General features: G+C 41.9%; 1 protein-coding gene and 1 non-coding gene across 2 annotated transcripts; both read left to right on the forward strand.

Moving 5' to 3' along the window:
- Positions 1-2,305: 2,305 nt before the first annotated feature.
- Positions 2,306-2,411, forward strand: LOC111765571 (U6 spliceosomal RNA). The gene has a single exon (XR_002797873.2). It is a non-coding gene; the product is annotated as a U6 spliceosomal RNA (small nuclear RNA).
- Positions 2,412-12,282: 9,871 nt separating this feature from the next.
- On the forward strand, positions 12,283-84,102 carry N4BP1 (NEDD4 binding protein 1). The gene is made up of 7 exons (XM_012527495.4): positions 12,283-12,726; positions 54,209-55,884; positions 71,207-71,337; positions 72,850-72,946; positions 75,705-75,812; positions 77,345-77,452; positions 79,336-84,102. The coding sequence occupies exons 1-7, from the start codon at positions 12,529-12,531 to the stop codon at positions 79,691-79,693; spliced, it is 2,676 nt and encodes an 891-aa protein (XP_012382949.2). The 5' UTR covers positions 12,283-12,528; the 3' UTR covers positions 79,694-84,102.
- The last annotated feature ends 60,077 nt before the right edge of the window (positions 84,103-144,179 follow it).

The raw sequence follows: 144,179 nt of genomic DNA on the forward strand, positions 1-144,179 counted from the left end.
CCACATTGGCTCCCCTGAGTTGTTTTTTGTTTGCTGGTTGTTTGTTTGTTTTTGTTTTTAGGAGGCACCAGGAAAGGAACCTGGGACTTCCTATGCGGGATTCAAAAGCTTGAGCCACATCTGCTCCACCCCCCGCCTATATTTTTATTGTAACATTTATGTAATCTAAAGCATCTTTTAAAAAGAAAGAAAAAATGTGTATGTATACACATGCCCAGAACTGCATCCTAAGCCCACAGAATCAGAATCCACAAGGGTAGAACCTGAGCATGGGATTTTAACTTGCACACCGTTTTTGGTTCAGTTTCACCCAAGCTAAAGAACAAATGTGCTGAAAAGTTTCTGTGCTCTTAGCCCTCTCCTACTGGCCTCCAGCTGCAAGATCTAAATCTGAATGTGTGTAGAATGTTTAATAAGGTTGATTGTAAATATATGGAAATGGGTAGAGTTGATGGTAACACATTATAATGAGAATAATTAACACTGCTGATTTATAAGTGTGATTGTGGCTGAAAGGGGTCGTCTAGGGAGGTTAATGTTAACTGAAAGACAGTTAGAGGATAATCTAGGGACTGTATAATATAGTGATTTTGGTTGTAGTTGAGGATTGTGGTTAATAATACAAATACAAGTATGTTCCTTTATTACAAAGTATTAAGAAATAGTGATACATGGGGAAAATACAACCAACGTAACTTATAGACTATAGTTAATAATATTGTTATATTTTTGTAGCAAAGGCAAAAGTTCTATATCAATACTAAAGGTCAAAAAAAAAAAGAATATGGGATTTCACCTTGAGAGATGAATATGACAGCGTTTTCTTTTTCATTTTCTTCATTAACAAGACCATGGTTGTGTCATTTAACTAATCTTTCAGAACGCTGGAGAAACAATTGAGTTTGTTTTTACGATTAAATAAGAGAAATGTGCCAGACAGATTTTTTAAAGTAATGCTTCCATAATTTGTTAAGCTGCCCTTTGTCTGCTATTTTTGTTGTTGTTGAAATAAAGCTTTATGGTTTTTTTTTTTAATCTACGTCATTGAAGATCTCTTTGCTTACAGTTTCACTGGGTGGAAGATTGGGGCATTGGGGAGGTGGGCGGGGCCAGGACCCAGCCAGGCTGACATGCAGATGTTGCTCTCTGGACCCAGAGGAGTTCCAGCCTCATCATCGGAAAGTGCTAGGAAAGAGAGTTTGGGGGAGCAATTACCACATGACCTGGAGTTGGGGGAGGTCGCCCTTCAAGCACTGGGATCTGTGACACCCTCCTCTCCACTTCAAGTGCAAAGTGAGAGAGAAATATCCTAATTAAATTAATTCATCATCCATTCATTGATCACCTTCCGGGCATCAAAAGGAAGGCCCACAGCTGTCCTCTCCACATTCGAGGAAAGAGTTGGGGGCGGGAGGCAGGAACAGGCTGAAGACCCTTTGGCACTGGTTTTAAGCCTTTATGTCAGAGAAGAAAAATATGGCTGGATGAGGCTGTTGCTACTTGCCAACTTTCTTTCGGTTCCCTCGGAGGTCCTTCTCATCTGTAGGAGCCTTTTACTGCCAGTCACTCAGGTCCATTTACTTTGCACCCCAATGCGGTTTTGCCACCTACTTCGAAGGCCTGCGTCGCCCAGGGATTTCTCACCCTCACTCGGGGGCAATGCGGCCCAGGGAATAAATCCTGCTCCGCCGCCGTTGCAGGCTGCAACAGCGCCAAGGGAACAGCAGGTGGCGCCGCGGATTTCCGTGCGGGAGAAGGGAGCCCAGGAGGAACCGAGGAGGTTTTCCTAGAAAGCGCCGAGGTAGGCCAGGTGTCTGCACAGAGGGGCTCAATTATCACCTGACAAGCGCGCGAGCGTGTGTGTGAAACCTGAAATCGTTTACCATTACACTCTGTCTCCCGGTCTACGCATCAAAGCTGGCCAGTGTGTGAAGGATGGACAGTGTCTCTTGCTGCAAGTACTGGAAAACCGGGAGAGACAATCTCCTTTAGTCAAGGGAGGACGCAGGCCCCAGGAGCCGGGAAAGCCCACCCAGAGTCACCCAGGGAGGGGAGCCGAGCCCAGCCTCCACACGGGCCAGTTCTTTGGCCACCTGAAGGGCCAGCCCTTAGACTTGTAGACATTGCTGTTCCAAAATATGTACCACCATTAACACATCCGCACAAGCTGGCGAGGTGCTTGGTCCTGAAGTACCAACAGAGTAAGTGTGGGTCACCTACACCCCTCTTCATAATTTTACCTGTATCTGCATAACACCTGTATTTGTCTTAAAAATCAGCTCACTTTATAAAGTTAAGTATAATTGTGCTTGCTTCAGCAGCACATACACTAAAAAATTGGAACAATACCAAGATTAGCATGGCCCCAGCGCAAGGATGAAGTGTAATTATTATAAGGGAAACATGTTATTGCTATAACTGAAAGTCCAGTATTTCTCACCCTAAACAGAAGAGAACTGCCAAAATAAACAATTATGATTCCTTAAAAGTCTGGCTGTTTACTACTGAGAATCCTCTGACACAGCATCAGTGGTCTCTTTTCCACTTAAGGAAAAACTTGGATTCCAATACAAACTCTCGCAGGAATTCTCAGTGAGATGAAGCAAGAGGTCGTGACGGGAGAGGAGCAGAAGAAAGCCAGAGGGAGGCTTACACTTTTCACTCCCGTTGCAGAACAAATGGAACCCTGACTTATCTTGTGCACCATGCAGCAAATTTCGCGTCCTTCCTGCATTACCCACACGGATCCGGAAGTTGAGTTATGCTTTCCTCTGGGAAGCTGGAAGGGAAGGGTGGAGACCTGCCTTCCTGTGCCTCAGCCCCACCCAGGGGTCCTGGTGCCAAGTATGATAGCATCTTAGCGTGAGGAGAGGTCCTTAGAGGCCTCCCAGCCCCCTCCTCCCCATCTGAGGCCCAATTCCCCCACCCACCCCCCGATGTCCTGCTTTGTGGCTTCCTGCCTACGCCTCAGCTCATTGCCTGCTGCGGAGGTAGCCTGTGGTGATGCAGGTCCCAGGGCAGTGAGAAAGATGTGTGAGACGTGGAGATGGAGAAGAAGGAGGCAGGGTGGCCCTTCCCTAGACACTGCCTCAGGGAGCCTGTTGTTAAAGGGGTTTATTCACTCTGGGTTAGGCTGTAGGAAAAGAGAACCATGAGACTGTGGGCAAGTTGCATCATCTCTCTGAGTCATCTGTAAAACAAAAAGTGTGGTTTAGACAGGGCCTGCAGTTAGAAGCCAGCCTTAAGCCCCTCTCCAGCCCCTCCTGGCCAGCTTTGTCTCCAGGTGCAGGCAGGAGTTTAGAAAAGGGTATCTACATACTCTTCTCCATCTTCAGAGTAGGAGACACCACGTGGGAGAAAGACCTTCCTTGCTGCTATGTCCTGCAATACTGGAATGTGCTGCCAGGAGGCGTTGTTTGGGCCCCTTTGTCCTAGAGATCTTCAAGTCAAGAAGACCTAATTATGAGTCCTGGGTCATCACTGAATGAGCCTGACACACACTGGGGTATGGGTAAGTTCAAAGGGAGCCAGACATGGCAGAGCCACTACCCTTTTCAGGTTCTGCAGGGAGACTTTAACAGCAGGAGTCGTTTGACAGGTGGAGCAGACCAGCAGCTCTGACTCTGGCCCTCCCTAGTGTGTGGACTCAGACAAGTAACAACCTCCCTAAGCCTAAGCATCAGTTTCCTCATCTGTAAAATGGGCATAATGCCTACTTTGCAGAGTTGTTTCAGGGGGGTGCATGAGATTATTCACATAGCGTTAACCCAACCAATAATGGCTGAGTACCTAGTTCTATATATTTTTTAATATCCTTAAAAACATTTTTAAAGATACTTAGATTACATAAATATTATATTTTTAAAATGTAGGGGATTCCTATATGCCCCACTCCCTACCCCTTCCACACCTTCCCACATTAACAACATCCTTCATTAGTGTGTTACATTTGTTACAACTGATGAACACATATTGGAGCATTAGTTTAAACTCTCTCCCACACAATTTTGTAAGTTATGACAATATATAATGGCCTGTATCTATCATTTCAACATCATTCAGGATAGTTCTAATATCCTGAAAATGCCCCATATTACACCTATTTTTCCCCTCTGCCTCCCCTCAGAACCTCCAGTGGCCACTGCCTCCACAACAATGGTAAAGTTCTTCCATTGCTAGAATAACAGTAAGTCTATAGTAGAATACCAGTAATTCTACTCTAGTCCATTGTTCATTCTCCAATCCGGAGGTTTCTGGGATTGAGTACCTAGTTCTAAGCACTGGGTATATAACCCAGTTCCTTGTATGGGGTTTAGTATGCAAAAGAGTATTTGGAAGAGCAATAAATAGATCTGTGTGTTTATAAAGAACATCATCCATGCGACCACACTTCCATCCAATCCCCTTCCTCGTATCTGTCTCTCTCCTCGACTTTTGCTGTTCCTTGTTGTGTTAACTGTATTCTGCCTTTTATTATGTAAATATTGCCTTCCTTCACCTCCTCTGCAGGAAGGTCATCTTGATCAGAGACCACCTTAGTTCTCGTTGCCTTTTCCTCCCCTCCCCACAGTATCTGCGGAATGCCCTGCACATTACAGGAACTCATGTGAAGTTTGTCATCTAAAATCCTACCAACTCAGGCGGCTTAGTTCAGAGGTCCCATGAGGCAGACACATGTTGTTCAGTCATTTTGTTCTAATAGCATCTGTAACCAGCCGTGTGTTAGACCTGACTGCAGCACACCCAGCCGAGCACCTAGGGTCTCACACCTGGCAGTTCTCCCCGTTATGCTCACCACACAGCCCTGCTGACCCTGGCTTAGGCACAGGAAATTAGACCAGAAGGACTTGCAGCTTGGCGATTTTGGGAAACTCTATGAAGAAGCATTGATAGAATGGGTGTTCTATGACTTCCCATCATAATCAAGAAAATACAACGTCCTTCCCATGCCCTACCAGGCCCTCACACTCTCACCCCTGCCTACCTCTCAATCCCAATCCCTTCCCCCTCCCTCACCCTGCTCTTCAAACACCCCAGAGGTGCTCCATCTGCCTGGATGCTCTTCCCCAGAGCTGCATGGCTCCCCCACTCCACTCAGCTCTCTGCCCAAATGCCACCTCTAAGAGAGGCCGTCCCTGTCCAGCCTGTTGACAGTAGTACACACACACCTTCCCCATTTCAGAATGCTCATCACAACCCTTTGTCAGGGGTTGTTAGGGGACAACCCTTTGTCATCTCCACTCCCCACATCCCCATGTGGAGGGAGACTGGCCAGACCATCTCTCCTGACCTCTGCTGCCCTGTCACTTCCTTCTCTCCACAGGAGGATTGAGTTGTCTGATTGGTGACTTTGGGAGGAGATGCTGAACTCAGCTCCACCCACTCTTCTCTTTGGGAGCCAGCCTGTCTGCACACACATGTTGTCGTCTGCTCTCTGCCTCACAGAAAGTGGTTCCCAACCCAGGGAAAGTGGAAAGAGGAGAAGGCTGGAATGTGCTGCTGGGCCACTCACTGGACTCTGTCTGGTCCAGGATGAAAGCATTAACTAGCCATGGCTTCCAATCAACATTATCAGGTAAACGTTTATGTGTCTGTCTGGCTCCTTGTCAGCCCCCCAGTTGATCATAAATTTAAATGGTGTTTCTTTTCTCTATTGCTGCATAGCAAGCCACCCCAAAATTTAGTAGCATAAGTTAACAGTTTATTGTTACTCACGAGTCTTTGGGTGACTAGTTGGTTCTTTTCCTTTGTGTGGTGTCAATGGGATGCTAGACCAGCTAGAAGGTCCACATGGTCTTATTCACTTAGCTGGCAGTTGGTGCTGGCCACTAGTTAGGAACTCAACTGGGCCTGGTGGCTGGGAAGGCAGACGTGGGGTGGAGGGGAATGTTGTACCTTGGTTCTCCTCCACATGGCTGCTTAGCTTCCTCTTGACATGGCGGCTAGTTTCCAAATAGGACAGTCCCACAAGCAAGTGTTCCAAGAGGAAGGAAGGAGAAGCTGCCTATCTCCTTAAAACTTGATTTTGGAAGCCCCAGAACTTCACGTCCACCGAATTCTATTGGTCAGTGCCATCACAGGGCCAGCCCAGATTCTTGATGTAAACCAGGGGTTCTTAACCAGGGGTCTGTGCGCTTGAGTTGAAATCCAGAAAAGATTATTCTTGTGGGGACCTGTTGGTGTAGGTGTGATATATTTATTAAATAATAAAGTGTGGATTTAGTAAGGGGTTCCTGGTTTTCACCTGACTGGCAAAGGGGCCTGTGGGAAAAAAAAGTTAAGAACCCCTGACATGCCACATGCACATTCAGGGAGTGAAGAACTTGACGGTCATCTTTGGAGACTAGCTACTATAGATGGGGAATAGAATACTGAGCCCCCTAAACCCCAACAGCTACTTCCCAACACTATACCATTTATTCATTTGTTCATTCATTCATTGTCTTTTCCTCCCTCTAGTTAGTAAGTTCATGAGATCAGATGCTTTGTTCACTGCTATATTCCCAGCACCTACTTGCTTGGCATGCTGTAGATGCTCAGTAAATATTTGTTGAATGAATGAGTGAGCAAATCAGTCAATCATTCAATCACCCTAGCCAACCACAGGAAGTTGAGCAGGCCAACAAGCTTTCATGGAAGAAGTGAGACTTAAGCTGGGCCTTAAAGATGGTAGACCTGGCAAGACTGTGTTCTACAGATGAGCTGATGAGAAGGAGTGATAAACAACAGATGGTTGCCCAGTCACACACTCAACCAGGATCCTCTTAACCCATTGTCCTATACTTACTACCAGCAGCATGTCAGAGTTCAGAGTGCTTTCATTAGATTTGGGGTATGTGTGTTTGTGTGTATGTGTGTGCCCTGCAGGGAGTACACGGAAAGGAGGAGGAGACTAGCTCAGCCCCAGGGGCAGGGGTTTCTCTTTTCTTACACTGTAGACCAGTGATTTTCAAACAGAGGTGATTCCCTGCCCAGAGGACATTTGGTAATGTTGGGAAACATTTTTGTTGTTGTCACAATTGGCAGGGGGTACTACTGGCATCTAGGCTGAGGATGCAGCTAAACAGTCTACAATTCACAGGACAGCCTCTCCTCTCACCCCCGGCCCTGCAACAATGAATTATCTGACCCAAAATGTCAATTGTGCCACTGTTGAGAAATCCTGCTGTAGTGGGTGATGGGAAAACGCTGTGAATTAGAGAAATGTAGGAGCTGGCAGGTGGTGGGCAATCTTTGTAGTAGCACTTGGCTCCTACCTAAGGTGACTGAAAATTATAAATAGCTTCTCTCCATATTGCAGCAGTTGTAGCAGTTGGAATTAATGTTAGAGGAGTTTCAACAACGTGGATAATATAAATTGCAAAGGAATTATAAAGGGAGGCAAAGACTGGAAGCAATTGAAGCATCAAGGTTTTTCTGCAGCAACAGTAAAACAAGCCCTCTACATTTTTGTTGCTTTTTTAAAAAGATTTTATTTATTTATTTCTCCCCACCCCCTCATTGTTTGCATCTGCTGTGTCTGCATTTTTTGTGTGCTGGTCTTCTTTTTTTAGGAGGCACCAAGACCTGAACCTGGGACCTCCCATGTGGGAGAGAGGCACCCAATTGCTTGAGTCACCTCTGCTCCCTGTTTTGTTGTGTCTCTCAGTATGTTTTCCTCCATGTGTCTCTTGTATCATCTCATTGAGTCAGCTCACTGCACCAGCCTGTTGCATCAGCTTGCTCTCTTGCTCATCTTCTTCAGGAGGCACCAGAAACCGAACCACCATGTGGTAGGCAGGAGTTCAATCACTTGAGCCACATCTGCCTCCCACCCTCTAAGTTTTAATGTAGAGGTTTTACCACCAAAATACCTTTGAAATTCCTCCTCTCCGTCTTCACTCCAAACCTCCCTAGCCAAACCACCATCATCTTTTGCCTGGACCAATACCCTCTAAGTGCTCTTCAAATGTCTACTCCAGTGTCTCCTTCATGCTTTCTCCTCCAAGGAATGAAGAAAGATCTTAGAGCACAAATAAGATTGTGCACTCACTGCTTAAAAATTGGAGAAGGCTTCCCCTTGGGCTTAAAATAAAATACAAAATCCATAATTGGCCCACCAGGCCCTGAAGGATCCAGCCTCATCCTACCTCTGGATGCTGCCTTGGCCTCAAAACACTCCAGCCAATCAGGGTTGCACGCTGGCCTACATTCTGTTCCTGGAATACTTCAAGTTCAATTTGGCCTGTGTCACTGTCCCCGTGAAGCAGCTGGTCCAATGGTGGAGATGGATAGGAATCATTCCTATCACATAAACAAAAAGGTAACCTTAGTGCTAGAAACCAGAAGGCTGCAGTGCCCAAGAAGCCTGTGACAGGGATGTGACCCATCGGAGAGGTCAGTAAACAAATTCTTGAAGAAGTCTCTCTTGGGCTGAGGTCTGCAGTATGGTGAGGGGTTACAGCTGGTGCAAATGTTCTCAGGCCTCAGCCTAGGGAGGGTGGGAGAGAAGCAGGGGTGGCGTAGGCAGGAGACAGACTTTGCAAAGACAGCAGCCAAAGTGAGGAGTTCAGAATTTATTCTGAGCATGGGGTGGCGCGTGTGGGGGGAGGGAGAAGTAGGTAGCTCTTGGAGGGAAGGGAGAAGGGGGAAGCTCTTGGAAGGCCTTAAGCAAGAAGCCCACTGATCAGATTTGCAATTTGAGAAGATCACTCTGGCTGCAGCCATCAATATTTGTGAACAATTTCTCCCAACTTTGTTAGTTGTAGTGAGGCAGGTTAGTACAGGGTAATGAGGAGAAGACAAGCCCATGGCCGTCAGGTCGCATGGGCAGCAGACAACATGGTGGCAAGACCTCACTGGGACCTTGAGTTTAGCCATGAGGTCTCAGTTTCTCTTTCTGGGACTTCCCCTTGGCCCTGGATATTCCAAAAAGTCCTCATCATTGGTCCCACCATTGGTGGGGTAACCATAACCGCTGGGGCCCATCCCTTTATCATTAAGAAGGGGGAGAAATAATTAACAGTTTAAAAGGTAATCACATGAGGCAGAGTTCACTCTCTCTGCCTGGAGGAGCCCGTATCAAATCTTGGCGTGTATTTCTATCTTTTTCGCCCACTTCTCAGGAAGCTCTGTTCTTTCCCCCATTTCCCAAATAAATTATTTTTACTGGCCTAACTAAACTAGCGTGTTCATAAACTCATTTATGCATCTTAGCCAAAAACCTAGAGGAATCCAAAGCTTCTCCACCTTCAGTAGCTCTTGAAATTCAGAGAGAGTTCTAGAAGAATGTGGGGAGGAGACCCTTTAGATTAGGAGGTCACTGCAGTTATCCAAGGGAGAGTGGATGATGGCTTGGACTGGTGACAGGGGAAATGAGAGAAGTTGAACAGTTTGTACGTCTATTAAAACTTGTTTGTATATGAAGCAGGATTGCATGTGTGTTCTTCACAATGAATTCCTGTGTCTTACTTTAAAGCCCTAAAACCGAAAGCACACAACCCAGGAAGACAACACACTGACCTAGAGGCTGCTGGCCAGGGAGGGTCTTGAGTCCGGTTGGGTATGCCAAGACTTTCTGACAGCATGCCAAGACAAGTAGGGTCTGAGCATTAGGGGGTTGGTCACGACTACACATTATCTCCGCTCTTTACTTTTGCACCAGGGCAGAAAAGGGGGCTCACTGTTTATAAAGCTAGTTGCCTTATAGTATAGCAAGTCAGTCCTTCATTCCAAGGCCTACTCCTACCACTTTGCTTATCAGCTGTATGGCCTTGGGCAAGTTCCAGAACCCTCTCTCTAAGCTTCTGTTTCCTCATCTTTATACTAGGATTGACAATAATAGCAACCACTGTTTGTAGTTTAGGAAGCCAATAAATAGTCTTTCGCCCCTTCTGAGTTCAAAACAGAAATAAAAGCAGGCGTCATACAGGTAGAGATCAAAGTGTCACTTTATTATTGACAAAAGCGGGACTGAAGGATGTGGCTGAGTTGCAAATATTTCACCCCGTCACTGACAAAGTGGGCAACCGCAGACAGTAGACCACAGAGCACACTCTCGGAGGGCAGGGTTCTGATCCAGCACTGAGCCTTCTCAGAAAGTCACCGGTCAGAAAAGCTCCCCTCTTGCTCTCGGGAAGAGTAATGAAAAGGCTGAAGGAAGCTGGATATGTTATGCTAGCTCCTGCTGGGACTGAGGAACCACTAACCCATGAGAAAGGGAAAATAAGTCATTCTCCCCAATACCTATCTCATGAGGGTGGCTGTGGGAATTAAAGACAAATATAGGTAGACAGCCTGGATTATAGACTCCGTAAAGGTCTTCTCTAGGGCATCAATTGTCCTGAGCTAGTCAGTTGAGGAAAGCTGTGGTTCAGAAACTACTCAAAGCAAGGGAGTTTCTTGGGCAGAGGTTTCTCTTTTCCCTTGTTGCCTTCACCCAGGAAACCTTGAGAGCATCCTAAAGGAAAATGCTGACCAAATTGGATGAACTGGCAAGGGGAAAACAAAAACCAAAAAAACAACCAAACAACTGCCTCTTTGGTGTTACACTCATCCAGGGACTGGTGATCACAGTATAATGGCCCAGATTTTATGGGTGTGTTTATGCACTAGCTTTGTTTTCTTAGGGCACTGTTATTGTGTTTTGTTGTTGTTGGGAGTGGCGGAAGGGACTGTTGCATGCTATAACTTTTCAAGGCAGTGTCTCTCTTCCTCCCCCACAATTAAGCAATTAAGAGTCATTGGCAGGGAAATCGCTGGGAGCAAACAGGAACCAGCCAAGGGGAAAGCCCTGTCTAATTTCTGAACTAGAGTACCTCCATTTAAGGTGAGCACAACAAGAAGACAGGAAATAACATGTGGTGTTTATTGTACTCTGAGTACAATCTATAGGCATGGCCACACTTACCACCAGACCTGCCTCAGCCAATCCCTGCTCATCTACCTGATGGAGCAAGGCTGCTATAGCAGTGTGGACACCAGGGAAAAGCCCAGGGGAGCAGGAAGTTGGTCTTTGAGCCTCCTGGTTAGTGCCCATGTGCTGAGTCATTTCTTGGTGGGGCAATGGAGGACGACACCTGCCCAAGTTTCTGAGGCCTATGGAAAACCCCCAAAGCCTGGATCCTTGATATGTTTTACCTAGGGTAATCCCTCTTACCAAGGCCATTTCCCCTGGGCATTTCCAACTGCAAACTCTTTAGATCCCCTTCTTTTCACCTCAAAGGAGAATCTACAGAGATGGGGTTGGCTCCTAGGCCCATCAGCTGAATCACAGAACTGCATAATCTACATATACAATTTCTTTTCCATGAGACTTGAGCCTTAAATACATTGCTAATTTGGCAATAATAATATAGCTAATATTTAGTGAGCATTTACTGGGTCTGGATACTATAATTCTCACAATAACAATTTTAATCTACGTTTTACAGATGAGGAGCCTAAGGCACTGAGAAGTAGTATTCCCATAGTCCCTAACTGTCAATATCCAGTCCAGAAGAAGGAAACCAACGTTTTATCTTTCACGGTCTGTGGACTTAGAAAATTAAGATCTGCAAATGTCTTAGAGATTTGTGATTTTGATGGGAAAATTGAGGCCATGAGAGGGATTAAGTTTTATTTGCCCAAGATACCAAAGTAAGGTCATCTACGTACGACTCCCAATCCTCCACTCTATAACGTAGACTCCTCTGTCCCTCCCAAAAGTTACCGTGCTCCTGAATTTGTCCTAATCATTTCCTTGCTTTTCAATTCTTCAAACCTATTATTCCCATTTTCTTTTCTTTCTGTGACCATTTTTACTGGAAGGAAGAAGAAAGGGAGGAAGGGATGAAAAAAACAAAATCGCCATCTGCGTATTAACTAATGAGAAGCAGGATAACTCGATTGATATTTTAAAAATGTTTTTGATGTATCTGGGCCAGGGATCGAATCCTGGACCTTGCATGTGGGAAGCCTGCGCTAAATCACTGAGCTACGTCAGCGACCCTGGCAGAGTCCTGGTGTGGGCTTCAAGATGGCTGAGATCAAGTCAAATTCCTTGTGTGCCTTCTAGCTCTGAGCCTCAGTTTCCCCATTTGTCAAACCAGAAATCCGTCCATCTACTTTATCGCCCGATAACGTTGTGCCCTCACCAAAGAAGGCTGCTAACACCCTCTTTGACGTCGCTTTGCCCTTAGCTAACATGGCACCATGAGTGACGTCAACTTCTGTCGCCTCCTCCCTCTTCCACTACCTCCCCTGGGGGGGCTGCAGGCCTTGATGACGGTCACGGGCAGGGCGCATGCGCAGCGGTGGCGGGGCCCGCCCCGCGGTGGCGGCGGCGGCGGCGGAGCAGTGGACGGGTTCGCTGTCCGCAGTTGCCAACCTGCGACGGCCGCCGAGAGATGGTCTAGCCAGGCCTGTGGGCGGGTGGCGGGTGGCAGGGTGCAGGCGGGGCGAAGCGGCCAAGGGCCGACGCCGCCTGACCGACTTGGGCACAGCGACTGCACGCTGAGGGGGCGTCGCCGCCGCCGGCCCCCGGCGCCGCCGCGGGAGGCCGCGCCCGCCATGGCGGCCCGGGCAGTGCTGGATGAGTTTACGGCGCCGGCCGAGAAGGCGGCGCTGCTGGAGCTGAGCCGCGGCCGCATCGAGGGCCTGTTCGGCGTGGACCTGGCGGTGCTTGGAGCGCTCGGCGCGGAGGAACCGCTGCCAGCACGCATCTGGCTGCAGCTCCACGGGGCGCAGGAGGCGGTGCACAGCGCCAAGGTGAGCCCGGCCGCCGTCCCCACCCGCCTTTCCGGCGGGGCCCCCACGTCCTCCGCCGGTTGGTGGATCTCTGGGAGCCCCCCAGCCCCGTCCTCCGTGCGGAGACGCAGCAAAGCGCAATGGCTTAGAGCGCAGTCTCCGGAGCCAGAGGATCTGCGTCCATGTGACCTTGGGCTAAGCAGATTAATCTTGGGGAACCTCAGTTTCCCCGTTTGTAAAGTGGCGGCGACGACTGCACCTACCTCAGAGGCTTTCGTGAGGATTGGAGCGGGTGATGTTTGCGCGCAGAGCGCGGTGCCTGACGCACCGTAAGCGCGCAGCGAATGTTGCCTGTTGTTATCTGTCCCCCACCCCCACCCCCGCCCCGCCTGCGTAGTGTGGTGCGCAGGGCCTGATGGCCGAACCCGCCGTTTCCTCGTCCACTATCTCGTCCTCTTTTGAACCTCTAGACCTCTGCCACAGGGGTTCTGAACCTTTTGGGCATCCCAGCCCCCTTTGGGAATCTAACAAAATCTTAATAGTAGTGAAATACTCAAAGAATGCCAAGGTGAAATGGAGAGCTTTAATAATGAGGTTAAAAATAGCATTATTACCGAAGAGACTAGTCGAAGTAGGAACACGACAACTTGGATATGAGGATTAAGGAGTCGGCGAAACAAATGTCAGGGTTTTTAGCTTCAAACACAGAAAGCAGGACAAATCGTACCAGAGATGGGGTCATTGGAAACGGAGTTAGTTTTAGGAGGGAAGATGTTAAGTTTGGACATTTTCAGCTTATAGTACTGTCAGACAACCGAGAGCTGTCTTGTAGGCAGTTGGAGGCAGGCGGTGGCACCCAGTATGCGTTGAGTTCAGCTGGATTGACTGGGCAGGGAGGTGTTAATACTGGAGGTATGGATTTAGTTGGTGATTTTTAAAAAATAGCTTCATTCCTTGTATTGATATTATGTATAACTTTTATGGAATGTTTATAACGCATCAAAAGTAATGCTAAATATTTTGCAAGGACTATCTAATGCAGCCCTGGAAAAAACCCACTGAAGTAGAATTTACTGTTTCGTGCCCCCCCCCCTTTTTTTTTTTAATTAACAGCTGGGGAAACTGAAACTCGAAGAGGTGACTCACCTTCTATCTAGATCAGCATTTCAGGCTTACACAGACTCAACACCTTCATCGACTCCCTCCTCTCCTTCCCAAACAATAAACAACAAAATAGCCTCTCCTTCCATACCCAAGTTGTCAGACCAGGGCGCTTGACTCCAGAGCCCTGGTTCAGGATATCTGCAGCCCAAGTGATGTGCCATCTCATGGGGGGATGGGGCGGGGATCCATGTTTTACATCCTATTTCAGAAGTTACCCAGTGTCCTTGAAGAATCTAATTAGCTGTAGCTCCTGACTTTTCTAGATTTAAAAAAAATGTGGATTTTTAAAAATCTTTAGACAGGATAGGATGCTTAGCTGTATGATTTAGTTATTCTGATTTCACACAACTGATCTAACTTCTTCCCAGTCCATTCCCTCCTTCCTCTCTCCAAGCTACCCAATTTCTTCCACTCCTCAGGGCTAAAAAGAAAGTGAGATGACTAAACCCTATTATTTCTTCTGAAAGTCACTTAAGTGCTTTCATTCCGCCTATTTCCGTTGCCTTCAACCCATTCCCATATAACTGGCATTAGACCTCCTGTTGCCTATCTCATTCAGTCTAAACTCTCCTGACTTACAAAATCCTTTCTAATCCAAACTCACCTTATTTTTCCAATTTCCTCTCTTTGCATTTCTCAGCTTAAACTTCCACTGTAGTCAAACTCATCTTGTTGCTCCTGCTATGTGTTTTGCTTCCAAGTTCTTGTACTCACTCCAAGCATAGACAGTGCTTGCTTTGCTCTTACAGAAAAACCCTGCCTGTCCTGCCAGACCCTCCCAACTGGAGTTCTCTTGGCAATTCCAGCTACCTAGTTTAGCATAAACTAATTGGAACAGGTGTGTCTTAGAGTATCTTGGTAGTATGTGTCTTAGAGTATCTTGGTAGTATGTGTCACCTGCCTGGTTATCTTTGTGATGTCTGTTACTCATAACCCAACCCTCCAACTTGTTAAAAAAAAAAAACAAACCTTTCTTTCTTGAGACTTAGGGATAAGGCTTGAATACCAGACTCAAGATTTTGGTGTGTGTGTGGTTTTTGTTTGTTTCTTTCCAATTAATTAGTTTTGGTTGTCTTTTATATTTTTTTGAGGAAAACTATTAACTTGATTTTTGAAAATTAAGAACAGTATGCGATATAAAGTATCTCTTGTGTTATACAAAGCCTCCTATTTTAGAAAAAGCAAACTGATAGACATTAATACAAATAAAAAACATCATCTCTTTAAAATTCATTGTATTTGCATTCCACCCCAATCTAGTCATCATTATCTTTTTCCCCTGTACTCATTTTTCCAATTCTCATGAAGGAGTTTTTATTTCTTGCCATTACATGTGTTGCTAATATATTAGTTGCACCCAACTTTTTCCAATAAAAAGCAAAATATCATTAAAAAAGTAAGAACAGGAAAACAAACTTGATTTAACATCTACAGTTTTAAGTTAAGCAATGGAGGAGAAGAAAGTTTGGGGGAAGGAAAATTTAGTGTAAAGAAGAGTTTTTAATACCACCCGTTACTAAATCTCTGATCAAAATAAAATGAAGTCAGCTGTCCTGAGACTCACCTTGTGGTTAATTTTGTTTTCGATGCTAATTCACTACTGTGTGCAAATGAAAGAGAACAAGGAGATGTAGATAGTTAGGGTTCCATTTGCTGGTGGGGGTGAGATGGGGGGCTGGTTGAAAGTGATACTACTAGAGGGGACACTTTTGGCAAAGGGGAAATTTGGTCACATGAGTGGCACTTCAGCTGGACTTTGAAAAGTGGGAGTATTCCTTGGCCTTCTAGGCACAAGTGGCTGCAAGCAAAGACCTAGGTGCCAGAAGACACATGGAGTGTTATGGTAGGAAGTATCAGGGTCCCTCTGTGGGTGCTGAAGCCTCGGGGAACATGAATGCCAAGATATTTGGACCTTATTTGATGCGGAGTCAATGAGGATTTTGAAAGGAGAATAATTTGCCTGAAACTGTATAGGATGACTTCGAGGTGGGAAGATCTGACATTATAAGGAATAGAAGTACGTTGTTCTGAGAGTTGGACATGGGGTGGGGTGGCAAGGTTTCACAAGGACCCGACAGCCGAGCGCATGTAGGAGTGAAGGTAGAGGTTTTGAGCCCTAGTGGCAGGCAGGATGGTGGATATATTTTTTGACCTCTTGGTTGGGGTGCTACCAGGTAGAGATGTTCAATTCAACCAACATTTAAGAAAAACTTTTCATGTGCCAGGGAAAGCACCAACTGTTGACCCTTGACCCCAAGGAACCCACAGCCCAACAAGGGAGACAAATATGGAAACAGCAGTACAGTAAGGTATACATGTCAGTTGAAGTATGTACAAGTTATTAGAGTAATACAGACAAGGAAGGATTGTTCTGTGGTACTGGATTCTAAAGGATGAACTAGAGTTTTCTAGGGCTTAGTGAGTTTCTGGCAGAGGGAATAGCATTTGCAAAACCACAGGAATATGAAACAGTGCAGCTTTATCACTCATTATTCAAATGTAAGGAGAGGGTACAGGAAATGGCTAGAGGTGCATAGGGACCAGGTCACAAAGTGCTTGATGCCTGTTAAAGGTGGATTTTATCCTGCTGGCAGGCAGTGGAGAGTCATGAAAAGGTAGTGAGAAGTAAGAGATGCAGTCAGATTTACATTTCTAAAACATGGTTCCACTTGTCACTTCTAGGATTGTGCCACCCAGTGCGGTCCATGGGCAGTGGTGTTTTGTGATATCAGTATAGAAACTGAGAGTCACTGTTTAGCAGCTTTGATAGCAATTTGACATTACTATAATATTTTAATGGCAACTTACAAAAAAAAATCAGTCTGTAGTAAGTTGTGAGGAAAAGTCGTGTATTATTTACCTGTGCTGCCTATCACATAACCCACAAACAGTGAACATTTGTTACCTCACTGTTTCTGTGGGTCAGGAATCTTGACCTCTGGTCAAGGTCTCTCATGAGGTTGCAGTCAAGCTAGGCTGCCGTCTCATCTGAGCACTCACCTGGGGGGAGGGGATGGCAGAGGCGAGGATTTGCTTCCAAGCTCATGGTTGTTGACAGGACTCTGTCCCTTACCACGTATGCCTTTCCATGGGGCTGCTGTACAACATGACAACTGGCTGCCTCTAAAGCAAACGATCCAAAAGACAGTAAGGAAGAGGAAGACAGTGCCCAAGATGGAATCCATAGTCTTTTATAACCTAATCTAGAAAGTGGCATCCCATCACTTCTTCCATAGTCTTTTCAATAGAAATGAGTCACTGGGTCTTGCCCCACACTCAAGGGGTGGGGATGACACAAGAGCATGAATTCCGGAAGGCCGGGGTCGTTGGGGCTATCTTAGAGGCTGCCTACAACATGCATCCCAAATAATTTGAGAACTACTGCCCAAACATGAATTTGAGAGCAAACAGCAAGGTTGGAGGAGAGGGAAGGTAGGGGTAACAGTGTTTCTGGAGATTAATTGGATTGGTGTGTTCAGAAGTCTGGAAACCTCATTTAGGAAGTTGCCTCCCTTGAAATGGTGATTGTAATGGTGGGAAGAGAGAAGCCTGCCAAGGGAGAAACTGGAGAGCAAAGGACCAAGGACAGGAGCCTAGGAGGATGTCTGTGCTCTGACGTCTCCAAGAACCTGTACAGAGACCAGAGAGACAGTATCTGAAAGTGGAAGGAAAACTGGAAGAGGGCATTGTCCATAGGGGCCCCAGAACTGGAAGAGGGCATTGTCCAAGGGGCCCCAGAAGGAGGGAGTCTAAAGTCAGTGGTGGCATACATAAAGGAATTTAGTAAAGGAAGTTGAGAAGTAAGAAAAAGCCATCAGTTTTCAGAAAGAAAGTGGAAATACTAACTAGATGCTGCTTATTTGCAAAGAAAGAAAAAATACAAAATTGGTATGGGATACTCTAGAGGAAATCTCAGCCTGCAGAGTGAGAAGAGTTATAATTTCCTTTAGATTGGAGAGCCATAAGCTCACTTGGAATGCTCACTGGGACCAAACAGAGAGACTGTATAGGGAAGCAACTGGTTGTTAGGGGTGGATTGTGGTGCCCTGTCCAAGATGGCAGACACCCAAACTTGGTACGATATGGGCCCTGTGATGTCTGTATGTTCTCATTCTCCAAGAGAAGCTAGGAGTCTGGGTTTTATAATGTGAAAGCTGTTTCATTTTGTTTTAAGTTGACAACTAATTTATGTTTTAAAAACCATGTATGCTGTGTACTATATTGTAGTAAAACATTTGCATTAATATTCTTTTTAAAAGTTAAAGTAGGTGTTCTAAAAATACACCTCAAAAACATGCATGTTAAACATGTCATTGGGCCAGGGTCAGCTTTTGGACTGCATTTTTTGGGGGGCGTCTCCATTTTAGATGGTAGCCGAAGACAGGATGAGTAAAAATACATATTTTCTTTCATTTGGAGAAGAGGGCATTTGAGGTCTTTGTACACTAAGATGCTAATTCATTCCTAGACAGGGAGGGTAAGAGCACAAAGACAGTGGAATACATCAGCATAGGTCCTGTTGGATGTGTATTGGTAAAGAAAGAATGAAAAAGGACTGACATAAGGTCCAGGGAAGGTTAAATGCCATGAATTTATGGTGTCACTTGACCCAGGAATGCTCAAATAGGTGATGATTTCCCCCATTCTGGAGCAAAGAATGATTGGAAGTAAAGGGATCTAAAGTGCAATTGAGCAAAGGAAAGTGGGACCCAGGAACTATTTCTGAATGGTCACCTTTTTGGGGGCTAGAACAGTTTAAAAATATACAAGTCTTACTTTCTGCTTTCAGTGACCTAACAGCTTGGAGCTGTTCAGGCTAGAAAGGAGACAGATCAAAACAAAACAAAACAACCAGAAAGGTTGTTTACAAATGAACTGTGAAAATAAAGAAAGGGACAAGACCTTAGAGTCTGTCTCCTGTTAGACTAAGGCAGTCATGTAGACAGAGGTCAAGATTTTGGAGAATTCTAAAAGTTACGGCCAGAGAGCAATTTCAGAGCTCAGAATCTTGGATATGGAGAAACTTTGAGGATGATTGGCACCATAACCACCACCTCAGTGGTTGTGGGTGAAGTGGAAGTGTTTCTTTCAACTTAGAAAAATGAGAAGATAGAGGAGGTCTGAGTGAGAGGTATCTGGAGATAGGCAGTGCGGAGGTTGCTCAGCAGGGAATTGGGTATCAGAGTTGGTAGGTGAGCTGGAGCCTGTCCTGGAGGCTAAGGAACTAAAGAGAGGGGGCAGAGGAGGGATGGGATGGGTGTTTGCTGTATATTTTCTCCCTGAGGCCTCAGGGTACCTGGCTGTATTTGCAAACCCAGCTACCCAATGGTAGCAGTTTTGTTTCAGGCAGCAGCCTGGCATTACTTCATGGCAATGAGTTGCCACTGTGAGGCTTAGCCAGTGACCTACCAAGAGCTCAAGCCTAGAGAACACACCAGAAAGAGAGTAATTTGGAGGACTGCTTAATCTTAAAACATTGGAATTACAGTACACCGAAGATGTGCAAAGGTAGACTAGCATCCAGTCCATTTTTAATTTGTGATGAAAAAGAGATGGAAACAGAGGGTCTTGTGAAGAACTGGCAGTTGTACTTTCCCCAATCTCTTGTTTTACTTCTGTATTTGTGGAACTGGGAAAGAGAAGATAAGAATAAAAAGAATGCAATTCAAGTAGAAGTGGTCTGTTAACTACACTGACTTTAAAGGGTTAAACTGGCCCTGTATTAGATCATTTTCTTTTCTGTGGAAGAGCTTGGTACCTGGTTTCATGAATGAATTACTTGAACAGTAGATTTGTTCATGAAGGAAATAATTTGTAGATGTAATACTGGGTAGGGACATGAAATTTTTGTTTCGATTTTACCAGAAAAGGGGTTGGTATCTTTTTTGTACTTCCTAGAATTACATATATTTTTTACTCACTATGGTTGTGAAAATCATCTTCTTAAGAAACAATGGTTTTCATTCAGGGTCTTTCTGTGGTTAATATTCTGGGGTTATACCAGAATGTCGAAATAAGGGATACTCAGATTATTTGTGCTGGGACTATAGTTTCCTCTTCCTTATCTATTTTACAGCCATTGTTTTAGGGTTTTAATTAAATTAAGGCCCACAATTTGTTCTCTGTTGGCTTTTTGCTAAGTTGGCATAATTGTATACGACTAGCAGTCTTGAGTTTGAAAATCAAAATTAAAGGACTCTTTTATTAAAATCAGTTATGTCATAGAAACAACATAAGGAAAGTTATTTTGTGTAAAGATATTGAGTTATTCTAATTGTTTGACTTTTAAGATGTTTCTTTCAACTTAGAGAATGTTCTGTTTAGTCTTAGTGCTAACAACATTACTGTACATTAGGTGATGAATGTAAGCAACATTACTGTACATTAGGTGATGAATGTAAGAGCAACATTACTGTACATTAGGTGATGAATGTAAGAGCTGTGTGAACAAATTCAACTTCTGAATTTTTTACATGGAAATAGTTGTGATTATGGCATCTTTTGATTGAAACTCCTTGTTTACCAGTCATCTCGGATCTTTATCCATTTACAACCAACTCATTTAGGTCAAAATAAGCATTTTAAAAAAAGTTTTTGCCTTGGTTACATATATACAACACTTAACAAGACATGTAAATATAAGAAATAGTCTAAATCTGAGTAGGGGTTAGGATCCATCAGTGTGAGGGTCTCTGCAGTTTTCTTGGCCTTTCGCTCATAGTCACAACATGGTTGTTGCAGTTCCTGCCATCAGATTTGTTTCACAAAGGAAGGAAGGAAAGAGGAAGCAACACCTGTCCAGAAAACTCCAGCAGACTTTTGCTTACTTCTCATTGGTCAGGATTGTGTTACATTGGCACTACTAGTAGTAAGGGGAGCTAGGAAATGCTCAGTTTTATCTAGGCACATTGCTGCCTTGAACAAAATCTAGGTTATTGAAGGGAGAGAAAATGGATATTTGTAGAAAACAGGCAGGGCTGCCATACAATAATAAATTATTTTAAAAATGAATACCAAGTTCCCCTATCCCTATTTTTTTTGGAGGGGGAGGAGGGAGTAAATAGGAACTTTTAAAATAGGTGCTTATTTTCAATATGTTTTAAAAATTAAAATGTAATTCCTGAAAATAAGGTGAGCACACACCAAAAATATAACTCATTTATGAAGGAACCAGCAGGATGGGAAAACTGGTTCAAGGAATATTCGAGGAATTGTGTATTTATAGATATTGGAAAAAGAATATCGGAATAAGATTGCTAGATTGGATATAAAACTGTGTAATGTCCTACAGGCTAATGAAACCATAACCTTTGGTAATATCTTTTATAACAGACAAATCATTTGTATCTCTATTGGACAAAAATCTGTAAGTTAACATGTAATTCCACAGATTCTGGTCCTTAATATAAACCATATGTCAAACAAAAAGTATATTCCCTTAAGACATATGTCAGCAAACTTTTTCTGTAAAGGGACAGATAAAGCATATTTTATATTGTGCAGGTAACATAGGCTCTTACTCTTTTCTTATTCTCTTCCTTGTATGAGTCAGCAAAAGGGTATTAATGCAAAGTTGGCATTTATAAAGGGTATTTATTTGGGGTAAAAGCTTACAGTTTCAAGGCCCTAAAGAGTCCAACTCAAGGTGCTATAAGAAGTACTTCCTCACCAAATGTCTGTTGCTACATGTTGAAGCAAGATAGTAGGCAGTGTGTGCAAGGGTTCATTCAGCCTTCCTCTTCAGACTCTATGGGGCCAGCTTCTTCCAATTTCAGCTATAGCCTGGCATAGGGCTTGTTTCTCTTCCTGGGTCTCATTTCTTTTGTGGCTCAGCCCTCTGTTCTCATCACAAGGCCAAATGTAAACTATCAGGTGAACGGTTTATCTGTCTTCCTAGGGTCTCTGCCATGTCTGTGGAGCTGTCTCTCTTCCTCTGTGTATCTACGTCTGTTTGTCTCCTTGATCGAGTGTCCGTTTATATAGCCCACAGTGGGAGGCAGGACCTCAGACTGAATCTCCTTAATGATGTAGTCAAATCAAAGCCCTAATCAAAGCATAGTTTAATCAAAGGCATCTTAGCTGACTCTCATGCAGTCAAAGGGTAGCGTGTGCAAAGGAACAGACCAGTTAACAAAAATAATCTTTTTGGAATTCATAAATAATCTCAAACTGCCATACTCCTCCTCCCTTTAAAAATGTTAAAACATAATAAAACAGGCCACTATGCCCAGCCTTTGGTATTAGTGCTTTCACTTAGAACCTTATTCTTGTGAAATAGAAACTTAGCCTAATGTCTATTGCCTGAGAGCTACCTCCTGAAAACCTCCTTGTTACTCAAGTGTGGTCTCTCTTTAAGCCAAATGCAACAGATAAACTCACTGCCTACCTCCTTACATGGGATGTGACTCCCAGGGATGAGCCTCCCTGGCACTGAAGGAATATTACTAAGCGCCAACCAGAGATGCATTTGGAAAAAGACCTTGACCAAAAGGTGGGAAAATTACAAGAGTTTTTACTGCTAAACGATTTCAAAGTGAGTTGGGAGGTCATTCCAGAGGTTACACTTAATGCACATCTCAGGTATATCTCACAAAGTGTCACAGTAAACAAAGACTCAAACAGGGGTGCTCTGAGGGCTCTAGAAACATCTGGACACTATAGGCAAGGCACATAATCCCATGAAATTAGCATCCCATTGGTTTGCCTTACCTTGAAATACATGATAGCCTCTTTCCCCACTGTAACACTGTTAGGCTCATTTATAATACTACTCCTTTTATTTGATCCTATAGTTAGCACTGTACTTGTTAATTAGATGTTCCAGAAATCTGTGACCTGTTCATATGCTGGTTGAGCCTGGAATCACAGAGTTGCAGCCAGCACCTACTCCAGTTCATCAGACTTGCCCAGGACAGTGACAAAATGATGATGGTGGGCAATCCTCATCCCAAAAAGCAAAGAGTATCTACAGCTGCAAGCAAAATAGTTCCTTCTATCTGCCCTTTGGGATCTAAGCCTCTGCTTATTTGAAAGCACAGAGGGCATCACCATCCCCAAATTTTGAAGATTGAGGAATGAACAAACTTAAGGGGGCAATGTAACCATGGGCCAAAGTAGACTTATTATTGTAGTAATGAAAGAACTTGTCCTATTAATATAAAGATAGTGGTCACCTGAGGTTCTGAGGGGAAGGGGAGTGAAGAATATGTGTAACATAGGGCATTTAGGGGGCATTGGAATTGATCTGCATGATATTACAATGATGGATACAGGCCGTTATACATTTTATCAAAACCTTTAAAATTGTATGGTACAAAATGTAAACCATAATGTGAACTATGGTCTTATGTGGCTATGGTCTTATGCTGCAATATTTGTTCATCAATTGTAGCAAATGTACCACACTGATGTAAGATGTTATTAATAGAGAAAAATGTGAGAGGGGAGGGGGTGGGATATATGGGGATCCCCTATATTTTTGATACAGCACTGCCTTAGAGATTAAATAATTCTTGCATCAGCCTGTTAGATAATATTCTTGGAAGATACCAAAAGGACATGCAGCCATGTTTTTGCCTTATTTCCAAGGTTTCTGTAAATGTTAATTGTGGTCCCTTGTGATCTTAACTCCAAAGATTATTCTTGATGACACACACATACGCACATACACCCCTTCAAAGAAGCTGTTCTTCTTGCTTCTGGGTTTCATCAGGAGATATTAGCAACTAATAAGGCTGGAGAATTAACTTCTGGAAATTTCTTAAGGCATCTCAGATTGCATTTTAAGTAGCCAGATGAACTTTTGTCTGTCTATTTTTATTTTTTAATTGTTTATCTTACTGGCTCTTTCATTCCAAAGCTAGAAAACTAACACCCCACCCCACTCCCCCCAAATCAAGAAAATCATCTCCACACATTATTACCTGCAGTATCTACTATACATTTGGATGAATTCCTCTCTCCTCACGGTTCCCAAAATGTGCTAAAAATCCCTTGCCTGCCACGAAGTAACTTTTTTTTTCAAACTGCTTGTAAGGCTGGGACCCTGTAAACTGTAGAATAGGTAACAGATCAGTTTCCCAAAAGGGCTTTGAACATTAGTCCCATACATGAAGTACAATCCTTCTTTTTAATGGTGGACTTGCCATATCTGATTTAATTAGATATATCCATAATATGACCCTCTACTTATGGCCTGGGTTGTACAATCAATTTGTCTAATTCTATCCTAGAAAGTAGAGGACAGTTTCTATAGCAGTTTGATATGGTTATGAATTCCAAATATAGATATTGGATTATGTTTGTAATCTGGGCGATGGACTTGACCCAGTGGTTAGGGCATCTGTCTACCACATGGGAGGTCCGCGGTTCAAACCCCGGGTCTCCTTGACCCGTGTGGAGCTGGCCCATGCGCAGTGCTGATGTGCGCAAGGAGTGTCCTGCCACACAGGGGTGTCCCCCGCGTAGGGGAGCCCCACGCACAAGAAGTGCACACCGTAAGGAGAGCTGCCCAGTGCGAAAGAAAGTGCAGCCTGCCCAGGAATGGGCTGCACACACGGAGAGCTGACACAGCAAGGTGACGCAACAAAAAGAAACACAGATTCCCGTGCCGCTGACAACAACAGAAGCAGACAAAGAAGACACAGCAAATAGACACAGAGAACAGACAACCAGGGTGAGGGGGAAGGGGAGAGAAATAAATAAGTAAATAAATCTTAAAAAAAAAAAAGTTTCTAATCTGCTCTGTACCTGACTGTGATTGAGTTATGATTAGGGCTTTGATTGGGCTACGTCATTAGGGCGTTGCGTCCCTGCCCCTTGGTGGGTGGGGACTCACAGATAAAAGGCATGACAAAGGACAGAGTTGAGGGTTCTTAATGTTGGAGTTTTGATGTTGGAGTTTGATGCTGAAGTCTTAAGCTGGAGCCCCAGGGAAAGTGACAGAGCTGTTCGCCTGATAGTCTACAGCTGAGTTTGTGGAGAAAACAGGCGCTGAGCCCAGAGGAACCCAGGAAGCCTGAAACCTCTCAGATGGCGGCAGCCATCTTGCTCCAACACGTGAAAATAGACTTTGGTGAGGAAACTAATTTATGCTTTATGGCCTGGTATCTGTAAGCTCCTACCCCAAATAAATACCCTTTATAAAAACCAACCAATTTCTGGTATTTTGCATCAGCAGCCCTTTTACTGACTAATACAGTTTTTTTTTTCTTTTAAGTTGTTTTATTAATGTATATTAACATACCATATAATCCATCCAGTGTGTACAATCAGTGGCTTTTAGTATACTCACAAAATTTGTGCCTTTATCACCACAGTCATTTTTAGAACATTTTCATTACTCCATAAAGAAAAACCCATATCCCTTAGCAGTCACCTCTCAGTTCTTCTGTCCTTCCCCAGCCCTACATAACCACTAATTCTTTCTCTATAGATTTATTTATATTTAATTTTCATGTTGATGGAATCATACTATATATAGTGCTTTGTGTCTGGTTTCTTTCACTAAGCATAATGTGTTTAAAAAAAAATTTTTTTTATTAGACAAGTTGTAGGTTTACAGAAAAGTCATGTAAAAATACAAAGTTCTCATAAAACCTCCTACTGTTGACACTTTACATTAGTGTGTGTGGTGATTTGAAACTGTTTGTGTCCCAGAAAATCATGTTCTTAAGCTAATCCATTCCTATGGATATAAACTTATAGTAAATAGGACCTTTTGAATAGTTTACTTCGGTTAAATCATGGCCCAGGGCAGATCTTAACCTTCTTACTGGAGTCCTTTATAAATGGGATGAAGAGAGAGAGAGAACATGCAAGCACAAGAGAGAGTTGAAAGAGAGCTACAGAAGCAAGAAGCTGAAAGCAAGGAAACTCAGAAGAAAAGAGAGAGACCAGTGGACACCACCATGTGCCTTGCCATGTGACAGAGGAGTCCAGGATCGCCAGCATCCAGTCTAAGAGAAGAAAGTATCGCCTTGATGATTCCTTGTTTTGTACATTTTCATGGCCTCAGAACTGTATGCTTGTAAACTGATAAATTCCCACTGTTAAAAGCAAACCCATTTTATGGTATATACTTGTAGCAGCTTAAGCAAGCTAAAAGTATGGATTCTTTGTTACAATTACTTGAAAGAATATTAAAATAGTACTATTAATTATAGCATGTTAGGTATATTTTTCCCATATACAATTGTGTTATTAACACCTTATATTAGTATTATACAGTTGTTATATTTCATGAAAGAACATTCTTCTTGTACTGTTAGCTACAGTCCATCATCCACAACAGGGTTCACAGTGTTTTATAGTACCGTGTTTATCTTCTTTTATTCTGGTAACATACATGACTCAAAATGTCCCCTTTTCAGCCACATTTAGATATATTATGCATTCCCGGTAATGTGCTACCATCACCACCATCTGTTTCCAAACCTTTACAATCAACCTAAGCAGAAATTTTGTACAAATTAAGCATCAGCCCCCTACTCTGTACTCCCAGTCTATCCCCTGGTAGCCTGTATTTTAGATTCTAAGTCTGTGAGCTTGCTCATTATAATTAGTTCATATCAGTGAGATCATATAATATTTGTCCTTTTATGTCTGGCTTATTTCACTCAGCATATTGTCCTCAAGGTACATCCACATTGTCACATGCATGAGGACTTCTTTTTTTTTTTGCAGCTGAATAAATTCCATTGTATGTGTACACCACATTTTGTTTATCCATTCATCGGTTGATGGGCATTGGTTTGCCTCCATGTTCTGGCAACTGTAAATAATGCCACTATGAACATTGGTGTGCAAATATCTGTTCAAGTCCCTGCTTTTAGTTCTTCTGTGTATATACCTCGTAGGAAGACCTCTGGGTAGTGGTAATTCCATATTTAGCTTCCTGGGAAACTACCAAAGTGTCTTCCACAGCAACAGCATCATTTTACTTTCCCACCAGCAATAAATGTGTGTTGCTGTTTCTACACATTCTCTCCAAATCTTGTAATTTTGTTTTTATTTTTAATTTTATTTTTTTAAATAGTAGCTGTTCTAGTGGGTATGAAATGATATCTCATTATGGTTTTGATTTGCCTATTTCTGTAGTAGCTAGCTATATCGAGCATCTTTTCAGGTGTTTTTTAGCCATTTGTATTTCTTCTTTGGAGAAATGTCTCTTTTGTAATTGGATTGCCTTTTTGTTGGATTGTAGGATTTCTTTTTATATTCTTAATATCAATCTCTTTTCTAATATCTGGTTTCCAGATAGTTTCCCCCATTGAGTAGGTTGTCTTACCATTTTAGTGACAAAGTCCTTTGATGCACAGAATTTTTTAATTTGAGGAGATCCTGTTTATTTTTTTCTTTTGTTGCTTGTGCTTTGGATATAAAGTCTAAGAAACCATTGTCTAACACAAGATCCTGAAGATGCTCTCCTACATTTTCTCATAGGAGTTTTATAGTCCTGGCTCTTTTATTTAGATCTTTGATCCATTTTGAGTGGTTTTCAATATGGTATGAGATAGAGGCTGTTTTTTCATTCTTTTGCATATGGATATACAGTTCTGCTGGCACCATTTGTTGAAGAGACTTCTTTCCCATTTGAGTGTACTTGGTAGCCTTGTCAATAATCAGTTGGTTGAGCACCTGCTTCCTATATATGAAGTCCAGGTTCAATCTCAGGTACCTCCTAATAACAGAGAAAACAAATGAAAAAAATACCTCTCATTGGGGAAAAGATTTAGCTCTGTTGAGCGCCTGCTCCCCATGTATGAGGTCCTAGGTTCAATCTCCGGTACCTCCTAAAAAGAAAAAAATCAGTTGGCCATAGGTGTGACTATTTCTGAACTCAGTGCAGTTCCGTTGGTTGATATATGTATCCTTCGGTCAGTACCAAGTTGTTTTGAATACTATAGTTCTGTAATATGCTTTAATGTCAGGAAGTGTGAGTCCTCAACCTTTGTTCTTTTCAATGTTTTCGGCTATTTTGAGCCCCTTACCCTTTCAAATAAATTTGATAATTGACTTTTCCATTCTTCAAAGAAGGCTGTTGGAATTTTGATTGGGATTGCATTGAAATTGTAAAGCATTTTGGGTAGAATTGACATTTTAATGATATTTAGTCTTCCAGTCACTTAACATGGAATGTCCTTCCATATATTTAGGTCTTTGATTTCTTTTAGCAGTGTTTTGTAGTCTTTCACATCCTTGGTTAAATTTATTCCTAGTTATTTGGTTTTCAGTTTCTATTGTAAATGGAATTTTTTTCTTGATTTCCTCCTCAGCTTCCTCATTACCAGTGTTTAGAAACATTATCGATTTCTGTGGGTTGACCTTGTACCCTCTCTTTTTACTAAATTTATTTATTAGCTCTTGTAGGTTTGTTTTCAATTTTTGGAACTTTATATAGGATCTTGTCATGTGCAAGTAGTGAATGTTTTACTTTTTCCTTTCCAATTTGGATGCCTTTTATTTCTTTTTCTTACTTAATTCCTCTGGCTGGAACTTTCAGTACAATATTGAATAATAGCGGTGACAGTGGCATCCTTGTCTTATTCCAGATATTAGAGGGAAAGCTTTCAGTCTTTAACCATTGAGTATGGTGTTAGCTGTGGGTTTTTAATATATGTCCATTGTCATGTTGAGAAAGTTTCCTTCTATTCCTATTTTTTAAAGTTTTTTTTTTTTTAATGAAGAAAGGATGCTGAATTTTGTCAAATGCCTTTTCTGTGTCAATGGAAATGATGTGGTTTTATCCCTTCATTTTGTTGATGTGGTATATTTCTTTTTTTTTTTAATCTCTTCCCCCTCCCCCACCCTTGTGGCTTGCTTGCTGTCTGCTCTCTGTCCATTTGCTGCGCGTGCTTCTGTGTTTTCACTTGTCTCCCTTTTTTGTTGTATCACCTTGCTGAGTCAACTCTTCACGGCACATGTGGGCCAGCAGCTCTCCGCAGCATGCAAGCAAGCCTGCCTTCACAAGGAGTCCCCAGGACACGAATCCAGGGCCTCCCATATGGTAGACGGGACCACAACTGATTGAGCCATAGCCACTTCCCTTGTGGTATATTTCTTAATTGATTTTCTTATGTTGAACCACCCTTACATAATTGGGATAAAACCCACTTGGTCATGGTGTATAACTGTTTTGATGTGCTATTGGATTTGATTTGCAAGTATTTTCTTGAGGATGTTTGCATCTATATTGAAAAGAGAAATTGGTCAGTAATTTTCTTGAATCTTCATCTGGCTTTGGTATTAGGATGAGGGCTTTAGAATGGAAGTGTTTGAGCAGGATGGGTATTAATTCTTCTTGGTGTGATTGGTAGAATTCACCTGTGAAACCCTCTGTTTTTTTGTTGGGAGGTTTTTGATGGCTAATTCAATCTCTGTGCTTGTAATTGGTTTCTTAAGGTCTTCTGTTTCTTGTAGAGTTAGTGTAGGTTGTTTGTGTGTTTCTAAGTATTTTTCCTTTTTCATTAGGTTGTCTAATTTGTTGATATACAGTTGTTCGTAGTATTCTCTTATGATTTTTTGTTTCATTGGGGTCAGTAGTAATGTCCCCCTCTCATTCCTGTTTTTATTTATTTGTATCATTTTACTGATCTTTTGAAGGACCAACTTTTGGTTTGGTTACTTCTCTCTATTGATTTTCCACCCCGAGATGGCTCCCTCATATGTTTGCTCATTGTTTTTGCTCATTGTCTGCTCATTTCTTCTTTAGGAGTCACCAGGAACTGAACAAAGACCTCTCATGTGGGAGGTGGATGCACAAATGATTGAGCTACATCTACTCCCTGCTCATTTGTTTTTTTTGCTTTGTTTTTTTAAAATAAAGATTTATTTCTCCCACCCCCTTGTTGTTTTTTGCACTTCCTCTCTCTGTTCATCCTCTTGTTTATTTAGGAGGCACCAGGAACTGAACCTGAGACCTCTGATGTGAGAGGGAGGCGCCTAATCACTTGAGCCACCTTTGCTCCCTACTTTGTTGTGTCTCTCATTAGGATTCCCTCTGTGTCTTTTTTTTTTTTTTTTTTTTTAAGATTTATTTATTTATTTCCCACCCCCTTTCCCTCCTCCCACCCTACTGTTTTTGCTGTGTTATCTTCTCATTCTCTCTCTAGGATTCACTGGGATTCAATCCTGGAGACCTCTGTTAGGGAGAGAGGTTCCCTGTTAATTGCACCACCTAAGTTCCTAGTTTCTGCTGTACTTCACCTTGAGTCTCCCTTGTCTCTCTTTTTGAGGCGTCATCATCTTGCTACATGACTCACTTGCACAGGGCACTTACCACACAGGTACTCGCACAGACATTCATGCAGGCACTGACTCACCTTGTAGGCACTGGCTTGCTGTGTGGGCATGCTTTCTCTTCTTTTTCACCAGGAGGCCCCAGGGATCAAACCCAGGTCCTCCCATATGGAAGGCAGAAGCTCTGTCACTTAATCCACGCCTGCCCATGGCATCAGCTCACTGTCTTGCTTGTCTTCTTTTAGGAGGTACCAGGAATCTCTGCTCCCTGCTTTTGTTGTCTCTTGTTATGTTTTTCTTCTTGTGGCTCTTGTTGCGTCATTTTGTTGTGTCAGCCTGCTGTGCCTGCCTTTTGGGGCAGCTCGCTCTCTTCTTTATGAGGAATCGGGAACCAAACCAGGGACCTCCCGTGTGGTAGGCGGGGTCAGTGACTTGAGCCACATCCAGTCCCCTCATTTGTTTTTGTTGTTTTTTTGCTTGCAGCCTGCTTGTTGTTTGCTCGTTGTCTTGCTTTTTGTTTTTGCTTATTATTTGCTCATTGATTTTGCTTGATGTCTGCTTGTTGTTTGTCTTCTTTAGGAGGCACTGGGATCTGAACCCAGGACCTCCCATGTGGGAGGTGGGAGCCCAGCTGCCCAAGCCACATCCTCTTCCCCGTGTTAATTTTTATTCTCAATTTCATTTATTTCTGTTCTAATCTTTGTTGTTTCTTTCCTTCTGCTTGCTTTGAGATTAGTTTGCTGTTCTTTTTCTCGTTGTTCCAGGGGTGCAGTTAGGTCTTTTATTTTAGCTTTTTCTTTTTGAGTGTACATATTTAGGGTTATAGATTTCCCTCTCAGCACTGCCTTTATTGTATCCCACAATTTTTGAAATGTTTTCTCATTTCCATTTGTCTCAAGGTACTTATCAATTTCCCTTGCACTTCCTTCTTTGACCCACTGATTATTTAAGAGAGTGTTATTTAACTTTCATATATTTGTGGATTCTCCAGTTTTCTGCCTGTTATTGATTTCCAGCTTCATTCCATTAAATGATCAGAGAAGATGCTTTGTGAGCTTTCAGTTTTTCTAAATTTATTGAGACTTGTTTTGTGACCTAACTTGTGATCTATCCTGGAGAATAAGCTATGTTTACACTTGGAGAAGAATGAAGTTCCTGCTGTTTTGGGAGACATTGTTCTGTTTATGTCTGTTAGGTCTAGTTCATTGATCATATTATTCACATTCTCTGCTTACTTATTGAATTTCCATCTGGATATTGTATCTGTTGATGAGAGTGACATATTGAAATCTCTACCTATTGTACTGGTGTCTATTTCTCCCTTCAGTTTTGGCAGTGTTACCTCATGTATTTTGGGGCACCATAGTTAGGTGCATAAATATTTATGATTGTTATTTCTTCTTGGTGCATTGCTCCTTTTATTAATATATAGTAGTCTTCTTTGTCTCTTAACACAACTTTTTTTTTTAAGATTTATTTTTATTTATTTTTCCACATTCTCCTTCCCCCGCCCCCCATTCTCCCCATTGTCTGCTCTCTCTGTCCATTCACTGTGTGTTCTTCTGTGTCTGCTTGTATTCTCATTAGGTGGCTCTGGGAACCAATCCTGGGACCTTCTGGAGTGGGAGAGAGGCAATTATTCTCTTGTGCCACCTCAACTTCCTGTTCTGCTACATATTATTTTTTCTCCTCTGTGTCTCCCATCGTGTCATCATGCTGCGCCAGCCCTCCACATTGGCCAGCACTCGTGTGCGGGGCATCATTCCTGCATGGACCAGCTTATTGTGTGGGCCAGCTCACCCTCACCAGGAAGCCCTGCACATCGAACCCTGGACCTCCTGTATGGTAGACGGGAGTTCAATTTGTTGAGCCACATCCGTTTTCCTCTTACAAACAACTTTAGACTTAAAGTCTATTTCGTCTGATATTAGTATAGCTACCCCAGCTCTCTTTCTTTTTTAGTTGTATTTACATAAACTGTCTTCTTCTACCCTTTCACTTTTCAACCTATTTGTGTCTTTCAGTCTAAGGTGAGCATCTTGTAAACAGCTTATAGTTGGATCATGCTTTTTTATCCATTCTGCTAACCTTTGTCTTTTGATTGAGAGGGGCAGTTAATCCATTAACATTCGTTGTGATTACTATAAAGATAGTACTTCAGCTATTTTGTCTTTCAGTGGTTTTGTTTTGGTTTTTTCTTTTTAATAAGAGACATACTTTGATAGTTTTTTTTCCCCTCCCCTGAGATGGCTCCCTCATTGTGTCTGCTCATTGTGTGCTCATCTTCTTTAGGAAGCACTGGGAACAGAACCTGGTACCTCCCATGTGGGAGGTGGGTGCCCAATCACATAAGCCATATCTACTCCCTGTCTTTTAGTTTTTGTATGTCTTTGGGGGGGGGGGGGCTCTTCTTTTATTTCAATCTCCTTTTCTGTATAGTTAATCTTTTGTGATGAGTCTGATCCCTTTCTCACTTCTATTTCTGTATGTTTTTAAAATACGTTGTGGTTATCCTGGGGTTTATATTAAATACAATCTACATCTATAACCTACTAATTTGATAAGATATTCACTTAGCTTCAATAGCATACACTTTCACTTCTCCTATATCTCTATTTTTTCTCTTTATGTTGTTTTTGTCCCACTTCACTTTATATTTTGCACATCCACTATCAGGAAATAAGCCTCCCCCCCCCCCCCAATTTTATTGTTTTAAAGGTATTAAAGAGTAGAGACGTATATTGCGGATACTGTCTATTGGGTTTTGCATTTACCCTTTCAGTTACCCTTACTAATGATCTTCATTTCTTCACACTACTTCAAGCCACTCTTTCCTGTCTTTCCTTTCAACCTGCAGAACTCCCTTTAGTAATTCTTGTAGGGCAGATATCTTTTGATGAACTCTCTTAGTTTTTGTTTATTTGTGAATATTTAAAAATCTCCCTTATTTTTGGAGGACAGTTTTGCTTGATAAAGAATTTTTGGCTGGCATTTTTTTCTCTTTCAGTACCTTAAATATAGTATATCACCGCCTTTCATCTCCATGTTTTCTGATGAGAAATCAGCACTTAGGCTTATTGAGAATTCCTTGTATGTGATGAATTGCTTTTTTTCTTGCTGCTTGGAGAATTCTCTCTTTATCTTTGGCATTTGACATTCTGATTGCTATGTGTGTCAGTATAGGTCTGTTGGGATTTATTCTGTTTGTAGTACATTATGCTTCTTGGTCATGTATATATATGTCTTTCATAAGAGTTGGGCAATCACCCGTTATTTTCCTAACAATTATTTCTGCCCCTTTTCTCTTTTCTTCTCCTTTTGGAACACTCACGATGCATGTGTTTGTGACCTTCATGATGTCACTGAACTCCCTGAGACACTGCTCAATTATTTTACATTCTTTTCTGTGTCTGTTGTTCCAACTGCATGATTTTTTTTTGCCCTGTCTTATAATGTAAAATTATTCTTTATGATCACACATTGTCTTCTTAATATCATTTATGTTTTTATGCATGTTTTCCTTTATCTCTTTGAATTGATTTAGAAAATTTATTTAACCATCTTTGATTAGTTGTTCCAATTTCTGAGTGTCCTCTGAAGTTTTAATTTGCTCCTTTAAGCCACACCTTCCTCTTTCTTAGTATGGCTTGTAATTTTTTGCTGCTGTCTAGGCATCTGATTTTCTTGATTAGTTAACTCTGAAGGTCTGTTTCTCCCTCTCATCTAGGGTTTTATTTTGATTAGCTTTATATTGAGGCTCTTCTTTGATGCTTGGTCTAACTTACTCTAGCCCTTTAGAAAAGCCTTTTGTTCAGATTTTCTGAGCTCTTCATCTGATTCTTGCCCTGGATATTTAGTGCAATTTTTAAGATTGCAATTTTTGTGAAATTGTTTCACCTCCAGGAGCAAGTTTCCTTTCCTCTGTTCTTTCTTCAGGAATCTTTCTTGATCTGTTCTGTTTTTTATAGCCTTTTCTCCCCAGCTCCAGCCCCTATGATTTGTTTAAATTTTCTGCCTCACTTGTGGACCCAGTTTTCTTACACTTTTCAATTCTGGTACTTGTTAACCTCCCTTCTCCCCACCCCACCCCCAACACCTTTTTTTTTTTTTTCTGTGAGACTTTTCTGCCTCCTATTTCTTCCTCATTAGGGTATTCTGCCCTAGGGAGCCAAATGTGGTCAATCCACTTAGGTGGGTCATTTCAGAAACATCTCTTTTGCTTTTAGGAGAATTGAATAAGGACACATCTGTTCTTATAGGCCTTTCTATCATGGTCTGTCACCACCACTCCGTTATCCCCAGAGAACCTTTTGTACGCTGCATTCCTCAGTGGCTGATATTCCACTCTGGGTCTCTGTGGACTTTGGTCCCTGTGCCTGGGTGTGCGTGGAGTTCTGACTTGCAGCAGTGATTTTCTCTACAGTCTCTGCCTGTGCTGGGAAGAACTTGGGCCATGCTGCCTTTGTACTGCTTTTGTGTGACTCCATATCTGCTCAGCACTGAGTGAAGGGGAGGGAATGAGAAACAGACTGGCAGTCCAGGATGGAATTTTCCTCCCTCTTATTTTTCTGTTTCTTCAACTCAGCATTTGTGGAGCCCTTCTCTAGTCTCTATCGTCCTCCAGAAGTGCTAAGCAAGTGGGATTTTTCCTTTTATTCACTAAATCTCTGGGGAGGCTTTTTCAGGGGCTGCCCTTACTCTCCATGTTAATGACCTCCAGATAAATTGTTATTGAACCTACGCATATAACTACATTGTCATGAAAAGTGGAGAAACTCAGTAGAACTAATTGTAATTCCTGATTCTTGAGGGGTCAGGAGAACAAGATACCATTTAAAGAATATTGTACTTGAATTTGTAAAAGCATGGCCTACTAAATTGACAGCTTGCAAATCAGAAAGAATAAGAACGGGCTTCCATATATACCTACCAGAAAATAGAACACCTAAAAAAAATCAACAATATTCCAAATATCTACAGTTGGATTTCTCTCATTAGTTCATTCAGTCTTAATTTTCTTGCTCCACTGGATCTTGAATCAGCAGACTGCTTTCTTGAAGTGTTCTGCTTCTGGACTAAAAAGGGTCTTGGAAATCCCATTCGAGTCCCTTGTTACTCTAATGGTTGTCAAAGTGTTTTCAACTTAAACTCCAAACTTTGTGTCCCTAAGTCAGTTTCTTGAAGTATCAGTAGAAAGAATGTCTGATAACAATCCTTTCCATGAAGCCCTAAGACCGTCATCTTTCTTTGTTTTCTAGCCTATAATTTATACAGAGCTACATGGCAAGGAAGAGAAGAAAGCAGAAACCTGATATTAATGATAAGACTGAACGATTGTAGTCAGTTTATAAAGTAACAAACTATCAGAATGGAGGAGAGTAAAAAATCTATTGGTACAGTTCATAACCATTTCCCAAGATTGGGTCAGTATTTATTCAGAAATAAGAATATATTTATGACCAGCAAGGGCATTGAAAATCTCCAGGGCCTTCCAATCCAGTGTACAATAATGTTAACTATTTAAAAAATACGGGGAACCCCCCAAAAATTAATTAGTTTTAGCATTCTTTTTATAAAATAAAAGAACAAATCTTTGTGATTGACCGGGGCCCTTGTGAAACCCCAAAGATAATTTAGGTGTAAAAGACACACAGAGACTGGTACTGCTCAACAGTAGAAAAGGACAAATCACTGATACACACCACAACATGAATGAAAATCAGAAATATTATGCTGAGTAAAAGAAGCCTTACACAAAAGATGATGCACTATATGATTCCATTTTTGTGAAGTTTTAAACAAGGCAAAACTAATCTATGGTAGGAAAAAATCAGAACAATTAGTTACCGTGGGGCAAAGATGGGGGTACAGGGATCAACCAAAAAGGAAGAGTGGGGGAACTTTCTAGAATGGTGGTGGTATCCTCTTATCTAAATAAAAGTTTGGATTACACAGATGTGTTGATTTGTCAGAACTCAGCCCTTGGTACACTTAAAGTTTGTGCAGTTCACAGTTTATAAACTTTACCTAAAAAAAGAAAAGGAACCATTAACAAATGTTGAACTCTGGTTAATGATAGGTTTGTTGAAGAGTTTAGGGGTCGAATATATAAGCAAGATGGATTGATGGATGGTTAGAAGGATGGATGGATAGATAAATATGTAATAAAGCCAGTATAGCAAATAAAATGTTAGTTTTAATAGTAAAAACCATTGACTCTACTCTTTAAAATGGTGGACTTTATATGTGAATTATATTTCAAAAAAAATTAATTGTAGAACCTAGCTAGAGGGGGTGTGGTTTTTCACAGTATAATTCTTTAAACTTTCTGTATGTTTGGAAGTTTTCATAACATATTGGAAGGAAAAAAAAGTTTAAGAGACATCAGTATTAATTAAATTCACTATGTGGCCCTAATTTAAATCCTAATTAGAACAAAGCAACTGTAAAAAGATATTAAACACAGACTAATAGGTTATAGATGATAGTAAGGAATTATTGTTCATTTTCTTAGGTGCAGTAATGGCCTTGTGATTATTTTAAAAAGAAAATGTATGTGTGAAAATTATTCTTGGTGTCTTCCTAATTAGAAATTACTATGTATCCATAGAAAATCCATTAATGAATTTGATTTAATAGTAATCCAACTAAGGTCTTAAAAAAATTTTTTTTAAGATTTATTATTTATTTCTCTCCCCGTCTCCCTGCCCCTCCCCGCCCCAGTTGTCTGTTGTCTGTGTCTATTTGCTGCGTCGTCTTCTTTGTCCCTTCTGTTGTCAGTGGCATGGGAATCTGTTTCTTTTTGTTGCGTCACATCTCCGTGTGAGTGGCGCCATTCTTAGGCGGGCTGCACTTTCTATTGCACTGGGCGGCTCTCCTTACAGGGCGCACTCCTTGTGCCTGGGGCTCCCCCACACGGGGACACCCCTGTGTGGCAAGACACTCCTTGCGTGCGTCAGCACTGCGCATGGGCCAGCTCTACACGGGTCAAGGAGGCCCAGGGTTTGAACCACGGACCTCCCATGTGGTAGACGGACACCCTAACCACAGGGCCAAGTCTGCTTCTCAGATCTTAAAATTAAAGATCTTGGAAATTATGTTTAAGCTGACAAATACTTAGCAACAGATAAACTCATATCAAAAAGTTTGTCAACACTATAATTCAATTTAGTTGAATAGATAATTTTATAGTTTTCATTATCATAAACATATGTATGAATAATATTAGCTTATCTGATCAGGAAACAATAAAGTTTAAGAAGTTCAGATTAATCTCTTCATGGGAAACTTCTTATTTTAAAAAAATGTGTATATGCATTGTACTTTACTGATAAAACCAAGGGAAAGAAAATTTTTAAATTATGAAATCAGACTGATGTTTAAGGGTTATTTTAATTATGTGAACTTGGATTCTTAACATAAAAATGATTCTGAAGTGTCAGTTTCAATGAGTGTTTTTGTTTTTGTTTTTTTTATCCTGTACAAGGCTAACACATTTAAAGTATTAGATAGTTAATTTCTTTGTTTTCTGGGAATTCTGGGGATATAGATTTCTGTAAATCCTAATTCTCCATAAACCAATTAGAACAGAGTTTCTTTGAGAAACTTTATAATCTAATGTATTAATACTCCTGGAGGTAGGAATATACTTTATATTCATATAGTAGGAAATAAAGGTGTTTCTCATTTATACATACAAATGCATGCAGAGAGCTTTCAGCTTTGGTTCCACAGTGTTAACCACAGGTCAAAAGTAATTTAGAAACACAAAAACTGTCAGATTTCAAAAAGGCTGTTCTCCTTTCACTAGTCCTGAGACACATTCTTGCACACAAAAACAGAGATTAAAACCAGATTTTCTTGAAATCTCTCATTCAACAGAAAATAGATCCCTGCCATCCACCTGACAGATCACCAAACTGTCAGACTATTACCACCAGATTCCTAGCAGGAATAAACTATCAGCCATGCACAGACCAGCCTCATGTATACAAAAGGTGCAGGTAGTCGACTGGCCTAGTGGTCCATGCCTGCTTGTTCCTGGGCCAGGGAATAAAGGGACATGTGGCTGAAACAAGGCTTGGGAGGACTGACAGACCTGGCTAAGAACCAGAAAACAACACAAAATCAAGAGAAAAAATAACAGCAGGGAAACAGAACAAGTAAAAATTCATTGCTGCTAGAGATTTGCTCTGGGGAGCCAAGATACATGGTTGGGCTTAAATGGCCCATGGGGTTCCCTACTGGGCCCCTCAGCTTAAAGGCTTCTGCAGGTAAGTCCCTTTGGGCATTACAGTGGGTCTTACAAAACTGTCAAAATGTAAAAATTCTTGAAAGATAGAAATGTGACTTTCAAAGAAGTAACTCATGAATATGAACCAGCAGGATTGTAAAAGTTGCTCAGAGAGCACTTGAAGATCTGGCTATCAGAACTAAAATAGAGAATGTTGGATAAGTTGATCAGATTGGTGAATATTATATAGAACAATGAAATCATAACCTTTGGGGTTATCTTTTTTACCAGACTGAAATAATTGGCATCTCTGCCAGACAAAAATCTACATTTTAATATGTACCTTCAGAGTCTTGGCCCTAATCAATAATAAATGGTGTGTCAAAGAAAAGTACATTTCCTAGAGAATTGAATAATCTTTGGGTGAGCCAAAGACAGTGCTCTGGTATGATTGAATGGCCATCCTTTTGCCACCTTTAGAAATATTTGATCATTTTTCTCAACATTATACTATTAAAAAGAATCCTACCCTCCTCCCTTTTTAAAATCATTTTGGCACTCTTTTCTTAAACAGTGTTTCCTCTCATCATTGATGCTAGGCTACATGTCAGCCTGTGTTCCCAAACCTCCTAATTCCTGTCTGACATGTATTTATTAGATATTTATTGATTTGTTTAGGGTTGCTGAACAGTGGCACTACTCACATTTTGGGCCAGAAAAGTCTTTGTTACTGGGGATTCTACTTTGCACTGTAGAATGTTTAGAAGCATCCCAACCTCGAGACCCTCTAAATGCCAGGAGCAGTCCCTCAATTGTGACTACCAGAATGTCTCCAGTCCTTGCCAAATGCCTTGGGAAGAGCACAATCACAGTGGTTGAGAACCATTGCCTTAGAAAATATAAATATAAGACAACCAACGACTGTAAGTAATCTTACAGTCTAGGAGAGTTGTGATAAATACTAGTCAAAAAAATAAATAAGATACTGTTGTATGTAGAAAACAGGCTAACCCTCATATCCCCCACCCCCTTCCCAGAATTCTTGGAAGGTATTTTGGATAAAGATAGAAAGAAGGAAAGGTTAAGATAGGCCACAGAATAAGAAAACATGTTAAAGGCCAAATCACAGGGAACTTTGAATATAGTTTTCAGGATCTTGAACATTAATCCTGTACAGTTACGTAATGAGGAGCTTTAGAAAGTTTTTGAGCGAGAAAATGAAATGCTTGTACTTTCAGAAATAACTTTGATGTTTTAACAAGGGAGTGGAGTGTAAGACTGATAGCAGAAGAGTTGTGGTGTTCATGCTAGACAAGATTTGGTGAAGGATTGAGCAAAATCCTTTTTTGAGAAGGAAAGAACAAGTTTTGAATTCTCAGAGACTGTATGTCATTAAAAGGGAACTTGGAAAAAGGATGGAGTAGAAGAGAGCCGTGAGCTTTGATTCAGACGGGCAGAGTTTGAGGCACTTGTGTGATAGGTAAAAATGCCCAGGCTGTAGCATTTAAAAAGGTTGGAGATGAAGATTTGAAGTTATCAGCAGAGAAGTAAAAGTTATCGTTGGAGTTCGAAGAGTCAAAGTAATTGAGGGGGAGGACCAGGCAGAATCTTTGGAAATATTTACATTTAAGGAGCAATAGGAAAAGGCAGCAAAGGATTTTGAAGAATAGTCAGGGTGATAGGAAGTAAAAACAGCTAGAGGTATCTCAGAGGTGTGGAGAGGAAAAAAATTTCTCAAGAGTTTGATCAGTGGTATCATAGTACAGAGAGCCCAAGTGGGACGAGTACAGAGAAGGGACCTTTGAGTTTGGCATTAGTTGTCATTATTGTCAGTCAGGAGAGTTACTTCAGTTTGTATAGGGGCAAAACCCAGATTTCAAAGGGTTGGAAGTGAAATGGGGGTTAGGTTACATTTTCAAAAATGTAGAGATGTAAGGACAGGGATGCAGTGATCCCATGTATTGACAGTAGAGCAAAAGGAAGTTTTCTGCAACGTAAAAGAAACCCAGGCATGTTCGTGGGCAGAGGGGTATGGGTGGGTAAAAAGGGATGATTGAATCAAGACCTGGAAAAGGCAGGATATAAGAGTGTGGCTTTCTTTGAAACAGAAAAAAAAAAGCATTCATGAAAGGTAGGTTTTATTTTCAGTGAAAAGAAAGGGAAATAGGAATTTGCCCATATGTTGATCTCCAGGCTTTGATAATATATGTCTTTTACTGAGGATGAGAAGAGTGACAACAGAAATGAGGTTGAGGACTTGAAGAGATTATTTGGGTAAAAGTTGATGGGAGAGCTGAACTTTTTTGGAAGCTGTAGAATTTCAGAGATTTAAATAATGGATGTAGTGAGGATGAAGTCCAGGTTAGATGGATGGTGTGGCAGCTGGTCTTGACTCCAGAAGTACATTCCTATGGGGCAATTAAAGGAAAGAACTTGATCGACATTTTAAAAGCCACATTAATTCTCTATTTTATTTACTGTTAAGAGATAATATAGAACACAATTTATGTGGGAGTCTCCTAAATACAAGAAATCTCCTTTAGAATCCAAATGTGTGCAGACTGTTCCGAACTGTTTAGAAATCTCTCTGAAATGCATTAAGAGCTTCCTTGCCTACATAGCTTCTCTTTCCTCAGTGAGTTGTAGTGGACCTGAGACTCTTCTTTTGTATTTCCATGGCTCAGTGCCAGCCTGTCAGAGCTACACCCATGATAGCCAGGTTGCTTGGTTTTTTAAATCATGCCTGCTTTAAATTTGTTATGCGCTGACACTGTCAGTTGTTATTTGCTCTTGAGTGCTCCTGCAGGTAGCACCCTATGCTGTTCCCTCCTCCCACTTTCAGTCAGCTGCTCCTACCCATATGTGATCTGAGAGACAGCTGACCAAAGCCCATTAAGTGTGTACCCATAATAAGAGATGGTAGGTGATTCTGAGACACCTTTCTTTTCTCAGCCAGCCACTTTGATCATTTCTGATTCTAGCTGTGTTCTAGATGTCACAGGTTGCCAGGAGCTTCTCTGGATTTGTGAAATGAAATGTTATGAGAGTGTTGAGAGGAGCGAAGTATGTAAAAGGGAGAGTAATAGAAATTCCTTTTGCCATATGAAACGGAAGTTATTTTTATGCACACACATAACACCACCCCCCTCCCCTGTTTTTCTTGAAATTCTGAGTAAAGTAAAACAGAATAAGAACATTGCAGGACAAGGGAGACACTTTCTGATTAACATTAAAATGTTCAGGTGACCAAATATAGCCAAGTGCAAATGATGTATATTTGGACCTACAGTATCTTATCAATGCAACTGATAGCCACATATTTCCAAGACTGTAACAATACTGTATACTTTATTGTTTACTTCTAAACTGAGTATGTAATCAATTGTTGCACTCAGTAATTCACAAGAGTAAATTATTAGTGAAAATTCTGAATCTGAATCCTAAGGAATAATTACTTCTTCTGGGGCATACAAGAAAATGGGTTTTGTGTGTATGAAACTTAAAATGAATTTATAGCACAACTTTCTCAAAACTATGAGGTTAATCTTGCAGCCATAGTTTTAATTCTTCGGGGGCTAATTCAGATAACTTGGCATTTCTCTGCCTGTCTTCCTAGTGCTTATGCACCTTGAGGCCACAGGAGCTCTGCAAAGGCCTTTTGTAATCTGAAAGCATCTGATTTTTACATGGTTTTACCCCCTAGAGATAGTAATCTAAATAGTGTCAGGGTATATCCCCCAGAATATCACTTTCCAGGAAAGGATTGTGTATGCTATGGAACATATATGGATTTGTTCATAAATAATAGAGCAGGATGAGAATTTTATGGTATGAATTTTCTGTAGGTTTAAATGCACAAGATTGACTTAAGTTGACCAATAAAAACACTGGGACTGTAGTTGTCACACACACAAAAATTGAAATCAGGAGTATTCACTAATGTTTGCAGTTACCTGTCTTTTTCAGCATCCTGCTTAATTTTACTTTTTTTTGTTACATGTAATTGAGAGCATCCTAACTCAGACAATTAATTAGGTATAGCTGTAATTATTTGAACAGCTTTTGCAGAATATTATTGAATTAAATGAATCCTGAAAAATACCAAAAAAGTAGTAGGAAATGTCTGTTTCAAAGATGAATCCCTCACAACAATTCATAGCTGCTAAAGCTATCGAGTAATACACTATCACAACATGTTATACATCCCCTTTTTTATGTTTTTATCAAACTCAGGGGTAGAGGAATGTACCAAAATAATATTTGCACATGGGTAAAGCAAAAACAGTTTTATATGGTGAAGAACAGCAGTTCCCTGTTTCTACCCCTCCTCAACTTCCTAGAGGCAACTGCTTTTTACTCTTTTAAACTGTTTCTTCTGAGGATTACCTAACTAGTTATAAATAATATACTGTGCTTTCACATCAATTTTAGGCATTATTCACTTAAGGTTGGTGAGGAAAAACTACTCCCATTATCCCAATAGGGGTAGTTTTAGTTAAAGTAATAAACAGTGTTTATATATTTTGTGACTTACCTTTGTATTACTCACTGCAGAGTCAAGTACTGTATACTACATTACATTTTTTTTCTGATACAGCTTTAAAATTTTCCTGGAATTTTATCTGTCCTGTTTTAATCCGTGAAATTTGCTTTATACATATACCTAATATTTTGCAAATATTCTTTTTTTTTTTTGTCTTTATTTTTTTAATGTTACATTCAAAAAATATGAGGCCCCCATATAACCCCCACCCCCCTCACCCCACTCCTCCCCCCATAACAGCAGTCTCCTCCATCATCATGAGACATTCATTGCATTTGGTGAATACATCTCTGAGTACCGCTGCACCTCAGGGTCAGTGGTCCACACACATAAGCCCACACTCTCCCACATTCCACCCAGTGGGCCATGGGAGGATATACAATGTCTGGTAACTATCCCTGCAGCACCACCCAGAACAACTCCAAGTCCCGAAAACGCCACACATCTCATCTCTTCCTCCCATTCCCTACCCCCAACAGCCACCATGGCCACTTTTTCCACACCAATGCCACATTTCCTTCGATTACTAATCACAATAGTTCATGAATAGTTAATCAGTAAGTCCACTGTAATCCATACTCTATTTCTCCATCCTGTGGATCTTGGAATGGTTGTGTCCACTCCACATCTGTATCAAGAGGTGCCTTAGATTCCACATGGATGCTGGATGCAATCCTCCTGCTTTCAGTTGTAGGCACTCTTGGCTCCCTGGTGTGGTGGTTGCAAATATTCTTTCATGTCATGTATCAGTTAAGCCTCTTTTCTAGGAGAAAAGCCTCTACCGTCCTCCAGTCTCAGCTGATTGCTAAGTTTGTCTGCTGCACAGTTAGAATCTTCGGATTTACATCTGCCACTCTTGTATTGCTGCTGACTGATTACTTTATCTCCCACATGTTTGGTGAACTTTTCCTCAGTTTCCCATGGAAAGGTTCATGGGAGTAATTTTCTGAGCCTTGAGCATATCTAGGAATGTTCAGGCTTTGTATTTGATATATACTGTGGATAGATACAGAATTGTGGATTGAAAATCATTTTTCCTTAAAATTTTGAATGCATTGCTCCCTTTCCCCCCATCATCCTGAATTGCTGTTGATAATTTGTGACATTCTGATTTTCATTTTCTCTCTGTACCCTGTTTCTACTCTCCACCCAGCTCCCAGGATTTTTCTATTTTTGGCCTTTTAAAAGCATCATACCGAAGTAATTTATGGGCCCTTTCAGGAAGGAATCTGTATCCTTTAGTTCCAAGAAAGAATTTTATGTTATTTCTTTACTAATTATACATGGAGTCTTATGTATTTTAATTCCAGGAAATGATTTTGTGTTATTTCTTTATTAATTGCCATTGTATGTTTTGGAATGCCAATTAATTAGTTTTGGGGTATCCTAAATGGACACTTATAATCTCTTTTAGTTTTTCCATTTGTTTTTGTGGTGCATGTGAAGCAATTTCTTCCACTTCATCTTTCAGTTCTTCTTTTGACTCTTACTTGGGCCATCATATTCTTAATTTACCAGTGCTCTTATTCTGCTTGTTTTTCTTTCCTTTTTTACAATCCTGATTCCTGTTTTATGAATTCAATGTCATTTTGTATCTGAGCCAAAGCACTAATTACAATTTTGTTTGAATTTTATTTTGTGTCCTGTAATACCTAGTTTTCTCCAATTTCCTTTATTTTGTGTTCCACTTTATTGGTCTCTGTCTTTCCTATTATAGGCTTTGTTCCAAAATGAGTTTTATTTTGTTTGTTTGTTTTTTATGTTTCAGACTAAGTCTGAAAAGCTAATTGGAAGCTCTGTGTCTGGACATGATCTATTTATATAGGGGCTTTATTTTGGGTAAATTTGCCCTTTTGTTTAAAGGGCATTTCATTTGGAAGGTCTTTTATCTGGAGAAGAAACTTCTCCTTTTCAGTGTAAATAATTTTCTCAGGTAGTCTCCTGAGGGGATGTGATCAACTTTTCCTTTTCCAATGGCTCCATAGTAGTCTCAACAGTATTTGATTCATGTGATTTCAACAACAGTATTCGATTCATGTGATTTCAACAATATACTTCGTTATGTTAAACAGGCAGAATCACTTACAATAACAGGCAGCAAGAAGGTTCCAGTTCGAGGTAAGATAGAGTAAGCACCCTTTACCTTCTTACTCCTTCTGAATATAATAATAAAATCTGGACAGAATGCATGAAGGAGCTTTTTTGAGGACTCTGAAAAGTATATGTTAGCAGGTGGAATGGAAAGAAGACCAGAATTCAAAGCACTGCCAAACTGGCGGTGAGCTTGCCATTTTTTCTCTCTCCTGTTTTCCCCTAGCCTGAACTCAACACAGTTCAACTTGGATGTGGAAGTGGACACCAGGACACAGAAGGAGCACCTGGAGAAGCCCTCTAGTTTTGACTCAAGAGACAGAAAAAGGAACACCTAACACAGCATGGAAATTCCCTCATTTTTCCTTCTTCTTTTTTCCATTCTCTCACACCCCAGCCCTCAAACAATCCTATGGTGATGACAGATGGTGTCTGATGGAGCCAAAATTCTTGAGGGTAGAGTTATGGTCTCAGGAGGCTAGGACCTGCCTCCATTGCCTTTCTTTTCTATCTTTCAGCTAGACCCAGGCACAGTTGCATAAGTGCAAGGCAGAGAGGGTAACCAAAACCCCAGCTTTCTAGTTGGGGAACCAAGAAGAGGAGTGCCAGGGACCATAAAGTCCGAGGAAGAAAATAGAAGGAGGAATTCAGGAAAGTGGCTCTATGATCTCATCACCAAGCTACGTATGCATGGATCTGTTCCAAATCAGCAAAACAAAGATTTTGGAGAACCGAACTAACAGAAAGACCACCATCCAGGCCCTCAGTGGCATACATAACAGACAGATCCAGATAACACTGCAGAGATTTTGAAAACTGAACCACAGTTCACAGGAGACAGTATGCATCTTGCAGCCTGGATCTAAGTCACCTACCTGCTAAAATAAAATTGTCAACATTCATCATAGGGTTTAAATAAGACCCAGAGTCTAACAACATAATACTCAAAATGGACAAGATATATAATTCAAAATTACGTGGCATATAAAGAACCAGGAAAATCTCAACCCACATGGGAAAAGATAGGCACCAATGCCAGATGACATATATGTTGGAATTATTTGGCAAAGACTTTAAAACATCTGTTATAAAAATGTCCCAAAAGGCAATCACGAATACTCCTGAAACCAATAGAAAAATAAAATGGTTCAGCAAAAAATGATCTAATGTGAACAATATCAAAAGGGGACAAAAGATTAAGATTAAATAAACAAAGTTTGGATAATGACAAAAGGTCTAATTTTTATGCTATCAGAGTCCTAGACGGAGAGGAGAAAGAATATGTTGCTGAAAAGATATTTGAATAAATAATGCCCGAAATCTTGGGGAAATTTGGCAAAAGATATAAATGTACAGATTCAGGAAGCTCCAGTAAACAAAATAAACCCCAAAAATTCCATACCAAGACACATAACTACACTCTGAACACTAAAAAGAAAAAAGTCATGAAAGCATGCAGAGAAAGACACTTTACATGTAAAAGAACAACAATTAGAAACTGTGGAGACCAGAATGAAATGGCACAATATTTTTTAAGTGCTGAAAGAAAAGGACTGTTAACGCAGAATTCTCTATCCAGAGTAATTATCCTTTGAGAATGAAAGTGAAATAATGACACTCTCAGTTGAAGAAAAATAACTGCCAGCAGCCTGCTCCAAAAGAAAGTTCTTCAGACAGAAATGGTAAATATCTGGGTAAATTTAATAGATTATATTCTCTTCTTGAGTTCTTTAAAATGAGTTTGATGAAAGCAAAAATTATATTATCTGACAGTGTTTTGATTGTATGTTCATGTACTGTGTAAGACAGCTACAGCTGTAACATATAGGGAGGAGAGAAGGGGAAGGAACCAAGGGTTAAGGAACCATATGAGGAAGCTGTATGATGGTAAGGTTTATACTTTTTGCTTGAAATGGTAGAATATTGATTCTAAATGGATTGTGAAAAGTTAGTGTGTATAATGCAATTACTAGAGTGACTACTAAATAAACTAAACAAAGATATATTGTCAAAAATGCAGTAGACAAATTGTAATACTAATAAATGTTCAAACACTCCAAAAGAGGACTGGAAAGGAGAAGCAGGACTAAAAATAAGGAGAAAAAATAACAACAACCCAAACAAAATGGTAGACTTAAATGTACACTTGCCAATAATTACATTGGTGTAAATAGTTTAAACATACCAATTAAAAATGTGGTACATCAGAAGGGGTAAAAAAAAACAAAAAACTATATGCTGTCCTCAAGAATTTAATTTTAAATATAATGATTTAGGTAGGTTGAAAGTAAAAAAAAGAGAAAAACATATACCAGGTAAACATTAAACAAAAGAAAACTGGAGTGGCCATATTAATATTAGACAAAGTAGCCTTTAGAGCAAAGAAAATTACCAGAGATAAAGAAGAATATTAAATAACAGTAAAAGGGTCATTTCATCAAGAAGATAATGCTAAATGTGTGTATAGCTAACTATAGAACTGCATAATACGTGAAGAAAAACCTGCATAATACGTGAAAGGAGAAATTGACAAATTCACAATTAGAGTTGGAGACTTCAACATCCTTTTCTCAACAGTTGATAGAATCATTAGACAGGAAATTAGCAAGGATATGAAAGAACTAACAATACCATCAACCGATCAGATTCTAAATGACATTTATAGAACATGCATAGGTCATTTCTAAGATAGATGGTGATACCCTAGACTGTAAAAATAGACCCTCTTCACATCACAAATGTTCTCTCGTCACAAAGAAATCAAAATAGAAATCAATAACAGATAACAGAAAATATTCAATTACTTGGAAACTCTAAATCACAAATTTCTGTATAGCCCATGGGTCAAAAAAGAAGTCCCAGGGAGATTTAAAATAGTACATTGAACTGAAGGAAAAGGAAAATGCAACATATCAAAATTTGTGGGATACAGCTGAAACAGGGCTGAAAGGGAAATTTTGAGTACTGAATGCTTTCTTTAGAAAAGTACCTAATCAATAATAAAAACTCCCACTACAGGGAGCTAGGGGGAAAAAAGAGGAAAATAAATCCAAATCATGCAGGAGGAAAATGTAATAAAGATAATAGCAAAAGTCAATGAAATTGGGAGAAGATATGGCTCAAGTGGTTGAGTGCCCACTTCCCACATGGGAAGTCTCAAGTTTGATTCCTGGTGCCTCCTGAAAAAACAAAAACAGCAAGCAAAACAAACCAAAAAAAAAAAAAAAAAACCCAGCTCAGGGAAACTGATGTGAGACTCAATGGTTGAATGTTGATTCCCACATACAAGGTCCCAGGTTCAGTTCCCAGTCCCTGGTACCTAAAAAAAAAAAAAAAAAAAAAAGTCAATGAAATTGAAAATAGAGAAAATCAGTGAAACAACAAGCTAGTTCTTTTAAAAGAGCAATAAAACTTACAGACTTCTGGCAACACTGACCAAGAAGACACAAAAATAATATCAGGAATGAAACAGGGTTTTACTGCAAACCCTGCACACATCAAAAAGATAAAGGAGTTCTACACATTTATATTTGGCAACTTAGATGAATTGGAACAATTCCTCAAAAGGTACAAACTACTGCTACTCACCCAATATGGTTTAGATCATTTGAATAGTCTTATAGCCTTTAAGACAGTATAATTAGAAATTTTTATATTCCCAAAATAGAAATCTCCAGGCCCAGGTTGTTTCACTAGAGAATTCTCTGAAATGCTTTAGGCAGAATTAACATCCATTCTATACAGTTTCTTCCAGAAAATGGAAGAAGAGAGAACACTTCCATCTCATTTGTAGCCAGTATTATCCTGATGCTAAAATCAGACAGTTCCAAAACAAAACAACAGTAACAAAAAAAACCTACAGACCTAAAACTCTCATATATACAGATGCAAAAATTCTTAACAAAATATTAACAAACAGAATCCAGCAATATTTAAGAAGAATTATATACCATGACAAAGTAAAGTTTATTCAGGTATGCAAAACTGGTTCAGTATTCAAAAATCTATTAAGGTAGACTACCATATTTACAGAATAAAGAAGAAAAATCACAAGTGTATCGCAACTGGTGCAGAAAAGCATTTGACAAAATTCACCACACATTAATTATAAAAACTTAGAAGACTAGGGATTCAGGGTAACCGCCTCAGCTACATCTAACATACTTAATGTTGGAAAACTAAAAATGCTTTACTCCTTAGATCAGGAACAAGGCAAGTGTGTCTGTTCTCACCACTGCTTTTTAGTATAGTACTATAAGTTCTAGCCAGTGAATAAGACACAAAATGGAAATAAAAAACATACAGATCAGAAAGGAAGAAATACTTGTAGGTGGCATGATTTTCTGCATAGAAAATCCTAAAGAATTTACCAAAAAAAGGTCCTAAAATGAATAAGTTGAGTTCAGCAAGGTCACAGGATACAAGATCAACATACCAAAACCATTTGCATTTCTACATACTAGCAGTGAGCACATAGAAACCAAAATTTAAAATGCAGTAGCGTTTGCAGTTGCTCGACATTTAAAAAAAAAAAAAAGGTGTAAATCTAATGAAATGTGTGTAGGACTTATATGTTCATAACTACAAAACAGGGACACAAATGTGACTTAAGCAGTTGAGCTCCCACCTACCACACAAGAGGTTCCAGGTTCCATTCTCAGTGCCTCCTGGAGAAGGCGAGCTGGCGCTACAGGCAGGCGTGGAGAGCTTATGCATGAAATGACACAACAAGGAGACACAGAGAGGAAAGACAATGAGACACACAAACCAGAGAGCTGAGGTGACTCAAGCAATTAAGCGCCACATGGGAGGTCCCAGGTTTGGTTCCCAGTGCCTCCTCGAGAGAAGACAAGCAAACACAGAAAGCACACAGCAAAAGGGTACAGAGAGCAGGCAGCGACTGCAAACAATGAGGGGGGTGGGAAATAAATAAAAATCTTTTTAAAAAAAACTACAAAAGACTGATAAAAGAAGTCAAAGATCTAAATAAACAATGAAGAATACTGTGTGGATTGGAAGACTCATCATAGTAAAGAGGTCAGTTACCCTCAATTCCTAATTAGCAAGATTTTGTAGACATAAACAAAGTTATTCTAAAATTTATGTGGAAATGCAAAGGCAACTAGAATAGCTAAAACAATTTGAACAAAAAAATAAAGTGAGAGTAAATCTCTCTACCTAATTTTAAGACTTGTATAGTTATGGCAATCTAGACCATAGTATTGGTGAAAGGATAACTGCATAGATTGATGGAACAAAATAAGGAGCCCAGAAATAACCCCATACAAGTATGGACATCTACTTTTTGACAAAAGTGCAAAAACAATTCAATGAAGAAAGGATAGTCTTCCCAAGAAATGATGCTGAAGTAATTAGACATCCCTAAATAAAAGCATGACTCTCAACCTAACTTCACACCTTATATAAAAATTAAGTCAAAATTGATCATAGTTTTAAATGCAAAACTCTAAATCTCTTACAAGATAATATAGGAAAAATGCTTTGGGACCTGGGCCTTGGTGAAGCATTCTTCATAACACCAAAAACACCATCCATGAGAGAAAAAATCAATACCTTGGAGTTCCTTAAAAATGTCTTTAAACTTTTGCCATAAAAGATCCTTTTAAGAGGATGAAGAGACAAAATATGGGAGAAAATATTTGCAAACCACGTCTGACAATGGACTCATATCAAAATTGTATAAAGAGGGAAGCGAATGTGGCTCAAGCAGTTGGGCTTCCCATTTACCATATGGGAAGTCCTGAGTTCAGTTCCTGGGGCCTCATGGTGAAGGTGAGCTGGCACATGCCCCAGAGAGCTGGCCCGCACTGTAAGATGATGCAACAAAAAAGAGACACAGAGGAAAGACAATGAAAAGACGCAGCAAAACCAGGAAGCTGAGGTGACTCAGGCAATTGAAGGCCTCTCTCCCATGTCCGGGGGTCCTGGGATCGGTTCCCAGTGCCTCCTAAAGACAAGAAGAGAAGACAAGCAGACACAGAAGAACACATAGCGAATGGACACAGAGAGCGGACAGTGAGTGCAGGTGGCAAGAGGAGGTGACAATAAAATCTTTAAAAAAAAAAAAACTATAAAGAACTCTCAAACTAACAGAACCAAAAAATCTACTTAGAAAATGGACAAAAGAAATGAACAGATATTTCACCAAAAAAGACCACGTGGGAAGATGTTCAATATCACTAGCCATTAGGGAAATGTAAACTAAGACCACAGTCATCCTATTAGAATAGCTAAAACAAAAACAATAGTGGGAAGCAGACTTGGCCCAGTGGATAGGGTGTCTGCCTACCACATGGGAGGTTCACGGTTCAAACCCCGGGCCTCCTTGATGCATGTAGAGCTAGCCCGTATGCAGTGCTGATGTGCTCAAGGAGTGCCCTGCCACACAGGGGTGTCCCCCACGTAGGGAAACCCCTTGCGCAAGGAGTGCGCCCCATACAAAGAGCCACCCAGCGCGAAAGAAAGCACAGTCTGCCCAAGAATGGCGCCGCACACATGGAGCCAACACCACAAAAAGAAACACAGATTCCCAGTGCCACTGATAAGGATGGAAGCGGTCACAGAAGAACACACAGAGAGCAGACAACTTGGGGGAAGGGGAGAGAAATAAAATTAAATTAAATTTTTTAAAAGTACAAAACACAATAGTGACAGTACCAAATGCTGGCAAGGATATAGAGAAACTGGATTTCTCATACATTACTGATGGGGATGAGAAAAGGTACAACCATTTTGGTAAATAGTTTGGTCATTCCTTAAATAACTAAACATATACTTTTCATACAATCTAGCAATTACATCCCTGGGCATATGCTCCAGAGAAATTAAAACTTAATTCCACATAAAAGCTTGTACTCAGTTGTTATAGCAGCTTTATTTGTAATAGCCCCAAGCTGGAAACAACAAAAATGTGACTCAGTAGATAGGTGGTTAAAAATTATACATCTATACCATACTCAGTGATAACTAAGAATGAACTATTGATACATCCACCAATTTGGATGGCTCTCCAGAGCATTAAGCTTAGTAAGAAAAGCCACTCGCAAAAGCAACATATTTTATTATTACATTTATATAACATTCTTGAAATTACGAACTTACAGAGCTAAAAAAAAAATCAGATTAATAGTTCTCAGGGGTTAGGGATGATAGAGGGAGGTGGGAAGGCTGTCACTGTAAGGAAGATCTTTATGGTGATGGAATAGTCCTGTATCTTGACTGAGGTGGTGATTACATGAATCTGCATCTGTGATAAAATGGTATAGACCTATATACACACAATATAAATTTCCAGCTTTTGCTATTATACTATAATTATGGAAGATACAACAATTGGTAGAAATTGATGGAAGAATACGAAGGACCTTTCAGTACTACTTGCAACTTCCTGTAAGCCTGTAATTTCAAAATAAAATGTTTGCACACACATTCACAACTCACTTCAAGCAGCAAGCTAAATTCAGCATAAGTTCAAACAGAAGCAGTAGCCAAATATTGCCCGTTTGGAGATCTTTAGGCATACTGACCTCAGCATTTTACTCTGCTTGCACATCCAAGAAGAAAGGATGATCAGCTACTGTACTTTGTGTTTAACTCAATTACCGTGTTAAAAAAATAGCAAACCACCTTAGTAAAAACCAAGGCTCTTCTATCCAGTACCAGTTAATTGCCATTCTTCACCATCAAGCCTAACACTGTTGGTGCATCCAAAGCACATAAGGGTGCAAAGAAATCACAGCTGACCATCACCCACTTAGGTTGCACTTTTCCTCTGTGGCATTTCCTCATGTTTCTGGGGTTTCATCTAATCATAGGGATTTTGTAGTTCTAAGTTATAGCTGCACAAGAAATATTCTCGTGTATTTGAATATAAATTTTAACTGAAGATGAATGGCTGTCTACATAGTGATTGACTTGTGCTGCACAGGTTGAACTTTTAAATAACACCATTTTGGTAATATTTTAATTTTGGTGTAATTATAGATCAGCTATCACCAGGCCTATTTCTCACAAGCATGTGTCCAAAAAAATTTCAAGGATAATAATTTATCCATGGTTTTTGTTTTTTCAATATAGTTAGCAACAAAAAGGTTTTAATTTTTAAAAAGTGGCGACTGCTACCTAGTAGCTTTATCTATGGTTTTTGTTTTTGTTTTTAACAATATCAATGACAATAATTTAGCAGTGTTACATTTGTTGTTATTGAGTGACCACTTAACAATACGCATGACTATTATCAAGGCTTTATTTTCATTCACTCAGTGAATTCCTATGAGAGTGCACTGTCCTTATCTCATTGTTAAAGTTAAATAAACTGGGGCTTTAGGGACTAGGTTAACTTGAGCAAGGCTGCACAAGTTACATGTCACTCCAGAACCCAGGTTCTTAACAAATATGTTCTACTGTTCTGTTTTGTTTTTGTTTTTTGTTTGTTTTTTGCTTTCAGAGGGGTTGTTGTATATACTTACTTGAGTCACACTTCTGCCCCCAATAGCAAACTAATGGCTAAAGCATCTTATTTCCTTTCTTAGCTCATTCAGGTCTCCTTCAGAACTAAATTTCACTGGAAACCCACCTTACGTTAGCTTTATATCTGAGAACTATCCAGCAATCTCTGGTTCTTTATTCTTAGGTCTACATTAAAACAATCTTCTGATCTTTCTTGGAAAACAGACATAAAATTTATATAGCATATACAATGTTCCAACCGTTTGGAAGATTTTCTTTTTGTTAAATTTTTCTTGTTCTTTTTGAATGCCTTCAAAAAAGCAATTTATCTGGAAAACAAGAGTAAGAATAGCAAAGCAAAATTCATGGTTCATTCTCAAGTAAATTGTTTTACTTAATGTCTTATTATTATGTCACAGTAGTAATAAATGACTGGTAGCACAGGAAAGATGTTTGTCTTTCATGAATGTAAATAAATCTAGTCTTGTGATCATCTGCTGTGCAGTTGGGCAAACCCCTAAGATTACATTGCAAGATACTCAGTTGAGATACTTACAAATACCTGCCTTTTAGTTTTAAATGTACATTTTTCAGTTCCTCTAAAGTTTAAGCAGTTTTTAAACCTGGCATTTTTTCCCCCAAACTTACAAATATGCTTTTGATTTGTGTAAAATCAGCCTAACATTTGTAACTACATGCATAACTTAATATGTGCTATAAGGAGCTTTTCTAAATTGATCTAATTTCCTACTCTCTCTTTACAGGAATACATTAAAGGAATCTGTGAACCTGAACTAGAAGAAAGAGAATGTTACCCCAAGGCCATGCATTGCATTTTTGTTGGGGCACAGAGCCTGTTTCTGAAGAGCTTGATTCAGGATACCTGTGCTGACCTGTGCATTTTGGACATTGGTCTTCTTGGCATTAGAGGGAGTGCTGAGGCTGTGGTCATGGCTAGGAGTCACATTCAGCAGTTTGTAAAGCTCTTTGAGAGTAATGAGAATCTACCCAGCAGTCAAAAAGAATCAGAGGTGAAAAGGGAATTTAAACAGTTTGTTGAAGCCCATGCAGACAATTATACAATGGACTTGTTGATTTTGCCCACTTCCTTGAAAAAAGAACTTTTGACACTCACACAAGGTGAGGAAAATCTTTCTGAAGCAGGAGATGATTCCCAACAAACAGAATTTACACAGGATGCAGCCACAGGACTGAATATTTCCAGAGATGAAATTGTTCTACAGGAAGATGCAAGAAATGAAGCAGGAACTCCTGTTTCTGAACTTACAAAACAAATGGATACAGTCTTGTCTAGTTCACCAGATGTACTTTTTGTTCCAGTAAATGGCCTAACCCCAGATGGAGAGTCTCTACTATGCAAAGAGAGAGTTTGTAACAAAAGGAGGTTTTCTGATTCTGAAGAAAGACATACCAAGAAGCAGTTTTCTTTAGAAAACGTTCAAGAAGGGGAGCTTTTACATCATGGTAAGACATCAGCTGGAAGTGTAATCATTGACCTATCTGACTCTTCTAATGATTCTGAAAATTTATGTCCAGATATAAAAGACACTACTGAGGAAATGGAATACAGCATCCTTGTAAACTTTTTTAAAACCATGGGCTATTCCCAAGAAATTGTTGAAAAGGTCATTAGGGAGTTTGGGCCATCTACTGAACCATTATTGCTCTTAGAGGAAATTGAAAAAGAAAATAAAAGGGTTCAAGAAGACAGAGAATTTTCAGCTGGTACTATGTATCCAGAGACCAACAAAATAAAAAATAAGGGCATTTGTAGCAGCATAAATGAGCTTACAGTGGATTCTACTCCAAAGAAAAAACAGACTCACTCTCAGAAAAATATGGTAGAAAAATGTTCTCATTTACCATTCAGAGTGGAATCAAAACCATGTACCTCAAATTGCAAAATTAATACCTTCAGAACAGTGCCAGCAGAACAAAAACAAGAAATCTGGGGTTCAAGCCAGAACTACATTTGTAACATAGACCTTGAAACTGATGGCCTTTCACCCTCTGTTGCCCCTTCAAGCCCCAAAGAAGTTGTCAATTTTGTTTCAAGGGGTGCTGCTAGACACCAGCCCAAAATTCCAGGTTTTCCTGAAAATGGTTTGCAGCAGCAAGCAGAACCCTTGCTTCCAAACAATTTGAAATCTGCCTGTGAAAGCCATTCAGGATGTTGTAGCTCTCCTCAATCTAAATCAAATTGTCCACCCCTTTCTCCACCCATACCACTGTCCCAGCTGCTACCTTCAGTTACTGATGCAAAGTTGGCAGGACCATCAGATCATATTGATTCCTCAGTTACGGGGGTTCAAAGATTTCGAGACACTCTCAAAGTACCCTACAAGCTGGAATTGAAAAATGAACCAGGGAGAACAGATTTGAAGCACATTGTTATAGATGGGAGCAATGTTGCAATTAGGTAAGTCCACTCTCTCAAATTCTATTAGAGTTTTAAATAAGGCTCTAAGTGGCATCTCAAAATCACATGTATTTATAGAAACTACACTATACATCTTTCTGACTGATCTGTAGCTGTATGGGGGTGGTAACAGTTGGTTGGAAAGGTTTTGTTGTTCCATCTTCTGGAGTCATGAATTTTGCTTCACCTGCTGACCTTGTATTTTTGAGGGCAAGAGAAGATAGAATTTTATCTTTTCACATTACATTTCCCATTGATAAGCAGTATAGAGATTTTTTTTTTATTCATAGCTGACCTTATATTTTCGAGGGCAAGAGAAGATAGATTATCTTTTCACATTACATTTCCCAGTGATAAGCAGTATAGAGATTTTTTTTTATTCCTTAAGTTTTCTTTTTCTTTTTTTTTTTTTTTAAAGATTTATTTATTTAATTTCCCCCCCTCCCTTGGTTGTCTGTTCTTGGTGTCTATTTGCTGCGTCTTGTTTCTTTGTCCGCTTCTGTTGTCGTCAGCGGCACGGGAAGTGTGGGCGGCGCCATTCCTGGGCAGGCTGCTCTTTCTTTTCACGCTGGGCGGCTTTCCTCACGGGCACACTCCTTGCGCGTGGGCTCCCCCACGCGGGGGACACCCTTGCGTGGCACAGCACTCCTTGCGCGCATCAGCGCTGTGCATGGCCAGCTCCACACGGGTCAAGGAGGCCCCGGGTTTGAACCACGGACCTCCCATATGGTAGACGGACGCCCTAACCACTGGGCCAAAGTCCGTTTCCCTCATTAAGTTTTCAATACCATGAATACCATTAGGTTCTGAGTATGAGAATGGAGCTTAAGAAGAAAAAACAGATTTTTCTGTCCTTTTATGTCAGAATGTACCAGGTCTCTAGCCAAGAGTGTGTAGTATGGTAGGTGTGAGACACTGCTGTTATTCTCCTATTGATAAATTGATAGCAATTTCCTGTCTAATGAAGCTAGTCCATTTGAGCTTTGTTGTGGGCTTCTGCTCTTCCTAACATTTTGTATTTTTGCTTTTAGTAAAAAGAGTTAACCAATAATACCAAATTAGACCTTCCTGGAATGCCTCTTAGGATGCTCATTTTATACCTGCCTTGTGGTGTTTGTTGTTATTCTTTTTCTCCAGGGGGCAATTTAATATAGTGGTTAAGCAGAGTGTAAGGGTTGAATCAGAATCTCCACTCCAGCTATTTGATCTTGGGCAGGTATCTTAACTCTTCTGGCCTTCAGTTCCTGCAGTCTGTAGCCTTTGACCTGTCTAAACGATGTTTTTATTGTGCCATTTCAACAACTGCTAGGTAAAGTCTCCCTCCAGTTTTTAAAGTCAATCTCCCATTGATTTTGAAGAAACATTCAAAGTCTAGCATTTATAGCCACAGTTCAAGAAAAGAAGTAGCAAGGCATAGAACAAGGGAGATGTTGCCAAATCTTTAAAAAAAAAATTTTTTTTCTGAATTGCTGAGAGTTTGTGTGACCTCTTTCCTAGGACTTTTGAAAGATCAATTACTGCCTTGAGTTTTTAGGCATACTGATGAGATTGAAAAATAAATTTTATTCCTGAGATATATGATTTCTTACTATATTGTTTAAAAAAATTTTATTATGAGAATTTTCTACAGATACACAAGAGACAGAATAATATAATGGATCTCCATGTGTTCCTCATGCAACTTCAAGTTATCAACTAATGACCAACCTTGTTTCATCGATGCCCCCCCTACATTCCCCCATGTTATTCTGAAGGAGATCGCAAATATGCCATTTAACTCATGAGTATTTTAATATGTATTTCTAAAAATACAAAGTTTTTTTGTTTTTTTATTTTTTAAATGAATTATTGATGCTGTTTTTTCTGTTAAAAAAAATGCCAGCATTTTAAATGTTAAAGTTTGAAAACAGCAGTAGAAATATGTAATATGCCTATCTTCATTTCCAGATAATACTGTTTATTGTCATTTCACTTTATTTTTTGGCAGTTATAGTTGGGGGAAATCCACAGCCGCATAGCATTACCTAAGTAAAAATGTAAAATGCAATTTTACTCACCCACATTTCAAGCCCAGCACCAGTTTCTCATTGTTAGGATTTCTTGAGCCAAATGGTGAAAAAAAAATTAGGTCATGATTATGAGTAATATTAACCCCTTTTCACTTTTCTATTTGTGGAAAGATTTTCCCAAATTGATGTTCAAAGAATAAGAAATGCAAATTAACATAGAATGAGAGTGTTATGTGTTATGACACTTTTCAGAAAATGTTTTAGAGTGGTAACTAGTCTGTTTCTCAGGGGTTGCGGGAGTCATGGTGAGAATTTGGAGTGGTATTGTGTATCTGTCACAGGGTGTTTTGCCTATCTAGTCCCTCCTACTTGGTCAGTAGCCCACTGGCCCCACCCCATCATTGTGGTACTCACAAACACTCCCATGCATTTCCTAACACCCCCTAGGGTATAATACCGTATCTTTTGAGAACTACCAATGTTTAGTAAGGACGAGAGCTGATACAGCTGACTTTTTTTTGAGATACTGGGGGTGGGGATTGGACCTAGGACCTCATATATGGGAAGCTGGCGTTCAGCCACTGAGCTACACTGGATTCCCTTTTAATTTTTTTGAAAACTGATTATTTCAGGGGGGGTTGAATTTTCTTTGAATTCACAGAGATCCCAGTTTAAAAGCAATACTTTTACAAAAGGATCTGTTACCCCAAGAAGATGGGCTTTTACTTAGTTTAATGTAGATTAATCTGAAAATATCAACAATTAAAATGATTATTCTAAATCAATTGCTTTAGTATTAAGTCTGAGCTAGGTTAGATTGTATGATTATTCTAAATCAGTTGCTTCAGTATTAAGTCTGAACTAGGTTAGAATGTAAATTCCATGCATGGAATGGTTTGAGTCTGTCTGTTCACCGAACTGTCCCCATTGTCCGTGCTGCCTGGCACAGAGTGGGTACTCCATGGAGATTTGCTGCATAAATGAATGAATTCAAGACTTGAGAAAGATTGGGGTTTTGGCAAATGACTTCGCTACCCGTTTGCAACTTCAGGGTTGCTATTCCAGTGTTCAGTTTAGAACATTGAGGCCATATATTTAATTCAACATGTATTTGGATTCTTAAAGCTGGAATTCCTGTTATGTGGCCAGTACTATAGTTTTTATTTTAAAAACCTAATTTTTATGCCAACTTCGTGAAGTAAAAATTATCTGTGATTTTTTTTTTTTAAATCTGGAAAAGGAGACTCAAGATGTTTTTAAAATCTTGTCCAAGGTTATACAGTAGATTTGGACACACAGTGTCTGGTTCCAAAGCCACCATATCATTCTTCTCCCACAGAAGCTGAAGTTGGAATTTCAGGCCTTGGCAACATTAGGGTTGTTTAAGCACTAATGAATAAACCTCACTCATTTGACCAGCTAGTTGGGGAAGTAGTTAAAAGGAAATCTGAGCCCATAAAGAGTAGAATCTGTTCATTTGAATCCCTCCCTAAAACAGCCCAAGCCCACCTGTCCCTGGATTTCTGCAAAGCCTTTATTTGCCTACCCAGCATAATGCCTGGTCACACACACCTATGAGAAATTCCAGACTACCCTACTTTCTGCAGTGGAGTGTGTATATCTCAACTTGGCTTTTCCCCCTTGCCACCATGAGTGAGTCAAATGATGAGTAAGTGGAAATTGTTTGCGGTATGTGGTTAGACATCCCAGTGGTAGCCAAGTAACCCACAGGCTCTTTCAATCTGAAACTTTATCGTAAGAACACCTGACTTAGCAGGGTTGATAATTTTCCACGTAGGTGAGGTTTGTCCCTTCACTTGACGAAAGGATGTATTTTAACCATTTTCATGCTAGTCTTTCTAAAGCAGGATTTTGTGGCTATTTTTATTAAGTGGAGGCTCTAGAAGGAAATTGCTATTTCCTGGGTAACTATCTTACCACACTGCCCTGCCTGGTTCTGTGATGGTCATAGTTTTTCTCAGGTGTCTGTTACCCATCTCTCCTCCAAAACTTTCTTCCTTCTAGTTGACCGCATGCTGTATGATGGAAAACAACCAGATGATTAAACTTGGTATGAGTCATACAGAAACAGGCATTTCTCTCTTGAGAGCCTACATACTTGGCCCCCAGGCTGAGTGTACATCCTAATGCATTTGTAGCTGGGAGCACCCAGAAATAGAGTGGTGTTACTGGGTCTCTTGAGTCAAAACAGACAGTTGGCTGGTTCTACCTATTAACACACTACACAGCTTTGATTGCAGAGAGGCTAGGAACCAGTGATAATTAAGCACATTGCTGCCTGATCAGGAGGTAGGAATTGAAATAGAATGGGTCCTTAGTGGACCCTCTGTTATTTTGAGAACAATAATTTAGTGCCACAGCATTTTTTTTTCCTGTATTTTATGTTCTAGGTTAACCTCTGTATTCTCCAGAATTTTGTTATTTTTGCACAGGTGTTATATCTTCTCTTTGTCACTTTTTTCTTCTTATTCTAGTTACTTGTTGTTGGTTAAGTTCACTTTAGAGGAAAGTATTAGTGTTGGGGAAAGGCAATTGTGTAAGCAAGGGAAAAGTGTAAAGTTGTATTGGTGATGTATGTTAATAAAGCAGGAATATGAGATCTGGAAGGATGGAGGTTAGATTCATGTAGATTGTATAGAGTTATAGCTGTAGGTAGAGTACCTTTTATGAAGTTGATGACTGAATTTGGGAGGAATATGGTATGAACTACACAGCTATTGTTTTCATGAGAGAGGGAAAAAGAAAAGAAAGGTAATAGTTTCAAGAGTGGATAATAGACAGAAAACAGAACAAAGGTATTAGAAATTAAGAGTTAGACACTTTGTGGATCAAAGAACGGGAGGTGGGGGGTGGAATATAGGAGAGACAGTAGATGATAGTGGATATCAAGATGCAGGGGAAGGGGGATAGTGTAGGTAGCCTAAATCAGTTCACACAGAAATGAGGCAGTGGAGGATGGGAAAACCCAGCAAATGTGAGGTGTTCCCTGTAGCACCTATTGTATACTTGAATTAAAGTAAAAATAAGTGGAAGATGAGGGACAAGAGGGAAAGAGAAAACCGAAAAAAAAACAAACAAACAAAAAAAAAACAAACTAATTATAATAGAGAAAAAAGAAAGGCAAGAAGAAAGGAAGAAAGAAAAAGAGGATGGGCAAACGGTGGGGAACGGATAGGGAGAAGAGAGATACAGGTACACACGTGTCACAATTGCAACACTATCTAAAACAACAACTTCCCCCCCGCTTTGCCCTAAAACCCCCCCGTCTGTCTGCCCAAATGGGTCTGCAAGCACCTCCCTTCCCACAAACCCCCAATAGGCCGCCCAGGGCCCACGAACTCCCCAGTACTGCAGATGCTCAAAAAAAAAAAAAATTTAAGTAAAATTAAAAAAAACAAACAAACAAACAAACAAACAAAAAAAAACAAAACAAAACAGAAACCCCTCCGCAGGCCCGGCTCCGCCCGCCGCGGAGGCTTGGACCGGCTCTGCCCGGCTCCTCACGCCGCCTTGGCCTGGCCTGGCTCCGCCCAGCTCCGCTCGCTACAGCGGCCCAGCCGGCTCCGGCATCCACCTCCCGCCACCGCGGCCTGGACCGGCCCTGCCCGGCTCCGTACCCGCCGCGGCCTGACCCGGGCCCGCCCGGCTCCAAACGCTACCGCGGCCCGCAGCCGGGGCCTGCACCGGCCCCGCCCGGCTCCAAGCGCTACCGCGGCCCGCAGCCGGGGCCTGCACCGGCCCCGCCCGGCTCCAAGCGCTACCGCGGCCCGCAGCCGGGGCCTGCACCGGCCCCGCCCGGCTCCAAACGCTACCGCGGCCCGGCCCGGCCTGGCTCAGCCCCACCGAGCGGTGCTAGATGCCTCGTCTCCGCCTACCCAAGAAGGGAATCCTCTGCAGGTAGCTGGGATCTCCGTGTATATTTCACAGACGAATCCTCTCTGTTACCTTCCCTCCAAATCGATGTCCAGACACCTCCGGACCAGCAAAAATCCCGAAACAATCCGGTCCCAAAGAGTCTCCAACGCCGCCCAGCCGATTCCCTGCAGAAGACTCTAACAGGGATGTTCACTCAGCCGCCATCTTGCCCCCTCTCCTTCAGTGTCTGTATTCTCCAGAATTTTGAACCACAGTTTTCATTTCCAAAACAGCTCCATAGATTTTTTTAGTGTATTAAAAATAATAGCATCTCATCACTGATGAAAATAATTTGGGAATTAGTCTAGAGCTGTGTTCTGGAAACTCCATTCTTTTCCCTCCCAGCTTATTAAGGAGAACAGTAGAATTTACCCTACCTTACTTCCCTTCAGTTTCCTCAGTGACCTGCTAGGATGGAAGTGGGTACCCTGGCTGTATCTGGTTTCTACTAGTGCTGTCGACAGAAGCTTTTTTTTCCTCCCCCTTCCCTTGCTGTTTTTGCTCTGTGTCCATTCACTGTGTCATCTTCTGTGTCTGTTTCTTTTTGTCTTCTCATTTTCTTCTCTAGGCTTCACTGGGATTTGATCCCAGGGACTTCCAATGTGGGAGGGAGGTTTCCTGTCGATTTCACCACCTCAGTTCCTGGTTTCTGTTGCATCTCACTTTGACTCCCATGCATCTCTCTCGTTGCATCATCATCTTGCTATGTTGCTCACTGCACAGGCATGGCTCGTCCTGCACTTTACCAGGAAGTCCTGGGGATGACACCTGGGTCCTCCCATATGGTAGATGGAAGCCCCATTACTTCCCATATGGTAGACAGAGCCACATCCACTTCCCTCGACAGGAGCTTTTGAGGAAAAAAAATGCATGCATTTTTTTTTTTACTTAAAATATATTTTTGTTAGAGAAGTTGTGAGCTTACGAAACAATCATGCATAATGTGCAGAAATCCCATACATCACCCCTCCAACAACACCTTATATTGTTGTGGAACAAAGTTACAGATTTTGAAAGAAAATAATCAAAATATTGCTACTATTTGGTATATTTTTCCATAACCTCTGCCCCATTATTAACATCATGTGTTAGTATTGTACATTTGTTATAGTTCATGTGAGAACGGTCTCACATTTGTATTGTTAATCACTATTCATCTTCCACCACATTGTTCACTATGTTAAATAATCCCATGCCTTGTACAATCCATCTATAATGTTGACTCAGTGACTCTTAGTTTGATTAGAGTTGTGCAGTCATCTTAGCATTTTTCATGTTTTCCTTAGTCCAGAAGAAAATCCCATATCCCCCTATATTTACCCTTAGCATTAATATAGTACCTTCTTTGACATTGATGCAGGAATATTATAATATTGCTGTTAACTGTAGTCCATAAGTTACACTCATTGTATTTTTCCCATGCATCACCATATTCTTACCATCTTGTAATAGTGACATACATTTGTTCTAGTTCATAGAAGAACATTCTTGTATTTATATTATTAACCACAATCCTCATCCACCACTAGGTCACGATGTTATACAGTCCCTAGATTATTCTATAGCTTTCTTTCAGTTGGCATTTGTATTCCTAGACTACCCCTTTCAGCCACAATCACATTTATAAACCAGCTGTTAGTTATATTCACTATACTATGTTACCATCACCTCTATCCATTTCCACACTTCTACAGTTAAGCTGATTAAAAACTCTCCATGCATTAATCATCAGTTGCCCTTCTCAGCCGTCATCCTACCCCTAGTAACCTTTACTCTAGATTTTAACTCCCATGTGTTTATCATATTTGGTTCATATTAGTGAGACCGTACATTATTTGTTCTTTTGTGTCTGGCTTATTTCACTCAGCACAATGTCTTCAAGGTTCATGTTGTCATATATGTCATTTCTTTTCTTCTTAAAGCAGCATAATATTCCATCATATGTATACCATATTTTGTTCATCCATTCATTGGTTGATGGACATGGGTTGTTTCCATCTTTTGGCAATTGTGAATAATGGTGCTATGAACATTGGTGTGCAAATGTCTATGTTCGTGTGCATCCCTGTTTCCCCCTTCCTTCACCCCTTATCTATATGCTCATTGTTTGTGCTCAGTCTGCTCTTATTTGTTAGTTTTTGCTCATTGTTTTTTGCTCGTTGAATGCTTGTTTTTTTTCTTTAGAAGGCACCGGGAACTGAACTCAGACCTCCCACATGGGAGGCAGATGCCCAGTGCCCTGAGCCACACCTGCTTCCCACAGGCTATGACTTCTGCTCGCCAGTGACATCTGCTCACTTAGGTGTCTGCTCGTTGTGATGGGGTGCGGCATCTAGCTCTCCTTGCGGCAGGTGCAGGTATCTAGCTTTCCAGGCAGGTACAGGGTCTAGCTCTCATTGAGGCAGGTGCAGGCGTCTAGTCTCCTTGCAGCAGATTGCAGCTTCTAGCTGTCATTGCAGCAGATATGACTTCTAGCTCTCGTTGCAGCAAGTGCAGGCATCTGCTTTTCTTCTCTAGGAAGCACCAGGACCTGAACCCGGGACCTCCCATGTGATAAGTGGATGCCTGTTAAGCCACATCTGCTTCCCCCCTTGTTTTTTTTTTTTAAAGATTTATTTATTTATTTAATCCCCCCCTCCCCCAGTTGTCTGTTCTCTGTGTCTGTTTGCTGCGTCTTGTTTCTTTGTCCGCTTCTGTTGTCGTCAGCAGCATGGGAAGTGTGGGTGGCGCCATTCCTGAGCAGGCTGCACTTTCTTTCATGCTGGGCGACTCTCTTTACGGGGCTCACTCCTTGCGCGTGGGGCTCCCCTACGCGGGGGACACCCCTGTGTGGCGAGGCACTCCTTGTGCACATCAGCACTGCGCATGGGCCAGCTCCACACAGTCAAGGAGGCACGGGGTTTGAACCATGGACCTCCCATGTGGTAGACAGACGCCCTAACCACTGGGCGGAGTCCGTTTCCCCCCCCTTGTTTTTGATATACTTTTAGTTCTGGCTATATTCCTAGAAGAGGGATTGCTGGATCATACCGCAATTCTATACTTACCTTCCTAAGATACCACCAAACTCTCCTCCACAAAAGCTACCTTTCTACATTCCCACCAACAGTGGGAGTCCATATCCTCTTAGCACGTATAGTTTTCTGTTTGTTTTTTTTTTTTTTTTGGACATTCTGAGGCATGAGATGGTGTCTTACTGTAGTTTTGATTTGCATTTCCCTAATAGCTAGTGATATTGAACATTATATCATGTGCTTTTCACTATTTGTATTTCCTCTTTGTTGAAATGTCTATTTAAGTCTTTTGCCCATTTTTAAATTGGATTGCTTATCACCGGACATTGTAAATCCTCACAGGGCCCACTGGATGGAATGGAGGAGAGTATGGGCCATGATGTGGACCATTGACTATGAGGTGCAGAGGTGCCCAAAGATGTACTTACCAAATCCAATGGATGTGTCATGATGATGGGAACGAGTGTTTTGGGGGGGAGAGGGGGGGGTGGGGGAGTGGGGTTGAATGGGACCTCACATATATATTTTTGATGTAATATTATTACAAAGTCAATAAAAAAAAAAAAAGAATCAGTATCACATAAAAAATGAATAATAAATAAATAAATAAATAAATTGGATTGCTTGCCCTTTCATCATTTATCTTTAAATAACATGGAAATCAAACCTTTATTGAATATGTGGTTTCCCAAATATATTCTCCCTTTGAGTAGGCTGCCTTTTCACTTTCTTAACAAAGTCCTTTGAATCACAAAAGTGTTTAAATTTGATGAAGTCCCATTTATCCTTTTTTTTTCTTTCATTGCACCTGCTTTCCATGTAAGGTTTAAGAAACTGCTACCTACCACCAGGTCTTGAATGTTTCCCTATATTTTCTTCTAGAAGTTTTATGGTTCTAGCTGTTATATTTACCTTTGATCCATTTTAAGTTAATTTTTTTCTTTAATTGATACATATTTTTAAAAATTATCCAAAGTGTACAATCAGTGGTATTCAGTATAACCACATAATTGTGCAGTCATAACTTCAGTCAATTTTAGAGCATTTTCATTATTCCTGTAATAATAATAATAATAAATACCAAACAGTTCATCACCTCTCAATCTCTCTGTGCTTACCCTGCCATACCCAGCTGCTATTCTGTTTCCTTCTTTCCAGTTCATTGGTATTTATATTTTGTAAAAAGTCTTAAGTATGCAATATCACCCATATTCATATTTTACATGAGGTATCACTATGTTATACAGTCCCATGTCATATTTTTTAGCTTTCCTTTTAGTAATATAGACGTCCTTAGACTCTCAAAGATTTACAAACTTAACCAATTCTGCACAGATTGACCCTCAGCATTCCATTCTCTACCCTCATTCTATTTTCGTGACCTATATTCTCATTATTAATTCATGAGTTTGTGTAATATTTTTAGCTCATACTAGTGCGGTCATATACAGTATTTGTCCATTTGAGTCTGGCTTACTTCACTCAACATAATGTCCTCCAGGTTTGCCCGTGTTGTCATATGCTTCACTACTTTATTCTTGTTACCTCTGTATAATATTCCATTGTGTGTGTACACCACAGTTTGTCTATGCATTTATCAGTTGATGGACACCTGGTTTATTTCCAGCTTTTTGATTGAATAATGCCACTATGAACTTCAGTATGCAGATGTCTGTTCATGTCACTTCTTTCAGTTCTTCTGGGTATATACTAGTAATAGTATTGTTGGGTCACATGGCAAGTCTATAGTCAACTTCCTTAGGAACTGCCAAACAGTCCTCCTCAGTGACTACCATTTTACATTCCCACCAACAATGAATAAGCATTCCTATCTTTCTACATCCTCTCCAACATTTACAATTTTCCAACTTTTTAGTAATGGCCACTCTAATAGGTGTGAAATGGTATTTCATTTTAGTTTTCATCTGCATGTCCCTAATCACTGGTGACAGTGAACGTTTTTATGTATTTCTTCACCATTTATATTTTTTCTTTGGATACTTATCTTTTTTGCCCACTTTAAAATCAGGTAGTTTTTTATTGTTGAGTTGTATAATCTCTTTATATGTCATGGATATTAAACCCGTCTCAGATATGTGATTGCCAAATATTTTCTCACATTGAGTCAACTGCCTTTTCACTCTTTTGGGAAAGTCCTTGAGGTACAAAAGCAATTTGTTTTTGAGGTGGTCCCATTTATCTATTTTTTCTTTTGTTGCTTATGCTTTGGGTGTAAGGTTTAAGAAACTACTGCCTACCGCAAGACCTTGAAGATATTTTCTTACATTTTCTTCTAGGAATTATTTGGTTGTCACTTTTATATTTAGATCCTCAATCCATTTTGAGTTAAATTTTGTATAAGGTTTGAATTAGGAGTCTTCTTTCTTTCTTTTAGATATAGCTATCCAGTTCTCCCAGCACCATTTGTACAATAGACTGTTCTGGCCCAACTGGGTGGGCTTAGCAGCCTTGTCAAAAATCACCTATGGGTCTCTTTATGAGTTCTCAATTTGGTTCCCCTGGTCAGTCTTTCTGTCTTTATATCAGTACCATGCCGGGGGTTTTTTTAACCACTGTAGCTAAGTAATATAATGTAAAGTTGAGATTCTTCTAACTTTGTCCTTCCTTTTTAAAATGTTTCTGGCTATTTGGGGCTCCTTACCCTTCCAAAGAAATTTGTTAATTGGCTTTTCCATTTCTTTAAAAAAGGCTGTTAGAATTTTTGTTGGGATTGCTTTGAATTTGTAAATCAATTTGGGTAGAATTGACAACAATATTTAGTCTTCCAGTCCTTGAACATGGAATGTCCTTCTATTTATTTAGGTCTTATTTTATTTCTTTCAGCAGTACATTGTAGTTTTCTGAATACAGGTCCTTTACATCTTTGATTAAGTTTGTTCCTAAATGTTTGAAACCTTTTTTTTTAAAGGATACTTAGATTACATAAATGTTATATAAAAAATATAGGGGTTTTACATGTGCCCCACTCTGATTCTTTTTGTTGTAATTGTAAATGGAATTTTTTTTTCTGACTTCCTTCTCAAATTGCTCAGTACTAGTGTATAGAAACACTACTGATTTTATATATTATTCTTGTATGCCAGTCTGCTTAACTCATTTATTAGCTCTGATATCTTTGTTGTAGATTTTTCAAGACTTTCTAAGTATATGATCATATCATCTGTGAATAGTGAAAGTTTTACTTCTTCCTTTCCAATTTGGATACCTTTTATTTCTTTGTCTACATGCATATTTTTATCTGATCAGTAAGCGGAGGCACTTGACAAGCCCTGTTAGTGCATTTCTCTCAAGGCACCCTTTGGAGAATTAAATGTATATATCCTGTGGTTTTTCTAAGAATAAGCTTTTGTATTTTAAATTTTCATGTTCCGGCTGTGCCTGACATTAACTCTAGGCCTGTCCTTGCTGTTAAACATATAAAAGTGATGGGTGATTTAATCATCTTAAAGATTAAAAAAAAAAAAATAAGTCCTCCACCAAAAAACAACCCCTGGTCTTCTTTCCAGTAACATGTTCTATTGTTACATTTTTGTCATATTTGAGTGATTTTAGATAAATAAATCACTACTGAATTATTGTATCAAGAATGTGCTTGTTAGTTGAATGTTTTTTTCTGGTGTATAGTTGATGCCTGTGTCATTTCTTATTATCTGTTCACTGAAAAGAGAGTGGGCTTTGGCCTCTAAAAGGAGGGGTTTCTGAACAGCTCTTCTGAATCTCTCTCTGTGTTAGATGTTTTCCAAGTGTTCAGCGCATTCCTGCTCTTGATATAGATTTAGTTCAGGTGACATACCATTGTGGGGTGGTAGAAAGGGTACTGGCCTAGGAGTGAAGAAGCCTGAATCCAGTCCCAGCTCTTCTAGGTTGCTCTCAGTGCTTCGTTCTTTTATCTCTAAGTGGAACCTAAATTCCATTCCATCCCTAAAGTATTGTGATTCTAGTACACAGTGCAGGAGAGGGCCTAAGAGGAGAGTGAGATGATTGGGGCCTGTATCTAGAGAAGATTTCATAGAGAAAGAGGATCTAGAATTAAGCACTGAAGGAACTTAAAAGGGGAGCAGGGAGGGAAACAGATCATAATATTTATAATTAGCAGTGCTAATATGTGGGTGTGAGAGTTGTTGAAAGGGAAACTCTAAGGTCATGTATATTACAAGAGGGAAAGCTGAAAAATGAAATAGGACTGTGTATAGCATAGCAAACCTGCTTGGGAAAAATGAGTACAGTTAATAATGCATATATAAGAATGTTTTCCTCTGAAACAGAATGAACTTTATGTTACTGTTACAAGATGTTAATATCAGGGTGATATTTGGGCAGAAATTCAACCAAAGCAAATTATGGACAATAATATAAAGAAATATATTAATAGCTTTTCATCAGTGGTTAAAAAAAAGGAACTATGCTAAGTAAAAGAAAATAGATGAAAGGTACTACATATCATTTGACTTCATCTATACAAAATGTAAATACAGATAAATTATAGAGAGAAATTGATTATCAGTTCTTTATGGCAGGAGAAGAATAGATTGAGAGGTAACAAAGGGTAGGGTTTTTTTATTAGTTTCTTGTTTTTTTGGGGGGGGTGGTTTGGGGGATTTCTTTTTTTGTAGAGTGATAAAAATGATCTAATATTGATTGAAGTGATGAATGCACAACTCTTTGATTATATCAGATGCCACTGATTGTACATTTTAGATGTATGGTTTATGATTACCTTTCAATAAAATTGATTAAATGGGGCAGCCAGAGGAAAGGGGAAGAGACTTGCACACAAAGAAAACAAGAGAAGAAAAAGCTCAGGGTTCATGGATGACTTGGCAAGACCACCAGGCCTAAACTGAAAGTGTGTTCCCATGTGGCAGCAAGAAGTTCAGTTTGCCCAGGTGTCTTCTGACTAGTCGGGTGTGGAGGGGGTCTTGAAGCCAGGCAGAGGATTTTGTCTGGAAGGCAGAGTACTAGTGATGAGCTTCATTGCTGCATTTAGAGGTCAGTCTGAACTTGGCAGGGAGGGTTGGAATTAGGGGAGCCTGAATTGGACTTGGAACACCACATGCCTGACATGGCAGAATTTTGAAGTGAATAGCCACAAAGCGGTGGCCTAGAGAGAGGTGGGGATGAGATAGGTCTGAGGATGTAGAATTCATGGTCACTGGAATATAGGTGATCAATGAAGCAGTGAACATAAATTGTGCTAATTTTATAAATTATAGCATCCCAGTTTTGGATTTTAATAATTTTCCCCCTTTCTGTACCCATGGGTAATAACACTGACAAATGGATTACCGTCAACAGAATTTCAAACTTATAAAAAAAATTTTTTTTACTTCCATTTCCCCTTAATTAATGGAGAATAAAATTTAAATATTTTTCCAAATGTCTTTTGGAATCTGTTTCCAGTTCTTTGTGGGGGAGGGGGGGTATAATTTTTAATCCTCTATTAAAAGCTCACCACCAGTTTTCATAACTGAAACATAGCCATACTCTTTCATTTGCACTAGTCTGTGGTGCGTTCACACTACAACAGCCAAGTTGAATGGCTGCAACAGAGACTGTATATCCCACAAAGCCTGTGACCCTTAAAAGAAAAAGACCCCTGTTCTATGTACGTCTTGTTTTGTTTTGTTTTTATTTTTTCCCTGCTTTCTGTTTCCTGCAGCAAAACCACCTACCTGGGCCCCCAGTTAGTTGCATTTAAGGCCTTCCCTCAATTTGTTTCCTGTAAGCTATCACCTGGGCAGGGTCCCAGTTCCACAGAAAGGGGATGTAGCCCACCCTGGAGCAGGTGGTGGCCTTTGGGAGTGGTGGTGGTGATGGCCCTGTCACATCTTCATCCTTTCACTCCTTCATAGGCAGGCAAGGGTAGCCATAACCAAAGCTACAAAATTGTTTCTACTTCACAACAGATTTCTTAATAAAATTTGCAAAAGATTCTTAGAGGCCAATAACCAGGCTAGACTTAAAAATATTATGTTTTGCCAATAAAGAACCAATAGAATAGGCTTTTTATTTTTAAAAAATAATAATAAAAATTAAAAGTGGCATAAATATGTATTACCATGACGCTCAAATTGCCTTCTGTCATGACAGCCCGTCCAATGAAATCAACTGAACAAAATACAAGAAAAATCATAAAACTTTGTTAAGAATTATATCTCCTACAGTGGATTCTGTCTGCCTTTGCAAAGCAGCAAATCATGCCGTTTAATGCCAGAAAAAGTAAAAATTTCGTTTGAATTGTTTCTGTTGTATCTGGGTTTTACCTTGTCACTTTTTCATGGTGCAAACTTAACATGATTTAACTGTGATGAACTGTAATATATTTTATTTATTTTCTTATAGCCATGGTCTGAAAAAGTTCTTTTCTTGTCGTGGAATTGCAATTGCAGTTGAATATTTTTGGAAGCTTGGTAACAGAAACATCACTGTATTTGTCCCACAGTGGAGAACAAGGCGTGATCCTAATGTTACAGGTGAGGCAAACTGATTTTTCCAGATATCGAATTAGATGGTTAATGAGTTGGCTAATAGCACAACACATACTACTTAAAATAGAGGAGCCAAGTGCCACAGGTAACAGCTTTTTAAAAATAAAATTATATATTAGTTGTACCCATTAATTGCCATTTCTGAAATCTCTTTATCCAAAAACAACAATTAAAAAGTGTTACTGTGTAAGAAATCCATGGGGAAGAGGTGGACATTTAACATAGTAGTTAATATAAGAAGTTGTTTTAGAGTTCACTATGTATCTTTTTTTTTTTAACTTTCTGTAAAATAAGTAGATTAAATATATCTTTCCATCAGTCTGTGTTTCTGTCTGTTTTAGATGCTGTTTTTGAAAATGGTCACTTGATAAAATTTGTTACCCTCGCCTAGAATATATTTTAAACAGTCTGCTTTGTAGTTTAATATAAATAATTTCTGTTAAGGGTACTGTGTGCTGACATGTATGCCACATGCAAAAGCTTCGAACTTACTTTGTATCAAGAAATATTCCAGACAAACTTAGTATTTTAGGTCATAATAGGACGACAGATGAAAGAGCCATGCCAGGTAGCTTAACACATCACAGTAACTAGAAATAAACAGTAGATTAGCAGGGACCAACAGAGAGTTGAGTATAGGACTCACCAACTTAGGTGGAAATGGTGAAACTTATACATTTCCCAAAGTATTCCCAATGACCAACAGCCTTCATTTTGGAGAACATTTTTGTCCTAACAGAAGGTAGTTGAGGAATGAGACAGATCCAGTCATTTTGTAGTAATTTTTGCAAATGGATCCTTAATAGTCTTAGAAGCCTATATACTATGTAGTGCCAGGACACTAAAACACTGTTTGGGGCATTTTGGCTTGTTTTGGTGGTAAGCACTGTTGAAGGAAGTGCAGGTGTGAGACTCTTAGGCCCTTTTAACTTCTTTTTGCCATTGCTTGTTGTCTAAAATGTTGCTTTGGCCCTATTTTCTCCTCTGTCCCCACCCACCCCCATGAAAATCAGTAAATATTTGTACTGATTTTGAAACATTCTTGGATTAGGAACCAAGCAGACCTTTGTCAGGATGGGGGACAGAGCAATTTGCCCTTCCCACTTTCTCTGTTAGCCTTGCTGGACTTCTACCATTGCTCCCTTCATCCTCTACCACTTATACTAGGGCTCTGAAAGATTCTTGATTAGATAGAGTTCATTAAATATAGGTTTATGGTTTTCTCTTCTTAATTTAAGAAACAAATGAGTTGAATCTTAACTATATTTTTTTAAATTCCTGAATAGTTATACATTCCATTTACCTTAGTAGTCTTTGCTTCATTTTTTTTATTCCTTCATAGTGAGTTAGTAAAATTTGAGACATCTTGAATTGATAGGAAAAAAAAGTTTGCCACAACTCTGCAAGTGAAACATTTGGGTATACTTTCATTTACTTAAAATGTCTGGGAAGGTAGCCTTTTTTTCTGAATGTGTATTCAACTTATTCCATGAACAGAACAGCATTTCTTAACCCAGCTCCAGGAGCTTGGAATATTATCTTTAACTCCTGCACGGATGGTCTTTGGAGAAAGAATTGCTTCTCATGATGACAGGTATGAAAGGCTGTTTTCCTTTTTTAAGGTGGGTGTTGGGTGGGAAGGAACCAACTACCTGCTCCATTGGGTAGTTCATTATTTGTTGGGACCCACATTTTTAAAGGCCTCACTTGTTTCAGGGCTTTGAGAATTTTAGTATTTACGGTCATTAAGGTTGTATGCGCAATGTTCTTTGCTGTATGAGTTTAGGAATATCACCCTAAAAAAGCTATTAAGACTTGTTTTTATTTTTTGTTTTTTAATAAAACATGGCTGAGAATCTCTAAGTAAATGTAGGTATTTGGTTGTAGTCTACTCTTGGTATGTGCTAGAAGTTATGTTTGTATTTTGATGTGTTTAGTCTTAGTGTGGTATTGATTTTCAAGCGTTTTTCTGTCTCTTCCTTGCCTGTTTCTATCAGTGTAATGCCTGAACCCTCAATGTTTTCTCTGTATAACAGAAGACAGTCTTCCCCAGTCTTAGGTGATAGGAATAGGCTGCATTTCTTAGGTTGGTATGTCACCTAGAAACAGGTGCTGAAAATTTACCCTTTCCTGATCTTTCCTGAAAGGTTTCCTTAGCTTCAACCATGTTCATCTTGCCCTGAGGAGTTGGTGATCTATGGGGAAGGCAGACACACAGGTAGTAGAGGGATTGCTGCTGTGGTTGAGGAAGAGAGGTTCAAAACTTGACCAGTGGCATTAAGACCAATATTTAAAATCTTGCTCAAGTGGTATTAAGTCAGTAGCAGCAAATCTACCAGCCTCTGGGAATTTAAGTGGTGGCTGCTTATTCTTTCCTCTTCAGCATTTACCCTGCTTAGTTTCTTCTGGTCTATAGCACTTACAGCAATCCTGGTGTTTTTGCCTCAGTGGTCCACCAAAGTACCCCTTTCCATTGAAGATAAATGTTTAACTTGTGATCCAGCCTAGTGAATGATAATTGAATGGGTCAGAAATGAAACAAGGAGCTTGATAGGAAAAAGGGGGCTGGGGATGACAGAAGACTTCCATTCAGGAAAATGTCCAAAGGGCCTTCTCATTGACAACCCCCAGCTCTTTACCAGGCTGGAAGGAGAGACCAGATATGATGGGGAAAGTCTGAGCAGTGTGGGAGGGGGCTTAGGGGGCATGTGGGGCAGGGGCATGAGAGAGCACTGGAAGGCTGAGATACAAGGGCACTTCTGCTCCAGCCCTATGAGCCAGGGTAGGAACTTTGGAGTGCTTCTGGGCTTGTGGGGTTTGTGAAGGACCTTTAGGTCCTCCAGAAGTGCAGCCTCAGTCTCACACCATTAGAATTTGAACACATATTCAAGTACACAGACTAAGCTTTTGCATAATGTGTATGGCTGTTGGGTTTTTTTTTTTTTAAACAAGTCATGACTCATTATCTCTCTCTCTTTTTTTAAAAGATTTATTTATTTATTTATTTCTCTCCCGTTTCCCCTCTGCCCCCTTGTCTGCTCTCTGTGTCCATTCGCTATGTGTTCTTCTGTGTCCGCTTGGATTCTTGTCAGCGGCACCAGGAATCTGTGTCTCTTTTTGTGCGTCATCTTGCTGCATCAGCTCTCCATGTGTGCAGTGCCACTCCTGGGTGGACTGTGCTTCTTTCACACAGCGCAGCTTTCCTTATGGGGCACACTCCTTGCACATGGGGCTCCCCTACGCGGGGGACACCTTGCATACATCAGTATTGCGTGTGGGCCAGCTCACCACGCAAGTCAGGAGGCCCTGGGTTTTAACCCTGGACCTTCCATGGGTAGGTGAACACTCTATCAGTTGAGCCAAATCTGCTTCCCAACTATTGGGTTTTTAGAGAGAACATATATATGTCCTAATTCCTAGTACATGCACTCAGAAGTCTTACTATCTATTTTTGTTAATTTCTTTGAGCAAACATCACCACTTAAAATCACCACCTCTTAGTATGAATAAATCCAAAGAGGCAAATCATATTTACTTTCCAGAGTTTATTAATATCTCTGAAACTGATGAGGTTTGTTTTTTTAATCACTACTAGTATTAAAGACAATTGTTTGCACCTTTAATATTTAATATTAATGATTCTCTGAGTTTGTGTTTTTTGTCTTTGTCTACACTGTCTTAGACAAGGTCATCCTGACTAAGGGATAAAACTCACATTAACCTCACACTCTCTGAGAGTTTGAACATGTATAAGTTCCAGCAATGAAATACAATTTTTCCTAAATGTTAATTCTTACCCTTTTTCATCATCATGAATCCTTTCATAACTTACATTTGAGTGAATCTGTAATTTAGGCAAACAGAATGGCGTACTTTTCTACATATTCAGAGCAGAAAATGTTAACTTATGAATTAAAAAAAAAAGGCATAATTGAATACCAATCAGCTAATCTTAGAACCAAAACACTGTAGTTTAAGCAACTAGAAACTGAATGGTGATTTCCGTATTAATTCTAATTAATTCTCTGTCCTGGTCCTCCTCTTATTACCAATATTTATTGATAATAAAACATTTCTATTAATGTATAAATTGTAATTGAGATTACAAAAAGAAAAAATCAGAGTGTAGGAAAACGAGTCCCTCTTATGTCATCACACTAGTAATCTCAGAGGTATTGAACATCTCTGTCGATCTTAAGCCAAGAACTTTATCTTTCTGCTTCCCTGCCCCAGTTAAATTTTTGGGTGATTTTCCTATGAATAGGAAATCCTTTTGTTTTCTTATAACACAGCTTCTCTAAGCTAGGGATGCCAGCCTGCCCATTTTAATAATCTCTTCTATATTGCCATAGGTTTCTACTACACTTAGCAGACAAAACTGGGGGCATAATTGTAACAAATGATAACTTCCGAGAATTTGTGACTGAGTCAGTCTCTTGGAGAGAAATTATTACAAAAAGGTAATATATTCTTTATCTTTGATCAAAAGTGGTTTTTGTTATTATTTATTGGTTTTTGTTTCGTTTGTTTTTTGTCAACCTTGGCTCTGCAGAAGGCAGTATAGGGAACCAAAGTGTTGTAAGCATATACTCCCAGTCCACAGGGTGGTGAGTGGGAGGAGGCACCAGCACAGAGCTGCAAAGGCAGTGAGTGATATGAGCATGCTGTGCCTACTGACATGGTGATCGGTGTTATTACCCATACATAAAATAAGAAGCACATTTTTGTGGCACAACTAATGCTCTGTTAACTGTGTGATGGAATAGAATTGTTCCCTAACCACGCCCTACCTTGATGCCTGGTAGACATTGGCAAGTCATCGGACTTCCCTACTGTTCTCAACTATGAAGTGTCAGGGTTAGACCTAGCATAAAGTAAATATTCCTCATGGCTAAGGTATTTTACTTTGGAGTGATGGAAATGTTTCAGAACTAGATAGGACTCGTGGTGGTACAATATTGAGAATGTACTAAAAGCCACTGAGTTGTTCATTTGGTTTTATGTTATGTTTCACCTCAATAAATTATTAAAAATAAACAATCAAACCTCAAACCAAGTATGAGTCAAATTTGGCTTGAGTCAGATATTTTCCTCCATTAAAGTTTCACAGTTGCCCCTTGTTTGGTATTTACATGGATTTTTTGAAAATGATTCTCTACTATAAATTAACCCAGGTGATTTTTAATTACTGTATGCTTTTTGACCCATTGCTGCCAAACACTGTTGTCAACTAAAAATTGATCTTTGGACTTCTGGGCACAGTAGACCAGCCATTGGTCAGTCTCACAGGACATGTCTCTGTTGGGTCTTTACCCTGGGCTTGTTGTCAGTATTTATTGGACACTCAGTCTACAGGCAGAGAGGATTTGAATGCAGTCAAGACTTGTGTTATCACACCAACCTGTTTGTCTTCAGAGTTTACAAAAGCAAGGCAGAAACCAGGGTGTGGGCTGCAGCACAGGTACTTGGACCTTTTTTTTTTTTACTCTAGTTTTTATTTTTCTAGTATTTTCTCCAGGCATGATAAATAATACCCTACAGACCCCAGATTTTCTTTATATATCATATTGTTGTCCTTTTGGAAAGATTATCTTCATTGTGTTTGTCTGTGGACACATTTATTACCAGTTTCACTCAAAATAGATATTTATTGAGCACTTATTGTTGCCTAAGCTGACAGTCTTTAAATCTGGTTTTTCAACGTTATATTTGAAAATTATTTTAGGAGAAGAAACTGTTTCCCAAACCCAGATAAAAATCCTCAAGGCTTGATAAGGCCTGACCTAGATAAGCCTGATGACCTTCTGTAAGGGCCAAGCAATAGAGTTTCTTACTCTTTGTATTTGTATCCAAAAGAGGAATGAAAATGGTTTAACTTTGGGTTTTTTTTTTGTTTTGCACCAGGCACTTAAGCTGTCTTAGAATTTATAGTCTGGCCTTTGCTTACCAGTAAAGACTTCTCTTCAAGTTGCCATTGTTCTCTATGTTGTAGATTGCTTCAGTATACATTTGTGGGGGACATCTTTATGGTTCCTGATGATCCTCTGGGAAGAAGTGGACCTCGCTTAGAAGAATTTCTTCAGAAGGAAGTCTTCCTTAGGTATTTCCTTTTTTTTAGATTGTTTTCTATTTAAAAGTTTATTTCAATTAAGTTCTTCAGCTTTAATGCAGGTACTGTCTTTGAAGACTAAAAATGACATTTTATGTTAAAAGTAATAAGCTGTAGTATCAATGCTGGCATAATGTACATGGAAGCTAATCAAACAGGCATCCCAAAAGACCAAATGTTCAATTGTGGTCCCTTTAGATTTAATCTGGGAGAGGATGGGGAACCAAACATTTGTTGTGGGTCTAAAAAACAAAGGTTTTGTTTTGAACCACTTTGGTTCCTTATGTATGTGTGAGAATATCTTTTTACATTGGTTTTCCAAAGACATTTGCTTTGAATATGTTATGGCTAGGTTAGTTTATTTAGTATTCAGGAATTTCTACCTGGGAGCTATCCATTACTTACTACTTCGCTGAATTGAGAAGCCAGTATTTCATATTTATCTGGAGTTCATTTGATAGTTTCCAATTTTCGTTAATTTAGTTTGGGTTTTGATTTTGTTTTTGTTTTTTAGGCACATTGCTAGTGGTTGGTTCTGTTTTCAGAATTCTTAGATACTGGACAGTTACTTAAAGTATACTATGTGCCCGAACTGGCAGCTCATATAACGCAGTGACAAACCATTCTCCTTTTAACACTAAATTAGGCTACACTTCTGTGTATTTCCTAGCAAGTAGTTACATAGAAGTGTTATTGGAGTCTAAACTGAGAGAAAGCCTCATAGCAGTCACAGCTTTTTAAGGCAGTAAAACTTGAGAGCTGATCTTTTCTTTTGGGGATTCTAGGTTTAGTGGATGTTGGTGTGGGTTTCTGTCACACACAGGTATCATATGCAGAAGAGACCAGCCTGATTTCTGTTCTCTGGTCTTTTGAGTCATTTCTCTTTTTTGAGACTTGGGGCTATATTACAGAGATGAATTATTTCCTGAAGGTCACATTTCTCTACCCACACCAAGAGAATGATAGCCATTTTTAACACCTCTTGGTGTCAGTACCTCTCATTTCTTTTCCAGACATCTTAACTTGGGAGTTCTCTGCTAGGTCTTACGACCCAAAGCCTGTATACAAGCATCAGAGCTCATGGGTCAAACTTAATGAAAAATGGTAAAAAGGAGTTCTCTAGCTCCTTTCCCTCCATTAGCAGCACAGCAGCAGGGTCATTCCCATGGATTCTTTACAGAGGTATTAAGTAATTGATTAGGAAGTTAGTGATAACCCCCTTCACAGAGGGTTTACCATTTTGAAGGAGGGCTTTTATTATAAAATTGGGAAGTGTTCAGCAAGCCCCACTTCTCAGCTGCAAACCAGGGTCAGCCAGGAGGCTTTTAAACAATACAGGATGTCCTGTATATACACATTTACACACCTGTGTATATACAGATTGTGGATGTTGATGTCTCACCTGGATTTGGGGGAGGGGGAGGAGGTGGGAATCCGTAAGTCTGGGCTGCCTCTGCCCAAAAAGGGCGCTTATTCCTAATCCCTTTTAGCCGGGACCCCACTCAAAATCAGAATCTCTGAGGAGTGGGACCCTATTATCCATATTTTTTAAAAGCTTCCCCAAGCAATTCTGAAACACCCTGGTTTAGAGCGAAACAGCTGAAGGGGACAGTCCTCCTGGCAGCAGTCCTGGGAGGGTGGGGACATCTTCTGAAGAACTAGCATTCCTTCTCACTACCAGTGTAGAGATGGTAAAGGTGGGATCATTGCAGGCTCATCTCTAGGCCGCTGATATCTCTACCTCCACTGCTATCTTGTTTCTTGCCTTCAAAAGCCAGGGAGCTGCATCTTCATCCTCAGGGGCAGGAGAAATTTTAGAAGGGTTTTTCATTTACCTCACAACCCATCTCACTGGGACTCACTTCCATTCACAGAGATTTGCAGCCCCTACTCAATGCCCTGCCAAAAGTGGGTGTGTTTGACCCCAGCTTCAGAGTTCCTGGCACTCAGGCAGCCAGCACCAGCCACCAGCCTCCAGCCCGGATTCAGGGGGCCCCTCCAAGCCACTGGCTTCCTCAGCAGTCCCACTTCCCACTCCTACCGAGCATTCCCAGTATCCAACAGAACCTGTCCATGCCAGCACAGAGATCTTCTGCAGAAACCAGTGAGCTGAGAGAAGCCCTTCTGAAGATCTTCCCTGACTCAGAGCAAAGACTGAAGATTGACCAGATCTTGGTGGCACACCCATTCATGAAGGACCTGAACGCACTCTCTGCCATGGTGTTAGACTGAAGAGCGCGTCGAGGAGCTTCGGCGCAGGGCTGACCATCCCACGCGAGTTAACGTCTGTCCACAATGGAAAGTGACATAATGTGAAGAAGCCGATTTCCTAGTGTAAACGCTGTCATATTGTATAGGGAAATAAAAACAGGTGTTTTTGTGTATTAAAAAACCTGGGTTTTCAAAACCAGCTTTTTTCTATATATAAATTATGCTGCTATTACAGATTAACGTTTTCTGTAAAAGGAAAGTCTACATTTTCTGCCTGTTCAGAACTGTTTAATAGCAGTTTACTCAAGTGTATTTACATTTTTATGTTTTTTAAACTATTTTCCTTAAAACTGAAAATATTGACAAATGAATATGATTAGCCTTTCTAAATAAAAGAGTTGCTTTCTTAAGGAAAGCAGGACCTCTTAAAGTATATTTTCTTGAGATGAATATGTCACATCCACTAACATGAATTGTACTCCCTGCTCCCTTCAGTTCCCCTGCCGTTGCCCCGGAATTCAAGTTGGAAGGAGTTGGTTTTGCTCCTCAAGGGAATCTTTAATTGGGAAGCCATTTGTGAGAGTGGCTCATAGTGCCACTAGATGGCACCTTGTGCTTACTTGTTCTTAATGACCAGGGCAAAGTTTGACTCACAGAATATCAGGGCTAGAAGAAAATTTTGAGCTTATGTAGTCTTATCCTTCTTCCCCTCCTACTCCACAGAAGAGGAAACTGAAGCCTGAGTACTTGCTGGCCGTGCCCAAGGCCCACAGCTGTGGGGTAGCCAGCAGGGACTGACCCCCACATCCAGGGTTCCTACACTCTCACCAAGCTGAGGCCCCTCTCCACCTGACCTGCCTCTGAAGACAGTGGTGGCTGTGAGGAGGTCAAGGAGGGGCTCCATTATTGTGGCCATTTGCGTCCACAACCATGAGAGGCACCTGATATAGAGTTTGTATGGTTTTGCCAAAAGAAAAAAAAAAAAAGCTTTCTATTCCCCAAAATGACCCAAGCCAATAAATAGCATTAGTAACTTCCATGGGGGGCCTGGAGCCCTGTATTTATTTTCCTGAGTTTGTCTCTTTAGTATCCTTCTTCCTGAGCAGCTCTTCCTGTGAGTCTTTCTCAGAATTGATATCTTCGTGTTGGCTGCATGTTTTCAGTGTTCCCCAAATGCTGTGCCAGTGAAATTCTTTTCCCAGGTAATTTTTAACATCTTTACTGTCATCCAGACCTTCAAAGGGCTTTGTATTTTATATCTATATCTCTTCCCAGCTGCTCATGGTCAGCTCATATCTACCCTGTGGATTGTGTCTCCTCAGCCCCTGGACATAGCAGCTGAGGACCCACTGCTGGTAGTGCCCTTTGTTCTTCATGGTAAGGGGACTTGATCAGCCACTAGCAGAGTTGGGGCTGGCCCAGGCTGCTCCCACCGGGATGTTTCCTCTTAGCTTTATTTGATCTCTGCATCCCTCAGCAGTTTGTGGGCAGCAGTGAATCCAGAGCCCTCCAGGTGGCCAGACTTGTACTTGAATTAGGTTTTCTCTTAGGTGCCTTGAAGGCACAGCCAAATATAGAACTAGTAGTCAGCTGTCACTTTGGAGGAGGTAGTCTGAATCATCCAGCTGCGGAAGTAAAGGTAGAAGACTTGAGGCCAGCCTGGAAGGTGACTTCGGTCACAGCCCCCTGAGCCTCAGTTTCAGAACTGGTTGTTATAAGATGCTTAGCAGAAGTGTCAGAGCTGGAGCAGTTTCTGTAGCCTTCTGTTTGAAAGTTCTGTCTAGCAGCCTTGACAATGCAGTATTTCTCCTCTGTTTCAGAGAAGGGACACAGGGAAATAGCTGTGCTGGCCTGAAGCTTTGCTACAGGTCTCCCTGGAAGGGAGCTGAGCTTCTGCTAATGCCAGTGGAGCTGGCTAAGCTCAGGGGTCTGGAATTTTCAAAGTTCTAGAAGTGACTTGACCCTTGACCTTTGACTTATGTAGCCTTTGTGTCCTGAGTATTGCTTTAGAGATCTACCTATCCACCTTCTTTTACAGTTGTGGGAGGGAAGGATGCAGAAGAGTAGTTGGGAAGAGTACAGGAAAACATTAATTTTTTACCTTTGTAAGGCACAAAACATAATTCACAGTCTTTTCTGAGATCATCAAATTTAGTTAAATGTAATGCTTAAAAATTCAGTTATCAAACCATTTTTAAAAAGAGTCAGTGCCTATTCTCAGCCTCCTCTTAATGCTGAGCTGAGTGTTGATACAAAATAAACATTAATAGATGGTCTAGTTCCTGTGGTAGGCATCTAAACTGCTGCCTCAGGAGTACCAGCAGTGACACTGCCCTATCCTGTAAGTAGCCCCTCTGGGCTTCCATACCCAGTGGCTCTGCAGCCTCGGTCCACAGCCTCCCTGTAAAGTAGGTGGCAGGGCACACGCCACTCACTGAGTAGACAAGGTATCTGATACTCAGAGAGGTTGTCCAGGTCAGAGACTAAATATGCAGCTGGTGAAGCCCAGTGATTCCCACGCCTGGCTTCTTCCCTAGGCTGCTCCCTGCGAGAAAAAGAAGAGACTTGTGTGGCTTTTCTGTCAAGTAGTTTCTGCCTGAGGCCCCACTTAGGACCAGAGCCTTTCAGCTGCCCTGGATGGTGGTCAGCACAGTCAGACAGGCTGGGCCTGTCACCGGGTACTCAAGCCTGTGTTGGCTTACGGTAGCAGGGAAGGGAGGGCTGGCATCCTGCTGACGTAGGCACTGTGAAACTTGAAGGGGGGATGCCCTCCACAACGCCTGGGGAGGCAGCTCTGGGTGTCCAGGGCACCTTCCACACCTCACACCCCAGCCAGCCTCCCTACATTTCTCTTGGGAGTCCCTTCTCACTTCCATCTCTCCACCCATATTCCTTGTTCTCACCCGTCCTTTCCTGCTGTGTCCCTGAGCCTGTCCCCTCTTCACAAACATCTACCACTGGCTCATACCCATTTCTTCATGATCTCTCTCCCCATTATTCTTCCCCACGTACTTGAGGTATTTTAGATTACAAGAAAATAAGTGGCCTGATTCCTCCTAAGAATCATCTCTGTTCATCACAGACATTCTCCCTCCCATTCCCACTCTTATGTCTCGGTTTGCAAATTTAGCTTCTACCTCACCATGTGGAGGTAGCCTAGGAAAAGTTGCCGGTGACCCAACTGCCAGATACAGAGGCTCTTTCTCATTCCTTAATCTCAGTGACCACAGAATTTAACCATTGACTGTATGGTCTCTAGTTTCTGATACTTGCCTCACTTCTACATGGTCTGCATGCCTTGCCTTCTTAGTTTTATCTAAAGGTCACTCCTTGGTACCCTTCTCTCTCTCAACAGGGAATTCCCCAACTTTAGACCACCTGTGGGACTCATGGGGAGGAGAGGGCAGCTCTTGTTCAAAATGCAGATTTCTGGGCAACTCAGTGGAGATGCTTAAGATGTTTATTCAGTCGCTCCAGAGGACAGCGTGGGACTCTGCGACTTCAGTAGGCTCCCTGGGTGGTGCCATGCAGATGGCCCAGGGACTGCGTTTTGAGAAACTTCACCCTCCCTTAGGGACCACCACCCTTCCCTTACTCCAATTTGTGCCCTCTTCACAGTGACTTTAAACCTATCTCTAGCCATGCCGTCCAGGAGTGCTTCTCTAGCTCTACCTGGAAGCTTCACTCTTGCTCCCCAGACCCTCAGCCTGTATTTGTCCCCCCCTTTCCTTTACAGTCCCCCACCCCCACCCCAGTGGAGCCCACCTTCCTCCTTTCTGTGACATTGCCCCCAGTCATGCTCTCTCAGCGCCCAGTGGGCATCAGTTTCTGACCAGCCTCCCTCTCAGCTCTCCTCTCTCTCTTCCAGAGTCCACACTGCTGTTAGATTTATCTTCCAAATACACCTTTCTGGGCACCACTCTCCTGCTCAGTGATCAGTGACTCTGTAGGCCAGAGCAACAAGTTCAGCCCCCCGAGCTTCTTACTGGTGGCCATCTGCCTCCTGGCCCATGCTTGAGCAATCTCTGTAGAGCCCGATCCAAACGCTGCCCTGCAGCCACAGGTTTCCTTACAAATACCTGTGGGTGCCTGCCCACACACGTGCCTCCTCTTGCTAGAAATGCCCTTCTCCCAGATGGCTCCGCCATCAAAGGCCAGCCCTGGGTCCTCTTTGTATCCTTGTCCCAGGCTTCTGACTGGAGGCAATCCCATGGTGTTCTGTGACCCCACTGCACTCACTTTGTATCTCGCTTTCGGTGCTCACCACTCTGCCTGGTGTCGCTGCAACCAGCTGTGTACTGTGGTCTTACCTCCCTTCCTAGACTGTGAGCTCCTCGCGGGCAGAGACGCTCTGTGTTCTCTCTGTGTATCCCATGCACCTAGCACAGTGCCTTGCACGTATAGGTGCTCAATAAACGTCTGTTAATCCACCTGGAGGATAGTGCCTTTGTGATTGCGCCACCTGGCAGCAGTTTCCAGTAAGGCCACAAAAGCCGAGCTCACAAATCCATTACTCTGCTGTAGGAGAGCCAGGGTGGGTATCTACCTGGCTCACTTCAGTCTCCCTTCTCTTAAAGGCTCCAACACATACCACCTGGACAGATGGTCCAGGAACGAGCTCCAGAAGCAGCCTGAGCCAGAGTTGGACTCTGATTTCCTGGTCACAAGTTGACCAGGTGTGGACACCTCGCCCAAGCTAGGCTCATCAGTCATTCTTGGGATTGTTTTCCCCTCTAGCAGTGGAGCTGTGGGATGTCATGCTCAGACTCTTGGAAGCATTTCTTGACATGGGGGAAGGAAGCTGGTCTTCAGAAGGAGAGAAGTGGAAACATGACAGGTTCCTGGTAGCATTTGAGTTCCAGGATCCCATCGTGTCATGGAAACAGTAGTCACACCCATGCCCTTCCTCAGATGTCGAGAAGCTCCCATATTCTAACATTCTCCTTTTTGCTTAAGCTAGTTCAAGAGCCTTGAATAAATCACGTGTTAACTACCTTTAGCACGGGCTTGCAGTTTACATGGGAGAAGTTCACTTTGTCTTTAGAAAGCTCCCAAAAGACTTGCGCAAACAGAACTTTGGGAGTGTTCACTCCAGTCCAACAACTTGGGTGACTTGAAACTCCCTCCCCCCCTTTTTTTTTTTTTACCTCAGAAGAGAACTTCCACCCCCCACCCCCACCTCCAGGCAGGCTATTTCCTGCTGCTGCTTTTCCAGCTTAGCTTCCTGCTTCCTCTCAAGGTCATGTCTTAAACTCCCAGAGGTGGATTGCTTGGCTCCATTCCTTCTCCAGGGCAGTGACCAGCCTGTTCACTTAAGAGTTTGACCTTCCCATGCCTCCTAGGTTCCTGTTTGTAAAATAGGCATAGTTCTGCTTCCGGGCTGTCAGGAGGATTAAACGTGTCAGGGGCCGTGAGCCAGCATGGTACCTGGCATAGCTCCGACCCAGAATTGTTACTCCTGAGGCTCTGGCCCACAGCCTGTGGCTACATGTGTTCCCGTTCACCACCCCTACAAACCGTCACTCCACTGCCCATGGCTCAGAGACCTGATCTTCCAGATGCTGACCAAGATGGTGTGGGCTGGGAGAGGGGTGCTTAGTGAATGCTCCCGCCTTCTTCAGAGCCTCACTGGGGCCCAGGGGAATCCAGCTGTGACCAAGAGAACACATTGCTCCTTCGACAAGGCTGGCATCCAGGAGAGTCCCTCAGGTGCGCTGCCAGAGGGGCCATGCTGGCAGGATGTGTGGAGAAGCTGAGCTGATAGCGAACAGTGACTACTCTGCATGTTTGCACCAGGCGGCGCTTTGTCTCCTGTAATCCTCACCACGACCCTCTGAGGTAGGTACTTGTTGTTATCCCCATTTTATAGAGTAGGAAATTGAGGTACAAAGACTAAGATATGTGCAAGTCTCAAAGCTAATGTATCCAGGACTCGGGATTTAATTCCACCACGCCACCCTACCTGCCCCAAAAGCAAAGCTCCCCCAGAAGGAACTAACTGGGCAGCTAGATGTACCCTGTAGTGAAAGGAATTGAGGGCCCAGGATAGAGCTGGTTCAAGGGTGTCAGCCTGCTGGGTGGACTGAGAAGAGCTGTGGAAGGAAGCCACCTCCCACCCCTCACCTTCCTGCACCATATGGCCCGTGTCCAAATGTCCAGCCCTGTTCCTGTGGGAGGATGTTGAGAACACTTTTTTTTACAGGTGCTGCAGAAGCTGTGTCAGTAGCGAGCCCATGTGTGAATCATGTACACCTTCTTCCACTTCACTTAGGAGGACACAGATGTTTTGCAAATAGAAAGCAGCCTTTTTCACAACTCAGGTTTCAATCCTCTTACCATCCATGGCATCCAGCTGGTGGGCAGGGCAGAGATGGGCCTAGAAACAGCAGATATCCCCACAGCCAGCCCTGGACCAGGGACCCTGGGATCTTAGAGCCTCTTCAGTCGGGCCCCCCTGCCTTCTCCCACCTGAGAGGCCCAGGTCACACTGCAGACCAGTGCCTTTAGGCTTTTCCTTATCATCCCTGCCAGGCCCTCAGGGAGCCCTGCTTTGGCCTCACAGCCTGAAACCCAGTCTGGGCTTGGGCCTGGGCAGGCCCTGCTCTCCACCCCCAACCACTCCTGCCTCCCCCACCCCCACCCCTAGGGAAAGGAGGCTGGTGGGGCAGGGGTGAGGGGAGCCTCCCAGAGAAGAATGTGCTGTCGGCCTGCCCCTCTGGCTCCAGGATCAGTCTAAGGTTTCAGCCTCCAAAAAAGGCAGCAGGAAGGAGAGAACCTTTGCTCAGATGACTTCTCCAAACCAGATTCTTCCGGTGTCAGCAGGCCCCTCTCCACTACTCAGCCCCTCAGGAGGGCTCAGCGTCCACACCACCCCACTGAAATGGGCGGGGCACCCATTCTTATTCCCATGTCCTGGCTGAGGCCCAGCTGCTGAGTGGTGGAGGCAGGGCCAGAGTCCCAAATTCCTGCTGCTGCCTCCTGCTACTGCTGCTTTCCCAGCCCCTCTGTAACTCCTCTGTCTCCCCTCCTCAGCAACTCCCCTTGGTGGCTACTCTGTGCAGGGAACAGTGCTGGGGGCCTTTTTCTAAAGGATCTCATGCTCACCCAGACCCAGAGATGTACATGTCGGTGCCCCTTTGACCCTTACTGCTGTGTGACCTTGACAGAGTTGCTCAGCCTCCCAAGGCTGATGGGCATGATAATGCTGCCCTTAGAGCCAGTGGTTTTCAACCGCATCTGTACCTGACAGAATCCCCCAGAGGGAGTGCTTGGAAACATGTGCAGACCACATCCCAACCAGTGAGAGCAGAGTAGCTCACCAGGTGGCTCCAGGGTGCGCTGAAAGTTGAGGACCACTGCCTACTAAAAGGTTGCTGCAACACGGATGAAACCTAAGAAAGAGCTCTGGCCCCTGGGAGAGTCCTTCCCTTTCCTGAAACCCACCACAGGGAATGCCACCCTGGGTCCTGAAGGCCCTCAAAATGCACAGTCCTCAAGGTCTCCTTGACATTTGGGGTTCTTCAAAGCCAAGACCGTGCACGGCAGGACAAGGTGGGGAACATGGAGCCAGGAGGACAGAGAAATCCTTTTCAGCTCCCTCCTGTCTCCTCAGTGACAGTCTTGGTGGAGCTGGTGTTGGTGGATTCTCCCCCTCTCCAGCCCAGCTGTGGGTCCTGCCTTTCTGGCAGAAGCTGGTTCTAATTACATCTGGGTACAGTTTCTAAATGAGAAAGAGGAGAGGAGGAGGAGGGCAACTGGCATCCATTGAGCATGTAAGCGTCTTTCCACCAAACCAGTGCCTTTGGGTCCCTGGAGCTCCCACACTGTGCATCTTACACCCCCTGAAGACTCCAGTTCCACCCGGCCCACTGTCATGAGGCCTGGAGAGGGGCACTAGTGGGACCCAGCAAACCAGATGGGCAGCACATGGCCCTGAGAAGGCAGGAGGGGCCTGCCAAGTGAGCAGTGTACACAACCAGCGTCCATGGAGTGAGGCAAGGCCCAAAGCCCGATCTACCCCACAGTTTGTTCTTTCTGCTCTAACCACACTGCCTCCCCAGAAGATACAGATCTCTTTTCCCCTCAAGTGTATTTCCAGTTGTCTGACTCTGGCCTTATCTCCCCAGAGCAGGGGCCTTGGTGTTAGGGCCAGCCTGAGGAGGACACTCAGACAGAGGTTCTGCAGAGGTGGGGGCGGTGGAGGATGACTGCCTGAGCCCCCAGCTCCTCCCTCCCTGAGCCCGGCTCCCACAGTACACTTGGGGACACTGGTGGGAGGAGGTCCTCACCCGCCACAGAGGGGGGTGTTACTCAGATGTCCCCGTGCCCAAGCTGGGATCCGTTCGCTATCCTTCAGCTTATAGGAGCTAATATTCCCAATCTAAACCCTCTTTGGGGCTTTGTGACCCTCCCCCTGCATTGTTACCTGGTCACCCCTGCTTTTCAAGATAATCCCTTTACCTGTTTTTATCTGATAAGCCCTGTATTAATCAAGGTAGTGCTAGTTCCTTTTTTTTTCTTTTTTCTTTTTGAAGCATAACTGACGTATAGAAGAGAACACAAATCATAAGTAACTCTGAATGGTCACCAACTGGGCACACCTGTGCCACCAGCACATCAAGAGACAGGGCAGGGAAGTGGATGTGGCTCAAGCAGTTGCACTCTCGCCTACCACATGGAGGGTCCTTGGTTCTGTTTTCAGTGCCTCCTAAAGAAGACGAGCAAGACAACAAGCTGATGCGACATGCTGGTGTGGTGAGCTAATGCAACAAGATGATGCAACAAGAGACATAAGGAGGAAAACATAATTGGTTCCCGGTGCCTCCTAAAAAGACCAGCACACAAACAGATACAGCAAATGCAAACAACGAACAATGAGGGGGGGTGGGGAGAAATAAATAAATCTTAAAAAAGAGAGAGAAAGCTTATCAGCTCCCCAGAGACTTCCTCCTGCCTCCTCACTTTGTCCCCACCAGGGCTTACCACAATCTTGACTTCTAAGAGACTTTTGAAAGGCTTCGCTTGCCTCCCAAACAGGGCAGACCAGACAGAGCAAGAGAGAGGGTGCACGAGCCTGCCAAGAGGCCATGCTCCTGCCTTCAGTGCAGGGCTCCTTCCTGTGACTGAGGAGAATTCCTCATCTGCCGCATTGGGCTGGGTGGGCGCCCCACACCCCCAAGGCTTTGCTCTTCTGCCCCTGTTAAGGAGAACCCAGGAAGAATCTCCAGCAAGCAAATTCTACAGAAAATTCCCCGTGCACAGCTTTCTAATAAAAGAGCAGATTTGTTTTTAAAAATTGTACAGTTTCCAAAATCACAGGCCCAATTGGTCGACCAGAGAAAAGTAGCAAGAAGAAGGCTGTTTTTTAAAGTTGAGCAGTAGAACCTGTATTCCAGTGGCCTTTTCAACACCCAGCCCTCCTTTGTCCTTTCTCCTGAGGGCATATACCCTTTAACTGCCTGTCGGGTCAGTCAGTAACTGCAACCACCTGTCCAGAGCAGAACTCCCCTTTCTAGGTCTACACAGGGCTGCTCTCTTGAAAGGGTTGTTGGGGGATCCAAGGACAGAAAGCCACCCCACCCCACCCCGCTGCTCCAGAGTACCTCTCTTTTTGGATCAGGCACCCCAGTTCTAGTCCCAGACCTCCTAGGACTCATCCTTTCCCCTCTCAGTGTCAGTGTTCCAGTAGGTGACACATGGATGAGAGCCCCCACACTGCAACTGGACCCGATTGCTGGGAGATGCATGGAAGGAGGAGCACAATGAGGCTTGTAAAGAGGAGACTTCAGCCATCGGCTCCATGCCCACTCTTCAGGAAGTCTCCCAGGAGCCCCCAGAGCACCCCAGCCTTGCAGTTTGTACTGTTTATTCACTTAACAATCATTTCCTGGGCAGGCACAAGGGGCACCCAGTTGTGAAATGCACAGATGTGGTCTCTGCCCTCATGGAGCTGGCAGCCTGGTTCACTCAGCTGGCTGTGGTCTCGGGTTACTCCCCTCAGGGCAAGTATATATGTGCTGATAAGTGGAGGCTCTGTCTTTTCACTTCTACATGTTTCTGTCAAGAAACTTTCAGTTGTGAGCACAGAAACCCTATTGATCAGGCTGAAGTTGAAGCAAATTTATTGGGAGCACCAACGACATCTATTGGAAGTCAGGATCAGAACCAGGGGCAGGACTGCCATCCAGACCCTGGCAGCCACCCTGTCCATCTCTCCTCACTCTTCCTTTCCATGTCTTTGCTTTTGCTTTCTTTGCCTCTCTACAGCCCACCAGTTCTGTCTTCTGGTATAAGCTTGATTTCTCGGGGAGCTCAGGAGCATGAAATGCACCACAGTTAGTCCTACCTGGAGGCCGGGGCAACCGCCTTTTATGGTAGATTGTTAGTCATTGAGTGTCACTATCCAGAGGGCAAAGACAATTCTCCAGAGAAAGGGCAACTGGGAGTCATTATCAACCAACACAGCAGGAGGTGGGTGCACCAACTCGTCATGTTACAGGATCTGGTTGAGCACCAACTGCATCCTTTTTAATCTGACCCTAGCACCTTCCAGAGCCAGATGCTTCTGGATTAAGTTCACTCCACCAGGCAGAGCATCTCCAAGATTCTGTGGTCACAATGTCTGGGAAAACTTTCAAAAAAAGATTAGAGTGACAAACTGCTGCAGTTGGCGCAGAGGCCATAACTGGTTCTAATCACCTCCCTCCTGCATCACCCATTCTGTGGAATATCATATCCCCCAACTGGCCCTCTTGCTGGTCTAGGTGGCTTGTCTGATGGGATGGCCTAAACCCTCATCCCTGTGGGGTAGGATGCTTTGTTTACCATGCCTTCAGATTGGTGGTTGCAGTACTTGTGCTTTAGAGTTAAAACCATACATGGGAGGTACTAAGTGAGGCTCCAGTGGATCTCTTGGGTGCTAAACATCTTCCTCCATGCCCCCATTATGCAGCAGGAGCCCCCATTATGCAGCAGGAGTCCTACCTCCTCCTCATGGGCAGGGTCCTTCACCCCCATCAACACTAACTGTGCCTGCTGGTTTACTGGCAGGAAGAACCCAAAGTGACCAGATTGTAGCCACAGCATGAAGTCTAGTGGGGCTTCTATTATATCACCTGTTGGAAGTGCTCACTTACCCCCCTGTGGAAACCAGAACCCTCAGATACAAGTCTATAAAGTTGTGGGGACAGGAAGCAGATTCAAGTGGCTCACTGGAAGGAATGGGCCATAACCACCTCAGAGCCTGGACCTATGTATTTTATCTCTGTATGTCAACATCATGTGATGACTCTTGGTTTAAGGACTATACCACATCCTGGAGGATAACTCTCATCCCCACAGGGTGATAGCCCCAAGTTGGTGCCTCAACTATGCTTTTCAGAGGCTGTTCCACTGCACTGTCAGGCCAGCAGCTTTTGGAGGGTGCAAAATATGGTAGGCCGAGTGGCTGCCATGGGTGTGTGCCCAGTGATGCACCTTCTTTGCTGTAAAGTGGGTCCCTTGGCCTGGGATGATGTTATGAGGGCTCTTGTGTGAGAGTGCTAGCTGAGGCCCTGTGGGCAGGAAAAGCAAACCCAGACTAGACTAAAGGGAATATGAATGGGAAACCAACATGCCCATTAAAGTCAAACCCTTTCTCAGACCACTTAAAGATAACTTCAGTATCTTAAATGGGGAAAAATGGGGGGAAAGGAGAACAAAAAAACACAAGTTCAGTCTCTGACAAGGCACTCTGCTATACATCATGTTATTTAAGAATGCAGTTGAATCCTCCTGGGCCAAGGCCGGGGTCTACCTCCAGGAAATGGACCAGCTTTTTCCTCTTAGGAAGACATGCCACCTCTGTCTTCCAAGCACTGGGCCAGAGCCTGGATACCCAATCCTAGCTCTGGCATTTTCAGCTCTTGCCGAGATTCCTTGAACAAGTTCTGCCCCTTCCTAGGCCTGGATCCCTATCGCAGGATGAGGTGTGGGAGCTTGACCTCTAAATGCTCATGTAGCTCTCCTCTTTTCCTGACTCTTCAAATCCTACCAAGAGCAGACGAGTTCAAGAGCAGGAAAGAATAAACTGAGGCTTTCTTAGAAAATAAGTCAGATGTTTCTTACAAAATTAAGCACATATCTCTACCCTATAACCTAGAAATTTCATTCCTAGAAAAATTTCATTTCTAAGAGAGTGAAAACATATATCCACAAAAACACTTACAAGCATGTTCATAGCAGCCTTATTCTTAAGAGCCCAAACTGGAAGCAACCCAGACATCCAATGGGCAGGAAAATGGATAAGCTAATTCTGAAGCATCCATGCAAGACAATACTACTCAGCAGATACTCAGATTGTACAGATATTTGCAACAACATGGGCGACTCTCAGACATGATGTAGAGTGAAAGAAGCCAGACACAGAATACACACACTCTAGGATGCCATTTAAATGAACTTCTGGAATAGACAAAATGACTCCAGGGGAATAGCAATCAGAAAGTCATAGAGAGGGAGGGACATGAGAGAGAGAACTTTCTGGGGTGATGGAAATGCCCCATATCTTTGCGTGGCAGTTATACAAGTGTATATAATTACCCAAACTTTGAACTGAAAAACTAAGATGGGTACATTTTAATATATGGAAATAGCACCTTATTTTTAAAAATTAATTAATTAATTAAAACTAAAGGACAGGCAATAAGCCAGAGCTCTCAGAGCCATGTGGGGATTCCACATTTCTGGATTTCCAGTCAGAGCCTGCCCAGACTCTAAGGTGTTTGTCTTGTTAGATGTCAGCAGTTCCCAAGCCAGGGATACACGTATCCTACTCTGGCCATTTTCACAGGTACATCATCAAGTGAAGGGAGAAGATGTGCAAATGAGGAGCTGCTTAAAGGTACAAAAGTTGTGGCCTGAGAGAAGGGTTCATTTATTCTTGGATTGAATATTCCTTGAGCATTTACTATGTGCCAGACCCTGCAATAGGCAGTGGAAGACAGCAGCGACCCAAACAGGCCTGATCCCTGTCCTCATGTTGCTCCTTGGGGAGAAACACCAAGCACCTCACACCTTCCCCACACCCTCCTGGGCAATGACTGAGAAGGAGAAGCACAGGGAGCTTTGAAATCACAAGGCTGAAGTCCTCCCCTCTCTTGATCAAGGAAGGTCGTTCAGGGACCTACATTCAAACTGAGCTCTGAATGATGAGAAGGTATTAACCAGGTGAGGAGTTGGAGTAAGAGCATCCTCCCCCAAAAGTCAGAGAAGAGAGACCCTAACTCAGTAGTTACCAAATCCAGCAGCTTAGAAGGGCCAGGTAAGCAACAGAAAATGGTGAAGAGGCAGAGCAAAGGTGCACATGAGTAGTCTTGGAGAGGCAGGGTGGGTGCAGAGGTGCAGTGAGTACATGCCTCATCTAAAGTGGGGACAGGCAGTTGTTGTCCTGCAGGGATGCAGGCCTGGTGTTGCCCCATCTTCCCATTTCTCAAGAAAACCTAGTGATCTAGAGATTTTTAAAATGTAAACTCAATTTTAAAATTTTGACTCACATTTTTAAATCACTTCTCTAGATTCAAAGCAATACCAGTCAAAATTCCAGCAGAACATTTTGTAAAAATTTGCAAGCTAATTCTAAAATTCATATTGAAAAGCAAAGAACCTAGAATATTAAAAAACAATTTTGAAAAAGAACAAACTTGGAGGACTCACGACCTGATTTCCAGATTTAGAATAAAGCTACGCTGATCAAGACATTAGGTTACTGACAAAAAGATAGATACATAAAGCAATGGAAAAGAAGGCAATGTCCAGAAATAGACTCACACAAATATGGTCAATTGATTTTTTTTTTTTTTGAGGTAATGAGGCAGGGGAGTTGGAAGCCAACACTCAACCACGGAGCTATGTCAGCTCCCCTAGTTGTTGTTTTTTTTTTCATTTTTTTGCTCATCTGTCTTGTTTTGTTTTTAGGACATATCAGAGATCAAACCCAGGACCTTGCATGTGGAAAGCAACCACTTGAACCACATCCACTCCCCATGGTAATTGATCTTTTACACAAATTCAAAGGCAAGTCGATGGAGAAAGGATAGTCTTTTCAGCAAATGGTACACCATGTGGCAGACAGACTCTACAATGGCCTACCCATGACCCTGGCCTCCTGCTGTTAACTCTTTGTATGATCCCCTTGCTTTGAGTATGGGTAGGACTTGTAACTAGTGTCTAATCAATAGGCTGAAAAAAGTGATGGGATGCCATTCCCAGGATTATGTTATCTTATAAAAGACTCCTTTTTGCTGGCAGGCTTGCTTTAGACAATCTCCTTTCTGGCTTGATCAAATAAGCACCCATGTTGGGAAAACCCACGTGACAAAGACCTGCAGGCAACCTAGGAACTTTGGGTAGCATCTAGGAACCGCAGGTAGCCTTTAGTAGCTGAGGGTGGCCTCCTGCTAATTAATAGCCAGTAAAAAACCCAGGTCTTGAGTCCTTACAGCTGCAAAGAAATGAATTCTTCCTACAACTCTACAACCAGAGTGAGCTTAGAAGCAGATACTTTCCCCTTGAGCCTCCAGATGAGGACACAGCCCAGAAAACACCTTGATTGTACTGGTGAGACCCTAAAAAGGAAACTCAGCTAAGCTCTTCCCAGAATTCTGTCCCATAGAAACTGTGAAATCATAAATGTGTGTTTGTGTGTTTCTTTTAATCCTCTTGTGGGTTTTTTTGGAATTTAAAAATTTCCAAAATTTAAAAACACTCTATACCCACCAAGCAAAAATTCCCTCTTTCACCTTTCCCCCATTTCCTGATAACCTCTAATCTCCTTTCTGCTTCTACAAATGTGCTATTTCTAGACATTTCATATAAAGTGAAATACAGTATTTGTCCTTATGTGCCTTGCTTGTTTAAACTCAGCATAATATTTTCAAGGCTAATCCATGTTGCATCATGTCTCAGAACTTCATTCCTTCTTACAGCTAAATAATATTCCGTACATGTGTTGTGGATTGAATCATGTCCCCCACAAAGACATAATCAAGTCCTAACTGCCTGTCTTGTGGATGTGAACTTATTTTTAATTAGTACTGTCAAAGATCCTGTTAGTTAAAATGAGACCAAATTGAACCAGGGTGGACCTTAATCTTATCTGATTGGAGTCCTTGTAAGCAGAGGGAATTTGGACACAGTCAAGAGTAGGAGTCAGTAGGAAACAGGATGGAGGTAGTGACTGAGTAATGGGCTGCTGGCAAGCTGCCAACAGAACATTACAGACATCAGAGAAATCATGAACTTGCCTACACCTTGATTTTGGACTTCTAGACTCCAAAACTGTGAGATAATAAATTCCTGTTGCTTAAGTCAACCAGTCTGTGGTATATGTTATAGCAACTCTGGAAAATTTAAACATGTGTATGTACCATATTTTATTTTTACTTTTATCTGTTGATGGACACTTGGGTTGTTTCACCTTTTGGCTATTTTGAATAATGTTGCTATGAACATTGATATACAAGTATCTGTGTGAGTTCCTGCTTTCAATTTCTGTGGATAAATACCAAGGAGCAGAATTCCTAAGTCATATGGTAAAACTATATTTAAAATTTTGAGGACCACCCATAATGCTTTACACAATGGCTGCACCATTTTACATTCCCACAAATAGTTCACAAGGGTACCAGTTTCTTTGCATCCTCTCCAATCATTGTTATTTTCTGTTTGTTTGTTCATTTGTTTGTTTTTTAATAATAGGTATGAAGTGGAATCTCATTGTGGTTTTGATTTGCATTTCCTTAATGGCTAATGATGTTGAGCATCTTTTCTTCTCCAGATATATAAAGAATTCCTATAACTCAACAATAAAAAGACAAACAACCCAATTATAAAGTGGGCAAAGGAACTATACAGACAGTTTTCCAAAGAGCCTATACAAATGACCATTAAGCACAAGAAAATATTAATCACTTTTATTTCTGTAAGGTCCTGCCACATGGCTGCAAAATGGCAGCTGGTTTTTGCCTTCTCTTCCACTTTCTCCCAGAGCTCAGCTGTGGGCTATCAGGCATGTGGTTCTCCTCATTGCTTCAACTTCCACTGTTCCACTGATTCCAGCCTACACCCTCTCTTTCTCTTTTTTTTTGGGATTTCTCTGTCTTTCTGCATTCCAGGTGATCCTGGAGTCCTCTCTCAACATAGCAGGGTAAAATGGCAGCTCTTTTTCTCTGTCCTCTACTCCTTTTATACAGGACTCCAGTAAAAGGATTAAGATCCACCCTGGGTCCTGCAATCTAATCTAAAATCTACAAAGGACTTGCAGGCACAAGTATGGGTTCCCTTTAAGAACAGGATTTTCTGGGGTGCACAAAAGACTCAAACCAGCACAATACACATGCAGTTTTCCCTACTATTATCATTTTGAATTAGTGTGGTACTTTGTTACAATTGAAGAACCAATATAAGAATATTATTAAATAAAGTCCATAGTTCACATTAAGGTTCACTGTTTGTGCTGTACAGTTCAATGGGGCCCTTAAAAACTTTTAACCATCGTAACATATACAACTTAAAATTTCTCATTTTAACCACTTTCAAGTATACAATTCATTGATGTTAATAATAATCGTGATGCTGTGCTACCATCAACAACATCCACTATGGAAACATTTCCATCCCTCCAAAGAGAAGCTCTGAACCATTTAAGCATTAAGTCTCCATTCCACACTGGCACCTCTGCCCCAGGCACCTGTGTTCTCATTTCTGACTCTATGAATTTGTATATTCTAATTATTTCGTACAAGTGAAATTGCACAACATTTGAACTTTTGCATCTGGCTTATTTCACTCAACATGATGCCTTCAAGGTTCATTCCTGTTGTAGCATGCATAAGAAATTCACTCCTTTTTTATAGCTGAATAATATTGCATTATATGTATACAACATTTTATATATCCATTCATCTGCTGGTGGATGCTTGGGTTGCTTCACCTTCCATATACTGTGAATAACATTGCTATGAACATTGGTGTGCAAATATCAGTTTGAGTCCCTGCTTTCCATTCTTTTGGATATACAGCTAGAAGTGGGATTGTTGGGTCCTATGATAATTCTTAATTTTCTTTTCTTTTTTTTTTTTTAAAGATTTATTTATTTATTTCTCTCCCCTCCCCCCAGTTGTCTGTTCTCTTTGTGTATTTGCTGCGTCTTCTTTGTCCGCTTCTGTTGTTGTCAGCAGCATGGGAATCTGTGTTTCTTTTTGTTGCGTCATCTTGTTGTGTCAGTTCTCTGTGTGTGCAGCACCATTCCTGGGCAGGCTGTACTTTCTTTCTCGCTGGGCAGCTCTCCTTATGGGGTGCGCTCCTTGCACGTGGGGCTCCCCTATGTGGGGGACACCCCTGCATGGCAGGACACTCCTTGCACACATCAGCACTGTGCGTGGGCCAGCTGCACACGGGTCAAGGAGGCCCGGGGTTTGAACCACAGACTTCCCATCTGGTAGACGGACACCCTAACCACTGGGGCAAGTCCGCAGCCTCTTAATTTTCTGATGTACTGCTAAACTGTCTTCCACAGTGGCTATACCATTTTGCATTCCTACAAACAATGAGTGAGTGCTCCTATTTCTCCACATTCTCTCCAACACTTGTTTTCCATTTTTAAATGGTAGCCATTCTAGTGGGTGTGAAATGGTATCTCATTGTGGATTTTTTTTTTTAGTACTTTTTAATTTTTATTTATTTCCCTCCACCACCACCCCCCCCCCCCCCCGCAGTTGTCTGCTCTCTGTGTCCATTCGCTGTGTGTTCTTCTGTGTCTACTTGTATTCGTGTCAGCGGCACTGACTGGGAATCTGTGTCTTTTTTTGTTGCATCATCTTGTTGCATCAGCTCTTTGTGTGTGCAGTGCCACTCCTGGGCAGGCTGCACTTTTTTTCATGCAGGTCAGTTCTACTTACAGGGCGCACTCCTTGCACGTGGGGCTCCCCTGTGTGGGGGACACTCCTGCGTGGCATGGCACTCCTTGAGCGCATCAGCACTGCACGTGGGCCAGCTCACTACATGGGTCAGGAAGCCCTGGGTTTTTGAACACTATCCGTTGGGCCAAGTCCGCTTCCCTCGGTGTGGTTTTGATTTGCGTTTCCCTAATGGCTAACGATATTGAGCATCTTTTCATGTACTTTTTGACCACTTGTATATCTTCTTTGGAAAAATGACTATTCAAGTCTTTTGCCTATTTTTTTTCTTTTTATTTTTTTAAAGACACTTAGTTTACATAAATGTTACATTAAAAAAAAAATGGAGTATTCCCATATGCCTTGCTCCCCATATCTCCCCCATTTTCCCACATTAACAACATCCTTCATTAGTGAGGTACATTAATTGCAATTGATGAACACATTTTGGAGCATTGCCACTGTGTATTAAGGTTTACATTGTAGTTTATGCTCTCTCCCACCCAATTCTGTAGGTTATGGCAAGATATAGAATGGCCTGTATCTGTCATTGCAATGTCATTCAGGACAATTCCCAAGTCCTGAAAATTTTTGCCTATTTTTTTATTGCATTGTTTGTCTTTTAGTTGTTGAGTTGTAGGATTTAATTATATTTTGTAGATATTAAACCCTTATCATAAATGCAATATTTTCTCCTCTTATGTAGGCTATCCTTTTACTTTCATGATAAAGTCCTTTGATGCGTGAAAGTTTTCATTTTGATTAACTTCAGTTAATCTATTTATTTTCTTGTTGCTTGTACTCTCAGTGTAAACTCTTGGAATCCATAGCATAATACAAGGTCCTGAAGATGTTTCCTTTTTTTTTCTAGGAGTTTTATACTTTTGGTCTTATATGTGGGTTGTTGATCCATTTTGAATTAATTTTTGTATATGGTATAAGGTAGGGGCTCATTTTCATTCTTTTTCATGTGGATATCCAGTTTACCCAGCACCATTTGTAAAGAGACTATTTTTCCCACATTGAATGGACTTGGCACCCTTGTCAAAAGAGTAATTGGCCAAAGATGTAATGGTTTCTTTCTGACTCTCAATTATATTCCATAGTCTATATATCTGTTGTGTAGTTTTCTGTTGGCTAGTTCATTACATCCTTGGTTAAATTTATTCCTGGATATTTGTCTTGTTTAGTTGCTACTCTAAATAGAATTTTTTTTCTTAATCTCTTCAGATTGTTTATTACTAGTGAATAGAAACACTTCTGATTATTGACTGTTAACATACCCAGCTACATTGCTGAATTTCTTTACCAGCTTTAGTAGCTTTCTTGTGGATTTTTTCAAGATTTTCTATATATAGATTGTGTCATCTGCAAATAGGGAAAGTTTTACTTCTTCCTATCCAATTTGGATGACTTTTATTTCTTTTTCTTCCCTAGTTACTCTGGCTAGAACTTCCAGTATACTGCTGAATAGCAGTGATGAAAGTGAACATTCTACTCTTGATCCTGATCTTAGGGGGAAAGCTTTCAGTCTTTCACAGTTGAGTGGGATGTTAGCTGCAGGTTTTACATATATGCCCTTTATCATGTTCAGGAAGTTTCTTTCTATTCCTAGTTTTCTGGGAGTTTTTATAAAGAAGGGGTACTCGATTTTGTCAAATGATTTTTATGCTTCAATTCAGATGATTGTGTATTTTTCCCCTTCATTCTATTTATGTGGTATATTATTAATACATGAATCGATTTTCTTATGTTGAATCACCCTTGCATTCCTGGGATAAATTCCACATGATTGTGGTGTATAATCCTTTTAATGTGCTGATGGATTCAGTTTACGAATATTTTTGAGGGTATTTGCATCTATATTCTTTTTTTTTTTTTCAATGTTAATATCAAATTTTAATCTGTGTTAGGTGGCAAAAGGCACAAAAAGTTTCTCCTTATAGCATAAAGTATTCAATCCAAAATATGCAAAACTGTCATAAACGCATATACAGAAGAAAATGCAATAGATAAAATCCATAAATCATGTAAATGCAATAACCAAATATAACAGAAAACAAATAATAAGAAAGTGTACATTATCAATGTTAGCTCATGAGAAATCAAGTGTGTTAAAAATATGTAAGGACCACATTCACCATATGCAAAAATTAACTAAAAATAGACCAAAGGTATAAATATAAGAGCTAAAACCTCTTAGAATAAAGCATAGGTATAAATCCCAATGATGATGATTTGGCAGCTGTTTCTTAAATATGACACCAAAAGTATGAGCAACAAAAGAATACATAAACAGGACATAATAGAAATGTGACTTTTTGTGTTGTAAACAATATCATCAAGAGTGAAAAGATAATCCACAGAAGAGCAAATTTGCAAATCATATCTGAAAAGGAACTTGCATATAGAATATATAAATAGCTATTATAACATATAATAAAAGGATAAAAACCCCAATGAAAAACTGAGGAAATAATCAGATTAAACACTTCTCCAAAGAAGATATATGAATGGACAATGAGCTAAGCACATAAATCGATGCTCAAGATCATTAGCTACTAGGGAAATGGGTACCAAAACCAAAATAAGGTACTATCTCAAACTGCAATGACTGGAATCAAAATGACAGATAAAAAGTGTTGATGGAGACTTGGAAAAATTACAACCCTCATGCACTGCTGATGTGACTATAAGACAATGAAGGCACTTTGGAAAACAGTCTGGCAAGTTCCTCAAGTGTTAAATATAGAGCTACCAGACAATTGAAAACTTCTACTCCTATGTATAAACCCAAGAGAAATGAAGATGAATATCCACACAAAAACTGTACAAGAATGTTCATAGCAGCATTAGTCATATTAGCCAAAAAGTGAAATAACCCAAGTGTCCCTCAACTGATGAATGGATTAATAAAATGTGGTTATAATGATATAATTGAATCATTATTTGGCAATAAAAATGAAGTGTTGATGCATATCACAACATAGACCAACCTTGAAAAACCTTAAGTGGAAGAAGCCACTGACAGAGGACCACTTATTTTATTAATCCATTTATGTAAAATATCCAGAATAGGCAAATCTGTAGTGGACACCAGGAATTTAGGAGTCAGGAACTCGGGGGAGGGAATAATGGCTAAGGTAATGGAGTTTCTTTCTAGGTTAAAGAAACTATTTTAAAATTAATTTTGGTGATGCATATACAACTCTGTGAATATACTTAACACTCTGAATTTTATAGTTTAAAAACGTAAATTGTAAAATATATGACTGATATCCCAATAAAACTGTATGCATAAATAAATAAATATTAAATAAATTAATAAAGGATTTAACCAAACAATAAGTGTGGTGGAAATGTGTATTCATTGCACTACACACAATGAAAAACAGAAGAGATATTTTTCAAAGTAGCCAGTGATAGGCATAAGAAACTTTGACTATAAATTACAAATTTATAATGAAAATCTCAGAAATGTATTACTAGCACAGACAATATGCCTTGATATTAGAGTAAATCTAAAAAATAACATCCATACTAAAATCAAAACAGCAACAACAAAAATCCCTGGAAATTAAAAAAATAAAATCCTTATCAAAAATTCCTAGATAAAAGAAGAAATCAAAATAAAAATTACAGCTGTGCTTAGAGGAAAAGTCATAGCCTTAAATAATGACTACCTAAATTTAAACTAAGGAAAATAATCAATAGGCACCAAAATGAAAATGTTCAAAGAAAAACACAAAACAAATTCATAGAAAAGAGAGGGAAAGAAAAACAGACAAAATGGAACAAAATAAATGAGAAAAAAAGGAGAAAGGAAAACATTAGAAAACAGGAAAACCATTAAGTTAGTAAACAAATCCATGAATGAGTCCTTGAAAACAAAATTAGGAAAAGCCCACATACAATTAAATCTATAAACCAATGCCTAGCCTAGTAAGTGAAAAAACTGGATGAAGCTGACACAAATAAAATTAAAAAGAAAATTAAGTAATGTGTCAGACTGAAGTATGCACCCCAGTTTGGATGTGTTCTTTGTTTTTTTTTGTTTTGTTTTGTTTTGTTTTTTTTAAATTATTTATTTATTATTTTTTTTAAAATTACATTATGAAAAATATGAGGTCCCATTCAACCCCACCGCCCCCGCCCCCCACTCCCCCCACAGCAACACTCTCTCCCATCATCATGACACATCCATTGCACCTGGTAAGTTCATCTCTGAGCATCACTGCACCCCTTAGTCAATGGTCCACATCATAGCCCAGACTCTCTCACGTTCCATCCAGTGGGCCCTGGGGGGATCTATAATGTCCCGTAATTGTCCGTGAAGCACTATCCAGGACAACTCCAAGTCCCGAAAACGCCTCCACATCTCATCTCTTCATCCCGTTCCCCACACCCAGCAGCCACCATGGCTACCGTTCCCACACCCATTCCACATTTTCTCTGTGGACATTGGATTGGTTGTGTCCATTGCACATCTATGTCAAGTGAGGGCTTAGATTCCATATGGGTACTGGATGCACTCCTCCCGCTGCATCTATATTCTTAAGGGATATTGGTCTGTAATTTTCTTCTTTTATGCTATCTTTATCTGGCTTTGGCATTACAGTGATGCTGGCTTCATAAAACGAGTCAGGAAGAGTTTCCTCCTCTTCAATTTTTTGGAATAGTTTGAGCAAGATTGATTTAATTCTTCTTTTAACGGTAGTAAAATTCACCAGTGAAGCCTCTGTTCCTGGACTTTCCTTTTTTGGGAGACTTTTGGTACTGATTCAACCTCTTTGCTCATAATTGGTGCATTGAGATCTTCTATTTCTTCTTGAGTAGTGTAGATAGTTTCTGTGTTTCTAGGCATTTGTCCATTTCATCTAGATTATCTAATTTTTTTGCATATTGTTGTTCATAGAATCATCTTATAATCCTTTTTTAATTTCTGTGAGGTCAATAGTAATGCCCTCCTTTCATTTCTGATTTTATTAGTTTGTTGTTGTGGGTTTTTTTTTTCTTTTTTTCTGGTCCTCTCTTATTTTCTTCATCAGACTAGCTAAAGGTTTGTCAATTTTATTTATCTTTTAAAAGAACCAACTTTTGGTTTCAGTCATTCTCTCTATTGTTTTTATTCTCTATTTCACCTAATTCTACTCTAATCCTTGTTATTTTCTTCATTCTGCTCATCTTGGGTTTAGTTTGCTTTTCTTTTTCTAGGTCCTCCAGTTGTGAGGATAGGACTCTGGTTTGGTATCTATTTTTCTCTTTTAAAGTAAGTATTTAGAGCTATAAATTTCCCTTTCAGCACTACCTTAAGTTTGGGTATGTTGTGTTTTCATTTGCATTTGCATCAAGATATTCCCTAATTTCTCTTTTCATTTCTTATTTGACCTATTAGTTGTAAAATATGTGTTGTTTACTTTCCATGTAGCTCTAAGTTTTCCGGTTTCTCTCTGTTATTGATTTTTAGCTTTATTCCATTGTGGTCAGAGAAGTTATATGGTATGATTTTAATATTTTTGAATATTTTGTGACTTATTTTGTGACCTACGGTGTGGTCTGTTGTGGAGAATGATCCATAAGCACTAGATAGGAATGTGTATTCTGTTGCTGGTGGTAAGGGTTTCTATATATGTCTGTTAGGTCTAGCTAGTTTAGGGTATTGTACAAGTCTTGTATTTCCTTATTGACCTTCTGTCTAGATCAGGAGTTCTTAACAAGGGATCTGTGAGCTTGAATTGAAATAACAAAAAATTATTCTTATGGGGATGAGTTGGTGTGGGTGTGATATATTTATTAAATAATACACAGTGTAGTGTTGACTTAGTAAGGGGTCCATGGTTTACACCTGACTGGCAAAATGGTCCATGGGGAAAAAAAGGTTAAGAACCCCCTGCATTGATGTTCTATCCATTATTGAATATAGTGTATTAAAAGTTCCTACTATTAATGTAGAACTATCTATTTCTCCCTGCAAATCTGTCCATATTTGCTTTATATATTTTGGGGCTCTATCAATAAGTGCATATATATTTACAATTGTTATGCATTCTTGTTGAATGGATCACTTTATCATATGGTGTCCTTCTTGTCCCTTATACAGTTTTTGGCATTAAGTATACTTTATCTGATATTAGTATAGCTAATATACTAATATTTGAGCCTGCATCTTGTTCTGGGCTTGCTCTCTCTTGTGGCCATAGGAAATACCCCATTTACAGGAATTCAAATGTCCCCTATATTCCACTCATCTAGGTGCTCTATTGTATGTCTTAAAGCCAGTAATCTTTTGCCCTAGGCCACTTTGACTTAATTTTTTCTTACACTACTTTAGCTCTTTGTAAATTGCTTCTGTCTGAAGTGCAATTTCTGAGAGGGAGAGTCCTAGACAATTTCAATGTGTTAACTCTGGAATTTAGTCCCTGAGGTGTCTGATTCTTAACATTTGTATCCAGATAGTGATATGACAGAATTTTTGGGGTTTTTTTGAAAGCCAGGAGCTTACAAAAACAGATGTGAAAAAACAAAAACACTTTTTTTACAGCATTTGCAAATTGGCTCTGTGTTGTCTGGTGCTGTCCTTATCTGCTTACCAATGAAACTGAAGAACAACCTGATTCTTTCCAGTCTTTTTCTGAGCATGCATCTTGTCTGACTTTAGGAATTCCCCCCTTTTCAGAGCTCCAAATGCCCCCTCTTCTTCCCATGAAATAGTCTTTCTTCTGGTCCTGCACATTCTACTGTTTATCTTAATGACAGTAATCCTTTGCCCCGGGTCACTGTGATTTGATTGTTTCTTACACTGATTTAGCTGTCTAGAAGGTTCTTCTGAATGCATGTCACATTCTGGGAAAACAAGCCAGAGAAGAGTATCCTGGTTCAGTCCTTCAAGCTGCCACTAGATAGATTGGCACAGACATACATGTAACCTGGTATTCACATAGGGATTACTCTGTTCCCTCTAGAACAAGTCCTGAGAGTCTAGGCTGGCTTCATAGTGGTCTGGTGTAGGGGTGAAGGGTTTAGCAAGTACACCATATGTGTACATAAGCCTTTACGTTGTCTTTTTCTTCATTTGGTACTCACTCAGTTACTGAAAACCTTTATTTTCTGGAGCTCTGAAAAAGATGGCTCTGCCAGTTTTTGCTAGTTGTTCATAGATTCTGTAGGGGAATGGCACCTTGGCATAGCCACCATCTTTGGTCAACCAGAAGTCGGGTGCATATATGCTTATAATTTTTATATATCCTTGTTGAGTTGACCTTTTTATTAGTGTATAATGTCCTTCTTTGTTTCCTGTAAGACAAGAGTTTTTTATTAAAGTCTGTTTTGTCTGATATTAGTAGTCACCCAAGCTTTTAGTTGCTCTTTACATGGAATATTTTCCTCCATCCTCTTACTTTCAACTTACTTGTGTCTTTAGATCTAATGTGAGTCTCTTGTAAATAGCATATAGTTTCATTATACTTCTTTTTTGGGAGGTGTTTTAAATTGTAGAAACACATATACAACATAAACTTTCCCATTTCAACCACTCCTAAGGATTCATTGGAATTTATCACACTCACAATGTTTTGGTATCCTCACCACCATCTATTAATAGAACTTTCCCAGCACCCCAAATAGAAACCCCAACACTCATTTTGCATTAACTCCCCATTCTTCCTGCCCTCAACCCCTGGTAATCTACTTATTTCATTCAGCATATCTTCAAGGTTTGTCCATGTAGTGGTGTGGATAAGATTTTCATTTCTTTTTAAGACTGAGTGATACACTATTAAATGTATATACTACACTTTCTTTATCCAGTCCTCTGCTGTGGACATTTGGGCTGCTTCAACCTTTTGACACTTGTGAATAATGCTGCTATGAATATTGGTATATATTGTATCACCATTATTTATCAATTCTTTCAGAGTTTGGCTTTTTATTGGAGAATTTAATCCATGTACATCAAGGTTAATTACAGTAAAAATATTTTTATATGTCTTATGCCTCTTTTTATCCCCTCTCCATTCCTCCATTGCTGCCTTCTTTATTCCTTATTCTTTATTGTGTGTTCTTTCTTTTTTAGGTGATCTTTGTAGTGACCCATTTGGAATCAATTCTTATATCCTTTTCTATAAATTTCTTAGGCATTTTCTTTGTGCTTACCATGGGGATTACATTTAGCATCCAAAATCTATGACAATTGAGTTTGTATTGACACAAACTAAACTCCAATATCCAACACATGCTCTGCTGCTCTATTCCTCCATCCCTGCCTTTTATGTTGTTCTTTTCACAAATCACATCTTTATACATATGTGTCCAATAACATAAATTTATGGTTATTATTAACATTATACAGTTGCATTTTAAACCATGTAAGAAAAAAAAACCATCAAACAAAAAACACAATAATACTGGCATTTAAATTTACCAGAGTTCTTTGTTTCTTCATACAGCTTTAAGTTATTGTTTTTGTCCTTTCCTTTCTAAGAGCTTTCTTTAGCATCTTGTGTAGGGCAGGTTAGTGATGGTGAGTTCCCTCAGCTTTTGTTTATTCTGAAAATGTCTTAATTTCTCCCTCATTTTTGAAAGACCATTTTGCTGGATATAGTATTTTTGGATGACATTTTTCCCAGCACTTTAAAAATGCCATCCCACTGGTTTCAGGCCTCCATGGTTTCTGATGAGTAATCAGCTGTTAATCTTATTGAGGATGACTTGAGTTGTAGTTTGCTAAAGCTTTTCTAAGCATATACCTTAAAATGAGTTGACCTTAACTATGGGCATTATTCTCTTACAAGCATACAGTTTCAAGGCATCACCAGGCAATACTTTCTCCCTGAAGACTGGCTGCCAGCAGTCCAGTACTCTTCTGGTATATGGCCAGGCACATGAAGCAGCTGCTTCTTTTCTGGATTTTGTGGCTCTCAGCTTCTTGCTTCCATGGCTTTTTTTTTTTTTCCCTCTTTGTCTGATTTTCATTCTCTTATAAAGGACTCCAGTAAGGGGATTAAGGCCCACCCTGGATCACACCTTAACTGAAGTAATCTAATCAAAATTACCTACTTACAATAGTTTTACATCTACAGGAATATATTAGCTTTATTTTTTATTTACTTATTTTTTAAGATTTATTTTATTTATTTATTTCCCCACCCCCCTTGATGTTTTGTACTTGATATGTCTGTTCATCTTCCTTGTTTCTTTAGGAGGCACCAGGACCCAAACCTGGGATCTCTAATCACTAGCGCCACTTCCACTCCCTACTTTGTTGTGTCTCATTATGTTTTTCCTCCCCATATCTCTTGTTGCATCAGCTTGCCACATCTGCCCATCATGCCTTCTTTAGGAGGCACTGGGAACCAAACCAGGGGCCTCCCATGTGGTAGGCAGGTGCTCAATAGCTTGAGCCACATCCACTTCCCAGGAATGGATTAGCTTTAAGAACATATTTTTCTGTCATCTATATAGCTTCAAATTATCACATCTTGTATGAGATGAGTCACTTCTCTCTTGCTGATTTTAGAATTCTCTTTTTATCTTTCAACAGTTTCATTATAATGTGTCCCAGTCTGGCTCCCTTTGAGTTTATCCTGCTTGGAGTTTGTTGAGCTCATGTCTTTCATAAGATTTGGGAAGTTTTCAGACATTATTTCTTCAAATATTTTTTTTTTTTTTTGCCCCTTTGTCTGTCTACTCTTCTTCTGGGAAACTTATGATAGAATGTTGGTATGCTTGTTCTTCATTATTTTTTTTCTTTTTGCCCCTCAGACTGGATAATTTTACTTGTGTATCCTCAAGTTCACAGTTCCTGATCAAATCTGCTGTTGAACTGCTCTAATGAATTTATCATTTCAGTTATTGTAACTTTCAACTCCAGAATTTCTATTTGCTTCTTTTTTCATAATTTTCAACTCTTTAATGACATGGAAACTGTGAAATAATAAATATGTATTTTTTAAGCTGCTAATTTATGATAGTTTATTATGCAGCTAGAAATCTAATACAATCCATAAGCCAAATAAATGAAACTCCACTCATATTTCACACCATATGCAAAAATGGATCATAGGCCTAGTTGTAAAACTATAAAGCTTATAGAAGAAAACAGGAGAAAAACCACTGAAACAAAAACACTCAACATAGTTGTATTTGGACAGATAATAGTCAATACAGAAGCTATGGCAGATGGGAACACAGTTGTGGCCCATTCAGGTTCTGCGGTACAGAGCTGCCTAAAGTGGGATGGAAACGGCAACAGCCTTGGGTTCCATGATCTCTCTGGCTGCATCTCTTGTCCTATTTGATATCCCCTTCTTTTTACCCCACCCCCCCGCCCCAGGTCCCCTTTATGTTCTCTAGTCTGGTCCAAATCTGACTGGCTTAGCTAATGCCACCCTCCACTGGTCAGAGTCCTTTGCCCCAAACCTCTTTGTAGATGGCTGACCAACCTGTGGATGTCCAGTCCTTGTATCTGTGCCCCCCTGGTCTAATTTTCCACCCCTGAACACAGTCAACCAATCACCACCTCATAGGGGCCATGGAGGGACATTGGACAAGATAGGTGTAGTTGATTGATACTGTCAGAAAACAGGTCTCCTTTCTGTGTCTTGACCTCCTCTTCTGCTCAACAAGGGGGTGAGTTCCTTCTGCACCTACCTTCTGAGGTTCCTTGTAGACAGACACAAACCAGGAATCCTGTAGCCCTCTAGTACCTCCCACGCCATCACTGCTTGGTCAGCTCCTGCCAAGCTGCTGGGACTGCAAGCCTAGGCAAGCTGCAGCTGCCAGATAGCCCAATGTGAGAAGGCTGGAAAGCAACTCTGTGAAAGCCAGGAATTAGAGGTGGGAGAGGGAGTGCAGAAAGCAGAGCCTCCAGGAAAAGAAGCAGCTCAGCCCTGAGTCATAACTGACAACCTGGGCCAAGTAAATTCATAAGCACTTATGTATGCCAGAGAGTTTCAGGAACCAAGAAATGGGTAGATGGATATCTGCAGGCCCCCAAACAGCATTTGTGGAGGGAGGAACAAAGGGGTCCTACTAAACCAGCATCAAGTGGAGGGTGCCAGATTGAAGGGTAGAGAGGGACCTGAAGTTTATGCTACCTTGGCTGATGCCAGGTAAGTCACTGATTCAGTCCTCAAATCACCCCACCTGCATTTCCTCACCTGTAAAAGGTGAGGAGATAACTTTAATCCCTTTGCCTTCACCTACCCCCCATTTTGGTATGGAGGATTTCAGTTAACATCCGTATAAGCACAGCCTTTGCAGTGTACAGAAGGATTAGCTAGGCTCCCAAGTGTGAGTAGATGGGGGAGGATGGGAAGGGGATTGTAACTCCTGGAATGTTCAAAAGGCACGAAAGCTGTTACATGAATTATAAAATGTGAATCTCTGTTCATTTTGTTCAGTGACCCCGTAAACATGCCAACATTTTCATCAGGCTTCAGAACTGGAACATAAAAACCCTGGGACTCTGAAGGTGGGGCCCAGGGCTCTCCCTTAGCCCAAGCAAGGTGCCTTGCCAAGGCATCCAACCAATTTATGCTGGCTATGGGAGAGGACCCACACAGACCTCAGAGAAGATCTTGGAGGCAGAAAATAAGGGTATTGGATGGAAACCTCCCAGGACTGCTGGAGGCAAGGCTTACACCTCCGTCTTTCCTCTGAAGCCTCCATTGCTCATTCATATGGTGATGGGTCAGGCAGCAGGTCCAGCTGGATTATGCCAATGTCTCAAGAGAAGTGTGTGTGGGCTTGTTTGCTTTGTTTTGTTGTTTCCTCCCTATGAGCTTTAGTCACCTTTTATTCATTTGAGGTGATCTGAAGATGTCGCACTGCCTGTTGCCTGTAGTATTAGAAAGCCCCTGGGTACCCCAGTCCTAATGTGACAGGTGACAAGGATGAGCCAAGATAGAAGGGCTTCATCCTGGAAGCTTCCTGGAGAAGTCTGTGGGTGAGTCTGAAAGGATGCAGCAGCCACCTGTCATCAGAGTGCAGAGTGACAGAGCATTCCAGCTCGTGCTGGGAGTGCCAAGGAGGCACCAAAGCCCCAGAAGGAATTAGCAATTAGTGCCCCAAGGGTGGAAGGAGACAAAAGCATTGTCGACCAGGAGGAAGAGCTGCCAAGAAGGTAAGGGCGAGGCAGAGCATCAGAGACGGGAATTAATCCTGCTCCGGTGGCTGTTGGGAGCGGCCTTCTGCTGCCATCCCCTTGGCCCCCTCCCACCCAGTGTGCCTCCTGCCTCCTCACTCACTTTCCCCAGCTGGTGCTGAGCTGCCTGCCCAGCATGGGTTCTTGGGCCAGTGGGAGCAGAAAGGAGATTCCTGGAAGAGTTCTAAATCAACCGAAGGTCCAGGCCACCGGTGCAGGCTTCATTCATTCAAGGACAGTTCTGAACATAGAGCCTGTGACTGTGCTGGCAGCAGGAACAACAGACAAGGTTCTTGCCCTCCTGGAGCTTATGTCCCAGTGGTGGAGTGAGGCATTACTCAAATAAGCATAAATATAGCTATAATGACAATGAGGATAAATGCAAAGAGGGAAGGTACAGACTGCTGTGAGCCTATAACAAGAAGGGGCAGGAAGAAGGGTGTTGGTTAATCTACTAGTTATCTCTTGCTGCAGAGCAAATTACCCCCAAATGTAGTGACTTGAACGACAGTACTCATTTTTTATGTCTCAGTTTCTGTGGGTCAGCAAGGGCACAGTGGGGCCAGCTTGTCTCACACCACCATGTCTGTGGACTCAGCCAGAAGACTTGAAGGTTGGGTGCTGGAATCATCTGGAAACTTGTTCATTTCCATGGGGGCCCAGCTGGGGCTGTTGAGCAGGACACCGTCATATGGCCTCTCCCTGCGGCCTGGGCCTCCTAACATCATGGTGCTGGGGTCTGGGGAAGAGCATCCCAAGAGAAAGAGCCAAGAGGAAGCCATGCTGCTTTGTACGGGCTTCAGAAATCACGTCACTTCTACGGTCTTCTCCTGGTCGAGGCAGTTATAAGGTTTCACCCAGATTCAAGGGGAAGGCACAGAGCCTACCTCTGAGAAAAGGAACATCAACGTTGCATGTGGGATGGGATATATATTGGTGCAGTCATATTTAGAGAAGAATGAATACCTCCCAGAGCAGGCAGGATGAACTGAGGTTAGCAGCTTATGGGAAGGAGCAGTTCCCAGCAGAGGGAATAGCATGCATATGCAATGCCCCTGAGCTAGGAAAGAGTTGGGTGCATTTGAGCACAAAAGAGGAGGCCTTTGTGGCCAGAGTGAGGTGCAGAGGAGCTGGCAGGGAGCCTGGAAAGGGAGGCCGGGCTAGAGAGTGCAGTGCTCCAGAGGCTGTGGGTTTAGGTTTGTATCCTAGAGCACCGTGAGCCAGGAAGTGGCTTGATCAAACTGTTATTCTAAACAACTCACTCTGCTGCTGCTGTGAACAGGGTGGAGGGGCCACAGTGGTCATGGAAGATGGCCACATGAGGACCAGGATGGGGGAGGAGAGAAGATTCCCTCCAGGGGCATGAAGAGGACTTCCAGAGAGGTGGGGCTGCCAGGACAGTCCCTGAAGGGGACACAAGCCAACGTGAGCACAGGCCAGACCATGGGAAACCACTCGACCTGCTGAAGGGCACGTGCAAAAATACCTTGAACAGGCACGAAGCGGCCGGGGCACTTGAGCTAAAAGAAATGGCATGTTTCTTGGTCTTTCTAAAGGAAATTAATTTAAATTCAGCTGGAATCCCACGTGGCCAAGGTTGTTGAGACCCGATACCAGCAGTTTATTGTGGCATCCCCCCTGCTGGGGTTGTGCTAGGACTCGCAGCTTCTGGGCTAGGACATCGCAGGAGCTGGGGCTATGCTTTGGACTGGAGAGGGCCACCTGAAGGCAGACGTCTCTGGGCCCAGGTTCACCACACGGGTGTTTTTGAGGCTGCCACGGACAGGACACCCTCCACCCTACGACCACCCCATAGACTCAAGGTGCTGGGGGTGACGGGCACCCAGGCCTCTACCACAGAGAAAATGGCCAGCATCCTGGAATCCTGCTCCCCTGTCAAAGCCCACGGCCCCGTCTTCTCCCCACCTCAGCTGGCCCAGTCCAGTCCTGCACATTCATAAGCTAAAGCCCTCTCTGGAGAGCTCTGGAAAACACACACGCCACCCATTTCCTGCTGGGCTGAAGGGGCAGTCACAGTCCTGACCTCACGCCTCGGGGGCTGTTCTGACATCCTGGGGTGAAAAGCAGACCCTAGCAACCTGGTCAGTAAGGCATCCTGTTGCATGCCCGGAGGTGGCAGTGTGGTGGGGCCTCAGTTTCCCCAACTGAGGAGTGAAGCACTGCTCTGACTGATTTCTGAGGGCCCCATCAGCCCTGCCCTTCTGAGATTCTGTGCAAATGGCCCCAAGTGCAGCAATAACTTCATCAGCAGGGAGTGGATCCCCTCCCCAGCAACCAGAGAGTCCTGCCAGCTGCTACCAAAAAGGCAGACAGTCACCACAGGGGAGAACTCGCCAGCCAGCCAGGATCAGCCTCCCAAACAAAGGCTGCTTTTTTTTTGTCTTCCCACACATGCTTCCAAAGCAAAACCCAACATGCTTTTCCCAACCACCTGGTTGGCCCTGCAAGTCATAATTGCAGGTGCCAGATGGGGCAAATTCCCTGGAGGCCATAGGGATCCTGGCAGGCGGAATCCAGCCAGGAGCCAAGGTTGTCCTGAAGTGTGCACGGAGAGGGGGTAGTGGATTTTCAGACCCTAAGTGCATTTTTTTTTAGAGGGACAAGGGATTGAACCCAGGACCTCACACGTGGGAAGCAGGTGCTCAACCACTTGAGGTACATGTGCTCCCCCTAGGTGTTTTCATCTCGTGATCAGGGCTCTGTTACTGGTAGGAGTCAGGTCAGCAAATGGCCACCCCAAAGCTGGGTGAAGTTGGGTGGCAGGGCCACCATGTCATATCTCTGCCCAACATGGGGGAGGCTCAGTCTGGAACTCTGGGCCCAGGGCTTTCCATACCCTAGGCTGAGCCGGTCTTTCAGCACTCCAAGCTTGGACTTCCAGTGGAATCCTCATTGCTAGGACAATGACTTCCTGGAGCTCCGAGCCTACCCAAGGTCCAACACATCTAGAGCCCATGGCTGTTCCCTCCTCTGGGCCGCTCATTCATCTCATCAACTTCTCCCATTCACTAATGGCTTGCTCTGTGTGTCTCCTACTCTGCCCTTGGCCAAAAGTCACACTTTCCCCTTAATGCTGCTGCCTGGGGTCAGCATTCTTTCCACTGGGGGGCCCTGGAAGTGTGCTGGGTTTTCAGAGCAATCCCAGAATCCTCAGACTGTTTTGGGACCAACTAGCATGTGCCAGATGATGAGCAGTGATGTCTGCATATTGTCTTCCTGAATTCCCATTTCACAAATGAGGAAACTCAGGCTCACAGAGGTTAAGTGCTCTACCCAAGGACACCAATCAGATTCAGATCTAGCCTTTCTGATCCCAAAGCCCTTGCAGTATCTTTCCAGCACACCCTGTCTTAACTTCCTAGCCCACAGCGCCAGCTGATTCATACTGCTCTCTACCCCAGCTTGGGCTATTTTGGCTGCTAAGAGCCTCCTTGGGAGAAAACGGCACATCCTGTTGGGTAAGACAGGCCTCCCGGGAAGAACTCTCTGAGCCAGACATCCTCTAACCACCTGGCGGGGCTGGGACTTTCCAGATGATTCTTCCACCATGGAACCGGTTCCCACCGCATGCTGTGCCTTTCCTGCCTGCTCCTCACCAAAACCTTTGGTGGGGAAATGGGCCCCACTTTCCTCCCACCAAACCTCTGCTTCTGACTTCCACGCCCCACGTCTGGAGCTGGGGCCCTTGCTGGGCTGGTCGTCCCTAGAAAGCTGCCAATTCCTAGAAAGGAGCTGAGCAGATGGCCGATAGGGTGTGTCCCCAGAAGTGTGGGTGCCTCTCGCCGGTACCTTTTACATGATCATTTTGTCCTCTCTTGTGTCTCCTGGAAGGTGGTCTCAGGCTCAGCCCATCGTGGGTGCTTTGTGGAAGCTGACTGGTGAGTGAAGATGTATGAAGAACCAGGTGTCTCAGGCCCTCTTCTCTAACATTTCCTCCCCGTTTCCTCAAGGACATGTGCGATTTGACATATCGGTTTGGAAAGCAATGACATCAATCAGGAAGTGTTTATTGAGCAACTGCTTTATACCCAGGGACACAGATGACCCTGACGTCAGCTTTCCAATTAGATCTGAAGGGCCTTGTGATGGCTCTCCTAGGCCCCGAGGGCAGGAAATGGAGGGTCTCCGGGGGAGGTTCAATTCCACCAGTGAAATGGGCCAGAAGGCAGCAAAGGGAACCAGCGCCACCCCCTGCTCCCAACCCACTCCCCTTCCTTGCCCCACTGCCTTCGTCTTAGAGGTAAGTGCCAGGGCCTGTGCATATGCTCTCCCTACCCATCCACCCACCCCAGCCCTAGAAACGCATGCAGCCTGACCCCTAGTCTTAGCCAGGATTTCTTTTTTCTCTCTCTAAATTCTATTGTGGTAACACATATATATCATACAATTTGCCATTTTAACCATTTTTAAGTATACAATCCAGTGACATTAATTACACCTGCAATGTTGTGGTATCATCTCTCCCATTCGTTACCAAAATTTTTCATCAACCAAATCAGAAACTCTTTACCTTTTAAGCAATAAACACTAACCTCCTTCCCCAGGTCCAAGTAACCTCCAAATCTACTTCCTGTCTCTATATTTGCTTATTCTGGATATTTCATTTAATTGGAATCACACAAAATTTATCCTTTAGTGTCTGGCTTATGCACTTAGTGTCTTCAGGGTGTGTACATGTTGCAGATCGTATTAGAACTTCACTCCTTTTTAAGGCTGAACAGCCTTCCATTGCATTGATATAGCACTTTCATTGATCCATTGTCTGTCCATGGACACTTGGGGTGTGTCCTCCTTTTGTGGGCCTGGATTTTATGAGACACTTGTCATGGAACAGTGCCTGGTCCATGGAAGGCCTTCAGAAAACATCTGTAGAGAAACAATTATGTGGAGCCATGCTCCTTCCTTGGGGGCATGCAGGTGGATTGAAATCCAACACACATTGGGGTGATTATATATAGATACATATTTTTAATATACTTTTTTATTTTTTGAAGATACTTAGATTACATAAATGTTACATAAAAAAAAAATAGAGGATTCCCATAATCCCTGCTCCCTACCCCTTCCACACTTTCCCACATTAACAACATCCTTCATTAGGGTGGTACATTTGTTACAATTGATGTACACATTTTGGAGCATTGCCACTAAAGCGTGGATTTTCGTTTACATAGTAGTTAGTGACCATCTCCCTCCAGGACGTGAGGATGGATCTTGCTCACGGCTGTATCCCCTATATTTAGGACAATGTCTGGCATATAGTGAGTGCTCAGTGAATAGTCTGTGAGTGGGTGAATGAGTGATGAGAGGTTTAGCTTTATTTAGGAGCCCACGAGGAGCCCGGGTTATGTATGGGGCCATCGTAAGAGGAGGATGCGCATTAGCACGCACAGGAGACAGTCAACAGACAGTCCTTGCACCCGGAGGCCAAATTCCTTGTGGATTATGCAAAGGCTACATTTGTGTTTTTCGACTGGATGTGTTGGGAATGGAGGGAAAGGAGGTGTCTTGCCCGAGTCTACAGCTCATGTCGCAGGCAGACAAGGAGACAGCAGGCAGGCCCAGGGTGGCCCAGAAATGCATCTGCTTTCCCAGCATCTCCTGACTCACGCCACCACCTCGGGGCAGAGGCAATACCACCTGCCCCATGACGGCAGTCACAGACAGACAGGCAGTTCCCAGTGCAGGGGTCCCGGTGAGCGGGCCGCAGGGACACTAAGCAGAACAATAGAGGCTCGTGGGGGCCTGTGGGAAGGTGAGGGTTGGGGACCCCAGGAGAGGAGGCTGAGGTCAGCCAGCAGGTTCCCCCATATGACCAGAGCCCCAGGCAGGAGGGATGGAGGGCCACGTCCTCACAGAACTAGCCTTAGGCACCCAACGCTCCCTGGACGGAACCCCATGCTGGTTTGGAAGGTCCTGGTTCTTCCCAGCTCAGGGACCTCGGCCTTGTGGGAACCCAGCAGGTCCGAGCTGGAAGATCCCATGGACTTGCTGCACAGGGTGGGAATGGGCCTGGGTTGGAAACACCTGTTTCCAGATTCCACTGGAAGCCAGCAGCTGCCGAAACCAGGGCCAAGGGTAGTTCCAGGCCTCCAGGTCCCCATCTACCATGTCGGGCAGGTTGCCTCAACCTCTGTGCCTCCATGCCCTCAACTATAAAGTGAGGATAAGAGCAACTGCCTCCGAGGAGAGCTGTGAGGAGAAATGAGATGGTCCCTTCATGTAAGTGTGTCTTGAGGGCTGTGTCTGTCAATTTCCCTCCCTTTTCATGGAAATAGAACCCTAACTTTTAGCTGGGGGCACAGCCACCTGGAATAGGGGCATTTCTCCATGTCCTCGCATTTGTGGTGACACGGCTTTGGGAGACAAGGGGAAGCAGTTTGTGCCACTTCTTGGAAGCATCCGTAAGGTGGGGGAAGAGTGATCCTCATCCTTTCTCCTGGCTGGACCCCGAGTCCGGCTTGCTCCTGAAAGTAATATTGACAATAACGTGTGTAAAGTGCTTGGCACAGGCCTGGCTCGTGGGAAGTGCTTACGTTTGGGAGCTATCATTGTCATTTAACAAATATTATGGCTTTGTTATTTAAAACCACAGCTGCCCACAACAGAAAGGCTGAAATGAAGCCAGACAGTGAATATCCAGTATGGGTGAGGATGTAAAGCAACTGGAACTCTCTGCCATAAATCGCCAGCAGGAGCGTACACTGTTACAACCACTCCCGAAAGCTGTTTGGAAACATATGCATCCCCTCTTCCATCCCAGTAGAAATCCATGCATGGGGTCCCCAGGAGGCACACACAGGATCTTTCACAGCAGCACTAGCCACAATAGACCAAACTGGAAACAGCCCCCAAAAGCCCATTAGGCACGGGATGGATAAATGAACTGTGATATAGCCACATAATGGAATACTTCACAGCAGTGAGAATAAAAAGATCCACAGCTACAGCACGACACGGGTTAAGTCTCACAAACATAACGCAGAGCAAAAGAAGCCAGAACCCACAGATCACGTACAACATGGTTCCACTGATAGAGAGACAGAACAGGGCAAGCCAAGCTGCGCTGTCCCAGTTGGGATAGGGCTATTCTTGCAGCAGGAGGTCAGAGGGGCTTCTGGATCTAGCCATGTTCTGGTTTTTGTCCAGGCTGCTGGTTACATGGTGTGTTCAGGTTGTGGAAACTCATATCCCATGCGCACTTCTTTATCTGTTTTTTTTTTGTAATAATAAAAATGCAGCCAGCCTGTCTGCTGTGCATCTCAAGAGGTTCCAGTGACAAATACGAGAGCAGGTGCTCAGGAGTGTCAGACTGGTCAGCAAATTGAGGGAGAATATGGCTGTATAAATGCAGGGGCTAAGGGCAGGGTAAGGAGGGGGCTGAGGGGGCAGCCCAAGCCAGGAGCCGAGAAGAACCCAGGAAGGCTGATTATATTAAGGAACTCAGTGTGTGTCCATCAGACAAGTCCCTCACTTGTGAACACCTGGTAAGAATGGCTTTTTATATTTATTTTTTTAATAGGCACTAACAAAGGGGCTGAGTTTCTCCAGGGGTCCCCTCAGGTGCAGAATAGAGACTGGCACAGAAGAGTCAAAAGGCAGAAAGCAGCCGTGAGAAAGTACAGCCTCTGGAATTTGCCCTTGGGAAGAACTTTGGGCTCCCCCCTGAACGGGGCTTCAAGCCTGGGTTGTCTAGATCTCGGGGCCAGAGTCCACCCACAGCAGGTGTGCAGCTGTTGTGGGCCTTCTCTGGGTGCTGGGGGTGGGGTGAGTCACTGGCTCCGAAGGTCTTTGGGGAGACCTGGAAAGCCCTGGGCCAGGGCAATGGAACGTTTGGTCCTCTCAGCACTTCTGAGTCACCTGCTGCAGGGCAGGGGCACAGCCTCTGGAGGCAAGAGTGGGCTGCTGCTGTGGTTGGGACAGAGAGCGGGGCTCAGGGCCCCTGCTCCCCTGGGTCCCGGGAGGGGGCAGACTCTTGAAAACGCTGCCAGAGGGTCCAAATAGAATCCAGACCAGGGGGGAGCACTGAGACCCTTCAGAGGACCCAGGCCTCTAGCATCACCCCCCTCCCTGCTGAGGTTCTGCCATGTTTGCAATGTCCTTTACCACTTTTTCTTCCTGTTTTTTCTTTCTTTCCTCCATTCTTTTTCTCTCTTCCTTTTCTTTTTTCTTCTTCCTTTCTTTAAATTTTAAAATTTTATTGTAGAATGCAAAAAAACTATCCAAAAGAATACAGAAGAAAATTATAATTACCCCAAGTCCCACCCCCTGCTCTGAGATAATCATCATTCTGGTGAAAACCTTCCTTTCTTTTTTTAAAAAAAAAATTTATTCTTAGTTGGTACCAGGGATTGAACCTGAGACCTATAATACATGGGAAGCAGGCACTCAACCACTGAGCTAAGCCTGCTCACAAAAAGTCTTTTTTTTCTATTTTTTATTTGTAAAGATACTTAGATTTACAAGTGTCAAAATCTTTTTTTTAAATGGTTACTTTAAAAAATAAACTCTTTACTTAAGAATAGATTTAGAATTACAGGTAATTTATAGAGAGAGTGCAGAGGAGGCCTCATATACAGATCCACATCCATTTTCCCCTATTATTAACATTTTACATTAGCATGGTATGTTTGTCACAGCTATAACACAACATTGATACACTATTATTATAAATTAAAGTCTGTACTCTATTTAGATTTCCTAACTTTCCCCTAATGTTCTTTTTCTGTTCCAGGATGACATTTTGTCATGTCTCCTTGGGTTCCTCTTGGCTATGACAGTTTCTCAGTCTTTCCTTGTTCTTGATGGCCTTGACAGTGTAAAGGAGAACTGATCAGGTATTTTGTAGAATGCCCCTCAATTTTGATTACTTTTTAAATTGAGCTAGCATATAAACAAAATGAAATTTCCCATTTTCATTGCTTTCAAGTATACAATTTAGTGGTGTTAATTACATTCACAATATTGTGCCTCCATCACCACCATCCATTGCAGAAACTTTTCCATCATCCCAAACAGAAACACTGTACCCATTAATCATTAACTCTCCATTCCCCCCTCCACCGTGGTAATCCCTAATCTACTTTCTGTCTCTACGAATTTGCCTATTCTAGTTATTTTGTATCATATAAGTGAAATCATACAATACCTGTTCTTTTGTGCTTGACCTATTTCACTCAACATGATATCTTCAAGGTTTAGCCACCTTGTAGCATATATCAAAACTTCATTCTTTTTATGGCTGAATAATATTCCGTTGTGTATTATGGTAGGCTGAATTATGTATCCCAGAAAGAAAACATGTTCTTAATCTTAATCTAGTCTGTGGGTGTAAACCCATTGTAAATAGGATCTCTTGAAGATGTTATTTTTAGTTAAGGTGTGACCAACTGAATCAGGTTGGACATTAATCTGGATTACTGGACTCCTTCATAAGAAGAATGAAATTCAGACATAGAGAAAGAAAATTGAAAAGCCCAAATTGAAAATTGAAGAGCCCAAAGTTGGAAGTTAACAAAACCTAGAAGAGAAAGGAGAGCACATGACCACATGTATTACCATGTTACAAAAAAGCTGAGGACCCAAAGATCACCAGCAGCCAGTCTCAGAAAAGTCTTTGGTGCCTCCATTTTGGATTTCTCCTGGCCTCAGAACTATAAGTCAATAAATTCCTGTAAAAGCCAATCCACTGTATGGTGTTTGTCTTAGCAGTTAGGAAACAAAGATATATGTATATACCACACTTTTTTATCCAGTAATCTGTTGCTGGACATTTGGATTGCCTCCATCTTTTGACTATTGTAAATAATGCTGCTATGGACAGTGGTATACAAATACCTGTTAGAGTCTCTGCTTTCAATTCTTTCGGGTATACAAAAATATTTGGTTTCCAAATATTTTCTCCCATTCTTTAAGTTGTCTTTGCACTTTCTTTTATTTTTCATTACCTGAAATGGCTCTCTTATCTGTTTGCTCCTTGTTTTTGGTTGTTGTTTGTGCTCATTGTTGTTTTGGGTTTTTTGTTTTTGTTTTTGTTTTGTTTTTTTTGCTTGTTGTCTGCTCATTGTCTGTTTGTTTTTTCTTTTTCTTTTTTTTTTTTAAAGATTTATTTATTTATTTAATTTCCCCCCCTCCCCTGGTTGTCTGTTCTTGGTGTCTATTTGCTGCGTCTTGTTTCTTTGTCCGCTTCTGTTGTCGTCAGCGGCACGGGAAGTGTGGGCGGCGCCATTCCTGGGCAGGCTGCTCTTTCTTTTCACGCTGGGCGGCTTTCCTCACGGGCGCACTCCTTGTGCGTGGGGGCTCCCCTACGCGGGGGACACCCTTGCGTGGCACGGCACTCCTTGCGCGCATCAGCACTGCGCATGGCCAGCTCCACACAGGTCAAGGAGGCCCTGGGTTTGAACCGCGGACCTCCCATATGGTAGACGGACGCCCTAACCACTGGGCCAAAGTCCGTTTCCCTGTTTGTTTTTTCTTTAGGAGGCACCAGGTGGGCACCCAACCACTTAAGCCACAACCATTCCCTGCTTGTTTTGTTTTTCCTTGTTGTCAGTTCGTTGTCTTTCTCACTCTTTTTTTTTTTTTTTTGCTTATTGCCTGCTCATTGTTTTTTTTTGCTCTTTGCTCATTTTTTTCTGTGTCTGCTTGTTGTTTGTTTGTCTCCTTTAGGAGGCACTGGGACTGAACCCAGGACCTCCCATATGGGAGGCAAGTGCTTAACTGCTTGAGCCACATCTGCTCCCTGCTCTTTCTTGATAATGTACATTGATGTATAAAAGTTTTTATTTCAATGAAGTCCAACTTATCTTTTTTTTCCTATTTTGCTTGTGTTTTAGGTGTAAAGTTTAAGGATTCATTGCCTAATAAAAGGTACTAAAGATATTCCCCTATGTTTTCTTCTAAAAGTTTTATAGTTTTAGTTCTTTTATTTAGGTCATTGATCCATTTTGAATTAATTTTTGCATATGGTATAAGGTAGGGGTCCACCTTCATCCTTTTGCATATGAATATCCAGGTTTCCCAGCCAGCACCGTTTGTGAAGAGACTATTTTTTCCCCATTGAGTAGACTTAGCACCCTTGTCAATAATCAACTGGCCAAAGATGTGAGGGTTTATTTCTAACTCTCAGTTTTAATCCATCGGTCTGTATGTCTGTCCTTGTGCCAGTATCACTCAGTTGTGATTACTGTAGCTTTGTAATAAGTCATAATATTTTAAAGTGAGACCTCCAACTTTGTTTTTTCTCAAGATGGAATTCACTATTTGAGGCCCCTTGCCCTTCCATAGGAATTTCATGATTGGTTTTACATTTCTGCAAAGAAGGCTAATGGAACTTCGCTTGGGATTGCATAGACTCTGTAAGTCACTTTGGGTAGTATTGACATCTTAACAATACTAAGTCTTCCAGTCCACGAATACAGGCTGTCTTTCCATTTATTTACGTCGTCTTCGATTTATTTCAGCAATGATTTGTAGTTTTCTATATACAAGCCCTTTATATCCTTGGTTAACCTTATTCCTAGATATTTTATTCTTTTAGTGTCTATGTAAATGGAAATTCTTTCTTGAGATTTCCTCTTCTGATAGTTCCTAGTGGTGTACAGATACCCCACTGATCTTGTAGCCGGCCACTTCGCACCCACCTCTTTGCAGCCCCATGGTCTTCAGTTGGGATTTGCCTGAAGTTTGTCTCAGGTTGACTGGAGTTATGGACTGGGGTTGGGAGGAAGAGGCCTCTCTGGACAGGTGGACTCCAGTATGTAGAATAAAAACAAGGCCTCTCCCTTAGGGAGAGGGGCCTGTCTGGCTCCTACGGCCTTCCTGGATGATTTCCCAGGCCAGCTGGACTGAGGAATGCGGATGCAGCCAGACTGGAGTCCCTGAGGAGGGCTTCTTTCCTAAATGCCTCAAGTTCACGGCTTTAAGTTGATTATTAATAACGATGACTAGCATGTGTGCAGCCGGTTAGAGTTTACAAAGGACTTTATTAATAACAACAGGAACCCGTTAGCTAAGCTGCTACTGCACATGGGGGTCGACACTATTGTTAATAGCCTAGAGGGTGCACTCATCAGGCCCATTTCACTGAGTTGCCCAGGCACACTCTAGGAAGTGAGAAAACTGAAGTTTAAATCCAGACTGATCCTGATTAGTCTCTGCTTCCTCCTTTATGTCCACCCACTCATCCACGCACTGCCTCTCCTTAATTCACAGCCACTGTTCTCATTTATACAGATGAAGAAACTGTGGCTCACAGAGGAGAGGTGCCTCGGGCCACCCAGCATTACAGAGAGACCTGGACTGGAGCCAGGGGTCCCCATCTGCCCAGGGCCAGCCCAGAGAGCTGGTCAGTGCTGGGGCCCTGGGGTGCCGAGTAGGTGGCATTCGGGAGAGCAGGTCCACATGGGCAGAGGGATAGCAGCTCCTTGGCTCCCTCTCCTTGGCCTCCAGTGCTGCCCACGAGTGGCCAGTGTCCCTCCCAGACCTCATCGGCAAGCACGGGAACTGGAAAGTACCTTCATGATCATCCCGTGCAGGAGGCTGAGCAGCCTGTTTACTCCACGTGGCCTCAAGCCTGGCACACAGTTGGCGCTCAAGCAATATTTCGGGAATAAGTCAGTCCAGACCAGGCCACCTCCCCGCTTGCATCAGCCCTCGTGCTCCTCCAATCCCACCTCCTTCCAGAGACAGGACCCTCACTCCACCACCTTCTCAGAACCCCTTCTCCTTCTTCTGACTGTCCTACCTCTTAACAGAGAGGCTACCCTTGAACTGAACCTAAATATCCCCTCTTTGGATTTAGTTCCACATGGAAGTTGGAGGAGCATTTTTACTTCTCTATTAATGCTCAACTGGGCGTTCCACCCCCCACCCCAAACAGCCTCGCCCTTCCCCCAGGGCTTCCGCCTTGTTCCCAGCCCCAGCTATACTCCCTCTTTCCCCACCCCATCCCTGTCCCCCTCCTCATCCAGTCAAAAAATACTTACTGAGCCCCTGCCACTTGCTGGGGATAAAGCAATGAATCTTCACTGGCCTGGGGTTGGGAGCCTGCACAGGGCTTACATTCTAGTGGGGAAGACAGATAGCTAGACAATAAATACCTAAAAAGAGAAGGCAATTACAGACTGCAATAAGAACTAAGAGGAAATATAATATGGGCTCTTTTGGCTCTTTATCAACTCTATCATTGGTTCTTTCCCCTATTCCTAGAAAAGTGCTTGGCACGCTCTCATCCTGAAGGGTCTTTTCTCAACCCCAGCCTGGTCGAACCATTCTCCATCTCCTCACTGGAGAAATCACTGAAAGGACTGCCCACTCCTGCCTGCCTCCCTCAGCTCTCCTGCACTCCTAAATCTCCAAGACTGGTGGCATCTCCCCACTGCTCTCCAAACTGTTCTTCAACCCCACTCCACCTTTCCACAGCCTTTGTTGTCTTCCTGTACTCACCTCCTATCCACTGTGGGCTGCCCAGGATCCTGCCCTCTCCTGGAGTATCCTCCTACCCAAACACTTTTCTCTGTTCTCCTTTGCTGGCTCCCATTCCTGCTCCCACTTCTTTCCTTTTTCTAATTTCAAACCTAGAGAAATTTGGAAGAATAGTACAATGAATACCCTTGTATCTTTCACGTAAGTTCACCAGTTGTTAATATTTGCCTCTTTGCTTTATCTCTAAGCATATATGCACATTATTATCATTATTATTTGCTGAACCATTGGAGGGTAAGTTAGAGACATCGTGATCTATTACCCTTAAATACTTCAGCTGTGTCTCTTACGAATATGACCTTCTATTACATAACTGCAATTTAAGTATAAGTTAAATTAATTATTGAGACACTACTATTCTCTAAAATGCAGACCATATTCAGAGTTCATCATCTGCCCCACGTCCTTTGCAGCATTTATTTTTCTGACCCAGGATCACGCATTGCTTTCCCGCTCGCCCTCTTGGGGGTTGCGTGTGGCCCTCTGCCTACACGCTACCTCTCTGCCCTCCAGTGGTCGCTCCAGCGGTCACCGCCCTCTCCTGCCGCCCCCCCCCCCCCCCCCCCCCCGCCCTCCCTGGGCTCCCTTTTCAGGGCTCTCTGCGGTCTCCAGCTGCAGGCTCTGGTTTCCTCCTGCCTGGAGCCCCTCCCCCAGGGCAGGGATCCAGGTTCTTCGTGTTCCCAGCGCCAGGCACCAGCGGGGTAAGCGCACCAGGGAGAGAGTGGAAGGCACTAACCGAGTCAGCAGACCTGGATTTAAACTGTGGCTCCGCCAGCCTCCGTCCTGAGCTGGATCAAGTTCCCTGAGAACTGCTCTGGACAGATGACACAGCGGACCTCTCGGTGCTACCAGGAGGATGCAAGGGGACGCTGTCTTTGAATGCCTGACACATTTGGAAGGAGGGGGCGGTGGGGGTGGGGGGCGAAGGTAAGCTGGAAAAGAAGGGAGGAAGGCAGGAAGGAAAGCAGGAGGGAAAGAGAGAGGATCTGAAGGAGAAAAGAAGGGAAAGGAGGAAGGATCATCTGCAGTGTTCAGAACAGCTCGAAGAAAACAAAAAATAAAAAATAGCAGGCGATGGTGCACCCATCCTCATTCCTACACTCTCCCCTTTCCCAGCTCTGAGCAGCGTGATCTTCCCGAGCCTGGTGCAGACAGAGCCTCACGTTCGGGAAGGCACATTGAATGACACAAGAACTCTCCGCGGTTTGGAGCTGGCTCCCAAGATGGAGATGGGGTTCAAGGACCTTTGAGAGAGGCCCAGCACATGACCACGGCCAGACAGTGCATGAAAACGGCCACCCGGCCAAAAGTTAGACCAGCTAGGGAGCACCCCCGGATCCCCGGCAGAAGACACGGCTTGGGGTCCGTTCTGCCCAGGGCCCCTCACACCTCTGCCAGCTCCAGGGGGTTGGAGGTGGTGCTGAGCCTCGCAGCCAGCAGGAGGAGGGCCGGGCTGCCCCAGGAACGGGCTGTTAATATCAGATTCCTGCTCAACATCTGGATCCAATCTAGCTGCGGAACATAGAAAGCCAGGCCTGGCTGCCCGCCAGCACCCCGCAGGAGGGGCGAGCCCGCGCTCCCTTTTCCACGGAGATAGAGTTGCTGAGGACTCAGCCAGGCCCTTCCAGCCCCCTTGTGACTTCTGAGCCTCCTGGCAAGGAGGAGGGCGGTGACAAGCACTCACTGGCAACCTGAGCTTTCCTGCAGGAGGTCTCGCTGTTGGCCCCTTCTGATTGCCACTGTGACCTGGAGACTTTCAGGACATGGTGGCAGGAAGCTGGACAGCGGAGAAGCAGATGGGTTTGGGGAATCCTGGGGCAACATCTCCACATAGTGGGAAGACACGCATATACCCCACGACTATTGCGCCCCATGCCTCTCTCTGACATTGTCCTTCATCATGCCCCGTGCTGGGAAATCCCAGGACCCCAGAGCAAGAAGGCTATCTGGTCCTGCCCTCACTGTCCAGAGAGGGACAGGGACTTGGCAAAGGTCAAACAGCAAGGGAGGTCCTCCATCCCCGTTCACTCCACTGTGACATTTTTATTCATGATAATAATAATGTTACATTCCTGGGGATTGAAATATAGTAGTCTTTTACCATCAAGCATAACATAATCAGGGTGGGACTTAATCCAAATGACCAGAGGAAAACCAACCCAGTTGGTCAGAAGCAGCCAGAAGCCAGTGGAAATGAGAGGAGCAGACACAAGGAGAAGCAGAACATCAAGTGATGGAGACTGAGGAACCCCAAGAACTGCATCCGGTTAGCACCAGAAAGCTCCGGACTCTGGGAGAAAGCATGTCCTGTTGAGACCTTGATTTTGGGCTTCTGGTCTCCAAAATCAGGAGTCAGTAAATTCCTGTAGTTTAAGCCAATCCATGTGTGGTATTTACCATAGCAGCCCTGCCAAAATGAGACACTCTGTTATTTAAAATGTTCCCACCTGAAACTACCGCCAGCCCAAACCTGAGTGGGAATTATGTTTTGAACAATACTTTGGAGGGAAGTACACCTGAAGGGGGCAGAGGGCCTCCAATAGGTCGGCCCAGGGTGCTAAAGACACATTTTACAGCCTTCCCAATTTTTCAGCCTCAGAGATGGGATTTGGAAATTGAGGCCTTCTGAAAATGCCTTCCTGAAAAGAGACCTCTGGGCACCTCCCTTCTGGGGAGGAGAGGTGTCTGCTCTGCTGCACTGAGGCAGGGTTAGGGAAGCAGGACCACCTAGGCACGGTGAGAGAGGTGTACACAGACAAAATCTTTCTGGGGACAGTTTAGTAATTTTTATCAAAATCCTTTCACATTCCTGAATGACATTGCATTATATACCCTGCCATAACCTATAGAACTGAGTGTGTTCATCAATTGCAGTGAATGTACCACACTAATGAAAGAAGTTGTTAATGTGGAAAAAGTGGGAGGTGTGGGGAGTGGGGGATATGGGAATCCCTTATATTTTTTTATGTAACATTTTATGTAATCTAGTATCTTTTAAAAATAAATTAAAAATTTATTTTTAAAAAAATCCTTTCACATTGTTTTCTTTTGGACCCAGCCTTACTGTACAAACCTCAGTGCTGAACTTAGAGCACTGTATGTACTGAATGCTCAATATATAAGTAAAAAGAGCAAGTTTAAAAATGGTATATACAGATTGGTCCCAGAGACATATCTGTCTAGGGACTATGGGAGTTTTTTGGTCTCAGTGTTTTGCCTCATCTTTCCTGCTCCTTTTTTAAGAACATGTAAAGAAATCCGCTTCTCTTATCTTTCCAACATTCCCCTGCTTTTCAGCAATTACAAACCCACCCTCTGCCCGCCCCCCACAGTCAGACCATGTATTTCAGGCCGATGGTCATGTGACTTAGGCATGGCCAATCACAATCCTCCCATTTGGCTACAGTGACAGGTCCAGGGATGAGCACATGACTCAAACCAGCCAATGAAATTCACTTCTGTGACTTTCGTTGAAACTGCTGGGAAAGAGAGACCCTTTTTCACACCTGTTATGAAGCTGGCAGGATGTAAGCCAGGCTGTCCTGCCATCCTGCCACCCTTCTCCTAGAAGGGGCTTGCTCCTTTCCTCATTATAAGGCCCTTGGGGAGCAGTGTATCAGTTAATAACCAGAGTCAATCAGAATCCTCCCATCTGGTTCCACTTGTTGTGGGTCTTGTTGAAAATAACACAGAGACAGGAGCTAGGATCCAATGAGGCATGGCAGGCTGAGGTTGACAGGAGGGAGAGTTCACCTTCTTGTCCTGGGTGGAAAAATCATTCACTGATGACTTTGGATAGCAACCAAATTCCTCTCTCCATCCTCAGTAACTCCTTGAGACAATGATCCTTTGGGGCAGGATCGGGAGTGGGGGTGGCAAGAGCATGTACAGGTCTGGGTGCTTGAAAGAATCAGAGAGGAAGTGTGAGATTGTGGTATAAAATGCAGATTGAATGGGATAAGACCTTGTGGGGCCTGAAGAATTAAAAATGCACAAATCAGGAAGCAGATATGGCTCAAGTGATAAGGCCTCCACCTACCATATGGGAGGACCTCCTAGTGAAAAAGAAGAAGAGAAAGCATACCTGGGCAGTGAGCCAGTGGCAAGCCAAGTGCTCGCAAGGTGAGCCAAGAGCCCATGCAGTGAGCTGAGTGCCCAAGCAGCAAGCTGAGTGCCCATTTGGGTGACCACATGGCAAGCCGAGTACCCATGTGGCAAGCCAAGTGCCCACATGAGTGCCCGTGTGGTGAGCCGAGTGCCCATGTGGTGAGCCGAGTACCTGTACACAAAGCCAAGTGTCTGCACAAGTGAGTCACACAGCAAGATGATGATGCAACAAAAGGAGATGAGGGGGGAAGCGGATTTGGCTCAATGGATAGAGCATCCACCTACCACATGGGAGGTCCAAGGTTCAAACCCAGGGCTTCCTGACCTATGTGGTGAGCTGGCCCACATGCAGTGCTGATGTGCACAAGGAGTGCTGCACCATGCAGGGGTGTCCCCCACATAGGTTAGCCCCACACACAAGGAGTGCACCCCGTAAGGAGAACCGCCTGTGTGAAAAAAGCACAGCCTGCCCAAGAATGGCGCTGCACACACAGAGAGCTAACGCAGCAAGATGACGCAACAAAAAGAAACACAGATTCTGGGTGCCACTGACAAGAATCCAAGCAGACACAGAAAAACACACAGAGAATGGACACAGAGAACAGACAAGTGGTGGGGGCGGGGGGGGGGGGGGGAGAGAAGAGGGGAGAGGGAAAAAAATCCTTAAAAGAAGAGACAAAGGAGAGAGTTAAGATGAAGCAGCTCAGCAGAGACCAGGAACTGAGGTGGCGCAATTGACAGGGAACCTCTCTCCACATCAGAAGTCCGCAGGATTGAATCCCAGTGAATCCTAGAGGAGAACGATGAGAAGACAAAAAGAGAAACAGATACAGAAAATCACACAGCAAATGGACACAGAAAGCAAAAACAGCCGGGCAGGGGAGGGGGAGGAGAAGAAAAAATAAATATTTTTTTTAAATGCACAAATTGACTTCACTGGGAGTCTTTGGCAGTGTTAGAAACCAGAGATTTCACCCATTACTCCAAGCAATAAGTTGTTAGTACAAAATAATAGGGCACAAAAATAACTTGTGCAGGACTGGGTGGGCATCTCAGTAGCCAGAAGAGGCTAAATGCACCTCTAAATCCGTTTGTGTTAGATTCTGCTTATGAGTCTGGCAGCAATTGCAGGAGACCCAAGGCAGGACAGAAGCGAGAGGACTAGACATACAACAGGCTGCCCTCCCTGCATGTGCACTGTCGCCCATAAAACATTCAACCAGCTGCTGAAGCCATAACGTGTCTGCATGGGTTTTCTTCTATGTTGGAGTTGCATCTTGTAAGAAGCTGAGACTGAGGATTCGTTGAAAGATCAGTTGGTTCAAAGTCTAGCCTTAGAAGCCTTTCAGAGTCATCTGCAGGGGAAAAGGGACTTCCTCAGGAAAACAGATTGCCCAGCTGAGAACCTCAACTTCTGTTTTGGAATCTGCCAAGTTCTGTCTTTAATGACAATGTGCATTTGTCCCATTGGTTTGGAATTTAGATCTGGGTTGATAATGACAGGCTATTGCTGTTAACGTGTTCCTTTCTTTTCCTTGTTGAAAAGTTCCTAAAGGGATTTAGAGTTTACTGTTGAGTTATGATACTCACTTTTTCAAGCTTATGAAAAACATTGCACTAGTCATGAATCTGAAAAATTATAAATGTGTGATTTAGTTAAGAATGTGCTTTTCCTTTTCTTTTTTTCCAGTTCCCTCAGAAGTTTCTCCATCTCTCTTTGACACCACATTGGCAGAGATCAACAGGAAAAGAGGAGGGTTTAAATTGGCAACATGCCTGGAAAGAAGAGAGAAAAAGTTCTTCCTTACCAGAGCTTCTAGCTTTATCCAAGACTGCAAAGAAAGAAATGTTCTTATGTTACTTTTTTTTGGTAAAATTTATTTCAACTTCAAAAAAAAAATAACAGACAAAAGGCAGCTTAACAAGTTATAGAAACATTACTTTAAAAAAGTCTGTCCTGGCTCATTTATCTTATTTAATCCTAAAAACAAACTCAGTCGTTTCTCCAATGTTCAGAAAGATAAATAAATGAGCATAGATTGGTTAAATGACATGACCAAGGTCTCCTTGTTAATGAAGAAAACTATCATATTCATAGCTCATAAAACTAAATCCATATTCTTTTTTTACCTTTAGCACTGATATAGTACCTTCCTTGCTACAAAAAATATTTCAATATTACTTGTTAACTAAATTCTATAAGTTACATTAGTTGTATTTTTCCCATTTATCACCACATTCTTAACACCCTATAAGAGAGGAACATTATTGTATTTATGTTATTAATGACTATCCTCATCTACCACCAAAATCTCTATTTTATGTAGTCTCTAGATTATCCTCTAGCTGTCTTTCAATTACGTCAACTTCTTTAGGCGACCCCCTTTCAGCCACAGTCACAGCTGTAAATCAGCAGTGTTTGTCATACTCATTTTAACGTGCTACCACTAACTCTAACCACTTCAACATTTGTAATCGACTTTGCTAACATTCCACATACACTCAACATCAGCTCCCCCTTCTCGACCTTCATATGTTATGTTTTTCTTGTTCTTAAAATTTTAACCAAAGTAATAAAAATATATTGTTAGAAAAAAAATAAAGGACTACAGAGGGCCAGTAATGAAAAGCATCTGTTTTTTGTCCTGCCCGGAATCCTACTCCTGCTTCTAAGAGGGAATCACATTCAATCTGCCTTTTGGGGGATCCTTCCCTATCTCTAATACTCACCTTACATAAGTTTGGGTTTTTTGTTGTTGTTGTTGTTGTTATTTTATTTTCTTGAGATATAATTCACATACCATAAATACAATCCTGTAAAGTGCACAGCGCAGTGGGGTTTAGCATATTCACAATGTATGGAAACTACACATTTAATTTATCCATTCAGTAGTTGATGGACATGTGGGTTGCTTCCACTTTTTAGCTTTCGTTAATAATGCTGCTATGAACATTCATGTACAAGCTTTTGTGTGAACATGTGTTTTCAATTCTCCTAGGTGCTTTTTATTTACCCCTTTAAGCTTCCTGTTATGAGAGATAAGTACCTAACTTATTTTTATTGCTCTCCTCCCCTGCCCCACCCCATCAATATGGTATTTTCTAGTTTTACTTCCTCACGATATGCAAATGTAGCAATTGTAATTGCTTTTCACTCAAATAACAGAAATCTGACCACAGCAGCTTAAACACATTGAAGGGATACTTTTCTCACATAGTCCAGCTTGTCATTAGTGCAGCTGCCAAATATTCCACCAAAGTTTCAGGCTATCCCTCTTTCCCCTCTGCCATCTTTAAGAGATTAGCGTTTATGTTCTTATGTGTCTTCTCCTGATTACAAGATGGCTGCTGCAGTTCCCGATATCACATCTGACTTCAAGGAAGAAAGGGAAGGCAATAAACACGAGCTGTGTCTGTTTACTTTTATCAAGAAAGCAAAAGTTATATTATATGACAAGTCCACTTCTAGGTATAGACTCAAAAGAATTGAAAGCAGGCACTCAAACAATCATGCACACCAATGTTCATAGCAGCATTATTCACAATAGCCTCAAGGTAGAAGCATCCCAGGCGTCCAACAACAGATGGATGAACACAATGTGAACACACACACACATACCTATACCATGGAATATTACTTAGCCATAAAAAATGAAGTTCTGATTCAGGCTACTAGATAGATGGAACTTGAAAACATTGTGCTAAGTGAAGACAGACACAAAAGGATAAATAATATATGATTTCACTTATATGAAATATCTAGAATAAGCAAATTCATAGAGATAGAAGGTAGATTAGAGGTTACCAGGGGCTGGGGAAGGGGAATGGGGACTTATTGCCTAATGACTACAGTGTTTCTTTTTTGGGTGAGAAAAAGTTTTGGTAGTGGATGGTATTGATGGTAGCACAACATTTTGAATGTAATTAATATAACTGAACTATGCACTTAAAAATGGTAAAATGACAGTGTAGCAGTTTGATATGGTTATGAATGCCAAAAATAGATATTGGATTATGCTTGTAATCTGATCTGTACCTGGGCATGATTGAGCTATGATTAGGGCATTGAGTCACTACCCTTGGAGGGTGGGGACTCACATATAAAAGACATGGCAAAGAACAAAGTTGAGGCTTCTGATCTTGGAGTTTTGATGTTGGAGTTTGATGCTAAAGACTTCAGCTGGAGCCCTGGGAAGTCAGCACACAGAGGAAAGAGAAGCCAGCCCCAGAGAGAAAGAAACCTTGAATCCAGAGAAAATCAAACCCCCCCCCCCCCCCCCCAGGAACATAGGAACCCAGGAAGCCTGAACCCTCACAGATTTCGGCAGCCATCTTGCTCCAACACATGAAAATAGATTTTGGTGAGGGAAGTAACATATGCTTTATGGCCTGGTATCTGTAAGCTCCAACCCCAAATAAATACCCTTTTTAAAAACCAGGCAATTTCTGCTATTTTGCATCAGCACCACTGACTAATACAGGCAAGTTTTATGTTCTATATATTTTTAAATGGGGAAAAAAGAAAAGTAGAACCTTTCTCAGATCCTCTCCCATCTCACCCCCAGCAAGCTTCCATTTAAATCTCATTGGCCAAAATTGGGTCACATGGGCCCATTTAATTGCAAGGGAAGCTGGAGAATCAGGAAACAGGGCTGACATAATTGGCTTAGATCAATGGTTTCCAATCCTGACTGCACATTAGCATCTGCTAGGGGTATTTTTAATGTACTGATGGCCAGGCCTCACCCTAGTCCAGCGATTCTCATTTGGGGAGTATTTTGCCTCTCCCTCTTCTTCTCCCCCTCAAGGAACATTTGGCAATGTTGGGAAACATTTTTGATTGTCATGACTGGGAGTAGGAAGCTACTGGTATCATGAAAGCAGAGACCAGGGATGCTGCCAAATATCCTACAAAGCACAAGACAGCCCCCTACACCAAAGAATTATCTAGACCAAAATGTTGATAGTACCAAGGTTGAGAAGTCCTGCCCAAGACTAATTTATAATCCCCATGAATGGTCCATCACTTGTAAGGCTGGGCACATTGCTGCCCTGAGCAAAACTGGAGTTCTGTTACAAGGAAAAGAGAGGAATGGATACCCATCAGGCAGTGTGTCTGCCACAGTAACTTTTAGTCATATACTGACATCTTTACTTCTAATTCCATTAACTATGCAGTATCTTTTGGCTCTCTCTTTGTGAGATGAGACTATTAGCCCCTTGTACTTAACTTGAAATCTTCTCCTTTCTACCTTTCAACTTTTATAATTTGAACTTTTATTTTTACAATTGATGAAATTAATAATATTTACTTTCTGCCCTATAACCAAAATTACTTCTGTATGTTGTATAACTATAGATTCTAAAATTCGAGATATAATAAACAAGATTTATATTATAAGAATATAAGCATTAGTCATTGCAGAACCAAAGAAATGCTTTTAAATTACATTTCCTATCTTGATAAGCTTTCTTGTTTTTCCTGGAGTTTGTAACTTCATTTTTTTTTCCTTGCACTGATGTAGGCCATTCTGAAGGGGTGTTCAATAATCCCATTTCTGTCTAATATAGAAGAATAAACAAGGAAGGGATAGGCACTAAGACAAACTTAGTTCTTTGGTACCTGGAAACTTTCACAGCCACCCTTCATTGCCAATTAGATGCAAAATAACTGGGCAATCTAATTAATATGAAATTGATAATACAGAATGGGGCACTAATACAACTCCATGTACCCATGTTGAGTAATTATTTGGTAAATGTTGTTGAATTTTTTCATCTATTTGGGATTAGTCTTACTGGATGGTTCTGATTTAAATAGGAGAAACTTATTTCTGATACATTTGTCAGATATAATACGTGGTTTTCTACACTATGCCGTGGTCAACTAGGAATGTAGCAAGACAGGAGATGATTATGAACATTTTTATCTGCAATGGATATTTGCCATTATTAACTGCTCTGCCTGCGTTTTCCCTTTCTATCAGCATTTCACAGGTTGTGATGGTGAGATCCCTGGAAGCTCCTTCTCCAAAGCTGTCCTGGTCCATTCAGGCAGTGGGCATGTGACTTAAGCTTGGCCAATCAGACTTTTGCTTCTGGAACTTTGGTTCTAAAGTGCTTGAAACAAGGGCGAAAGAAAGTTGCGGTCTTCATTCACACTGGCTTCAGCACCCTGCCCAAACGGAGTCTGCCTCAAGTCTGTTCCTTTCGTTCTGCTTCCCAGCCCCCCAGCGCCACCTTGTTCCTGACCATTTCCAGCTTTACTGTAGTTGGTTCACTGAGCTCCTGATACCTTTCTCTTCAATTTTATCAAACCAGAGTTAGTTTCTGCTGCTCACAAAGAACTTTAAGTGAAATTACATTCAGACTTCCTGTGACTGGGAAGCGAGTTCCTCGCCATTGTGAACATCTGGACACGGCTGCAGCAGGAACAGGCTGTGACCTCCAGTCGCTGAACATACCTTGAGAGCAATTCCACATGGGAATCCCTTCTAGAATTCAGTGGTGATTTAAGTACCTTTATGATATGTTTCCTAGAGCTCTACCAAGTATAGATTTAATTTGTGTAATTTAACCTATGCTGTCAGTAGCATAATATCACATTCCCACGGATCACTTTTAAATATAGTATAGTTGTATTTTTTCTGTTACTCTTGGTCCATTTGTACAGAGGCAAAAATTGCAGATAGTGAAGCTCACAAATCTTAAGTGCTGAGGAGTTTTCACAAATGTACATGCCTATGTAACCAACTTTTGACTTGTTACTTTTTTCTTTTGGGAATTTAGGGTAAATCTTAATTTGAGCTAATGCCTTAATTTCTCTGAAAAAGAGCTGATTTCATTTATTACCCAGGTAGCCCAGATCTGATAAGTAGCTTCAAGATCAGAATTGCAGGATCAGTGTTGTTCCTTCCTTGCCTGTTACTTGTTTTAAAAAAGAAAACAAAATGAAAAGAGCAAGTCATTGGCGAGTCTGCCAAGAAAAATAGGTAAACAATGGTGTCTTAGTTTGCCAAAGAGGTGCTGATGCAAAGTACCAGAAATCTGTTGGTTTTATAAAGGCTATTTATTTGGGGTAGAAGCTTACTATTGCAAGGCCCCAAAGAGTCCAACTCCAGGCTACTTTCTCACCAAAGTCAATTGCCACATGTGGAAGTAAGATGGTCACTGATCTCTGCCTGGTGTCTCAGGGCTTCCTCCATCAGTCTCCGGCTTAGCGCTCATTTCTTTCCAGGCCTTCTCAACTGCTCAGCTGCTCTGTTCTCTTCAGCTGCAAACTATCAGGCAAATGGTGCATCTCTCTCCAAGGTCCCAGGCTCAAATGTGACAGAGCTCTCTCTCTCCCGTGTGTCTTCTTGAGTGAGTGTCCATTTATATCAGCCCACCAAGGGGGCAGGGACTCAACCTGAGTCACGCCTTACTGACATGGTCAAATAGAAGCCCTAATCTTAGCAGGTAATTTAATCAAGGACATCTCAGCTGAATCTAATACAATCAAAGGGTATCACACACAGAAGAATATATTAGTTTATAAACAATCTTTCTCTTTTTGGGGTTTATAAATAATCTCAAACTGTCACAAAGAGAATTGCTGTTCGATATAATTTTTTGAAAGAATTATTCTTGTCTTCAATACATCTACTTTACAGTTTATCAACTTGTTTATAGTATTTTGAACCTTACAAATCAGTCTAAATAAAATGACATATTTGTGAAAGGGCTTAAGGAGAAGGAAAGCAGAAGACATGATGAGAACAAGAGAGAGGAATAGAGCCTCATCCCCTGCAAAAAGAAAAAGAAAAGAGTATGAAATAAATGAAATAATTAAAACCCACATCTTTCTTCAAATTTCAAAAGGTAGTACAGTTCAATTTTGCCCCAAATTGACTCTGTATTTTGTCATATCATTCAAATTATAATGACAAGAGTATAAAGTACCAAAATACATTATGTGCAAATCTTACTAATGAAATTCACTACTTTATACATATCAAAGTTTCTATAATTTAAAACATGATGTCTTATCTATACATGCATATAGACGATCAGAAAATTTGATTTGTCAAGAAAATTAAACTTTTAAAAATCCATTCCCAGTATCTAAACATTTGATCAACTATCTTAAGATTCCTTTTGTCTCTTAAAAAATTGTTTTAATTAGAGAAGTTGTAGGTCTACAGAAAAGTCATATAAAAAATACATCGCTCCCATACACCCCCCTATTGTTGACATTTTGCATTAGTGTGATATATTTGTTACAACTGATGAAACAATGTTAAAAATATTGCAAACTATAGTTCATAGTTTACATTAGGTATAGTTGCCCCATATAACTGCATTATTACCCACTTGTAATGGTGTCAAACATTTGTTATAATTCATGAAAGAGCATTCTTATATTTGAACTGTGAACTACAGTCCATCATCCACAACAGGGTTCACTGTGTTATACAGTCCCATTTTTGTCTTCTAGCTTTCCTTCTAGTAACATACATGACCCAAAATTCCCCTTTCAACCACATTCACATAATTCAATGATGTTAACTGCATTCAGAATAACGTGCTGCTATCACCACCAGCCATTTCCAAACATTTCCAATCAACCTAAATAGAAACTCTGCACAAATTAAGCATCACCTCCCCATTCTCTACCCCAGGCTAGCCCCTGATAACCTGTATTTTAGATTCTAACTCTTAAGAGTTTGCTTATTAAAATTATCTCCCATCAGGGAGATCATATAATATTTGTCCTTTTATGTCTGGCTTATTTCATTCAAGGTTCACTTATGTCCTCAAGGTTCATCCATGTTTTCTGAGGCATCAGGACTTCATTCCTTCTTACAGTTGAATAGCATTCCATTGTATTAGAATGACTTTTGGCAAAACCCCTAGCCAGTGAAAAACAGAAATGTGAAATCAGAGATGGAGAACAGAGAGGAGGCACTGGTATGTTTTTAGTTATCATAACACAGACTTTTCCAGCATAATGTGTGAAAGGTTTTGATTTTCATGCCTTTGTCCGAAGCCGACTGTTTTTTGAACAATACTGGCTTATTTTTTTTTTAGGTACTGGGGCCAGGGATTGAACCCAGGATGGTGTATGTGGGAAGCCAGCGCTCAACTGCTGAGCTGCACCTGCTCCCCACACTGGCTTTTTAGTGACTAGTTGCACATCAGTTTGAAATGTGTAAAAACAGGTAGAAGTGGTAATTAGCCAGTTAACACTCAGGGCAGTGTGCAGATTTTAGAAAGGGGCTAGAAAGAGTTAGGGTAAAAATTTGACTTACCTGAGATATGAACACCTTAATAATTCAGAATCCCACAAAATTTCCACTGCCCTCTAAACTTGCAACCCAAAGGAATTCCCCCAACCTGGGAAAAAATAAACTGCTCTCCTAGCAACCCAAGACCTCTGAGAATGGGATGATCCTGAGTGCCCGCTCCCAACGCAGCGTTCTGTGCAGCCAGTACCGAGCACAGTTGAAGACCAGCAGCCTCTCAGCCCAGGGGGACAACAAACACTGCCTTGTCCCTGGTGTCGAAAGGCCTGAAAATGTGGTGACAGACTTTGCCAGGCCTGTACACTCAGCTCACGAGAAACAACTGCTCAGGATAAATAAGTCCTTTATAATCTGCTACCCTACAATCCGGTACTACCCGTGGGATCTTGGGCAAGTTTCTTGACACTTCGCTCAACCTTAGTTTCCTCAACTGTAAAATGGGGTTATTAAAGTACCTATTGATGGGAAGCAGATGTGGCTCAAGCGACTGTGCTCCCGTCTACCATATGGGAGGTCCAGGGTTGGATTCCCAGGGCTTCTTGGTGAAGGCCTGAGTGGAGAGTTGGCCCGAGCGGAGAGCTGGCACAGCAAGATAACGCAACAAAAAGAAACATAGAAGAGGGACACAGAAGCAGACCAGGGAGCTGAGATGGCATGAGAGATCAAACACCTCTCTCCCACTCCAGGAAGTCCCAGTATCGGTTCCTGGTGCCGCCTAAAGAGAAGACAAGCAGACACAGAACACACAGCAAATGGTCACAGAGAGCAGACAACAGGGAAAAATAAATAAATCTTAAAAAAAACCAAAGCACCTATTTCTTAGGGCTGATGAGAGAACAGACTTAAATCTGTGCAAAGCTCTTAGCAGAATGTCAGACATATAGTCTGTAGCAAACAACATATTATGATGATGATGATGGCAATTCTGCTGACAAAGTGGCAAGTGCACAACAGCTCGACAGATGAGAGGTCAACTGCCTGGGAGCCTGGACCTCTCCTAAGGGCTGGCAAGTGGGGGAGGGGTGTGCAGCCAGACCCCCAGATATCATGGGCTGCACCCCCAGAAGCCAGACTCTGCATATTAGCTGCTGCCTTTACATCCATGGCCTGTCCTAAAAGCCAATGGGGTTCACCTTGGCAAAAAAATGTCCCTGCAAATTGAATGCATATGAATTGCAATAAGTCTATAGGAAGTATAAATATATAATTTTTTCTTATCCAATCTTTCTTCTATTCGATAGCTATTATTTTTGATCACCTACTATCTAGAACCTGGGGATATGGCAATAAATCAGACAGACAAGAGTTTCTGCTCTCATGGAGCTTATAATCTTGAGGGGCTTTGCCACATAACACCTGTGTCCTTAACCTCTTTGTCACATACCTTCTTTATGCCTCCATTTTCTAACCTATAAAATGGGCATAATAATAATAGCTACCTCACAAGGTTGTTATGAGGTATTTATTTTAAATTACAGTAATATATTAAATAGTAAAATTTGCTATTTTAGCCATTTTTAGGTGTACATTTCAGCTCCATTAATTAGGTTCACAATGTTGTAATGGGTATCAAAGCCACCCATTACCAAAACTTTTTCATCACCCCAAACAGAAACTCTGTACCCTTTAAGCAATATTTCACCATATCCCCTCCCTCCAGCTTCTGGTAACTTTAATCTATGTTCTGTTTCTATGATTTTGCTTATTCTAGATATCTAATAGGAATGGATTCAGTCAATCTACTTGCCTTATATGTCTGGCTTTTTCAATTAGCATAATGTCTTCAAGATTCATCCATATTGTAGCATGTACCAAAACTTAATTCCATTCTACAGCTGAGTAATTTTCCATTGTATGGATATATAACATTTTGTTTATCCACTCATCACTGAAGAGACGTTTGGGCCATTGTCCCCCTTTTGGCTATTGTGAACATTGGTGTACAAGCATCTGTTGGAGTTTTTTGTTCTCAATTCTTTGGCGTATATACTTAGGAAGGAGTCAGATGTCATGAGTTTTAAATTAGTTAAGATTGTCAAGCACCTAAAACAGTGCAAAGCACAGACAAAGCACTACGTAAGTACTGGCTGTTGTACTTTTGAAGGAGGCTGAATGAAAAACGGGTTTGGAAGAGAAGATCAGGAGATCATTTTGGGATATGTTAATTTGATGTCAGTTAAACATTTACTTGAAGATTTTTATATAGGAGCTCTGATATATAAGTGAGGAAGTCACAGGACCGGTCCAAATTGGAGCTATAAATTTGGGGGTAATTGACATACAGTTGGCATTTAAAGTCAGGAAACTGATTAAGATCACCAAGGGGCTAGAGTTGGAGAAGAGAAATACCCCAACGATTAAGCCTACGGCACCCCAAAATTTAAGAGTTGGGGAGCTAATGAGTAATAATCAAAGAAAATTGAAAAGGGGCAACCAGAGAAATAGGAGGAAAACCTGGAGAGTGTAGTTATAGAAGTCAAGTAAAGGAAGCTTTTTGAGAAAGAGGGAAGAGCCAACTGTCAAATGCTCCTGATAGGTCAAGAGAGATGAGGACTCAGAGGTGGCCACTGAATTTGGCCACAGAGAGATTCCTACTAACTTTGACAAGAACAGTTTTGGTGGAATGGTAGGGGGAAACACCATATTGGAATTTGTTTAAAAGGAGAATGGGGGAAACGGACTTTGGCCCAGTGGTTAGGGCGTCCATCTACCATATGGGAGGTCCGTGGTTCAAACCCCGGGCCTCCTTGACCCGTGTGGAGCTGGCCCATGCGCAGTGCTGATGCACGCAAGAAGTGCCGTGCCACGCAAGGGTGTCCCCCGCGTGGGGGAGCCCCACACGCAAGGAGTGCGCCTGTGAGGAGAGCCGCCCAGCGTGAAAAGAAAGAGCACCCTGCCCAGGAATGGCGCCGCCCACACTTCCCGTGCCGCTGACGACAACAGAAGGGGACAAAGAAACAAGACACAGCAAATAGACACCAAGAACAGACAACCAGGGGAGGGGGGGGAAATTAAATAAAATAAATAAAATATTAAAAAAAAAAAAAAAGGAGAATGGGAGGAGATGAAATGAAAATCATAAGTCTAGGTACTACTTTCTAAATTAATTAATTAATTTATTTATTATTGTCTTTTTTAAAAAAGATAAATAGATCACACAAAATGTTACATTAAAAAACATAAGAGGTTCCCATATACCTCTGCACACACATACACACCCAGGCACTACTTTTGAAAATATTACTGTATGGAAAGCACATGTGACTCAACTGATAGAGCATCCATCTACCATGTGGAGGGTCCAGGGTTCAATCCCCAGGGCCTCCTGACCCATATGGTAAGCTGGCCCACGCGCAGAGAGTGCTGTGCCACACAGGGGTGCCCATGCATAGGGGTGCCCCCACGCAAGGTGTGCACCCCGCAAGGAGAGCCGCCCCATGTGAAAAAAGTGCAGCCCACCCAGGAGTGGTGCTGCACACATGGAGAGCTGATGCAGCAAGATGACGCAACAAAAAGAGACGCAGATTCCCCGCATTGCCTGATAATGCAAGAGGATGCAGAAGAACACATAGCAAATGGACACAGAGAGCAGACAATGGGGGGAAGGGGAGAGAAATAAATAAATCTTAAAAAAAAAAATTACTGTAAAGGACAAAGAAATGATAGACATAAGGGAATGTGAAGTCAAGAAAACATTTTTGTTTTTAAAAGATGGGCTTTATTACAGCATATTTGCAGTGATATGCACATGTATTTTAAGTATTCCTTTATGGATCATTTGAACAAGGTAAAGTCTTATCAAAGGAAGGTATAGAATCTTAGGAGAAGATGTCACTATTCTAAGTCATGCTATGATTCCATGAGGAAACTGTTTCAATATATTGAGTAAAGTGGGGAAATTAAACTCAAGGGTCTTAATAATATAGGAATCAGGGTTTAATAGTTGGCATTACAGCATCACTGGCACACACACGTTTAGGGTGACGTTTAACATGGTATGTTGCTACCTGGAAAAGAAAAGCTGGTAACTCAGAAGGAAAAGAGGAGAAAATTGAAAAACCTTCTGTAAAATATTATGAGGATGGGCTTTAGTGAAGCTCCTGGATCACTGATGAAATAAAACTGAGTGGTCTCCCTGGGGTCACTGTTGTGACACCATAAACCTAATATGATATGTTCCCCCATGCCCAGAGTTCCGAGCTCTCACCAAAAGGGCCAAAGCTTCACTAAGGAGGTGCAGTGAGGCTTTGGGCAGGATGGTCAGTTCAGGCTGGAGACAGTATGTGGTGAGGAAGCAAGGGCGCTTTCAAAGATTTAGGAACTCTGTGAGGCTAGGGAAGAAGGGTGGCCTGTGGGAAGACTCCTACCTGGAAGGGTGACTATGGAATGAGGAGGTAAGAACGAAGGGCCATAATCTCAGCCCTTTTGAAGAAGACGAATCTGTAAAAATTCTCAAAACCTGAAAAGGGAATATTAACACAAGATGTTCTATAAGGAAGTTATAATATACAGGTGAATTTTTAGTATTTATTTCTATAGAAAACGCTATATATTGAGTGAATGAAAGCATGAGAATTTTCTACTAAGACAGTTCAATGAGCAAAGAGCAAAACTTATTTATTTTGCCTTATGAGCCTTTTCATCTGTTCAGGCTGTTGGGTTGGATGCTCAAAATTTCTGCAGTTTTTGCTGTTCCAGGTGAGTTTTAACCAGACTGTTCACCAAGGCATGTCTATGGTTGTATGCAAGAACTATTTTAACCCCAGTATATACAGAAGACTGCCACCTGCCACTATCAATACCCAGCACAATGTGCCACCTGCCTTTGACATGAGGAAAGTAGACCTTTTGTATCAGTCAGGGTTCTCAGAGAACAGAACCTATAGGAAATATATAGAGATTGATATAGATATAATTGTTTATATATATGTAGCAGTTTGATATAGTTATGAATTCCAAAAATAAATATTGGATTATGTTTGTAATCTGGTCTGTACCTGGGCATGATTAAGTTATGATTAGGGCTTTGATTGGGTCACGTCATCAGGGTGTTGAGACTCCACCCCTTGGTGAGTGGGGACTAACAGATAAAAGGCATGGCAAGGTACAGAGGAGGAAGCATTTTGATGCTGGAGTTTTGAATTGGAGCCCCAGGAATTAAGCACACAGAGGAAAAAGAATGAAGCCTCAGAAAGAGAGGACTTGAGCCAGGAGAAGAACACAGAGGAACAGAGATGGCTCCTTAGACACGGCAGAAACCCCAGGGAGAGAGAGACAGAGCAATTTGCCCAATAATCTACAGTTGACCTTGTGGATAGAGGCAAAGCCTAGAAAGCCTCATAGTCTATAGCTGACCTTGTGGAGAAAACAGAGGCGCTTAGCCCAGAGAGAAGCAAGACTTGGGAAGAAAGAAACCCAGGAAGCCTGCACCCTGGCTGATGTTGCCAGTCATCTTGCTCCAACACGTGGAAATACTTTGGTGAGGGAAGTAACCTATGCTTTATGGCCTGGTATCTATAAACTCCTACCCCAAATAAATACCCTTTATAAAAACCAACCCATTTCTGGTATCTTGCATCAGCACCCCTTTGGCTGACTAATACAATGTATATATTTTTAAGGAATTGCTCATGCAATTGTGGGGGCTGGCAAGCCTGAAATCCATAGGGCAGGCTTATAGATGCTAATTATATCTACAAAAAACCTTCTCAGCAAACTTGTGTTTGAACAAACACTGAGCATCATAGCTAGCCTAGTTGACACATGAAAATAACCACATTGTTCTTAGTGTAAAGATTTATTGGGGAAACATTTTAATTAAAGGTAAAGATTAAAGGTGCATTGTTTCCCTGGTCAACTTGCGTCTTTTACTTGAAACTTTTCAATTATCCTTTGTCTACTTTCAGTCCCAACCCAAATTGCAGAAGCCAAGTTCTAGTCTTGGATTCTTCCTGCTACCTGATTCCCAACAAAACTGATTTTGCCACCCACTTCTTTTTTCTTTTTTTATATACTGGTAACATATATATAAAATTAATTTGCTACTTTATCATTCAGTGTTATTAATTACTTTCACAATGCTGTGCTACCATCACTACCATCCATTACTAAACTTTTCCATCTCCCCAAACAGAAACTCTGTAACCATTAAGCATTAACTCCCCATCCCCCCACCTTCCACACCTAGTAACCTGCAGTCTACTTTCTATCTCTATGAATTTGCAGGTTCAAGTTATTTCATATAAATGGAAACATACAGTATCTGTCCTTCTGTGTCTGGCTTATTTCAGTCATCCTAGTGTCTTCAAGATTCATCCATGTTGTAGCATGTATCAGAACTTCATTCCTTTTTATAGCTGAAAAATATTCCATTGTATGTATGTGCCATATTTTGCTCATCCATTCTTCTGTTGATAGACACTTGGGTATCTTCCATCTATTGGCTATTGTGAACAATGCTGCTATGAATACTGGGGACACCCACTTCTTATTTGCTGCAATTAGATGGGAAATTGTTTGACACATTTGCATTGACCAGTAAGTAACCAGGGGGCATTTCTGGAGAAGCTAGAAAACTGATACAAATAAACAGAAAACATCTAGAGTCAAGAACCTAAGCTGCCAGAGGTCCCTCACCCTCACAGCTCCAGCCTCTACCATCCTTTCCAGCTGACTGGGGTGGGGGGTGTAGGCAGGCAGGATTCATGTTGTGGGCAAGCATAGTGTTTGTGCACAACAAACCATCTTTTGGTTTAAAAGTAATAAATCTCTTATTTAAGGGATAGATGTTGATGATTACTATTTTTACTTTCTGTAAACTCAGTAAGAAGCAAACCCATATGTTTTAGAAAAAACAGCAATTGGGCAAATGTTACAACTGGATCCAATCTCTGAGCAGCTAGACCAAGGACTGGCACAAAATAATGCTGACCTCACAGGATTTGGGGGAGGAGAAAACAAGAACATGTATATAAAAGCTGTAATGCAATGCCTGGAACATAGCAAAAGCCTTATCCAGAGTAATTGCAGACAGAGAATGAGAACCCAGGTTTCTTGACTCCCAGTCAATATTTAGCTTTCTTTGCAGTTTTCAGCCTGAAAACTTGGTCATTTGGATGAAATTCTGTGCCTAGAATCCAGCAGACAGGGCAGGAGATTCTTCCTGACAATGGGATTCTGCTAGGGAGGAACATTATAAAATTATACCCCACATCTTGGACATGCAAGCACATTTCATTTATTCATGGTCACTGATGTCTTTATTGAAGCTAGAATGTCTAACACATCCAAACAACATGATTAATCTCCATAATAGGAATAAAACAAGCTCCCACTGAAGTAATCATCTAATCATATTGCAAAGGATGTTCCGTGCTTTTCCACAACCATTGTGGTACCCAGGTGGTCCCCTGACGCTGTGTGTTAATGTGCACACAGGGCGTCCTCTGTCCCAGCACCTGCTGACTCCAGATGGGTCAGCATCCTTGACACCACAGCCTGACACCCTCCAGCTACCGGGCTCTGCTCCAGACCCT

Source organism: Dasypus novemcinctus, chromosome 18 (assembly GCF_030445035.2).
Source record: "Dasypus novemcinctus isolate mDasNov1 chromosome 18, mDasNov1.1.hap2, whole genome shotgun sequence".
In the NCBI taxonomy this organism is placed as follows: Eukaryota; Metazoa; Chordata; class Mammalia; order Cingulata; family Dasypodidae; genus Dasypus; species Dasypus novemcinctus.

Bases quoted from the DNA above. Each gene is read 5' to 3' on its own strand.
- N4BP1 (XM_012527495.4), top strand. From the start codon at position 12,529: ATGGCGGCCCGGGCAGTGCTGGATGAGTTTACGGCGCCGGCCGAGAAG. The intron at 12,727-54,208 runs GTGAGCCCGGCC...CTCTCTTTACAG, and splicing joins AGGCGGTGCACAGCGCCAAG to GAATACATTAAAGGAATCTG. The intron at 77,453-79,335 runs GTATTTCCTTTT...TTCCATTCACAG, and splicing joins CAGAAGGAAGTCTTCCTTAG to AGATTTGCAGCCCCTACTCA.